This window comes from Xiphophorus hellerii, chromosome 5 (assembly GCF_003331165.1).
Source record: "Xiphophorus hellerii strain 12219 chromosome 5, Xiphophorus_hellerii-4.1, whole genome shotgun sequence".
Classification (NCBI taxonomy): Eukaryota; Metazoa; Chordata; class Actinopteri; order Cyprinodontiformes; family Poeciliidae; genus Xiphophorus; species Xiphophorus hellerii.
This window is the reverse complement of record NC_045676.1, coordinates 17,238,347-17,379,049: the sequence shown is the minus strand read 5'-3', so window position 1 is coordinate 17,379,049 and position 140,703 is coordinate 17,238,347. Positions and strand designations below refer to the sequence as shown.

Genomic DNA, 140,703 nt, shown 5'->3' with positions numbered 1-140,703 from the left:
ACTAAAATCTGGAAATAAAATCTGTTCATTTCTTCATCTAATGTACAAGAGAGCCACTCCAGGTCATAATGTTATTTTTTTTAGTTAAAAAACTTCTGCTCACATATAAAACATGTTGAAGAGAAGCAATTAGGTTCGAGGGATGTGAAAAATAGCCAGAAAAAAGGTCTTTGACACACATCTTTGTTGCCTTCAAATTCAATGTATATGAGTTTGCCTGTGCCTGTAGTTTGTGGAGAACATGGCAGGTTTGTCATCCAGAGCAAATGTACCCAAGCTAATTGGTAAAACATCCAGAACACACAGTACTGGCTCAACCCATGTATTAGTTGATGTGTAAATGTTCAGACACAAGAAACTGCATTATATTGGCTGTAAAAGCTGCTAAAACCAATGGAAGAATATTGACAGAAGTTCTCAAGCGTTATTGCTCAACAGCACATAAATTGACTTTTTAAAAGCAGAGTATTGACTAATATGGCACTTATTACGCTAGGAAACACAATATAATTGATAAGAATAACTACCAGCACTCTAAGCATCTGTTTTGGAAAGATAATTTACACATTAGGGTTTGATATTAAGTGGACAATATTTATCTAGATTATTCTTCCAACATGAACAGCTTTAAGCTTAACAGTTTGACATAAATGTTGAATGCATCTGAGTTTACACCAGCATTTATGTTTTGAAACATTCTGGATCTGAATTGACTATTACTTTTTTCAGGGGTTTATATCCACTTGGTGGATTTGATGTGTTTTTCCATTTAAAGAGCATCATACAGCAGCTACAATATGGTGCTTTTTGCAGTGGAGCTTGAGGGATGCTTTAAAAACATCTAGAACTATTTTTTATGTTGCAGCGCTTAAGGCCCCTAAAATCCCTGTGGTGTGTTAACTGTAATTTGAGCCATTTGCGAGAAATTTGGAGGCACTATAAAAGGAGGCGCAGTGGGTCATTTAGTTAGCACTTTAACATCTTTATGACTTCACATTTATTTCACTTTTGCTCAAATGACACGAGTGACGGATAAGGACGTGCTGCAGCTTCATATTCACCATGACGCTGTCTGTCATGATGTCTCTGTAGAGTCAGTACAGTTTTAATTTGTATGCTCTTATGATGTAAAGCAGTCAGGCTTTGCTTTTTTTCTACTATCTATTTACTGCAGCAGCTACCTTGCTAATCACATCTGTTCCTCTACCACTTTCCCTCCCAGTTTTTGTTTTACTTTTGAAATTCTCTGCTTTTGTCAGAGGACACTGGGTTCTGAAATAAGTTGTCCCCCTATGTCCTCATTTTTCCTACTCCAGACATGCCTTCCAACCTCTCTAGCTGCAACTCTTTTCTTGTTTCATATACTTTCAACCTAATGCACCAGCTTTAACCCCTTTGTCTTTCTTCCTGTTTCAGTCATCTCTCTGTGGTGTCCACTCTTTGAGGCATGGGAGTAGTGATTGTTCCCCCGAGTCCTCTTGGAACAGGGGTGTCCTCAGTAACTGGGTCCAGACTTCAGTCATTCCTGGTTTTTTGCCATTTATGTACTTAGAAGAAGCGGATGCATGGGCAGAAATATCTGCAAGGGAGGAAAGTGAAGGAGAATCAACTTTAAACTGGAAACAAAAGAGAGAAGGGACATATTAGAGGATCTCTCAAGCAACCTGAAGCTGAGGAGGAGGAAGACGAGAAGTTTAATAAGTTGGAGACAAAAAGAAGCAAGAAATAAATGAGCGAAAGGAAGTAAAACTCCCCACTTAGGGCAGGTTTTTGACACGGTTGGTTGGTGAAGACTCCAAATAAGGAGTAGAAAATGAAAAGGCCCTACTCTACTTTATACTATCTCAAGTCTATCGAGATCTATTTTTATGTTGAATATTTATAATCTGCTTAGAGATGTTGATATGGCCACAAAGATAAAAATCTCTGGGTTTACGTTAAAGCAGACCAAGAATTTCTTGTATTTGCTAAGTTATGATGAAGTATTTGTTCCATAAATACTAGAACACAAAATTTCAGAGGTTAACAGTACATTTCCGTAGTATTTGGTAGAGTTTCCCTTTAAACTGTATGAGTGGAGTCAAACTTTAGCATATTCTGTCCACAGTGACTCACTGGAATGTTGTCTCATTCCTCTTGACAGAACTACTGTAATTGACTCATGTTTGTAGGCCTCCATGCTGACACACACCTTCTCAGCTTTTCTAACAGACAGGTATCAGGGCTTTGAGGTGGACACTTCAAATCATAGGCAATGTTGTCTTTAAGTCTTTTTGTAACAACCTTGTCTTAGCGTTATTGTCCATTTGGAAGACCCATTTGTGCCCAAACTTTAACTTCCTGAAGTCTTTAGATTTTTCCTTAGTGTTTCCACCTAAATGTTGGAGGCACTATCCAACATTTGGTGAAATGTCTGAACTTGTCTCTCTCTGTGTATCCTTTCCAGGTGTGTCCTTCAACAGTGTTTACACTCAGATATGGAGAGTGCTGCTCCACCTAGCCGCAGATCCGTTCCCAGAAGTTTCAGATTTGGCCATGAAAGTGCTCAATAGCATCGCATACAAGGTTTGTTGTGGTTAAAGTTTCTGATAATGTGAAGACTCAATGACTTATCATTGCAAAAATAATAAGGTAGAAGTTGGCAGCTATTGTTTAAGATCAAAGCTGTGCTGTAATTTGTTGTTTCTTACAAGGTTACAAATTCAAAATGTAGAGCTACATTTTACTATATTTCACTCTATAATAAAAACTAGTCACTTAATAATCTGCAGGATGTGTCAGTAATGAGTCTGTTTCTGTACTTAAGTTCAAAGGTTTACACATTCCTGTTAAAATGGCTGATTTTTATGACGTAAAAACATAAGCTCATTATTGACCATTTCAAAACCTTTATTTTATCCTTTGATATCAGATTCAAAAGCAGCATACAGTCCATCAGTCTTAATTGTGTTCTGATTAATCATTCTGGGATTAGTTTGGATAAATTATTGGCCTCATGATATTAAAATCCTGACTACTTTTTTTTTTTTTTACACTTCTCTGTTACTTAAAATAAATAACTATGAGTCTTTTTCCCTCAGTAACAGCATCCACATGGAAGAGTGTTGTTGTAATCCCACCTTAGTCCACTGATTGGAAAAATATTTTTTATGCTGTCACATCCGTCACATTCAGTCACCAAATGATTTTTCGATCACCAGCCGATTTCTCTGTCAAGTAGATTTTGCAACTTTGTTATTCAGTAGCTATGACAACAGAATGTAAAGGCTGCTGACTTCTGCCATAGATGGAGCACATGTTGATATATTTCCTGCGAAGACTTGAGCAAAGGCAACTTAATCAAAGACTACCCTCTTGGGTTCACAAGTGTTAACATCAGCTTAACATCCAGCTCTTTTAATTAGGATTTTGACTTTCAAATGTTATTGATTTTAACTAAGTGAACAAGGTCAGAAGCTAATTAAGATTTACTTGCTTCTCAGATGATCAATGCATTGAATTTTTTTCTATCTGTAGTGTCCAGCTATTTTCCTTCTTGTTGATTTTTGATTAATGTCAATATCTTCTGAGATATTAGACTTCAGTTGCATTTTATGTTTCATTGCTTCATATTTCTGCAGTTTTTTTTATTTGGTAAACATAAATCTTTAGTGTAGATTGTCAGATAAATGTTGATTCACTGACACTGTGCCTCTCTTTAATTTTACCTGGTAAAATGTTTTGATTTACAAACATGACATGCATTTAATTTAGAAGGTGGTATAAGATATTCAACTGAGAGACACTACAGGAATACCTCAGCCGTGTCCTACTGCTCATTCATAGAGGAAACATGTTCTGGGATTTGTTTGGATAAGTTATTGGCCTGGATTGACTGAGTTTCAAGGCAGTATTTGGAGATGGATCTTGCTGAGGCAGAACAAGCTCCCAGTGGGGGAGTTTCGCAATGGGAAGTAGAGAATCTAGTGGAAACGGTTACCCCAGTTTACCAACAACTCTGCGTAAAGCAGATGAGTCCTGCCCCGTTTGTGTGATGCTTCTTCAATTAAGGATCCATGTATAAGTTGCAAAACTGGGTCAGATTACCTAATGAGTTTTCAAGTAAACAGGTTATATCACCTGTTTGGTTCGTCTTTTGTTCTCTAAGGATACATTCATATTTTCCTGGTAAATCTGTTTGGGCTTTCTGTCGAGTCAGTTTATTTTCAAAAATCCATTCTGCTTTCTTAGCCATACACTGTCTTATCAACATGAGAAAAAAAAAGCTTCCCATTAGCTTTTTATCTACTTTTCCACTTCCACAGAATCTCTATTAAATCTGTCTCACACTAATGGCTTCTTGATGCATCGCTAATATCTCATATCAGATCTCTTTCCTCTGTCACAAACACTGTAGATTTCATAGAAAATGTGTAACTCTTACATTAAGCTGCTCTGTCCCCCTCCAGCCTGTTAGATGCACAAACAAACAAAAGATGCTTGCTACAATCCGGTAATTAGCATAGAAATCAAATCCCAGCCAATGCCAGCCAGTGAAATGTGTTTGCCTGTGCTAACAAGATTTAAGTAGCCCAGTTTTCTCTGCACCGAGCTCCAGTAAACAACAACTCTACTATTCATCAGTGATGCTTCGCCTCCATTGTCCTTATTAGGTTTACCCCTCCCTCACACACCATCGTTAGACACCTCACAATGAAGAGGCAATATTACCTGCTTCACCTAATGAGATAAACTTCTTGAAATTTAGGCAAAGTTTGTAAAGTGCTGCACTTCTTAGTGCTGCAGCTGGAGGTGATAATCAGATTTTATGTGTTATGTGTGTTTCTAAACCAAACAAAATGATGTTAGCCTTTGAAACAGTTGAAAACTATGAAAACAGGTTACTACCTTTCAAATTTGAAGAACAGCCCTGCAGTAAATGCTTGTTTCTCTCACCAGGCAACCATGAATGCCAGACCTCAGAGGATCCTGGACTCTGGATCTCTGACTCAGTCGGCGCCGGCCAGTCCCACCAGCAAAGGCACGCACATCCATCAGGCAGGGTGAGGAAATCATGTTTAATTTAGATGTTGATTTTTGTTGTGACTTTTAAATGCATCTTCATTGCATCATTGTTCCTCCAGCGGCTCTCCACCCATGCCCAGTACCAGCAGCTCCAGTCTGACCAATGAAGTCCCCAAGCCCCCTGCCAGAGAGCAGCCAGTAACACGGCCCCCTTACACCCCAACGCTGGGAGGACAGGCACCCCACTCACACCAGTTCCCCCGCACACGCAAGATGTTTGACAAGGGACCAGAACAGGTGAAGGAAAAAACCTCTGTTGTGGGAAAAACAGCTATTAACTGGGAAAAAGAGCTTCTCATCGTTGAGCATATGTTCTTGTGCGCGGGTTCAGGCAGCTGAAGATGGTGAGGAACCGGGTGGTCACAGGAACTACGTGAGTCTGGCCCTGCAAACAGGCCTGTGTGACTGGAGTGCCAAGTATTTCGCTCAGCCTGTCATGAAGGTAAGTGTCCTGGTTTTAAACCATCTCTTCTAATGAGGAAACAAATACACCTGCTTAAGGATTTTTTTTTCTAAATGAGCAATTAGACAAAAGCATTATGCAAATAGCCTAAATGAAGACATGTCCTGTGATGGAACTGGAATTGGAGTTTGGGCCATAATGGTCATTTTTATATTTGGAGGGAAAAGCAGGCAGGTTGCAAACCTGAGACCAACATCCTCACTGTGAAGTACTGTGCTGGCAGCATCATGATGTAGAGATGTTTTGCTGCAAGAGGGACACTCCATGTATGGATCTTCTAAGTAGTCAAAGACCCTATAAGCATGCCACCAAATTAGTTACACATTGGCTTGTACAAGAAAAGGAAACTTGTGGAAGAATGGCTAAAACATTTTTAAAGGTCTGAATTTAAAGAAAGTAAATATATTTATTATCATTAATGTACTTAGCAAATATTAAACTGTTATTTTCCTGAGTGGCACAAAACAGTGACATAACAAGCTTGGTTTTTTCCCAATTTGTCCTGTGCGAAAATAAACACTGTGTGTTTTTATACAGTTTCTGTAAATATCTGATTTCAGTTGTATTTACTTGCTCTGGTGACTTCAGGTAGTTGCTAAACCATAAACGGACAACATTTATTTTGCTCTTTTCTTGTCTTTTTGACATCTGAAAGACTTGAAGACACTAAAAGCTGTCTTCAAGTCAGCTTTTAGTGAGCTGCACTCACACATTCACAGAAACATTCATGCATCTCTTTTTAAACTGTGTTGTGTTTTTCACTGACACATGCAGAGTGATAAAGCGGAGAGACAAATCATACCTCTGTGTCTTTAAGGACTTTTCAACACTTTAAGTCTCCAGTCTGGTATCAAACCACCGACCTTCTTCTGACTGGCTGACGACTGCTTGCCCTTTTGAGTTCTACTCATTCTTTGTTGCTAAGCAACAGTGAAAAAGGATATGACCGGTTATTTTCCGTTTTCACATATTCATGTGAATTTTCATCATAGCAGTTTGTTTATTCCCCATTCTGCTGAGATTTAGGAACACAGTGATCCATTCAGGTACGGGAAGTCAGGGTTTAAAAGTTTATTTTAAATAGTAATAAACCGATATGTGAAACTGCAAGGTAGGGACCAATCATTGGAGGGGGAAAGCACCTGCTTCTTCTTCAAAATGGCTTCACTGAATAATTGAGCACTCAGGTCCATAATGTAACATCCTCCACAGGGAAATTTTAGATGGAGCACAGTCATTTTGTTATACCTGGTAGTTGGTGATGGATTTCCGTGTTTATTCAAGTTTTCCTTTGTTTTTATAAAAAAGAAGATATTAAGCATCTTTTAAAGCTAACTATATTGTTAATTAGAAACAAAAAACAAGTCAGAAAGCTGTACATCACATGCGAACATGTCCCGGTGAAACTAACTAGTAGGATGAAAGTATTAGGTTTTCAGAATATTTTAGAAAAAAAATATTGTTAGTTTTAAAAAAGAGACAATAGTTTACAAGAGGCATGGGAAAGTTAGATTTTCTTTTGGGACGATAAGTACAATGGTAGTAACGCTGATGTTTCAGACAAAACATGTAACTAGGCAAACCACAAAACTATGACACCCCAGAAAAAGAATGATTTCATTATTTATATATGCCATCATTTAGACTGTAAAATGTACCTCTATTTAAATCTATTGAATAATTAAATATTGATTTTTTTCCCTGTTATTTATTTATTCATTATGCATCATAAATTCTATATACATTTTTTTAAGTGTGTGCCTCAATAATTAGATCCTTTCTGATTGGTTAACTTGGACAGCAGTTCAACTGTCGACCAACAACGGCACTAACTTTGATGTGCTGAAAAATAAATTAAACAAATTATATAATTGAATAAATAAACCAGAAGATTAAGTAAAAATGATAATAATTAATATAATTTAAATTAAATATTTTCATTTCATTCTTTATGTATTCACAAAATTTCCTAAAACATTTAACAATTATTGCCACATGTACGTATGTATTTACTTTATGTATGTATTTTCAGTTTTATTTACATATTTGCAAACACATACACATTTTTTTAATGATGTGAACCGTAGCACTTTTGGGTTTTTATCACAATGTGATTAAAGTAAGTTATATTTAAATTAGAAAAGCAACAAATATTTTTTCATCTGCTTAAAAGTTGACATTTGAGATTACTTGGGTATTGCTGTGTTATTTTAGTCTATGCTAGAAGAAGGAGACAATATGTAAACTCAAAATCTTCATGTAAAAGTGGCTACAGTGAATCAGAGTCCCAGTGGAAACTGGTTGCAGCAAAGTGCCTAATGACCAAAAGGCATTTTACGTTGCTTGGTTTAAAGTATTGGTGCCATTAGCTTATTCCCTCTAGATCAGATCCACTTTTAAGACTCTGTAACTCCAGTCCAATTCTTATACAGACAAAAAGAGCATCAACTCAATGCTATATTTAGCAGCAGATAATACAGTGTAATGATTTAGGAATTTCATAAATGACTTATCTCTTATTTCACTGCAGCTATTTGTAGTTGTCAATAACTGGTGGTCTAATGGGGAAACTAGGGAAGGTATTGCAGTACTTTGTTCAGCTTTAAGTAACATTGTGTTTAAATTTTCCAAACTTTGCAGACAAATATAGCTCCCCGATTGAAGGTAAATGTTGAGAACTGGTATTATTTTCAGGAAGGAATAAAAAAAACCAGGAGGTGTTTTTATTCTGTTTGGTTGAACAGAGTTTGTTTGGTGCAGTTGTTCTCGAAGCACAGAGGTAGCTGCTCGGCACGACTCGGTTTGAGCAATAAATACATCTGTATGTTATCAGCACTCTTCCAGGTTTCTGTATAACACTGTCCATCATGGATTTTCTAAGATTTACAAATAACCCAAACCAGAAGTAAAATTTCCAGTTTTTCACTAACTCCTTAGAAGTTGTGCGCAAATATATTTTTTAGAAGTTTGACATTTATGAAGGAGTCACATCATGTATTGTAATAATAAGAAAAGACATGGATAAATTATAGAAATTACTGTAACTTGTTGGGTTTCAGTGAACAAAAACATTCATCCGGTACAAAAAAGGATATCTGCATTCCAGTGTAATGGCAGGGAGATAAATAAATCACACCTGCTGCCAACGTTGTAAACAAAACTTAACTTTCTTATCTTAACTAACTTGAGTTCTCATTTAAAACTAGCCTGTCTTGTCACTTTCTACCATCAGCCTTTTCCACTTTCTGAACTTGCTCCCAAGTATTTTCGAGAGGTCAGCAGTGTTCAAGTTATCAAAATGTTGGTCTAACTCCAGGAGTACACAATCATGCATGATAAACTTGAGACATTTTATTCCTGCAAAATGCTGTTTCAGAATAGTTGGAATGTGTCACCTTTCCTTTCAATAACAAGAGAGAAGCTTTGACATTTAGAAACTAGATAATAAAATCAGTTAAGTAAGGTATTTACAAGGCACACAAAAGGTCACACATCCTAATATTTCACAGGAAAAACCTTTTGATTTGATTTGAATATCTTCTGTAATGTCACATTTATTTCTGTCCAAAGTTGCATTTATTTTTCTCCAAGCTCTTTAAGTGATACTGGGAGAGTCAGACCACCTTCTAAACTCCTAACCCTAACTAACACACAACTACTCCCACACAACTTGAGGCCGATAAATTCTGTCTTTCTTCTGCAAAGATGATAGCTCCCCACTATCCCTCAGGTTAATAATGCGCTGAACATTTCCTAACCCAGTTATAAGAGTTCCAACAATTTTTTTTTTGTTTGCCTAACCTGACCCTTCTTAAACAGATTAATGTCTTTTACACAACTACTCAATGTCTTCTGACATAATTGTTTAATGAATTAGAACATAATCAACTCTGCAGTAATTATCCAGTGGGAAGCTCCTACCTATTTGCTTTGTAATATCCAGGTGGTAACTTTCTTTTGGTAAAGCAGTGTATGATGTTAGATGAAAGCTGGGCAGAAAAGTCTGAAAAAAGAAAAATTATCAAAGCAAAATGTTTGAAAAGGACAAGACACAGAGGGACATGTAGAGGTGGGAGCAGAGTGTGGGTGAAGAAGGAGGAACAGGTTGACAGTGAGGTAAAACTTGTGATAAAGAGCATTCGGGGTGGATGAATGAGATGAAAGACAGACAGAGCGTGGAGCTCCAAGAAGAGGCGATGGAAATCAGAAAGATAACTGGATAGGAAGATTGTACGAGAGCAGGCGGCAGAGACACCAGAGCGAGGGTTCTGCTGTAGTGCGAATCTAAACGCTGCGTTTGCAAAAGAAAAAAATTAAATGTTGAGTGCTGCCATAAAACTGCTCCTCCATTATGAAGCTACTCTGTTGATGTGAGTATGCAGGTTTTTGTATCTCTTTGTCAGCAGCACACAAGGGATGTTTGTATGTGGATGTTTACGTTAGATGCTTAAATGCTGGAAATGACTAAACATCTCTTGATTTGTTCATAAGTTTTTAGATGCTCTTGAATATTTAATACAAGAGCATTAGAATAACTTAAATTATCAGAATTTCTAATCAAGTCCTGAGAATTTTGAGTCCCGTGGTATAAATGGACTTGCTTTTTTCACCTCTCATTCTTTCAATTTATTGACTAAAACATCTTTTCAGTCATCTGTAGAATTCATGTGACCTCCCAAAATCAGTGTCAGTTTAAACTTTTTATGCGATTCAGAATTAGTCATTGCATAATTTTATCTCTTGCTGCTGCATAACGCTGGTTTCTTTAAGTAGAAGCTAACCTGTAGCCAAAAATATGAAATATCAAAAAACCCTACACAACCAAATGTGTAGGGTTTTCAGGTTTGGACCTTCAGACCAGACTGAAATATAGAACTATATGGCCGGCCTAAATACCATCTGAAGAAACGTTTTATGATCTGCCATTGATGTCCAAAATCTTCTATTCACCTCAAACAGAACCAACAACTTTGGTTTAAGTTTGGTCACCGTTGGAAAACTCGTTGGTGTCCGAGTTTAAATTAATGTTGGAATTTGAACTGGTCAGAATTCTGCCGGAATCGTTGGAAATCTACAAGAAGTTTATGATTTCTCTGCTACTTGCTAAGGGATAATTATGTAAACATTTTTAGAATTGTATGTATATATTTGAGTGTGTGTGTGTTGTTTTGATCTTGTGTGAATTAGAGAAACTCCACAGTGATTTCTAACTTCTTTTCAAAATTAACCCTGAAAAGAGAGCAGTTCAGATCCACCGTCGAAGGTCTAAAATGTGTCAAATTTGTGCTCATGATGAGAGTGTGGCACCTTTAACCAGAACGACAAATGTTCTCAGAGGTTCTGCTACGTAATACAGTTCATATTTTACTATAGATCTTTCTATGTGGAGAACTAACACTCATCTATCACCTGGGGGTCTCATTACAGAATACGTTAGCTGCTGACACACAGTAGGGCAGCAGCCCTGGAAACAGCAGTGTGAGCAGGCATTTACCTTGACATGGCCCTCATAGTCACACTCATTCTTCCTCTCAGCTTGGAAAATACGTCAGAGTCCTCCTGCTGCACCTGCCTCCTCTCTTACTCAGTTAAGAACCAGAGAGTCCCAGAGGAACGGCCAAAGTTATTTATTCAGGGATCGGAAGTGTGAAGTGTTTGAACGTACATTTGCTTCAAAGCCACATTTACACACACGTCAGGGTGTTGATTGCATGCAGTAGTAGTGTAGTCACGTGGTGTTGAAGCTGTTTATTGAAGCTATTTAGCATTCAGTGAGTGTGGGAGGCTTTGCAGCAAAAAGGTGCTTAATAAGCACACACGGCCAGCCATCATCAAATACCACACACACATGCAGCTTAACCGCTGCTGTTTATTTAAAAACCATATATTTGTAATGCGTGACTTTAATGCATTCATCAGGACGCATGCTTTATTTTACACTGCATTTTTAATGCAACCCTAATGAAAGACTTATTCTGTTCACTTAAAGCTGGGCACTAATTCTGTGGGGTCTTTTTTGTTATGCAAGACTTAATCAAGTTATTTTTTTAATACTGTCCCCCTGCTCAGCAGATGTGATTAGATGTAATTACAGGAAGGAATTTTGATACCTTGAGTCATTTTTTTCACAAGCTCATGAGCGTCCCCAATGTTGGTGCAGCAAAATTAGGTTTAAAACTGGGATGGATTCAATTATGACCTCTTCCAAATGCAAGCAGAGAGGGGAAACGGGAGAGCAGCATGATCTATTGTTATGTTATAAAAGAATAAAACAAGATGTGAGGAAAAACAGAAAATGACCCAAAATACAGAAATTGTATGGAATATATAGATGAATCTTTGAACACAGGAAATATGAAATAATAATATGCTATTTTTAAAATGAGCAGGACTAGGTTTAAGCTTTTTGACATTTCATCCTTTCGCCATTTATTTTGAGAAATGTCTTATTTTATTCTAACATCATATTTTCACATTATTATTGCTTGTTTTACATGTACATCACACATCTGGTTTATATTAACTTCCATAATTTCTCACGGGGGAAAACAACAAATTTCAGAGTCACTTTGTCAAAGGTGCCCATTGATAAACCAATTGTTCATGGAAGAGTTGCTGCTTTTCTTGCAAAGCAACTAACAGAACCATCATTTATTATCATTTGACACTAATTTTGTTGTGTAAAAAAAATTGCTGAATGTGAAGTCAGTATTGAAATTGAAGTAAAACGATTTACAGAAAGTCACAGGATTGAAGCGCACCAAACATCGTCAAGCTGTTGTTTTGTATTATGATGGAGGATTTTTAATGTTTCTTTTATTTTTTTTTACATCGTCTCAGATCCCAGAGGAACATGACCTGGAGAGCCAGGTCAGGATGGAGCGGCAGTGGAGGTTCCTGAGAAATGCTCGCGTTAGAAGACAGAGTCGAGTCATCACACAAAGAGGTGAGTGGCACACAAACGACTAATTAAATAACTTATAAAATAATCATTTAAATGTGTCAAAAAAAACTGGAAATAAAAACAGAAAGTATTCATTACATGTAGAATTAAGTAATTATTTGTTACCGTATTTTCCGGACTATAAAGTGCACCTCACTATAAGCCGCACCCACAAAGTTTAAGAAAAAAAAAAACAAACTGGAAACGTACATACATAAGCCCAGTGACGTGCAGTGAGGTGCAAAGCTGGTGAGGCACTGACTTAATCATAATCAGATATACAAATGTAGACCACCTGCATGTTGTTGTTTACATGGGGAAATTTCACAAATGTGGACAATGCTGGAGGGCAAAAAGACAATTCTTTTACATACCATCCATAGCCATGCTGCCACGGTAGAATAATTCCGTTAACTCAATGAAAAATGGAAAATTAGGCACTATTAATTTCGTGCTATGCTCCACAGCAAAGCACGAAAAGTGCAACTCAAAACCATGTTTTTCTCGCTCTCTGCATTGGCCAGGCTACACACAGACTCGTTGCTATAGCAACTGACAACAACGCCCCTCAAAAAAACAACACTGAAATAGTTTCCACACAAAGAGCAGAACATTTAGTCTGTTGCAGTAGTATGGTTTTAGGTTTAATGTTTATTTTGCAATTTTTAATAAGTGATTGCTGTGGTACAAGGAGAAAACTATAAATATATCGCTGCACTTTTACTGTATGGCTAGTTCGCTGTTACTGTATTTTACTCTGCAGATGTGGAGTCACAATGTCTATGATTATGAGCGCCCCCTGCCATGAGGCAAGAGAACTGCCTGCCTCACCTCGAATCTGTTCTCTGCCGTTTATGATCGCTCCTCAGGACACAAAACACGTGACACACACAGTTGGTGACAAAAAAAATAACACTGTACATTATATACATGAGCTAAATTATGGAAAATCAGTTCATATATTAAATGTTTAACCATTTTATTATACAGACAGGAGGAACATGCTCTCATAGAATGGCAGTTAGCGAGAGGTTGCGCAATCCCAAGTGAGGCTCACCTCGCTGCTGCCTCACCAGCTGCGCTCCCAAGGATTTGAATGGGAAAATTCAAAAATACAGCGATTTTGAAGAAAAAAATAATCAAAATTGGTTAAGCTAAATAAAAAATAAATACTTTACAGTACAAACCACAGGGTGAAAATAGCGATATAAATTATTTTATCATTATATTTTTCCATTATGACAGGTGAGGCTCTGCCTCACTTGCCTCCCCTGACCGCACGTCACTGCATAAGCCACACCGGGCTATAAGCCGCTGGTATTTCCGCCGCTTTCGGTTTTTCACAAGGCCACAGCAGAGGGAGCGTCCTTAATAAATTTGCTGTTAAGGACTCAGTCCTGCGTATCCAACGCCGAACCATGGATTCATTCACGCCGAGCTTAAGCGGCTATCGATCTGTACTGCCAGATCGATCGGCATCATATGAACTTCTTTGTGTTGTTTCCATGATGAGGGGGTGTGAGTTTGAAAACATTTCTCCATGGTGCCTGCTGCTAGCATGTGCTTCTTATATATGAAAATCAGCACTTCTTTGATTTCCAATTTTGACTTCCAATGATTCACTTCCTGCTAAAGAGCCCCCTGGTGGTTGAAGAAAAATCTACAGAAAAGCTGCACCGAACTATAAGCTTCGTGGTTCAAAGCGTGGGAAAAAAGTAGCGGCTTATAGGCCGAAAATACGGTAATTAAATATTAGTAATGTTAATTATAACTCGCCCATCAAACTTAGTGGGCAGGATTATGGCTGCTTCTGTAGGGATTCTGGCATCTGATTGGCTGCTTCAAACAGGAAGTCAAGAAAGTTTCTTTCAGTTTTGTTGGGTATGTGGTAATAACTGACCTTTGTCTTCAGCTTTGTATGTGGTAACGCTAAAAAAAAATTGAGGTGGACGATTTGAACTAGATAAGATAAGATAAGATAAGATAAATCTTTATTGTCATTGTCACAAGAACAACGAAATTCAAAAGGTGCCATCAGTCAGTGCACATGCCCAAAAACAAAAAATAACTGTCTCACAATTCACACACAACGCAAGAATCAACAACGATTTCCACAAACATATTTTTGGACTATTTTTTGTTGGGTTTTTTTTATATAAAGTCGACACTAGCAGGCTTATGGTTAGATATCAAGTTAAGAAGCAGCACTGTGAATATCTCCTCACGATCTTCATCACTGATTTACTGAGCTTCATGTCTGACGTCTGGCCAGAAGAAGCCAATGATGCGACAACACAGCAAATTGTGTGCAAATAATTTACAGCAGTGAGCGGATAGATATAAAAACGGTTCGCAGCTGGAAACATCCTGCTCTATGACACATAGGAGTCCCTTCACACACACACACTCGTACAGAGTATGGAGTGGCAGCATAGTCACAGAATCCTCCTGTGAAGTTAGAGCGCTCTCAAACAGAATAACTAACAAACCCAACGTCACTGGCAGCACACACACACACCCAGTCACGAGGCGATTGGCGTCAGAGCTGAGTTTTGCTCACGTACACACCTCTCCCTTACTTTCAACTGCTCGCTCAATCATTGAATTCCCCCTTCTGTTTTTTTTTTTTTTTAAAGAAGTGGAAGGGTTGCCCTCATTCAGTCGGCTCCCTCCTGAGAGAGACAAGACTGGAGGAGGAGGAGGAGCGCAGAGATAGAGGAAGGCTGAGGAGAGGAGAAAGCTACAAACTGATTAAGTTTTTGTCTAGATCCTTACCTCGGTATAACAGCATTTTAGTGATAAAGTTGTCCGCTTCTTAATCCAAGAGTTAAAACAGCTTTTTCAGTGGTCACATGAAACTGTGGTGAAAATTTTACTCATTCTCCATAAAATTCTGTATGACCATCTCAAATTATTTTCTTATTTTCTGGCATTACAAAACCCTTCTAAGTCTTTGAGATACTGGGGTTTACTGGGAAACCTGGGAGTAGTGATGGACTCTCCAGAGCCACATAAAGACAGTTACAAAGTCGGCCTTCTATCACTTGAAGAACATTTCCAGGATTAAAGGACTAATGTCTCTGCCAGATCTAGAGAAACTCATCCATGTGTTCATCTTCAGTTGCATTGATTATTGCAACAGCGTCTTCACAGGTCTGTCCAACAAATCAATTAAACAGCTGCAGCTGATCCAGAATGCTGCTGCTCGCGTTCTCACTAAAACCAGGAAGATAGAGCACATAACACCCAGCGTGTGTTTTAAAGTCCCTACACTGTCTATAAAACCAGTGTAGGGACTGGAATAGACTTTAAGATACTGTTGTTAGTTTACAAATCACTGAACGGCTTAGCACCACAATACATTTAAGATCTGCTGTTGTTGTATCAACCTTCCAGACATCTCAGGTCTTCCGGTTCTGGTCTGCTCTGCATCCCCAGAACCAGAACCAAACGAGGAGAAGCAGCATTCAGCATCTATGCACCACAAATTTGGAACAAACTTCCAGAAAACTGTAAAACAGCTGAAACACTGACTTCCTTTAATTCTCTTCTAAAAACCCACCTGTTTAGGATTGTATTTGAAACGTAATCAATTTCAAATTTATTGATGGAACTTGACTTAATGTCGTGTTTTGATGGTTGATTCTATATTGCATTGTGTTTCTGTGTTTGACATGATGTAAAGCACTTTGAAATGCCTTGCTGCTGAAATGTGCTATACAAATAAAATTTGATTTGATTTGATTATTCTATTCTACAAAGAATGATCAGGAAAAAGAGAAAATATGCAGCATCTGATATCCAGCTGTGTGGATAAAAATGATTTTCCCACCAGGGGACCAATAAAATGATTGTTCAATTCCACTCTCTGCTGTTTTACTGACTGTGATTGGCTGTTAATTTCTGAATCAACCAATCAGGAAGAAGAGCACAAAGTACAGCTGAGGCATCTGGAACATAATTATCAATTAAATATTTTCTTCATCATGAATGCATATATTTTGAGTAATGTATTGTAGTGATACTTTCCTGGATATTCTGCAGGACTTTCAAAACAAATTTCTCATCATGTGACTATCCGACATTTGAGACACATTCAACAAAAATGTGACCATCTGAGTTTTGAGAACTCTTACCATCTTCCTTTTTTGTCACAGGCATTTCCCGTCTAGACGATCAAATATTCATCAACCGTAACCCCGGAGTGCCATCTGTTGTGAAGTTTCACCCCTTCAACACCTGCATCGCTGTGGCCGACAAGGACAGCATCTGGTCAGAATACATCACACACTCAGCCTGAATTCCTCCAGGCGTTATTGTTTCACTTACACTGGAGCCTGAATATGTCTGTACCAGTTTCTGGGACTGGGAGAAAGGTGAAAGGCTGGACTACTTCTACAACGGGAACCCTCGTTACACCCGGATCACTGCCATGGAGTACCTGAACGGACATGACTGTTCGTTACTGCTCACTGCGACAGGTGGGAGGCACTAATTCACATCCAGAAAATATAAATGTGTGTCCCCACCAGAGCATTAGCAGTGCTTACTGTATCCTACACACACCTCTCTGTATTCATCATCAATATTACTGAGCAATTATCTTTCTTTCTTCGATCTTCATCGGGCATTTTTCTTTAGAAAAACTCCACATTTAAACTCATTTATTCTGTTTGTTCATCATAGAATAAATTTAAACTAAGAATAAACATTGCCTTTAATTGCACTTCAAACCGAGAAAATGCTCACGAATTAATGCTTTTAAATTCAGCCTCATCAAAAAGTAATGTGCACTTATTGAGCTTTTCTCCATCAGTCATGCTCTGAAGGATACCATTTCTTATACAGATACCACATTAAAAAAGTAAAGCAATGAGCATAAATCAGGTGGGAACTTTCATGGCTTGTAATAACGTTCTGGAAGGAGCGAGTGGACAGGTTTAATGCTTTGCTCTTAGTTGTGTTTGAGCTGCAGATATCTTTTTAGGGCAAGGCTTCAGTCCTGTTTTTCTTCTCTGTCAAGATGTTGTAGGTGAACAGCCTTTTAAAATGTTACTCTGCTTAACTTCTCTGATGTTTTTACGTTTAAAGAACTTTAGCGAAGTTATAAAAACAAAACTCATGAAGATTTCATCACACTCAGAACATACAAAGGCATCTTAGTGAATTAAATATCACTAGAAGTTTATTTATTTCAGTAATTTACTTTAAAAAGTACACCCTATAGATTCATTATAATGGCCTCTGGGTAATGAACAATTTGCTTGCCTACAGTGTTAGTACTGTAAGCAGCCAACTTCTTATCAGTGTCATTTTGTAGCTTACACTTATTGTGGAGGGACCCAATGACTATGATTAAAAAAATATCATTTTTTTATTGATCTTAAGCTGTATGTTAATTCTCCCACAAACTAAATATTTCTTTTTCATTAGTCATGGTTATCCAAATTAACAGAATTAAACACAATAAATTCCCATGTGTATTTAACCCACTATAATATAAAGTTAAGTTTCTGAATTGAATGACTGACATAAATCCTCTTTTTGATTGTATTTTAATTTATTTGTGTGTGTTTTTTAAATTTTCATCTCGTCACCTCCTTCCTTTGTCCAGATGACGGAGCGTTGCGTGTCTGGAAGAACTTTGCTGACCAAAAGAACCCAGAGATGGTAACGGCATGGCAGGGCCTTTCCGACATGCTGCCAACCACCAGAGGTCAGCCCTCCTCCAGCACCCACAGTAAAGATCAACACTTTCTATTACTGCGTGTTGTGCTCATGCCCCACAGTCCTCCTGTTTTGGTGGATGCTCACCCCAACCCCTCCTGTCCAACCCTTCCCAGTCATAAATTCACACCTCCCCATCCTCAGCAAGTATGACAGGAAGGCTGCTGCATTAATTCAAACAAACATTGAATATACGCAGTTCTTGTTCTCTGCGCACACTTTTTTCTTCCATAACATCCTGTTTTTTTTCCTTTAAATGCAACCGAGGAGCTCTTTTAGTTAAAAACTAAAACTGGAAGCAGACTTTGAAAGCGCCAGAGCAAAGCAGTAAATAAACATCAGTTTAATATTCTTTTTATTTAGATCACAACAAATAATAAACATAAAGACAAAACAATCAATCCCCGTTGAGCAGAAATTGGTCACAAAAATATGTATAACCCTGCTTTACTTTAGGAAATAATTATAAATCCCAAAATGACTGACCAGTCCCAATATCATACATTAAGGGGAACGAGAAAATGAAGTGTTTGAATTTGGTCAACGACACCCACAATGGCATTATTAATGTGCAATGGCATAATACCTCAGCCAATCAGAAATAAAACATGATGCAGACTATTTGTAAGAGAAAGTACAGCTACAGTTATGCATCACTTTTTCAATCCAAATATAATGAAAGAGCTTTCAAAGAGCTGCATAAGTTTTTGATTAAAGAAATGTATGTACAAAAATATATTACCAGAATCATGGATTAGTGAGACCATCAGATATCAAAACACGACTAAGCTCAGAACCAAAGAAAAACTAATAAGAACCTGAAGTGTTCTTATTGTTTAAATTAATCTAGTTTGGTGATTTCTAAACATATATAACATGAAATAAGTCATAAGACTGGATTAATCAAATTCAATGTTAATGTCAGATCATATTAAGTTTTGCTGTACATCATAAAAAAGTCTAACTTCCAATTCATTAAAGTTGCCATAAACACGTATTTATACATGTCTTGAAGTCTTACTGTAGATTTCTATTCTGTAATTGCTAGAAAAAGGGCCTTTATAATGGTTCAAACTATCAAACTGTGTTATAACCCCAGAGGGTTGGAGATTCAGGCCAGAACTTGTGAGCTCTCAGAGCCCAGATCTCTAAACTTTTAGTAGAGACACAAGATTGGAATAGAAATAAAATGCAACTTCCTTCCAAACTTTGTCATATTTAGGTTGTGCCTGACTTATTATTATGTAGTGATGTTTTGATTTTTTTTCATCAGATAGCATAAATGCACACTATTATTTGAAACAAATATAATGTGAAATCTAATGCCAGCCACCATTAGAAATTGTCCATCAGGTTTCTGTTATATTTCTGAAAAAGCTGGATCTAACCTGCGAGGTGGCCTACATTCAACTTAATCTGGCTGCAGAATTATGCATTCAGCAGGTAGGTAATTTTCCCTCTTCCCTTGCAGGATTGTTTATCTTCCATCAGTAAAACAGATCACGTAAAACTCAACTGTTGACAATCTTGTGGACTTACTGTCACGTTTAGCCTCTTAGCTGACACACTTCCGTAATTCCTGAGGCAGTTATTCACAAATATGTGAGCCAGGGCAGACAGCAGCGCTACACTCTTGTCAGAAACATCCACCCACTTCACTATTCTACCCCACCACATGCACGCACACCCCCACACACACCCCTGCACACCCCACATACACAGTACACGCTGTCATGCCTCAATCCCAGCTGCTCCACATTTTTCTGCCTCAAGCACTTCTACATTTCTGGGTCAGAATTGTTTTTGGGGAACGCAGGGCTGTAGGAGTGTGCACACTTAAATGTGTCGATAACTGCTGCATTTAGTAACCATACTTTTGTACTTCTTATGAGAAAGAACCAGTAAATGCTTTACTTTATATTAAATATACAGTTAATTATCTTGACAATATAAAAATCAGAGCTAAGACTTTAAACCTGATAATTTATACTAATTAATTACAGAAAAAAGTATCGTAAAATAAGAAAGTAAAATATGTTAAATATGCTTAAATTAGTAAAAATCTAATGTCTGGGTGCAAGTGAATATATCACAGAATTACCTATTATGTAGAAAGTGCTCCCCATCTCCTATAGTTAAGCAGGGCTGCATAAAACAAGTTTATATGAAGTTGAACTGTGTTTTTGAGAGCAATCTTTAAAGGTCACTATTACTATAGAGCCCCAGAAGGTTTTGGTTTTTGCTTATTTTCTGCTTTTTGCTTATTTATGCAGCATTCAGACTGGCCGATGAGGCATGTTAAGAAAAATGCATTTCATGGAGAGGGTTTAAAGTCACATTTTTTTCTGAAATACAGTGACTGTAATGACTCTGCTAAGTTAAATGGGTTTTATGCGAAGTTGTGCATGGTTAAAAAAGAAATGTATTTTTTTTCTCTGGGCCAGCCAGAAACTAAAAGAGAAGAAAGAAAATACAAAAATGAAAAAAATCTTAAAAACATTAAGAATTCCTGCATTGATATAAAGGTTAAGACTCAACCAATAGCAAATATGATCATGTATGGTAGGACAAAGCAGGAGAGTAAGGACACAGATGTTGAACCACTCTGAGCTCCATTTCCAAAACCCTGTAGATTTACATATATATGTTTATTTTTTCCAGTTTCCACTGGCAGAATATCACCAGTTTTACCCTTATTTGCCCTCTAAGAACAGGGTTTCTGTCATTTAGTTGTATATTTTGATGTTCAATGTCTTTTTTGTATACTTAGAGTCGCTGCATTTTAGAAGAAATGTGAATTTTTAATTCTTTACAGATAAAGCATTTTTCTTAACACCTCACCCTTCATTCTGAGCCAAAAGGCAATAAAATACCAACAAAATAAACTTGGATTGAGTCTAATGGTCACATAAGCTTCATCAATAGCTTTGATCAAAAAAAGTTAGATACAAAACTGTTGGGCCAAACATGTCTTCCAAGGCGAGGAAAAATAGAGAACAGAAAGTTTAAAAAAAAAGTTAATGGAATGCGTCACTGGAGAGTAGTAGGAGAAAATAGTAAAGTGAGGAAACACCAGGTGTGTAGTGATAGGCCTAAGGTCCACCAGCAACTCAGGAAAATCTATCCCAACTTTATATAAAAGGAAAGTTTTAATCCTCATCTTAAAGGTAGATGGGGTATCAGCTTCCAAGGCAGAGCTAAAGTGTCTTCCAGTAACTACCACCACCCCCTGGAGAACCATCTTACAGTCTGACACAGCAGAAGGAAATTACATGTGGTTGTGCTGAAATGTCTAATTGGAAAAAAAAAAATTGGCTATAGTTCCCAGGTGCCTTGAAGACGTCATATCAATCAATCGTCTCCTTTCTAGTCTGCATAGTTTCTGTCGCATTTAATGTCTCTGTGAGAGGCTTTATGTTTGGTACATGCATATTACTGTGAAGTAAAAGTGCAAATACGTTCATCAGACATTTAAGTATTCCCCAATTGTACAGAGCTAAAGCTGACTAATATATATGAGTACTGTGGAGTGATTTTATACTGGATGAACTCCTGTTAAATTGCCCATTTTGACATTAACAGCTAAAAAGATCTTGAAGGATGAACATTTAATGAGACTAAAAAACATATAGAAATAGAAGTCCTCAAAAATGAATGTTGTGTCCTTTTTAATGAGCAATATTAAATTAGTTTCTTAAATATAATTTTGCAGACATCTGTGTTTATTTGAAAGCCATCTGTACTTAGCTTTAATATTGTACAATGATAGCTCAGTTTGTGGACAACTTGTGCGCCACTGTGTTTCGTAGCACATCTGACTGAACATTGAATCTGTCAGGATAAGTGACTGGATGACCTAAAGCCTCCACAGAGGTCCCAACAGAGTCAGCAGAGCTCCAAGGGGACTGTAGGGATTGTGGAGAGGCGACACATTTAACTAACCTCACAGCCTGGATGAGTCCCACACCACAAATTGCCCAGAGAGGCTCTTGCCCCTGCAGAGAGGACTCTCTGTCTCTTTCCCTCTGTCTTTGTCTCTCTCTGCAAGTGTTTCCACAAAGATTTTCACATTTAATGGTGTGCTTGTTATGGTGGATTGACAGTTGCTGCTTGGCTTGGACTCTGACTACACTGAAGGCATCAGCTGAGATTTCTCCTGAACTTTTAGTTAGGCTTCCGTTTGTTTTTTTGGCAGAAATGTTAAAAAAGACCTCTAAAACCTCACATACACACTAGGTTTTTCTCCAGCATAAACTTCTAGTATTCTCTTATGAGTAATTACATTTACTTAATAGGTATGTTGATGGTTATAAGCTAGAATTTGTAGAATTTAAAAAAAAACTGTCCTCAGATGCATTAATAATATAAAGCCCATTAAATAATACACAACTCTATCTTAGTGCTGCCAAGAAATCTGTTCTTGCTCTGAAGGCAGCTGCTAAAAGACTGAACATTTCTCAAGGAGAGGCTGGCAGAGACAAACAGTCGGAGCCTGGTACCTGCTGGACCCGTCCCCACTCACCCCATCTCCATCAGCCAATGGCATGCTTCTGTGCTGTTTTCATACCAGTGGAACATCTCTCTAGACTGACTGGCTTGTTGTTATTTTGCTGGGTCTTTGATATTGTTTTGTGTTTTCCCTCGTCTCTGGAGAGAGGCTGAAAAAGGCAGCAACAAAACGACTCCCTATCATGTCAAAATCCCTTTGTTTTAATTTAATATCGAATCGGGCAGCTTCATTATTTCCTAAGTATCCTACTCAGTCGACCTTTCTCTAACTTTTATTTACATTTGCAGACATTTATGTGCAGGAACTTTTACAAATATTCATCTATTCAACCTTTTCATCTTTTGTTACATTACGACCACATACTTCCGTGTATTTTATTCAGCTCACATAGACTAACACCATAAATAAAGGATGCATTGTTTTCAAAGGTTTTTGCAAACAAAAACCTGAAAATCTTTTGAGTCTTTATTTTCAACCCCTCTGAGTAAATGCTTTGTAGGAATACTTTGAATGTTTGTTCCTACCAGCTTTACCCAACTACAGACTGCTATCTTTGCCAGATCAGTAAATTTCAAGTCATTTTTGTTTTTTCTGAACAGAGCACAATCTACCATGTGTTTGCTGGTGTCTCCTACACACATTATAGGCAAACTCGAAATGGGAGTTTTTATTTTGTTTTCTTCAACAATGGCTTTCTCTGTGCCACTTTGTTGAGTTTTACTCTTTCTATTTATGGATGATTGATGCAACAATATTCCTTTACATTTTAAAAGCTTGGAATATATGGAATATTATTTTCTAATCTAACCCTCGTTTAGACTTTTCAACAACTAGTTCACTAACCTTGGGTACATCTAAGCACTTTATGATGAGTATGCAGACATGAACACCTGAATTTATGCCGAGACTTAAATATCCACATCACTCAGTGATGGTGCGTTTTATTTGTATCAGAGTAAATGAGGCTTAATACAAATGTGCCACATTGTTCAGATTTTTATTTGTAAAGAATTGAAACCCATTTGTTTTCCTTTTACTTCACAAGACAGGAACATAAAGTTCTAATAAAATGCACAGAAGTGTGTGGTTGTATCTGGAGAAAATGCAACAAAGTCAAGGATTATGAAGAGTTCTGCGAGGGACTGTAGATGTGTCTGGTCCTGCTGCTGTTTTTGCCCCTGCGGTAAAGGGCAAATCAGAACTTTGGACCCTGCAGGTTACAGTTTCAGCGATGGTCCCTGTTTGGGATTCAGATCCTCTTAGATCTCAGCTAGTTTTGTTGGAAGCAGCTGCCTTGTTCATTCCTTTGCTGAATGCATGTGAACTGCAAAACTCAAGAGGTGATGAATCTTTTCAGTTTTACAGTTCTTTTAGAAGTGTGTGGGACTCCTTGGGTTAGCATGCACGGGGGTTCTTTCTAATTTGTTGCTGGCTTTGTTGCATTCCTGCTGTACCCCTCTTTCCCTTCCCCCGCTCGCAGGTCTGGCCAGAAGGGTTTCCATCTATCTTGACAGGAGCAAACAAGGAGGTGAGTCTTACCTTCCTGTTCTTTTCTTGCTTATTCGGAGAGCAAGGGTGCTGCAGTATACAGCTGGGAACGTGCCTCTTCTGTTTGTAGTCCTTTTATTTCCTTTAACATCACCCCCACGCCCCTTCCCCTTTTCCATTGCTCGTTCATCTGTCTGGTGTGTAAATGTCCAGCCACTCCATCTCTGACAGTCACTCTGAAGTTCACAAGAATACAAAGGAAAAAATTTGGTTGTTTAATTTTGTTTATGATAGCAAGAACCTCTCAAAACGTTAACCCACACTTCTTAACAGGGATAGAAATTAAGTTTAAATTTTGAAAATTAAGCTCAAGCAAAACAACCACACCATACTAACAGAGTTGTGTATTTTATCTAAAATTAATCAAATTAGAAATGGAATTAAAAAACCCTGCAGAACGCTCCTGCTGATACCTTTTTGTTTTTTTCCCCCCAACTTGTAAACCTTTGCCAACAATTTAGCATCAGTTTGATGAGGATCCAGGCAGGGCTTTACAGTCCGTTCACAACAACCAGTAGCAAATGTTTGGGTTTCTTAACCCCAACATACAAAGCCGGGTTAACTCCCTCCAGGCTTCAGGGCACCGAAGATAAAAACAGGACCCAATTTTGAAAGCACAAATCACAGCAATTCACTGAATCTGAAACCTTTCAGATTATGATCCCAGTGATGTTGATTTATAATTAAAATATATTTTTTAATTTTTCCAGCATTTTCTTTTGGCTAGAAGCAATATTAACATTTAGGAGTGACCCAGCTAGGGGAGCTAAAGATTAGGGTGATGGCAGGTAGGCCTTCCAACCTCAAACACTTGAAGCTAATTACCCAAAATAAATCCTGAACATACCTACGGAAACTCCTCACTTTTACTTTATACTTAGCAAGATCTTTAGTGACATTACTGCTAAACTTAGCCTTCTATTAGACAGCTACCATAAATTCTAGTTTGTTAGCATTAGCCTAAAGCAATAAGACTATATATCTGTACTTCAGTGCTATTCAGATAACTGCTATTGCTTTGTCATGAAGGCATGAGCACCTGTAAGCTGAGATCCAATGGCATCTCACTAAACTCGGCCGTCATATAGCTGGCGATTTACAGCGTTTGAGGAGGTGAGGCCTTGCTCTTTTGTCATCCTTCTGCATTCGTATTCACCTCATGTCGCCGCTTTCTTAAAAGCGACTCATTTACGTTTGTCCCTGGGGTTCCGCTGTTTAATTGGAGTGTGTGGGTGCTGTGATATTTTTAATAACGTTGAGCGTCTGCAGGGGCCAGCCTGTTAAACTCCAGAGGAAGCAGTGAAAATGCAGGAGGGTCTTTGGCTTGGGGAATTTATTCCTGCCGCTGCAGTTGGAAGCAAAAGGTTGTCACCAGAGGTGTAGAGTCAAAAGAATAAAAATAACAAGAGGAAGATGAGTTTCTAGGGAAGAATGGGTGAAGTCACAGGGATTGTGGGAGGAGCTGGGTGAATACTTGGATAGCATGAAGATAAAATAGTGGAGATGAAGAGAGAAACTAAGGATTTAACTGTGGAAAATGTTGCTAAATTTGGTGACTTGGAGTACTTTCTGATTAGGAAAAGGCGACAAACTTTCCTTAAGATCTGAGAAGGATGGAGCAAACCACAAAGACTTGTCATCCCTGCACTGACATATCGGTCTAATTAAAGTCTGTGCTGAGAAAAAGGATGTGGCGGAAGAAAATAAGATAATGACAAAAACAAAAAACTGGTGCAAACTTAATCCCGGATGGACTAAGACTGTACTGTCCTGGTTCTTATTGTAACCCTTTCCTTTTGGCTACATTAAATAAAAATAGGACGGTCTGGTCTCTTTAGCTGTATGGAGGCGCACGCTGTGTCCTGTTCTACATTCAGCTGAGCTGCTCGCTGCCTTGTTAACACCAGGGCTCTGGGAACCCTAATAAATCTACATCCTGTGAGTTTTGTGAGGAGTTTAAGGGAACAGTACTTGGTAGTTTGGGTAAATCTAGAAAAGCCCTGAAAGCATGCACCCCCCCAATCTCATTTTACTTTGCTTTTTGTGATTGGATGATTAAGTATACGCTAATGTAAAACTGCACATGCCTTCTAACATGCAATTTTGGCAAAGTAAGTTGAAATCTAATATCAAGAATTGATATAAATGTTTTAATCTTGGATTAAAAAATTTGTGTCAGCCATTTGTGATTGTATGTATATTAAACCTGAAATTTGAAGGCGTGTTCCTTAGCAGTAGCCTGACAAACTGGTGGGTTGTAATCCATTAAGTCAATATAAAACTAAGCGAAACTCAAAGGTCTCTGTATTACAACATCATCACATTCTTGTCAAAAAGATCACATCTTTTTATTCAACTGAAATAGCAGTAAATCTAGACATTTTTGCACCATTTCAATCTCATAATAAATCTTCAGGCACACACGGACAATTGTGTTGCCAACCTGTGAGTCTCCTGTGGCAACCACTTGGACATCCTCTCACAATGCGCAGATGAACAAAATCTTTATTTTTCCAATTGATTTAAAACTTAAGTTGTGGGTGTGCTGTGGTGGCGTAGGGGATAGCGCGACCCAAGTTTGGAGGTCTTGAGTCCTCGACACGGCCGTCGCGGGTTCGATTCCCGGACCCGGCGATATTTGCCGCATATCTTTCCCCCTCTCCTTCCCCCTTTCCTGTCAGCCTACTTTCATATAAGGGACACTAGAGCCCACAAAAAGACCCCCTGGAGGGGAAGAAAAAAAAATTTAAGTTGTGAAAAAAATATTATGAAATATATGTAATATTTATGATATCAGGAAATATCAGTTATTGGCTATCACAGCAATATTAATATTGGATAAAAATTTTGGCTCAAATTTTCGTATCAGTGCATCCCTACTTCTTAAACTATTGGAATAAAAGGCAGGAATACAATAATATGATTGATAGTTATTACTATTAATGTTCCAACATAACACTTTTTTCCTGTTTTTGCATCTCCAAAATGACCTAAATTACCTTTGGTTAAGTGATATACAAATGATGTGTATTTTATATGATCATGTGCAAAGGTGTAATAAAGAGGGATGTTTCAAATTTACCCATAGATTGAAAATTCATGACCACCTGCTGTGTCGATGTTATTGCTGATGTTTAAGGGTTTTTAAGCGATCATAAGCCTCTGACTGATCCGTTTTGATCTTGATTGTCTGTTCAGTTGAATCTGAAATGACCATTCTGTGTCTCAGATTTCATTGATGCTGCTTCCACTAAATTTTTAGATCAAGGAAAATATTTTGTTCATGCTAATTTACTGAATACAATAGAATTTTTAGCTCTTTATTCCAAGTCATTGACATTTTAATATTGTTGCTTATTTCTCAAATTCTGTTTCTCCTGAGATTTTTCTGGTGTTGTAAGGTTAATGTAAGGTGTTCTGGGATTTGATCCATTCTGAATAATTTAAAATGATGTGAGAAACCTTCTCCCCATGACAATTAGGTCAACAATTGTTAATACTGGCCACTTTTATAGGGTGTCGTTTTATAGGTCTTTTATCAATCAACCAGGATAAAGCTGTTTGCCTCCCCCGTGTGGCAGGACCGAGGTCCTAAAGGAAAACTAATGTCAGAGCGAGGAAGACTCCCTGGAGATCAAAACTCCCATGGAGTGATGTCATCGTGTATTACAAGGCACAAAGAAGCTCCTAATAGTACAAGGGAGAGCGTATTTCCATTCAAAGCCGGATGGAAAGGAGATAAAAGAGAAAAAACTGATTTAATGAGCTGCAGGGATAATAAGGCCAGTGCTGGAGAAAATGGTGCAGAATGAAAAAGCGGAGGAAGCCCCCACTTCTTAGAAGAGAAAATTGAATAAAAGTGGGATATTTCTGCAAAAGCAAAGATAATGTAACACATAATATTCTTCTTTATCTCTCTGACTCTGGTGATAATATTTTTCATCACAACTCAGCCAGCTCTTAATGGAAACTTTCCTCTGGTTGAAAGCTGCATAAGAAGAGGTGATCTCTGCATGTTTAAAGATGCAGTTTTTACCTCCATCTCCTGACTCCTTTGGTTCCAGCTTCTCTACGTCCATATTGATTTGTGTGTGGATAACTAAGGCCTGTTGTGGCTCTCGAAGGGTTCCTCTAAGGCAGAGTTTTCTCCTGGTTTGAGCTGCTGAGCACTGACGGGAAGCGGGAACTAAGAGCATCTGGTGTAAACTTGTGGATCTTCTGGTTTTAACCTCTGAATCTAAAACTAAATGTTTTCTGCTGGAGTCAACAAGGCTTTTTCTTCCTAAAGTGGGGATTGACAAGGGATAGTTTTTTGGAGAAGAAAGAAACAGTTTGAGGGGAAGTAGTAGCTCAGGCAGAGGAAAAGGGAGTTGACTGGATTTATCTCCAAAGTAAAGCTAATGTTCAGAATACATTACCTTCGACTGACATATTGATTTTAGGTGCTTTAACTTCCAAAAACAGTAATTAAAGATGAATAAATGATGAGGAAAGGTCAAATGTTTTTATCTTATCATCTTCATGTGTCATTCATCACAATTTTAAATTTTGATGCATTTAAGTATACTTGGTGTCAAAAAGGTTTTTATAGTCAAAAACAGACTTCTGTTGGTTTACATTAGAGCTCTGCAAAATTAGGGTAACATGAAATTTTGAGGTTTTGATTAAATTTTGCAATGTTAGTTTATTCACAACGATCAACCTGACTCTTATTGAATTCAGTCACAACAATCTATAACAAATGTTTTTAGTGCATAAAACACTAAGAACATCCACCAAGATGCCCAAACATATTTTCAACCTTAGACATTGTAGCCGACCAAATACTACAATGAAGCAGCTCTTTGTGATTATGATCTTGCACTCATTGATCTGTATCGACAAATATGGTTCAGTATGCAGTGCTTTGATGATTTCTCTTTTTTGTGAGAGCCATTTTTATAACCAAATAACTTTTTTAAGTCAGAAAAAAGACATAATTTAATAGGTAAGAGGACGAATTATTTCATGCTGTAATGAGAAGATAAAGACACAGAATAGCCTTATCTTTTTCTCATTTTCCTGTTATTTCTTTTACACATTTTAAGAAAAAAGAAAGTAGAAATACCTCAAACATGTGTCTGCCTTGCGATACATACTTGGTTTTGAAGGTTTTCTCTCAGTAAACCTCAAGAGGATTTCTCCTCACGGGAGAAGATAATGAGATTAGAGAGATAAGATATAACCGTCTAAATCACAGTTCGGTGATAGTGCACACGGTTCTGTGTGTTGGAGAGCCTTTCTCTCTCCTCCCCATCTCGGCTCCGCTCACATCCAAGCTGTCGGCTTCAAAGGGAATGCCTCGTCTCTTCTCCCAGCCTCAGTCTTGTGAAGTGTTTTTCCCTGCATGCTGTTGGCTCCGCGTGAGCCCACGCTTCAGGCGGCGTGATGCCCGAGCTGGCTGGGTTGCGTCACAGTCAGGGCGTCGAAGCCGCCGCCACCGCATGGGGGCTTGGGTTTTTCCTGACAATCCAATGCCAGCAGAACAATACAGGGCCATGATATATTTAGTTCAGCAGTCAAGCCGCCGCTCCTAGCAGAAGCATGTGGAGCCAGCTCTGAATGTAAGGCAACGAATATTGGAACAATGGACCTTTCCGTCTTCTACCTGCATTTAAAAATGTGGCACAAGAGGAAAACTGGATGAAAACATCAATTATTGCAATTTTAGCTGTAACACTTCAGACTATTGTTATGCTGTCTCTTAATTTTTACCTTCACACGCTATAAGGTTAAGTGCTGCATTCACTGTACACTGGAACAACTGTTGCTTTCCTTTGCTGTTAAAATCACCACTTCAGTTTAAGTGGATGTTTCACTTTAATAAAAATAAAACCGTCTCTTAAGCTTCAAGTAATACAGATGACGAACTGCATTTAGCAACAAAGATAACACTCTGCTACTGAAAATAGATGATTTATATAAAAATGTAGCTTCCTGGCAACATTTTGTTTTTAAGGAAATACTCATTTTTTTCAGAATTATTAACCACCATGTATGAATATGTCACTTTCGTTTTTATTCTCTAAACTCTTAACAGACCTAGAGAAATGGAGCACTAAAACCTAAAGTTATGTGGAAGAGTATTGTAGGCAAACTCTTCTATTACCTTTTTTTATTATTATTTCCTTTATTTAGCCAGGTAAACCCCATTGAGATCTGGATCTCATTTTTGGGCAGAAGTCTTCAATACACAGCAACCTGATTACAAAATAAAACTAATTAATACATATGCACAAGTTGCCACTTAAATGTTATTTTTCTGAAGTGTTTCATTTGCAGTGTGCAGTAGTACTCGTGATACTTTGCCAAAAACGAATAATTGGCATAAACCGCTTGTGTCTAAACAGGAACAGCAAAAATTGAGAGTAAAACTTTTAACGAGATATTTTTTTCTATTTCTGGTCTCTGCTGGTGATAAAATGTAAAATGTATGGCTTGTTTCAGGATACATTTTTTATTTTTTTTAGTATTTGTTCACTACTTCCTTATATGTTGTTGTTTTGATTCTGTTTATCAGTGATCTTTACACTTTCTTGTGCACACTACTTTATAATTTTGTGGGATGGGTTTGTCCTTGACAATGCAATTCATGTTGAAAGACTTGAACCACTTGAAAACCAATTAGCCCCTGAAAAATGCCCTTGTTCCTGGAAAACGTTCCAGTAAAGAAACACTGAATACAAGTGGAAGCATCGCCACATAATTTTTCTAAAGGAGATTTTATTAAGCGCCACGATTCTTTTAGAGTTGTGTGAAGGCATCTGATCATTTTTAGCTGAACATTTACTCTTATGTAAATCAGAAGCCTCCCTGAATGCTACAGCAGAAACCGTTCTGCTTTCGGCTGAACGGTTGCGGCATGGAGCGACTGCGATGTCGTTGCACGCCGCCTCTCATCCGCCGTGCTGCGAGCTGCAGTTAGAGGCCTGTGGACTGTGTTGGTGAGCCAGCAGAGCTCGTTTCAGATTGTCCTCTTCTGGCTCCTGCCAGCATTTGAAGAGCCTCGCTGTTTTCTGCTCCTTCCTGCCTCGCTTTCTCACTCGATTGCTATTTGAGTTGCCAAAGCCAGAATCTGCTGACAGGTTCAGATTAGCGGTCATCTTGATTGGTCAGATACAAATGCTGCATCATTCTTCCATCTGCGTGAAGTTCGTACTCAGAAATGTATTTTTAAAAACTGTTTTCTTATAAAACAACACAAATTATTTCTTATGTTCAAACCTGGCATTACAGGTTGTTTGTTTTTTTTTCTTACTACTGCTGTGTCCGAGTCTGGCAGTGTTTCTGTTTTTCTCTCTTTTTTTTTTTTATCTTGGTGGGTGTATGTGTTAGTTACACAGTGGTGCAGGAAGCTGTTGCACTAGTCTTCATTTGACTTGCAACATGTGGCAGCGAGAGCCTCCTGAAATCTCCAACAGATTGCGCTGGTTGTGTTTTGGGGAGTGAACACATGCTGTTTTGTGTTAAACAGCTGTGTGTGAGCGCAAGTCCAGTTTAAATTGAATTAAGTGCTTAAAAACAATAAATTGAAGCAGCACTTCACAGATTGTAGGCCAATTATTTTCAGTAATCACATTTTTCAAGCTTTTTTCTGTAATTGTGATTAAAAACCCACCTTATGGCGGTGTAATAACAGTGAACAGTCCTGCTGTGGGCTACTTCGGGTAGCTGTTGTGTTTATGACTCACTTTTGACTGACGTCTCATCGATGTGTTTTAGGAGCTGGGATGGTCGTGGACTGGGAACAGGAAACTGGTTTGCTCATGACGTCAGGAGATGTGAGAGTCATTCGGATCTGGGACACGGACAGGGAGATGAAGGTCCAGGTACTTAAAACAAACACTTTTCTTTCCTGATGTTTGTTCTTTATTACATTTCCAGGGTTGCTACAAAGCCTGAAAAAATGATAAAGTTTAATACATTTTTTTCAGGTCTTGACAAAGTTGGAGAAAGAAAATAGTGAAAAAATATTTGTATTTCCAAACTTTATTCCCATCCAATGTGTATAAATTTTTTACTTGAATTTTTCTATCTAAGTTGGTGTCCATCCTTTGTTTTGTTTTTTTCTTCATTTTGTTCTGGTCTTCTTTTCTCATTTTCTTTCTTGCATCACTCCTTCGTTTTTCCTTGTATCCTTCCATTCTACTTTTTGTTATTCATTCCCCACTTTCTTTGTTGCATCCTTTTTTCCTTCCAACATTATTTGTTTCCTTCCTTCTTTCTGTCCTTTCTTGTCTTTCTGTCTTGGCTTGCTTCTTTTGTTTCTTTTTTCCTCCTATTTTTCCTTTTGCCTTCCTTTTTTGTTTTTTTAAGATTTTTTTGGGGACAAGTGGCCTTTATTTGTAGAAAAGAAGTAGGTAGAGAGAGAGAAAGGTAAAACAAAGATTCCAGATTTCAGAATTAAGCCCCAGACAGCTATGACCAATAATCTTTGTACGTAATAATAATAATAATAATAATAACAGCCTACATAATAGCCTTCTTCCTTCTAATCTTATCCTTATGTCATTCAAGCTTTCCTTTTATCATTCCTTATTCCCTTTGCTTTGTCCATCTTTTTTTTTTTTTCGCTCATTCTTTTTTGTCTCCTTCCATTTTTGATCATTTCCTTTCTTTTCTTCTGTCCTTCCATCTTCTCCTGTATCCTACATTCTTCTTCTTCCTTCCTCATGTCATTCATTCTTCTTCTCCATTTTCCGTCCTTCCTTTTCTTCCATTGTAATTTGTTTCCTGGCCTCTGTGTAAACATCTGCCATAATCTCAGAGTGAACGTCTGTTTTTATAGTTCAAAATGAGATTTTAAATTAGAGTCTGGAGGGAAAGCAGGGTAACTTTGACTAAAAGTTTACTGATCGGAGCACTGCCTGTGAACTAATCAATCTTGATGTAGAGTCACTACGTTAGTTTGGCTTCATCTGTTTAACTAATTTAACAAACCTCAGTGTGCTAATTATTGTCATGATGGATGGACTTCATACAAGTACAAATGACCTGTGCCTGCATATGGAGTCCAACTTCAAATGAGTCGGGCATGATTAATGAATCCATAGAGGGAGGTTAGTGTGAAATTAGTGTTACCTGTTGAAACCTCGACTAAAAGGTTGCTGTGGGGGTGTGCGTGTTTGTGTGTGTGTGTGTGTGAATCAGGACATCCCGACTGGAGCCGACAGCTGTGTGACCAGCCTGTCCTGCGACTCCCAGCGCTCGCTCATCGTTGCAGGTCTGGGTGACGGATCGGTGCGGGTCTTCGATCGCAGGATGGGTCCCAGCGAATGGTAAGGTCCCTTTCACCGGATCCTGCACACATCTTCTCACCTCATTGTTTCCTCGTCAAATTAAGCTCTATTTGGATTTATGATTTAATTTCCCTGCCCTGTTTTATTTAAGCTGCCTCTCTTTTGTCTTAATTTAAGGAAGAGGAGTTGTGGTGGTTTTTGTCCACATTAACTCCCCCTGAGTCCTACTTTATTCACTAATCTGTATTTATTGTGCGTAAAGTGCTGTAAATCTGCCTCTGGGGTTGTCACTTCTTTTAATGGACCGTGGTGGCACTGTGTCCCCCCCTTAGGTGGTAAAACATTATTTTAATGTCAGCCCCTGTGGGCTACAAAAAAAGCAGCCAAAATGTGGAAAGGCACATCTTTAAAGAAAGACAGTAAATGTAATGGTTCCCCTCAGGCCTGCAGCTACATCTCAGAAGTTTTGTTTCTCCCTCTGCGAGAGCCGGAAGTCCAGCTCACCTGGGTCATGCAGGAGATGCGCTGAAGGGAATTGGGGAAATTCTAAAATGCAGCTTTGAATTGTAGTTTCACTAGTTTTGTTTGCTTTTCTCAGCATTTTGTTATTGTTGAGTTAATGGGGGTCTCTGTATCTTTTGTTAGACATTTCAGATGCTGTGCCTGTGCAATCTATAATTCATATAACTCTGTTTTACTGTATGGATTAGGTTATTTAGATTCTGCACAGCCCCAAAGCCGTGATGAGGCACATTTCAAAATGCATGCTCACAGAAAGTTGGACGTTTGCTGCCTTAGTCCTGAAGCTATACTGCCATCCTGTGGTGTTCTGTCTGTATTGCATGATGCATTATTAAGAAACACTTTATTGCTTGGTGCTTAGTTTTTATCTTAATACTTGAGCTTTACATAATCCCCTATTATTTGAAGCATACAGCACTTTATAGAGGTAGACCAAAAGTAAAGATTGTCAAATACAAAGCTGTGCCTAATTGAAAACGATGCAAGACAACCAGTTAGCTTCAGAAGTCATCAGCCTCCTGAACAGAGTTTAATCTCATTATAACTCCAGATGTTCTGTGAAGCCATCCGAAGCTCAGAACGTCTCCCAGAGTTTATTCAGTTCATCATTTGAACATGGAAAGGGAATGACACAACTACTGCACACCGGCCAATTCACTGCTGAGCTGAACCAGAGCTGCAATCTAATGATTTAGGTCACAGACCAGACCTAAATCTTTTGGTGACAAAGATTGAAAACTGATGTTGACAGATGCTCTCACTAAACTTTTGCAGAAAACCTTGTACAGGCATACCCCCAAAACACCTGCAGCTGTATTTGTGTGAAGAGTTGGTTCTAAAAGTATTGTAATTCATTTATGATTCATGCTCTCTTCACAGGTATGCCGTACTTTGTGTAGGTATATCACAAAAATTACCAAAAAATCAATTAAAGGTTGTGGTTGTAACATGAAAGAAAACTTGAAAAAGATTAGTGAATTTCGCAAAAGAATCAATTATTGTCTGCTTCAGATAAACTTTGCAATCCCCAGGAAAAAAATGTTTAGTCAGAATTTCTGTCAGGTTGTGATCTTTCTGTGTTCTGTCTGACTTTTCAACTTTTTCTTTGGTCAGACAGCATAAAGGCTAATGTTAGCTTGTGGTGTTTCTGCAGTCGAGTGATGACCTACAGGGAACACGGAGCCTGGGTGGTTAAAGCTCACCTGCAGAAGGAGACGGATGGAAACATTATTAGTGTCAGGTAAACTCTCTACAGCACTGAGGCTTTTATTCAGCCCTGTTTGCCTTGGCCGTTCTGACTCTCACATCTTGTCCCAGTGTCAACGGAGACGTTCGGTTCTTTGAACCGCGGACCCCAGACTCGATTAATGTGCTGCAGACTGTAAAGGGATTAACGGCCTTGGACATCCACCCACAGGCCAACCTCTTCGCCTGGTGAGTTTGCTCATACGGTCACACAAGTTCACCCTTAAAAAAAAAAAAAAGCTTTATTACGATCTATTCCATGATTCTCTTTTGAACCTGAGATCTTTGTTTGTTCTGCTGTTGCGGCTGCAGTGGATCGATGAACCAGTTCATAGCCGTCTACAACGCTAACGGCGACGTGATCAGCAATATAAAGTACTACGACGGCTTCATGGGACAGAGGATCGGTGCTATCAGCTGTTTAGCTTTCCATCCATACTGGGTAAAACATGAACCATGAGCTTTTCTGTGCTGCAGCAAAGGTGTCTGAAAAAGCTGATTTTGTGACTCAACTTCTTTGTAACCTTTAATGCTGAACCCGAATAATCATGGCAGTTCCTTAAATGACAATAACACTTTTCTGGATCATTTAACACAACAACAATACAAAAAATACTGTTTCTTTATCTGAGAATGAAAACTTGCTACAAAAAACTGTAATTCCAGCAAGTAACCCTAACATTGTCATTTAATGAGGATTTTTGCTTCTGGGGTTTTTATTGCTGCATGTGCTTACAGCATATGTTGCTCTAAAATATTCATACACTTATCTAAAATTGATCTGAAGATGTAATAATGGAAATTTGAAATGAAATTTGTGTAGGTTCCCTCTTTAAAGTTTACCTTCTGTTTTACAATTATTCCATTCAGTGTTTTTGAACCTGACTGCAAGCTAATGACTCGCTGCATATTCCAGGCTTTACGAAATTAATGAATTAGAATACGATTAAATTTAAATGTAATGTTTTGGGTGTTTTTTTGCTGTTCTAAATCTTTTCCGAGGCTGTTTTCTGCTATTTGCTCATGCACATCACGTAAAATGAAGGAAAATAAGGAACTTATTTTCTGTCTCCTTTCAGCCCCACTTGGCTGTGGGAAGCAACGACTACTACATGTCCATCTATTCAGCAGAAAAGAGGCTCAGATAACACACCAGCACAGCTCCTCTCCCACCACCTCCACCTTCTGACCCTGAGCCTCGCGCACTGGGATGTAAAGGATGTTTTCTTTTGTTTTTTTTGTTTGTTTGGGTTTTTTTGTACATATGCAATTCACCACCGTGAATGTTCAAGTGATGGCTGCTGACAAAAACTCAATGCTACAACATCTCTATACATATATATATATATATATATATAATTATTGTTATTATTATGATTGTTTATTCATATTCTTATTATGAGGCTAATGATTGTAGACTTGGCTGTGCTGAGGAGTTTGTGTGTATATAATTAGCAGAAGAAGAAGAAGAGGTTCTATTTTAAAGAAGTTCTACCCCTCGATGCCTGCAGCTCCTCCTGGCTGCACTGCGAGCATCACTACCTGAATGAACTGTGACCCGACACCCACACAAGCCCACAGTGGGGGTCACACACTGTTGAGACAGACCCACTGAAACAGGACGCATGGACTGAGCCCCTCCCTTCGCACACAAACACACACACACACACACCTCCCTGCGCTGGACCCTTGTGTTTATGTGTTGCAGATTCACTGCAAAGAGAAGCAGCTTTAACCCAGAAGCGATGGACTGTGCTTGTTGTTGTGTGACCGACATTATGAGGGATTATTTTTCTGTGTGTGTGTTGTTATAGCACAGATGTGCCCCACAGTGGGCCCTCATAACCCAAAATCACAGCGGACCCCCGGTGTGCCAAACATAGTCAGAATCCTCCACCTCTTTATTGCAGCACTAAAACTGATTTAACTGTTTTGTTGGGTTTTTTTTTAATTGAGTAAAAACCTGCAACTCTTCCCAGAGAACACAGCAGCACCCACCTGGAGGCTGATTGGCTCACTTACCTGGTTACAACCCAAAGCAATAAGGCTGATCCTGCTGCAGCTCGGCAATACAGACAGTTTTAGTTTGATCGTTTTCACCAGCAGAGCATCAGGCAGGTTCTTCTGCTTCCGTCAGAGACAGGAAGGACATCAGATGTTTACTTCCTGTCTCGGTCTAAACTCTGCTGATCAACATAAACAAATACCATCCGAAGAGAGCTAAAAACAAGCTTTGCATAAGTATTGAAAAACCACATTCTCTTCCCACTCTGGCAAGATTTTATATTAATTTATTATTTTCAGCTCCAGCTTTCTTTGCTACGATCATGTGTTGGAGAGCTAGTGGTGTGTTTTGCGTTAGCTGCCTGCTCATCTCCACATCAATCTGTGCTTTAGTCGGCACCCTTGATTTCACTCAGGAATCTAAAGAACCCACCTCAAACAGCTGACCTCAGAGCAGTGAGGATGCTCAGGTTAGTCACGTGTTATTGAGATGAGTGTCACTGTGGTGCATTTAGGGTACGGCTCTGAGGTTCGTTTTTTCTGTGCGTGCCCTATCACCTACAACGTGCCTCTTCCTCCGGGCCGCAGCTTTGCCTTCTTAGCTTCTTCTTTTTAAGTGTTACTTTTCTGCTTCTGTTCTTGTAATTTATGTTTTTAAGTGCTTCCTTTTGCATCTTATTTGCCTCAGCCTCGCCCTGTCAGATGCTACCCCGCTCTCTCCTGCGTTACATGACTGAAGTTTGCTTTTCCCTGTAAAAGTCACCACTTGGAGCCAGTGGTCCGGACCACCATAGCACCGTACCGCTTCAGCGCTGTTTGGTTCACTTCAGCAGGCATTAACAGACCAGAACCACATTCAACTAAAGTTATCCTGCTTTGAGTTTTAAGATTTTAGACTTTGGGGGGGGGGGAAGAGACTTTAACACAGTAGTAAGAAAAGAAAAGTGAAAGCAATCAGGTTTGTCTCTGTGACTGTAGACGCCTTCACTAACTGTGGTTTATAAAACGAGAGATGAAATCAGTGAAATAAACCAAATACAACACCTGACCTTGTCTGATTCTGAATAATGTCTGATTATGATGTTCTCTGCTTTTGATTATAAAACAGACTAAACCTCTGGAACTTTAGCATCTTATCAAGATGTGCTAGCAGTAGCTTTACAAACCTCTTTAAAGGTTATTGTGTAAACATTTGAGTGTATTTGGTGCATAGCATATCAAATTGCTATGTGTGTTAGCTGCCTGCTTATCTCCACAATTGCTATTGCTTTGGTAAATTCAGAATATGCGTTTACTACATGCCTTTATTTTGTTCAGTTTCCATGTCAATAAATTACATTAAAATTCAAAGTTTATTTATTTCAAGAATTAGCGACTTTAGAACCATCAAACTGAATTCTGTGCCTCTCCACTCGTCCTCCAGAGTCCTAGACCTTGATTCACATGCAGTGGTATGAAAAATGGCTTGTTCATGTTAACAAGCCTTCAAACACAGGTGAATTAAAACTATTCTGCAAAGAGGAATTGGTCAAAATTACTCAATAGTTACATAAACAGCTCTTGGTGAAGGTTGTTGCCATAAAGGTTTAGAGGGAAGGAACATTTGACAACGCGAGTTTGGTTTAGAGAGTTATTTTATCAAAGTAGTAGACAAAGATGGAAAATAGCTTTTTATATTTACTCAGTTACATTTACTTAACTTTTTGAGGGGAAGAAATATCTTTGAGCAGTTATACTACACCATACTTGTACTTGAGCAATATTACTGTGAAGTATTGCTACTTTTACTCAATTAAAATTTAAGGATACTTGGTGTATCAATGTTAATTTGTATTTATTGAGTCTTTTGTGCCATTTAGAGGCCAGGAAAATACAGTAAACACTATATTGTCACTGGAAGCACTTTACCTGTTTTCTGGGGCGCATGAACCAGAATCTGCACATAACTTTGTATTTTTTTGTCTGAGGACATCATTTTAATATATCTAATCAGATGTTACAAAGTACTGAAGTGATTTCTTGGCTACTTTTTACTTGAAAATGCTTCAACTTAAAAATATGCTGAAGTACTTCTATTCTTACTTGAGTACAGTTTTTGGGTAGCCTGCCCACCTCTGGTGGTAGGGCTGCTGGTTGAGTGAAGATCCTTATCACTTTTTGGACTAAGTGAGATTTCTTGTACGTTTTAGCAACAGATTTGTTAGTACAGCTAGCATTTACCATTTTAACCTGGTGGATCTTCTTATATGAATGAAAAATGGAGCAGGTGGCCCTGTCTGGGTCACAGTTCTACCTGTAAATGTTGGTAAAAGAAATCTGACACATGGATGCATGATGAAAGTTCTGAGCACTGCATGCCCAAGCAGTCCAGCATTATTCTCATCACCATTTCTCACACACACACATACACACTGTATGTGGAACACATTCCACAACAGCAAAGAGTCGGGCGGCGCGAACATCCTGAGGAAACAACACTCGCTTCCTGTCAAATTAAGCCAAGTCGATGGCTGCTTGGGCTGATAACCGCTGCCACTGGGTGAGGTAAAGCACCACCTCTGCTCCCACCCACCAGATCCTGGTCCATCCTCACATTAACGCGCGGCGCCCGTCAGGCAGCTCCAGTGTCTTTCACCTAAATTACAGCCACGACCACCGGGAGCCATCGGCGTTCCTCAGACAGGATGGGCCTCCTGCCGCTGTTCACCTCCACGCTCCTGTTCAGCTGTAAGACTTCTCACCCACTTCTCTCCCTCTCAAACAGGAGATGGTTGATCTGATCTTCACTAACCTGGTGATCTCTTTCTTTTCTCCAATTCTTCCATTCAGGGACAACTTTGAATGCAGGTAAGCATATTCTGAAATAAATCATATTTGGACTAAAGTTGTTGTATAAATAGACGGATATGTCCATGAGGGATTGTTTTATCTTGAGTAAAGAAATATTTTGGTGTTGGTATTGAGCTTGGAGGTAGTAAAATGTTGTGTAAGAGCAGAGATGCTACTGTTTGTTCAGTGGAAACACTCGTGGCGGTTATCAGAGTCACTGGTGTCTGCTGTGGTGGAAAAGTTGAGTTGGGAACTGGTTGGTGAGGATTGTCACACGCCTCTGGAGCTGCTCGGCAGTGGGAGGTGGGAATCTGTTCATATCGGCCACAGATACAGATCTGTAAGGCGGCAGGTTCAGGATGGAAGGAAAGTTTCTATTTTAACTCTGCTCTGTGTGCTCAAGGTTGGATCGGTTCCTTCTGATATTTAGATTTTATTTCATATGCCAGATTTCCTCACTTGTTTTCTTGTAATGCAAATTATATACTTTCAAAAGCAGAGAAACTAAATTCCCACAAGAAAATCAATGTCTTGACTTACTAAATGGTTAAGTTTAAATCACTTATTTTGCAGCAGAGTCACACAAACCTAAGAAGTAAAAAAGTAATATATAAATTAGGGCAAAGTAAATAATAAAATAGAACAATATTTTAAAAAGAAGGACTCCACGGTAGAAAAAAGTCTTAATACCAGAAGAAAAATCTAATAATTTTATACACAGCTCTGGGAAGAATTAAGAGACTACTTAATGATCAGTCTCTCTGATTTTACTTTTCATAGGTTTATGTTTGAGTAACATGAACATTGTTCTTTTATTCCATGAACTACTGACAACATGTCTCTGAAATTCCAAGCAAAAATTTTTTATTTATTTGTAGAAAACCAGGAATGGTCAAAATAAGAAAAAAACATGCAGTGCTTTCAGACCTCGAGCAATTTCAAGAACACAAGTTTATACTCATTTAGAAACAGCAATACTAATGTTTTAACTCAGGAAGAGTTCAGAAATCAATTTCTGAACTCTTCTTGGTGATCAGCAGGTTTTCGATGGGGCTCAGTGCAGTGGCCTCTCGATTTTTTCCAGAGCTGTATAGTTTAAGCTGGTCTGTCATTCAGGTTCTGTTTGGGAAACCCAGAAGCAAATCTGAGTCCTGCACGTGCCTTGTTTCCCATCATCAGCCCTGCCAGCTCCTGCTGAATGATGCTGGGCGTGGGCCAGAATCAGTGCGCTCCAAAATGGTGCTAAGTCCCCTGAGCGACCCGTTTGTTAAACAAAGTGCTTTTCCTGCCTCCTCAAGGTTTGTTTACCACCCCTCTCTGAGTCACAGCAGTAGCCACTCACCTCTTATGAGTGGTCTCATAGTTTGACGTCGGCATGCAGAGGCTTTCTGCCTCAAACTATCCTCATTTCCGAATGCTTTATTTCTTCCCTTGAAGATGAGTCAGGATCGGCTTGTTGCTGATACCAGAATGAAAACGGGTTAAGATTAGGTGCTTATTTTCTCTTTATGTTGCACGTGGAGTTTGATAGCTGCAATCATTCGAGGAAAGATGTAAAGTCAGAACCATTTTTTCTGATTATTGTGAATTTTCTCTGTTCCTGCAGAGTATGTAGTTTATTTAAAGTGGTTGGTTTTCCGGTACAAACACAGTTTTAAGCCTCTTTCCCTTTTCTTGTTGTTTTCTATTCATTCGAAATTCAATGTTGAAGTATACTTGGTGTTATTACTGTATGCTTGATTATCCTCTTTTTTCCATTTCACCCAAAATGTCCTCATCAGCTAAAAATACATTGGATTTCCGGAACCAATGACGCTCTAACCAGGCGTCACCTGGAAACTGCTGGAACACTTTAGTGCTACTGTCGACGCTGAAGTAACATTTAAATTGTCATGGACTGAGGTAGTGCTAGCCATGAACCAAACCATATCAATAAAACTGACACCATCAGACCTGATTGAAATTTGCAGTGGCCCAAATGGACAAGCCAAGTGCCTTCAGAGAAAAAGGTTTCATGGTCAGAAGAGACAAAGATTGAGCTGTTTGTGAATTGATCAAATAAACTCTCACAACAAAGTGATCCAATATCCAGATATCCATATTTATGGCCACAAAGGTCATGTGGTTTCCTGGAAACTGACTTAGAGTAATCTAACCGTTTATTAGTGGCTCCATATGTACCATCATGTCAATAAACTAGAATATTAATGAAAAGTTAATGTCTTTCAGTAACTCAACTGACAAGTTAAATACATCATGTAGGTTATTTATACAGACTGTTTTCAAACTTTCATTTATGTAAAGAATGATGATTCATTGCTTACAATGAATAAAAATGTTTTGCTGACATTTAAGATTAGATTATTAAATCAGAAATGTCTGTCTTATGAAAAATATAAGGAAAACCTGCATAACGATAATCTTCAAAAAGTCTGTCAAACGAGCTTCATCGGAACCCATATTCTAATTTATTGTGATTACTTGAGTTGTTTCAGTTGTTGATGTCGTACTCCACTCTAAAAAAAACACAGTTCTTTTGCTCTTTTGTTTCCATAAAAGCTCATAATCAATGTGATTTGTGCTGATGAAGAAGGTGTATAAACCTCTCAGCAGAAATGTTTTCTGTCTTGCCGTGATGTTGACTCCCAAAAAGAGTTGCTGACCCTCTCCAACTCCCTGTCAGTGATACAAATGTTCCCCTGTCCGTTTCTGACCATTTCCCTGAAATGATCAGCTCATTCATTGGATTAACCCCCTGGGAACCTCGGCAGAAACGGGACGCAATTTAGACAAATCGGCGTAAAACATTAAACATTGCCATGTCTGCGATACACCCCTATGCCTCCTGGAAACCATTTAATTCCTCAAAATCAGTGTTATCAGTGTGAGCTTCCCACTTTTAATTAGACTTCTTAAAAGCTATTATTATTGTCAATTAAATTCTGATCATTATTGCCTATGTCACACCCCAGCTTTAAAAATAACAAAAGTGGACCTGTCCATCGAGCCCAGTGCTGCTGTGTATAGAGACACCAACGTGGCTTTGAGATGCAAGGCCGAGGTTCTCGCCTTCGGGACGGAGGCACTGAATCGTGTGTACACCATATACAAAGGTGACAGTGTAATCTACAACAAGACAACCAGCTCCTCTGAGGATTTGCTCTACCACCTGCCTCAGGCCAGAGTCTCCAACAATGGCAAGTACAAGTGCAAGATAAGCATCATGGGAGAGGAGAAGGCCAGTGAAGCTGCAACACTCACAGTGGAAGGTGAGTCTGTTTTCATCTGAGGATGTTTAACAGATGATCTCTGTAGTTGAGAAACTAAAACATTATGACAATAAATGCATTGGTGAAAAGGGAGAAATCAGTTTTTCTCAGTAATTGAAACTATAATAGTCATATTGACATGAAATATGACTATTATATTATTAGTATTATTGCTCACAATAATAAGATTTGAGCAATACTTTGATGATGAGATTGCTTTTCATTTCCCATGAATTAGGACTAAACCAGTTGATAATAATTAGCTCTGATAAGGAGCAGGACATTTTCCCAAATGCTGAGACACATTTGCTCTTTTCTTGGTTTTCTGTGTGTTTTGCAGCATTTCTCATCATCTGTTCATATACAGATGCTTTATTACTTGTTATTCCACTTCATTCCAACTATCTTTAATCAGGGTATAATTTATTTTGAATTCTTAGCATGTTTGGATTACACAGGATGTTACGGATATGATGTAAATTTCATGTCAGTTGCCCCTTTATAAATATGGTCACTGAGAAAAACATTCAATATTTATTTCCCGCACTGTGCACTGAAGAAAAAGCTATCTGTGGTTTGATTTGAAGTTATTTAACACTTGGAGGAAAGGTTCTGTTTCAGTCTTTGGTTTGCTCACTCATGTTCTTCTATGTTCACCGGTTTCCAGGCATGTCAACGCCCATTCTCCGCTTCAACAAAGCTAATATCACTGAGGGGGAATCAGTAACAGCCACATGTTTAGCACCAGGAGAGACGGGTTCCCTTTTGTTCAGCTTCTATGATAACTCCAAGGAAGTCGAAAATGCCAGGGTGACCTCCAACGAACTCACGTTTGTCCCTAAAGGCGTTGGGAACCACATTATTCACTGCTCCTACTTGGTCTTCATCATGCCAAACTCATTCAAGTCCCAAACAAGCAACACAGTCACTCTTACCGTTGAAGGTACATTAGATTTGTTCATTGGACCATTCTTCCAAGCCTCATCACACCTCATGATTCATGGGTTTTCCTCCACAGAACTTTCCATCGAACCAGTCCTGAAGATTTCCCCTCAGGATAATGTCTACGAAGGTGACACTGTCAACATCACTTGCTCGGTTAGTAATGTTACGAAGGACTACCAAGCTGGAGAGCTCTTGCTGAGTCAGGACACCGAACTACTCAAGAGTGGAAAAACATCTATCCATGTTAGCTGGACTGCACATGCAAGAACCCCAATGCTTACCATTAAATGCCGGCTGTATCTGAGAGATGTAGTAAAAGTCGTCAACAAGACAGTTTCAGTGAGCGGTGAGCAGACACAGAATGAATGATGTTACTGCTTGAAATCCTTTCTGACTTCTTGCTCATTTATCATATTCTGACTGAGATTATTTCACTTCTCTGAGACCCTTCCACATATTACACTGGTTTCAGTGACTGTGTGATAAATTGTTTGTTCTCAATCTATCCACAGAGCTGTTCTCCGTGCCCACTCTCAAGATGTCTGCTCTCGAAGTCTTCCAAGAAGATGAAATTAGTCTAACATGCAGAAGTGAGAAACTGTCTTATGATAGACTTGAAGGAGAATTCCTCATTTACAGTCTTGAACCTTTTGACTACCATATGGTTCAAAAAGGGAATGGAGTATTCGTTGGTAAAGCCAAGACAATTGATTTCAACTATACATGTACAGCTGCTGCAAAGGGCATCAAGAAGAAGAGCAATGTGCTGACAATTCATCCTAAAGGTGAGCACACCTCTGATGAAAACAACAGCAGCTTCACATTTATTTGTTGATGTTACATACCATATTTGGTCTTCATCTATATTCTTTATAAATAATCATGTGGTGGAAGCTGTGGTGTTTGGGTTTGTTCATTTTTAGGTTCAGCTTGCGATTATTTTATGATGTGATGAGTGCTGGGTCATTCTTAATTAAAACCTAAGAATTGAAACAGAATATAATAGCAATATATGATTCAAATATACTGTTTCTGTGATAAATCACTTTACATGAACTGGTTGCATAAATTTATATCAACCTTTACCATGTCAATATTTCATCTCCATTCATGTTTATTTGCAGCTTCTTCAAATACCTTGAGTTTGAAAGCTTTGCTAATGTCATTTCTTGACTTTTCTGAATAGATTTACTCATTAACCTCGGTTAAAAACTACATTGGTTGTTGTTTCTGCTACTTTTGATGCACCTTTGGTGTTAGTGCGCGGTGTTTAATATTTCCTCACAGGTCTGTGCAATATTTAGAAATCATGTGAAATACAAAATTAGTAAAGGTTGATATAATTATGTTGCTAATATAATTACTAATAATTTCAACTATTGTAAAGTGATCTTTAATGTTTCTGTTCTGCATAAAGAGAGCCATCAGTTACATTTTGCTTCTTCCTTGTATTTGTGTTTTCTAAACTAAACGTTTTGAATTGTTTTTCTGTCGCTGATACATTTTGCTCCCCTTTTTATTTTCCTACCTCTCTCCTTTTCAGTTCCTGTCTCGACTCCAAAGATCTGGGTCTCTGGCAGTGCAATCCTCGGGAGGAAAGTTGAAATCTTCTGTCTGTCAGACACAGGCACCCCACCCATTACATACACCCTGTTGAAGGCTAACAAACAAAACCAAATTGCCATTGTTCATGAGTTCAATAAAGCTGCTAACTTTACAATCGTCATCAATGAACCTGGAAGACTAAACCACTACCTTTGCACAGCAAGTAATGGGGACAGAGCGCCTGAGCTAAGTGATAAACTCCAAACAGCTGTCATTGGTAAATATCGAAATCTGAATTAAAGAATAACACATTTATTTGGTTAATATTGTTTTGTATGAAAACCAGCCTACTTTGAAGAATATTCTCAAGGATAGAAGTGCTTCAGTTCTCATCAGATCAATAGGTTTTTGCCCCACATCACTGGCTTGTGTTTCCTGGTGTAATCTGTGATTTTTTTCCCCTGATGGCAGAAAATGTGTTTTTAACATTTTTGACAACTTTGTGTGTTTCCAATAAATGACATCGACATCCTGATTATAACACAACACATATATTTGTTTTCTAGAGCCAATGACTGAAGCATATCTGATGGTCGTTCCTGACGTCGATGACATTTCCGAAGGACATACGGTCATCCTCATTTGTTCCTTCTTGGGCACACCACCTGTAACAGTAAGGTGGCTCCGGGACAGTGATGGTCTAAATCCACTGAAGACCACAACCACAAATATTAACACCACAAACTACGAATTCGTTGTGAATAAGGAACACACCGACAATTACTACTGCCAGGCTGAGAACCGAGCCAACTCTGTTGAAAGTAATAAAATCAACTTAGTAGGTGAGTCTGATTTCTGTAAACCACCTTGGCTTTCCTCATTCTATCCTCTAAATGCTATAAAAGAAAACTAGGCGCTCAATTAGATATTTGGTCTGATCTGTTAGTATGTTCTACCTTTTAATGAGCACAAAAATTGTTCTATGTTTTTTTATTATTATAGAAATGTAATCATCATCCAGTGTTTATGTTAGGCCTGTCACAATAAGCAGTAAATTAATTAGTCACATGTAAAATAAAAAAGAAAAGCTCAATAATTTCTATTTCCATTATTTATCTTCTTTCTCTTTTCTTGCTCTCTTTTCATTTTGGTGCATTGGTTTCAACTAGCCCATTTCTGAAGGATTATTTTGTTTACAGAGACTTCATAATTCATTTTATTTGTTGTTTAGTTTATTTATTTTATATATTTAAAATGTCTTCCAGTTTCAGTGTTAAATGTTGGTTAGAATTTAAAGTTTATTGATCTCTTAATGTGTTGTTGCATTATGATTCCTTTACCTGAAAATGGTCTCAAAGTGACAATGTTATCGTTTATTGCAATAACTTCTGGGACAAATTATCGTCCAGCAAAATTTGTAATCGTGACAAGCCTAGTTCATGTGTCTCTCTGAGTTTTCAAAAAATCGCTTAAATTTTGATATTTCAGGATAAGTCTAATAAATCAATGCATTCTCTAGAATCTGATAGCAGCAATTCTCCGTCAGCATTTTCTAGAACAGAACTGGGAGTTGTCCAGACTTTGAAATAGCAAAGCAGACCCAGAACATAGCACTGCCAGCATGTTTCACTGTGTGTATGATGTTGTTTTTCAGAAATGCTGCATTCGTTTTATACTAGATGTAACATAAAACATATTTGCCCAAATGTTCCCCATTTTTCTCATAACTCCACGGAATATTTCCCCAGAGGTTTTTGGGATGCTTTTCTGGCAAATGTGAGAAGGGCTTTGTGTTCTTTTTGGTCAGCAGTGTTTTTGGCCTTGAAACTCTCCTGTTGATGACCTTTTTGCACAGTTTGTCTTTCTTCTAGTTGAATTATGAACACTGACCTGAAGTAAGTTTGGCCTGCAGTGCTTCAGATCTATTTTGTGGAGCCCAGGATTAGTAATTGATGCTTTCTTGGAGTAATTTTGGTTGGCGAGTGTTTCATGTTTTCTCCCTTTGTGGATAAATGTTCTCACTGTTGTTCACTTGACTCCCAAAGCCAGAGATGGCTTTCATTTCCAGACTGATAAAAGTCAGTGGCTGATGTGTTACTTTATGTTTTTAGCCTTTGTCATATTAAGTCAGGACCCATTTCGGTGAGTTCTTGATTTTATTTCAGAATGAAATTTTTACAAATCTATTTTGCAAATCTACCAGTCCATAAAACATTTACGTTCCTCTTCAATCTCACAAACTGAAGCGCAGTTGCTTTGTGAAAGATCTGGTGGTGAATCACACCACCGGGGGCGGAGCGGAGTAGAAATAAAAAATTAAAATAAAACAAAAAAAAATTATCTTTCTACAGAGCTTGCTGAAATAAAAATTATCAATAGTTTTTCAAGTCTTTTCTTTCTGATACTTTTTGTTTTTCCTCTCCTTAAAACTCTTATTTTTGCTGCAATGCTCTTCAAGTAACATTTAGCTCTCTCCTGACTGACACCTCCGTCTATTTCTGTCATTTGTCAATTTTGGAAACTTTAACTCATGTCATTTGCGCTTTATATATCTATTTGTTTCTATCCACCAAAATCCGCTGATAAACATGTAGATAAACTTTTGGTCTGTATTGTATGTAAATTTAATAAAAGGATCACAAACTTCCTAGCCTGTCGGTAGTAATTTTTTTCTCTAAAACTAGCAAAAACATAATAATTATTTAATTTTTTATTTTTCTTAATAGCCTTATTTATTATCTCATGTTTCTTTTTGTACTTTGTGTCTCTCTTTGCAGTCGGCATGGCAATGTGGAAGAAATTACTGATTCCTGGGACCATAATACTGGTGGTTTCCTCACTCGTGATGGTGGGCTTTATTCTGTTCACAAGATCCAGGAGAGGTAGAGACATCTACAGTCCTCCAGAAACTCAGGCCTCTTACATCTTTAAATAAAAACCAGCCTCCCTCCTCCTGCTGCCTCCCCCGCCCCATCTCTTCTGACTTATCGTTTTTTATTGTAGGAAAAAGAGAAAGAGCTGCTGAATTGTCAGTGTGAGTTGGCTTTGACTTTTCGCTTCTCCTGAATGTGCTGGATGTTTTAGGAACTGGTGAAGGGTGTTCAGACTTATCAGGTGGTTCAGACGATGCGGCAGAGTTTGGATGCAGCAGATTATAGGAAGTATTTGGTGTGTTTTGCATGTTTGTAGACAGAAACATAATTTTTCTTTCAACATTATATTCCTTGTTCCGGTAGTGCATATTTATATGGAGCCAAAAGGGTCACGTGGATTTAAGATTCAATAAATACAATCCTAGTGAAATAAATAATTGTTTCACTTATATTTACTATTGTTGTCATGCAGGGTATTATACATTATTTATTATTTATTTACCTTTTAAATATAGCCACTTTTGTTAACGGCCGAAAGATGAATTGTTTCATGATAAACCACAGAACAGAAACCGTGAAATAATTAGATAAATAATCACTTAGATTTGCATAGAACCAACATTTTCAAGAATTGCATCTTGTTAATTCTGTTGTAATAATAATAATAATAATAATAATAATAATATATAAAATATTTAGAAGCAGCTGCTTCTTGTCTTTGTTCAAGATGTCTATCTTAAAATCTCAAATGAGTTTTATGGGTTTTGGGATGTATTTACTGAATGATGAGACTTTTGCTTTAATTAGTAAACATTGGGGTTTTTTTCATTTTATTATTATACATGAATTAAAGCTATCAGACCATTGCTGAATAAATATTAACCAAAGAAAACAACGTTCTACAGTTGTTCTGTGGTTGACTACCTCACTGAATCAGTTTGCATATCGTGAACACGGTATGCTGATTTTTGTTTTTACTTGAGTCAGTTCCTGTTTCAAGTACTTTCTTGTCAAGTTGTTTCTTATTTGTCACAGTTATGTTTTTCTTATTGGAACCTTTTTCTGGAGTCAATTTAGAGTAAAGGTAGATTTATACTGATGCATTTTTGTTCCAAGACTTATGGATAAGAGAGAAATATGGGCGGAAACCACAATTACGCGATTACAATGTCTACAACATGCAAAACACCTTGTCTAGTTTCTTTACCATTTATCTGAAGTGTTTTTCTTGACGTCACGTTTGCCTGCAGCTGACTTTATTTTCACCATTTCTCAGAAAGCCTGCGAGCCCTAAATCAGATGACTCTTTAACAGTGACTCTAACCCACGACACAGAGGTTTATAATGCAGCCACAGGTAGCTTGGTTTTTACCGTCCTCCTGTGTGTCATTTACAGGCCCCGTCAGTATTTATTGCCTAACAGCCATTATCCCACCCTAAACACTCATCAGACTGTGTTGTAACATCTTGACTCACAGCAATAATCCAGGTTCTGGTCTGCATGCAGAGGTCAGATCAGGGTGACCTTGTTGTTGCCTGTGCTTCCTTTGAGTGGCAGATTTCTTGTGTTTTGTGCATGCTCAGCATGTTTATCATTGAGGACAAAATTATTACTAACCCCCTATGTGATTTAATGTTTCACAAAATGTTCCTAGCTGCTTTCAACAGAGCAAGGATCAGTTTTCTTTGGATAGCATTATTATTTATTTGTATTTGCATACAGCAACCAAGTCATTTTAGGGAAAATGCAGGGATCAACATTATTAGCCTTCTAAAAACTGACCTTTTTATTAAGGCAGCTTTAATGCACGCTAGTGGTTTGAACCAAGTTTTATCCTCTTACCTTTAACCCTTCATTAAGGATTTCAGCTCTCATTTAGGAATGCATCATATCAAAAACAAAAAAAAAATCTATTTAAATTGGATTCAGATTCAGAGATGAACATACTGGCTGCTGGTTGCTGAACGAGCCGCGGCATTGAGCAAATGCAGAAGGACAAACAAAGCTACTAAAAGAGTTCTTGACCACAGAAAAGTTGCCAAGTCAAAAACTAGACTGAATTTAAATCCCTTTGACCTTAAAGACATAGCTTATATTTGTAGAAAGGAAGGAGTGACCTTTAACCTACAGAATACTCTCCCCAAGGTGAAACATGTTAGAGGGAGTATCATGCTGTGGCGAAGCTTTAGCACAGCTGCACTTTGAAATCTCTTCTTGCTTGAAGGAAGTCAGAAGAAAGAACCATAGGTGAAGATTTTGAAAAGAACAAAAAACCCTGAAGTAGTCAGCAGTAAAACATACATCGCTCCTGGTGAAGAGCTGCATTCACCAAACACTTCTGACTGATCTGCAGCCAGCGTAGAAAATCTGTGGAGTTAACTGAAGCCAAGGCTCTGTTCCAGATCAGAGAGGAGAATGAGATCTAATTCCTCAGGGAACTTGTCAGATCGTTGAAAACTACAACAAATTACTTCTGGTTTTTTATCCAATAACAAATAAATACAGATAACTAACTGGAACAGGGGAATAATATTTTTGGCCCATGTGTTTTTTCAGTATAATGTAAACATCCAAAATAAAAAATCAGATGTTAGAAAAAGCGGGGGTGTCTAATAAATTCTGTCCTTAAATGTGTGATAAATTGCCTTGTCCTCGTTTTTTTTTTTTTCTTCCTTTGCATGTCATGTATGCTTGAGCATGAGTCACAGCAGCAGGAGCAATGAGACACAGTTTGTTTTCAGTGTATCCACAAGGGAAGGTACTTTTCTCTCATTTTCTGCAACCTGCTTAGAGCAGCCATTATCCTCTTGTTCCAGACGCAGCGTCGTTCTGTGATGACAAGGAGGGGAGAGTGACCAATGGGACGCGAGGTAGTGTTGCATCGCTTCCTGCAGACATCAGCAACAGGAGCAGCTACAGTATCCCAGCAACAGTGTAGAGGCAGAATGCTCTTTCTTTAAAGAAAATCAAACTCTGAAAGACTTAAGAGACAAATACAGGAGACAGAAATACTTTCCTGATATTTATGACATTTTGGAGGAAGTGGACAATATTTTTTCCCTGCAAAATGGCGGGCCCTGTTTTGGTTTTTTTTTTTTTTTTTTAAGAAAAAGAAATAAACTAGGGCCCACTGCTCCCTCTCCTCTCCTCTTTCAGTCATTGTCCTAACAATCATTTTTTGGCCTTTGTGTCGTTTTTCTGTGTGACTTGCTGCCCATTTTTTATTTCATCTGTTCAACTAATCTACATGAAGTAAACCTGATAACACTGATCTGTATATATTATTACAGGAAATGTGTGTATATAATTTTGGTTGATTACTGGACTGATGATGGAGAGCAGTTCTGTAGAATAAAGGTGTTTATTTTATTTAGAGGTGTGTCTCAACCATTCATTCATTTCTCCTGCTTTTGAACGACACCTGAATTATTGAAATATATTATTAAACACTTGCAGTCAGAAGTTTACATACACTAATCATGGACATAATTGTAATTTAGGTTCTGGGGCTACTGTTGATGCAAATGAGTCATACAGGGTGGAGTAATCATAAAATATAAAATTGGAAGTTTTTTCTGTACATTACAGAAACAGGCTGGGATATGTGTTACATAAAAACCAAACAACATTCATTTAGATGTCCCTTATGGAGCTCCACATGATTTTGTTTTGTTAACCTTCCAGTTCCTGGTTTAATTATCTTGACCACTATCCTTGACGTTGACAGGTTTATGGAATTTGTTGGTTTTCAGGGTGGATATGATCACATTTTAACAGAGATTTTGTAATTTCTTCAGGATTGCCATTCAGTAGATTTCATGTAAATCTTCCAAGAATATTTTTGATTAGGTGATTTGGCTCATTGACCAGTTGGACAACCTGAGTGAGTCTAAATTTCAACCTGGCCTACAGAGTGATATCAAGAGAGCAGACTTGACTTCTACACCTTTGTAGCTAATCACATGGACAAGCCAGAGCGCTTCCAGAAAAATTTTTTTTTTTTTAATTGGACAAGAAAAATGATGCTGTTTGGTTACAATGAGAAGAATTTTGTTTGGGGCAGTCAAAGTAAAGTTTTCAAACCAAACAACTCTGTGCCTGATGTCAAGCGTGGCAGTGGTTGTGTCATGATTTGGGTTTGTTTTTCTGGCAGTGGTACAGGTGCTTTAACAAACTGGGTAGAATAACGAAGAGAAAAGTTGATCGCTTCAACTTTACCTCACATCGTCAGCTTGATGGATGAAAGCAGGACCATTTTGGGTGATCAAACAGGACAATTATCTCGAGCATATATCAAAGTGCTGTTGGGATATATAAAACAGGCTCACATTTAGCTTGTAAAATGCTCTCAGCCTCAGCTTAATTAAAAAACATGAGCAGCATTAATATTTTGATTGAGGGTGTTTCCACCGTGAATTCAAAAGTATGCACCTAATTGTTGTTCTGTCATAAAATAATTAAATCTGTTAGGCGACCCTGAACAAACACTTGTTCAAATGCATCATTGGAAACCTGCAATTATGACATTCATGCCAATGATGTGTTTATATAAACCTCTGACTGAACTGTGACATATCTCACATTTGACCTTGCAGGCTTGGTTATGTCAAAGTCCTGAGGCAAGAACAACTGCATACCATGAAGTCAGTTTGTTTCCTGAAAGCTAAATGCTCTGCAGAGACTTCCTTGAAATGGTGGAACAATGGAGTCTCTGATTTGCTTCCTATGCTGGCATGAAGAACTCTGCTGTGCTGATCACACTGGTGGTATTTTGGCGGGTTGGGCTTGTTTTGTTCCAGGCCAGGCGAGTTTGAATGCACTCAGCAGGGACAGGAAATTATTCACATAAGCCTCGATTGAGCCGCGTGTGAGATTACATTACCAACTGGGGAAGTTGTTTTTGCCAGAATCTGCGGCGCAGTCGCTCTTAAATTAACCGACTATTGTGAACAACTCAGCTGAGGATTTCTCTGTTCACAAATTAAGGATGTGAAACCTGCGTTTTTTTTGTTACAGTAACTGAGAGGTCATAGTGACATGGAGTGCCACAGAACGTTTTTCCTTGCTTTTAGTAAAGAACATAATAAACGCCAGATTAAGAATACATTTAAAAGACACATCTCATAGCATGGAAAAAATGTTAGTGTGTTTATGGGAATTTGTGAAAATTATTTCAGGAGTGCATTTGTGAACCATTTGTCAAATCATATTGTCCAGTTGAATTTATCTCAGTTTATAGATTTTGCTTTGTGCTCTAGTTGATGCTCATATTGGAACTTGAACCTGCAGTATGTAAGTTTTATAAAAATATATTTTTTTACATAATTGCTGAAAGATTATCAGATTATCTGAGAAAAAGAAAATATCTGCCTTCTCCTAGTGCTAACTGGAAACAACCAATCAGAGCCAGGAGGAGGGTCTTAGTGCTGTCCATCATGCATGCGCTGCTCACCTAACACCTTCCCTCTCCCCTTGCATTTTGCTACACTGCAGCTTCTTCCTGATAGCAGAGGCTTCCTTGAATGATCAGGCTCATTAGCATGACTACAGATGATGAAGGATTCCTGGAACGATTAGTAGTTGACAGTCACCAGACAGAAAATGGACGGAGGGGGGAAGACTTTCAACAGAGTTCTCAGGGTTGGGAATCCAACCCTGGAGGGCTGCATTGAATCCAACATGAGAAAATATTAAGCAGTGATTAACCTGACTTGATTAAACCTCATGCTGAAACCTGTAGATTAAAAAAAGATGACATCCCAAAATTTGTCACCTCATGCTGACCCCATCATCTTTCATTAGCACCATGTAGAAGGAAAAAAAACCTAAAGAGTTTGTCTTTTCAACTCACAATTAATTTATACTAGGTCTCATTTTACCCACAAGGTCCAACTCTGCATTACAAGTTAATATCAAGAATATCCAGGTTAAGTTATCCTAGCTTGGCAGCTAGCAGCCTCTCGGCTCCTCACAATCTCTATAAATGAAGGATGGAATGGATGGAAGCTCCAAAGAATCTCCATGGGGAGTGCAGAGTGCAGCTCAGGCTGAGTAGGCGCCAGAGGAGCCAAGGGAACTTTGCGGTGCTGATGTGTACCGTTCCGAACTGAGACCATCTGCTTTCATTATTTGTGTTTGAAAGATTGAACAATTTGTTTAATGGATTTTCTTTTCTGTTTTTTTTATTGCATGCTGGGAAAGTTTCCAGAAATTGCTTCTGATATAATTTTTCCCCTTGCAATTTAAATTGTAAATTATAGTTTTGTCTGAACTTAATCTGTTTGCTCTGTGTTTAACAGTGAGAGTGGACAGAACTCCAGAGAGCGTATGGAGCAGCAGGAAACCTGAAGCAGGTGAGACAAAACTCCATAGCACCATTACCATCGTGGTTTGTTTTTTTTCTGTTGCCTATACATTTCTTTCAAATCATTTGTTAAAAGAACTAAGGAATTTTAAATTTAGTCATTAGTCATCAGCCTTACAAAAGACAGATCTATTTTCATTTGAAAGAGAATTGTAGACGTGATTAGCAATTGTTATTTAGAGACAATTATTAAACATTAGTGGTTGTTTGATGCCTCTACTTGTGTTTTTTATTCCATCTGTTCTCTATTTCTTTCTTCCTCTATTTCTTTCTTGTCTAGTTTAGGTATGAAAATAACAGAAAGCATCCTTCAATAAGGACATTAGTTACTAACTGCATCAGCTACATTTACAGTTGAATAAATTGAGAAGTCAAGACAAAAGCTTTTTACACATTTTGAGTGAAAACTGATATAAATTCTCAGATTGACAAATAGATACTTGTTGTTTTCATATCTGGGATAGTTTCAATTGTTGCCTTTCTTGTTTTTACTTTACTTAAAGACCATATTTTGAACTGGTTTTCTCTTGACTCATTTTTTTCTGCCTAATTGTCTTCAGGAAGTAGTTCATCCCTGGAGAAACTGCTTTATTTGTTTTGTTAACGTCTCTTGTGATCTTATGTGGCTGATAAGGCCTTTTATCCTGGTACTGGCTGAGATTTGTTTTTGAAATTTTGGAAATGCGTCCACAGAAAAGGTTTCTGTGGCCTTTTAGAGTCATTGTCTTTGGGGTGTTAAAGTGGCAGAAATTTCAATTGCTCAGCTTGACAAATAGATAGTGGTCTATCTACTTGTGTGAATGTGGGTTGCTAGGGAATGAAGAGATTTTGAAATGTGTTATTGCGTTGACGTGAATTTTTCTCATGCAGAAATTGATGATGATAGCAGCACGTTGTCCAACGAGCCAGAAGTGGAGTACACGGAGGTGGTGCATCCGCGCTCATCAGATCCTACTAAAAGTAATACACAAAAACCTCAACTCTACTCTGCATGAAGCCTCAGCTCGTCTGTCTTTTGTTACTCAGAGCTTCTCCATTTCCTGGACAAATCTGTAGAACTGCCCCACATTCCTTAGATGCTGATAAGACATGGCAAGACTTCCTGGGAGGGGCCTAATTACACTTAATTAATACACCTCAGTGCTGACATGGATAGCTGATGGGATTTCCAGCACTGTGGTAGTAGTTGTAAACAGGAAGGGTTGAGCTAATTGCAAACAAGGTTTTGAAGTTCGTTCCTTCACTGTCATGGTCTTGTGCTCTGGATCCCATCGGGGTGAAGATGGTCGTTACACTGGCAACTCCCTCCTATTTTTAGGACGTTGTTTATGATATTTCAAACAGACAGTATCTACTCAAGTTTTTCCTTTGATGCTTAGACTGCCTGTTTTTTGTCTCTTCCATGAACAGACCCTCTTAGAAAAGGCACAGACACCGTTTACAGCGAGCTCCAAAACTCTCCACATGGTGAGTTCACCCCCACTAACTGTGTTAAATTATTCTGGTTTGAATTTTGAGTGACTTTTGTTCATCCGCCTCTGTGTTTTCTTTTTTTATTTGGATAGTTTTTATCTGGCAAGGTTTACAGAAAATCTATAATAAATTGAAACTTCTTCTTTTTTTTAATTCACTGTAGTTGTTCCTTGCCTTCTCTTTCCAATCTGAGAAAAAACTGTTCAAATGCATAATTAGACCCCCAAATGTCATTTGATAATCAAACCTGTAAACTTCTGATAAGCGCTGTAACTCTTTGCAGCCATATGAACCTTGTTATTGCATCCCCTTAAAGCTTGATTTCTGGCTCTAAAATGGGAAAAGAATATACAATAACAATATTTATGGCTTCACCACTTGAGCCTCTTTAGATCTTACTTAACAAGGCGTGGAGTCAGCGAGGTGAATTTGCACTGCAGCACACAGGAGCAGTTTCATCCTGTTACTGCAGTCAGGAACTTCCTGTTATTATACAAGCAGACAGAAGCTGGACATGTCTATCATGTAGTCCATCAGAGACCTAATGTTTCCTGTACAAAGGAACCGTGAGTGTTTTATGCAAGTGTGTATCAGACATAATGTAAATACAGAGTCAGATTAGAGATATTAGCCTGGGTTTTTGGGGCAGAGGCCCCTGCAGAGGGGTTTCTAACGAATCACTGCTAAAAATGACTAATGAGCTGCACTGAGGTCAGGCAGTGAGTGAGCAGGACTTTATATGTTTAACGGGTGATGCTTTTTCCTGCAGGTGCTGCTGACCATCATGACTACGTGAGTAACTGGGTGTTCTTCCTTAACAACGTAACATCTGAGTCATTGGATGACATCTACAAGTTTTGCCCTAAAAGGCAGAATTACATGCTAAAAAGTTTTTCGCCAATTTTGTTTTGTTCTGTACAGAAAAATGCAAACAAGTCTCGATCCATCCTAAAATGTATAAAAATATTTATGTTTAGTCATTTAAGAAGATATTGTTTCTCAGGTTTCCAGAAGGGAAACATGTAACGGAAAAAACAGCAAACACCCACCGTAACGTATAAAGAAGTTGATTTTTCAAAATCAATTTTTCCACATTTAGCTAAATTAAACAATAAACTAATAATATACTTAAGTAAAATATTTAGTTAAATAATTAACTAAATGAAATGTGTAACTCAACATTTATTCCAATAGTTAGTTAGATTACATTTTTAGCTACATTTATCAAGATTTTACATAGAAATTCAAGATTAAGATAGATCATTTTAGGACATTGTTTTAAATATTTTGCGCCTTCAAGGACTATTATGCCAAACCCTTGAAGGATGGATTTCTCAGTTGTTTGCTGCATATGAACTGCATATCCTTCCTAAAACCTTCCTTTTCAGTTTTTGTATTCAGCCCCCTCCTGGTTGCTTTGACTCTCTGCAGCCATAAAGGGAAACTGTTGTCAAAGTTTCCAGAGATGAACAAAGGCATTTGGGGCCGAGGCTTCCTTTCCTATCAGTTGTTCAGATCAGCATTTCTGCTCCAGTCAAATTAGTGCCAAGCCCATCTCAACCAACATACAGCCTCACTGTGTGCATTAATCACTGCTGCTGGTGACCCTCCTGCCTGCCCCTACATGGCATTGAAGGCAGCAAAATGGAGGAAGTGGAAATAATAAACAGTGTATGTGTATTCTTCTTTAAAGATGCTGTTTGGTCTGATTGTTTAAGATTTTATGCTTGTGTTTTATTCACCAGTAAAAAGTAACAGATTTAATCCTTGTTTATAGCTTATTTTGGTTATGATCTTGTTTTAAATTTGAGTTTGCTGACTTTATGTTACGTGTCCGCAGGGTTCAGTAAAGTATGTTGATCTGAATGGAGACCAACAACCTGGGATCACGCAGCACAGTCCTAAAGATATCAGCTACTCAGATCTGCCGATGCCTGTGGATTAAAGATGAGTGCTGTCTTCACTCACTTCATGGGCTGTAATATTTTCTTTCTCCCTTACACTTCGTGTCCACGCTTTACTGTTTCTTTAAAATACTTCACCACTTATTTTCAGTCATATTACTGCTGACTGCTGAATTGCTGTAAATATTTTTCACTTTAATAAAAGCCTTTTAAACCAACACATTATGTCTTCATGTGTGATTTAACAACAAGAGACAGTGATCTGATAAAAAGCTTTAAAAATAAATGACCATGGAAAAGATCCTTCTGCTGTTTCTTTACATACTTATATGCTTCAGGTTATCAAGTACTGTACATTTTAATATCAGACAAAGATATAAAAATACAAATATGTGTTTTAATATTATTGTTTCATTTACAAAAATATTTTAAAAAAACAAAGATGTCAAAACCAACTTGGCCTTTGAAAATACAACTGGCCTGTCATTTCAAATAGTGATTAATTATGATTAAGCACATTGTTTTGATGAGATTCACTAGCTACACCCGCCACATGCATAAAGTTGGCCAAAAGATCTGAAAGGAAACACATAATGCTTTTATCTAAACAACTTCGAGAAGAGATGAGAACATTGAATCCCTCTGGGTTTCAACGTCATTTCTAAGGCTTTACCAAACCACGCTCCCATTGTCCACAAATGGAGAAAACATGAAAAATTTGTGCAACTTCTTGGGAGTAGCTAGCCCACTGACATTACTCAGAGCACACCAGTGATTCATCCAGGTGGTCAGAGAATGTCGAGCATCTAAAATACTGCAGGCTTCACTTCCTTCATGAGTCAACAATAACAAAGAAACTGCATTAAAACACTACTGACCAAAAAACAACATAAAGGTCAATCTTATTTGCTAAAAAAAATAACTTGACAATTCCCAAGACTTTTGGATAATCTTTTATGTTTCATGTTTGGTTTCCATTTGGTAAAACTTGTTTGATAATCTGTAAAATGGAAGAATGACAACAAATAATAAAATACAAAAACCTGTAAAGGGGAGAACTTTTTTTCTTAGCATTGTATGGACTCTTCGTAAATATTTTTGTACTAATGGCCTTTACTGAGCAGTTTAAAAAGCAGGAAAGGAAGCAGAGGGAGAAGGGACGATATCCACTGAGTGCTTCTTATTAGTTAATAATCTTAGATTTATTGAAAGGCTTTTGAAAAATATTTACTTCGACAAACCAGCGTTTCTAGTTGTTCACCGGTAGAGGGCGCCATTGTACTAAATCTCGGCCAGCATTTCTCTCTCTGCTTTCACGGTTCGTGTTTTGTCCCTGGTCTGAGTCCATCCTGTGGCAGAACAACACATTACGCTAAAAGGTGTGGAAACTTTTGAGTATGACATCCATGTTTTCATTTTATAAGTTGAAAATTTAGAAGATATCACTAACTTTAATGTGATAACCATTTTTAATATTATGTAGTTGGGTTTTCATATTTATGTACTTCAAGAAAAAATAAAATGTCTAACATGTGTTTTACATTCCTCTATTCTCCTCAGTTATAGACTAAGTGCACTATAATGGAGATTTTTTGCTATTATGCAATTTACTTAGTGTTACTTAGCATTTGCTTTATCGTGTTGCAATTTGTTTTTGTTTTTTTTTTGGGGGGGGGGGGGGGGGGGGGTTTAAACAAATTGACAGTTTGTTGCAACCCACACAGTGTGAGTGCGCTTTGCATTTCATTTAAGCTGTAGTTATTATCTTATGTGTGACGTGTTAGAAAGTTTAGTTTTTTAAACAGCTGTTTTCTTTAAACCATCTCTAATGATCCCACTAAGAGCTCTGGCTGCTTGTCACAAAGACAACGCATTGTTTTGCGAAGCAGCCAAAACGGGAAATAGGCCCCTCAGGGGTTGGAGGCTGTCTGGCAGGTTTGAAAGAGGAATGAGTAACCGAAATTCAGAACCAGAAGTACACCTCATCACTTTATCAGATGTTTGGTAGGTGAATTATCATTACTGTTTTCTGCACCACGTTTGTCCTTTATACGTCTGCAATAACATTGATTGTAGGTTGGCACCGTGTAAATAGACAAAAATTAATTTAGATGGGATATGTTTCACAGACGTATTCCAGCAATAAAATCCCTGAGTCTGATGAAACCGTTTTCTTTTTCTGTCTTCCATCAGTCCATTGTCTACACCCACTTATCCTTGGAAGAGGTTGAGTTCACTCTGGACAGGTCGCCGGTCTACCACAGGGCAAAACAGAGACACAGGACAAATAACCATGCACACATATACACACATACGTACAATTTGAATCATTAATTATCCTAACCAGTATAAGAGGAAACTGGAGTCTCCACAACCCACACTTTCACATGGAAAACATGCAAACACCATGAAGGGATTCAAACCCAGGACCTTATTGCAAACCAACTGAGCCACAGTGGAAGCATATTAGTAGAAACATCAGTGTGATATCCGTCCATTAATGAGCTAGTGAGGGCTTTTATCACTTGAAGCAAGACTGTTTGGTAGAGAAGAATGAGGCAGGGTAAACGGCTGAAGCAATTACTTAACACATTTTGTTGAGGGTGTGAAATAAATAGAGGAAGACACTTTCATTGCATTACTGCTGCTTTTACAAACCGAAGCAGAGGCCCATAGATATGTACTATAAATGTGCAGTTCAACCACGACTCAGGATGAAATGAACTTAGTAATATGAATGTGGCTGTTGACTCAAACACAAACTTTGATGGCTAGTAATCTTCTGTGTTCTGTTATTAAAATGTATTGTTTCTGCCATGCAGTGGAAGTGACTCATACTGTTTTCAATATATAATAAACAGCTCATCCTGAAATAAATATAACATCTTCATCAATTTGAACACGCCATTGCCGTTGGTATCTGTGTAATTTATTAAAAACCTGCGTCACATCTGCAGAAGGGCTTCACTGACCCCTGGGGTTTATGATAACAGCAATGGCATGGCAACCAAACTTAAACTCAATTATTCTCCCTTTGCTTGCTTTAAAGTGAACATCTTTTTTCCCAGCTTTCTCTGCCATCACCTATATTAAAGACCCAGAAGGCTTTAATCACAAAAGGTAGAATCTGAGTGGACAAACATAGAAGGTCAGGGATGATTCATCCAGCATTTTCTCATCAAATATCCTGTCGTTCCGTCTTGCAGCCATCCTGCTTATAAATAAACCTCCTGTTGCATGGACACTAACAGTTTAATTCCTTTTCCTACACTTGTATGCAAAAAAAGCAAATTAATAATGTATTCACATACTGGTGAAAGCTGGAACTGTATATCCTGAGTGTAGTTATTGTGTACAATCGACAACATGTTCTTCAGTATTTATGCATAAGCATCAACTCTGTTCAGTTTCTCTGTCCCTGTGAAGGAAAAGCATCTCCAGGGCATGATGCTGCCACCAGCTGCTGTCTAGTTTCTCCAGTCCAGAGAAACTACACTAAACTTTAAATGAGAATTCTTGGAGTTTCTTCCATTCATCTGTACAGCCCAGATTTGCACATCCGCAATATACAATACATTCGATCTACAGATTATCCTGACGGAGCTGTGCATGTTAGCAGCCCCTCCAGAGCAGCAGAAGCTGCAGACAGGCCCTAGTTTGACTTGTGTTTTCTAATTATGTGAACACTTTTAAAAATGTGTCAAACCTGGTTTGTCCAGTTGGTTCACGAAGCCCAATGTTTTGACAATGTGGCACAAGTTCAATTCATCTTAGAAGAGATGGAAAGTCCTTGGTATGTAGCCTTGTAGCAAAGATGATATAAAAGCACTGAATCAAATGTCACATGTTAAAAATACTCATAATCCAGCTGAAACAAAAAAATATATTATACAGATATATTGTTCAAGAAATGGAGCATCCTAGCATAGGTTCTCTCATTTAATGGGATTACTATCTTTAATTGCAGACATGTCACGGCCATGTGTACCAAGTGTAGGTGACCTTTACAATATAAGTAGGTAAAATGTTCAAGGACTGTTTGGATTTTTCCAGCACGAGATTGTCCTAAGGCTGCATTAAGCTTCAAGAGATTGATGAGTTATATGTTGGGTAATTGTTATATTTCCAGATCACACAGTAATGACTTTCCAGGAGATTAAGCTTTCATTTAGCTTTTCTTTTTTTAATTATTCTAATATTCAAGGTGAGTAATAAAGAAAAACCAAAGCAGCCTTGCATGTAAAAATTTATATTTGAAAGCAGAGTTGGACAAAGATCTGCAGACTGTCAATATAAGCATGAAAAACATTTTTAAACACTTTGTTAAAAAAAGATTGAACAAAATTTACATGTTTTTTTATATAGTGTAACCAACAAGCAAATCAGAGATTGTGGAAAATTTTTAATGCAGTTAGGACAAGAAGGTGGAAGAATTATTGCAGCAAGATCCAGTATTCATCAACACCTGATAGAACCAAAACAACAAGCAATTACTTTGGGAGACTTTTGTCAAGCTCAAAAGTAAAAGAATACAATCAGCAAAATGCCAAAAGCATTCACATCAAATCTGAAATTTTATAGGTATTTACTGTTTGAAACTGAACACAGGTCACTGTAAATAGTAGAATGCTTATTTTAATTGTGATTTATTCTCTCCCAAGTCCATCCTAGAGCATAAAATACATTAGAGGTTTATTGGTTCTCACAAACAGCTGTAATGACTCTTGCATCAGTGACTCATTGGAACAAGGCTGTTATCTGCTGTCTGGTGCAGAGACCTATTGATTTGGTAGGCGTAACAGTATTTGCCATTACTTGACAGGACTCTGAACTGTGAAATCACTTAGAATTCTGGGAAAATGTAAAATACTCTGTGACTAAGTAGAATATATTGTTCTCAGCTGCCCTGTCCTGCTGCTGCTCGCCATCAACAAGATTATTACATCAACATTTTCAAACATCTGTCATTATCACCCTACTCCCACAAGGTTTTAAACTGACAGTAAAGCAACAATATACCATAATTCACTGTGATACAAATCTGTGCCACACAGATTCAAGAGTATACTTACAGATGATGGCAATGACGTTATTTACACTGACTTTCTTGTGATCATCCTTTACAATGCAGCTTTTTCCAGAATGGAATACTTAAAAAAAACAACAACAAATAACTTGCTCAAAAATATACATGCACTCTCAATAATATTTTAATAAATCTATTTTTAGTAAGCTGCTGATAAACGTAGTGCTTTTAGTACAAGCAGTCAGCTTTATGGAGGGATAAGACCAAAATTGAGCTATCTGTCAGAGTAATCAAGCTAAGGTTGACAATAAATAGGACACAATTTAGTGCTCCAACAAGACAATGAGCCAATGAGACTTTAATAATTCTGGAATTATTAAAGTCAGCTAACATTTAATTTCTAGCCATGACCCTGTTTAAAATATGTGGAGTAAATTTAAAACACAGTGGCTGTGTCTGGAATCCAGCCAGTTTAAATGAAAAGGGGTCCCACTAGAATTATACCTAGAAACTGTGCGGCTTCTTTGCAACGTGTGAAACCACATTTATCCAAATTTTAATGGCCGTGTATGAGTTGGAGTTTATGTGTAGTTTTGACTTCTGTGCCTAATTCTTGTTTTGAAGACGCAATAAAGTTGCTTGTTCTGTTATCAAAAGGTTAAAATGTATCATTAACAGACCAAAATTAGCAAGGGACTGTAACTTTTCACTGGCTCGTTATCTGGACAAATACCTTGTTTAAACTGGCAACTCACAAAATGTTACACTTCCACACGCTTCTTTAATTTTAGAAAATGAAAGTGAATGTATCTGTGTGCATTCGTCCAACTGTTTAGCTGTTGCTCTTTACAGTGACTGAATAGCCTCACCTATTACCTGAAATGCTTGTTTTCATACGTGTTTCCCGTAGAGGTATTTCTGGATCTGATCTCTAACATTACCGGCTGAACAACTTCAAAATTTCCCGCTATAGCCACTCCTCTGTTACGCTGCACACACATGCGCTGTTTCTTTAAACTGTGCGGCAAATGTCTTTATGCAAATTTATAAGTTTCCCTAATTAAATAGAATTAAACTTTCTGATAGTATAATATAGTGAAATGCATCTGTAATTAGACCATCCCTTACTTATATATCTGACCTAAAAAAATGCATAAATCTGGACAAGATCGAACGAGTCTGAAAAATAAAAAAAACCCCTGTAAGGTATGTAATTTATTTTTTAAGAGAAAGAAACCCTCACTGAAAAGAAAAACGTTAGAAAATTCGTGGTAGATCGGAACTTGCCGTATTTTTTATTTTATTTATCTTTTATTTGCAAGCTGTAAAATATAGCCAAAAAAAAGCGAATTATTTAAATATTACGTTTGAGTAATAATTAAATACGGTGAATGTTTTGATGAAGCGCCATCACGTGCTCACAGCGGCTGTGTTTTCTTCTCGGCTGCAGCGTTTCGTGGAAACCCACTTTTCACTTCCAGGTGCAGCCTGCCGTGGTCCAGTCACATTTCAACACGAACTGCTTTCGGCCCCATAAATGCGCATGCGCACTGAAGTTGACCCCCCCTCCGGTTTTCTGCGTGCACTGCCACGTTAGTAGCGGTAGACACAAAAATACCAGCTGCTCTCCCAGCCCTAAACAAGAAAACAAAAAACTCACAAACTGATACGAATTTATCTACTAACTCGCGACCGATTCCGTCTGCAGCTCTCGCCTCTGTAATCAAGAAGAAAACTCGACGACAACTATGTTTAAGTTTTGGCTGTTGTGTACACTGGCCGTTGCCAGCAGGGCTGAAGTCGCAGAAGAAGAAGATGTCTTGGTGCTGAAGAAAAGTAACTTCGACGAGGCTCTCCTGGCTCATCCCAACCTCCTGGTTGAATTCTGTAAGTACTCCACGCTGCTAGCCGACGCTAGCTGCACTTTCCGCTGTTGATGTTAGCGTTGAACTTCCAGGTTTTAGGCTGCAGGTGGGAACCGCTAACGCATAAGGCGCATATATTTTTTGATGAATTCTGCATCAGTTAGCTTACTTGGCTAACTGCTTTTTAAACTTTTTTAGAGGGAAGAAACTAGACATTGCATTTCAGATGGTGGGCTCTCTGTATTTTGCAGGCGTTCTGGTTCAATCGGACAACCTAGCACCAGATATACCAACAAAACGTTAGCATTTTTTTTTTCTTTTGGTTGTAGGTAAAATGAACTGCTAAATTAATTTTAGCAGTTAATCGTTGTTGAGATCAACTTGGTTCCTGGGATATCCTGGTTGGCTGCCTCTTTATTATTAACGCCTTGAGTTAATGAGAAAAGAGCTGTAAGTTTCGATTGCCAGCTGTGGCTTCGCACAAGTACTTTCAGATTTCGTAGCCCCTTCATGGACCATAAGCACCCCAGCTAAATAAGTGAGAACATGGTTGGACCTGCGTTGAGCCAGATCAGCTCTTGAATGCTTGCATCAAATCTTGACGGGCCATCCGGGCCCATCCCGCTACACTTTTTGTCGGATTGTTGGGACCTGCTCCGTGCATTGTGTGGCAGCAGTGTGGACCAGTCAAACGGGGCCGTGGGCCGACACCGACCAATGAGCACCGGGTGAGAAGTAGAGTAAGTTCCCACGTACGTCCTCAGCTGGGCGGACGTACGTGGTAGCTGCTGTGGTGTGCAGCTAGGTTGACGTGTACTTTACAAAAGTTCATGTATGCGTGCACGTTTACGTTGACTGGACTGGACAAGGAAGTTTTGCTCACTGACAAGTGATGCAAGGCTTTCCACTTAATTAGACGTGTCACTGCCATCTGGTTGGAATGTGCAAAGATGGCCTCTAAAGGATACGTTTAAACTCATCATAGGTTTATTTTTATCCATCCCTTTTCTCCTTCTTTCAGCAATCTGTTGAGTAAAATTCAAACATGTAGTTTAAATTAACTGGAATAGTAGATTCACCTTACAGTAAGAGTCTGACCTGAATTAACCTGCAGCACATAATTAAGACGGGGTAGATGCTCTTTAGTAATTCCTCACTGGGAAGTTTGAAATATGTTGTGTACATTTCCTCAACAAGGAACGTAAAAGATATGTAAATATTTCTGCCTCACTAAAAGCATGTCGATGTGGAAACTAAAATACAACACTGGTGGAGAGGAGGAAGTGTCAGCAAAATGTAGGATTCCTACAGTTTGGATACTGAACAAGTGTATGAAAAGATAAGTCATTATTGCTTCTGCTTTTAATAAATGTATTATCTTGAGGTGAAAACCAGCACGACTGTTTGGAAAAAAAACAAAAGAACAACAAAAAATTAGTTTATCAGAATTGATATTTGCCTAATGCATAATTTCTGCTTGGTTTTTGTTACAAAGAATCTCATCAGGAAAAGACATCTGACTTTTTGCAAATTGAATGTTTTTTCTTGAGTCAAAAACTTTGGATAAAATAACCATGTAAGGGAGAGACCTCGTACAAAGTATCCTTATCACGTAGTGTTCTGTGCAAATAAATATTGCATATAAAAATTAGACAAACTAGCTTTTCTGTTTAAAAACAAATTTTCTTTAATCAGTTATTTGCCAGTTGTTTGTAAAACAATTTAAAATAGTACTCGTCTGACATCTATATGCATCTGAGATGAAGCATTTCCCTTCATTCTCCAAAAGCAACAGAAATTCCTTCTGTCAGCTCTAGTACTCACAAGATTTATTTCTGGTTGTTAAAAAAACATTAAAAACTTTCCCATAATGTATGTCGGCAAGACAATGCATCAAAGTTTATTTACTTATGCAGTGCGTGTACAGCTAATTTAGTTTTTAAATCAAAACTCTGTTTAGCTACTTTTATCTTTCTCTGCTGTACCACTCCCTACAGTTGAATTCTCCTGAATCAAGATGATTTGTGATTCCCACTTTGTCTTTCTGCTCATATTTTGCTGCAACGACCCATGAAATCCTCTTGATTGCTCTCCACAGATGCACCATGGTGTGGCCACTGCAAGGCCCTGGCTCCAGAGTACGCCAAGGCTGCCGGCATGCTGAAGGCCGAGGACTCAGAAATCCGCCTCGGCAAAGTGGACGCCACTGAAGAAAGCGAGCTAGCTCAGGAGTACGGCGTTCGGGGGTACCCCACCATCAAGTTCTTCAAGGGTGGAGAGAAGGAGTCTCCCAAGGAGTACTCTGGTGAGTGACACAGTTGCAGTGCAGTCACCGGGAACATACTCATCCATATCAACCTGGCATTTGTAGATGGTCTGTCTGGATATTAGCTGCTTGCAGATTTTACAGTAATTTATCTTGATCACTACTTGAATAATTTCAGCAGTGATGACATGTCGTGATTTTTGAGTAGCTCTTCTCAGAACAAGAAGTATTATGCTTTAAAATTATCTAAAAATATGATAATGAATGGTTCTAAGCCAGGCCTGCAGACTCTGTTCACTCTGGCAATTTGGCTTGCACAACAGCATCAAAAAGTAAGCCGACCAATCAGCTTTCAACAGAGTGCAGGTGGGCCGGGCTTCCTCGGCACGTTCCACTCATGCTGAAGCTGAGTCAGGGCAGACCTATGTGCATTTCTTCACGTCGCCACTTCGGCCGGCTTGCGTCTGACTCCTTTAGGAAAGGGAGGGGAGGGACAGGAAGCTTGGAAGTGACTACTGTGGGTTGGATCTAGTTTTTTTGACTTGACCGCCTCCCACATGCAGCTCAACCAGGACCGCAGGCACCGTCTCTGAGAAATTGCTGCTTTGTTGCAGCACCCGTTTTGTTCACCAGTGAGACATCTAAGTTTAGATTAATAACATTAGTGCCATTTCAGATAAAAAATTTTTAATTCCTTGCCCCACTTTTTTTTTTTTTCTCTCTTTTCCCTCATCAAAACACTGAACACTTTGGGGGTGAAAACGATTTTCATAAACAATCAGTCCCATTTTTAACTAATGTAAACATGAAATGAACCCATTTAAATTTTGGGTTGAAGACAAACTTCACTTTTGCTTGAAGCACTTTGACGTTTTTGCTAAAAATTGCAGAAGTTTCTACTGTCGTTTTCACTGTCAAAGCCACTGAAGCATTCTCACAAGAGGGTTCCATCTTTCAGTTTACCCACATTAGAAACTTTGCTTCATTTAGGCGCTATAATTTCAGATTCACTGCATCTGTCTGAGCCAGCTTCTTACACACTTATTGATGATCTCTTTATTTTTCGGCAGCTGGCAGGCAGGCAGATGACATTGTCAACTGGCTGAAGAAGCGCACAGGGCCTGCTGTTGCCACCCTGACTGAGGTCACAGCAGCAGAGTCCCTGATTGCTGACAATGAGGTGGCAGTCATTGGATTCTTTAAGGTGGGTCTCCAGAACAGAAGTATTTGGCTCAATCTTCCTTTTAAGCCCATCATAAGGCCTTAATACAGGTTAAGCCTCTGTCTTTAAGAATTGTACAAAACTTACTGAATGCTACTGTTTTCTTTGTTTACAGGATGCTGAGTCTGCTGACGCCAAAGCCTTGGAAAAAGCAGCTGAAGCCATGGATGATGTTCCCTTCGCCATGACCTCCAGTGACGACATTTACTCAAAGTTTGAGGTGTCCAAAGATGGTGTCATCCTCTTCAAAAAGGTGACTTTCTACTTGGAGAGATTTAAAATTGAGCGGTGCATTAAACCATTTGATCTGATTTTACAAAATGTCTAAGATGCAGCTTCTAAAGTGTTTCAGGTCGAGTTGAGGTCAGCTTAATGTAGGTTATCTTTTTTTTTTTGGTTATGGAATGGAGGCATGTGAAATGGTGATCTAGCCACTGAAGGCACCCTGCTGGTGTTTGATCTACACCTTCAGGAATTTGATGCTGCAGATGAAGTGTCAAATATCTTCATCTGCAGAACTAATCCTAGTTCCTCTGAGGTCATTCAACGTCTTGGATGTTGGGTTATGTTTGACCCAGTTAATGAATGACTTAGCGGTATTGAGCTATTTGCTGTATTAGGGAATGGTCTGCCTGTCCAAGCACCACTCTCCATCGACTAATGAATTTATTGACTTAAATGCCATATCCTTTTATCAGTTTTGTTATTTTGGAGTTGCTTATAGTCATTAAACCTTAAACTGGTTTAATGATCACTGATCATCCCAGACTAAGTTTTATGTTGTAGGTATAAAGTGACCGGCTTGCCATGATAAAAGTGGTTCCAGTTTTTAAGATGACAAACTTAAATCTTTAAGACCATGAAGCCATCCAGAGATTTGGTGGAAATAAAAAAATTTAAAAACTTGTACACTTTTTGGTAGGAATGAGATGCTGGTAATCCAGAAAATCAGTGAATAGTTTCCTTTCTCACTTTTGCATGACTTTCTCCCTTTTCTTTAATTGTAGCTTAGCTGTACACTGCACATAGTACACCTCTTCTGATATGGTAGGTCTTGAAGTCCTTTTATCAGCAGAACAATCAACTTTTGTGAGATTGTGATTTGTCAGATTGGGTCAAAGTACAAAGGTTCAGTTACGGAAATGAAGTAATCAAATATCCGGGTTTTTTTTTTTTTTTTTTACAAATGCTGTTAAAAAAAACTTTGTCTTAAGCTTTTTGGGGACTGTAGCTCATGATTCTATTCTTTACTATATGAATGCTTTTCATTTGGTCTATAAAATGTCTTGCAGAGCACACAAGTTTTCAGTGTTATAAAAAGATACCCAGAGCTCACCATAAAATGTCCACTCCAACCAGGACATTTTATGGTGAGCTCTGGCTGATCATAATTTGAATAAAAGGCTGTGACAAAGTGTATTTAGGAAATTGAGCTGCACTCTACAGGTGCGTCTCAAACTTCAAAAATCGTGACAATGTTTGAACTTTCAATTCAGAAAGTAAAATGTGTATTAAAGATTACACTGTGAAATATTTCAAGCCTTTATTTTGATTATGGCTTAACTTTCGATTATAGTGCTGACGATGATTTCTCATGTTAGGACTTGTACCGGTGCTTTCACCTTCTGCCGCTGCTGAGCGGCCAGAGGTTCATTCTGGTAAATTTACTTTAATCCGAAGGATGTAGTTGGTGAACCTTCCTAAAGTAGGGGATCAGCTCAATAAACAGCCGGTGAATTTTAGCTTGTTTATTGCAACTGGGATTTGGTTTTAGGTTTCAGTGCTTAGAAGGTTATCTTCTGCTATTGTGTGCCAGCAAGAGCTACTTGGCAGAGAGCTACAGCTGCTATTCTTGATACCCAATAAACGGCCTGTTTGGTCTGCAGAGAGTTGGATGATTTTAGAGTAGTTTGCTGGTTCACAGGCAGATTAGCTGGGACACCAGGTGGTTAATATTTGCGTCTAAGTGTTTCCATGTTTTCTTGATAGTTCGATGAAGGTCGCAATACCTTTGATGGAGAGCTGACGAAGGAGAAGCTCTTGGCTTTCGTTAAGGCCAACCAGCTGCCACTGGTCATTGAGTTCACAGAGCAGGTAAAATTAAACCAAGACAGTTCTCCCTCCATACTATTGATACACTTATAATGTATTAATACGTTCATCTTTCCCTATTGCAGACCGCCCCAAAAATCTTTGGCGGAGACATAAAGTCCCACATCCTCATGTTCCTGCCCAAAGCTGCTTCTGACTTCCAGGACAAAATGGACCACTTTAAGAAAGCTGCTGAGGGATTCAAGGGTCAGGTAGGTCAACCTTCAGGACAACCAAATGAAGTTACTGAAAGTTATAGAATCAACAGTGTTGAACTGTTTACATAAAGCAACAGGTTTATTTTGAATATTCAATGAATCGCAATACCTGGTTTTTAATCTTCAGTGTCTTTTAAAATTCAAATCCTAAATTTAAAAACCAGCATAGTCGGGTCTTAAATGCATTCAGGGTTTCTTTTCATTCTAGCTGAGAAAATGTATTTAGTTACTTCTTGGACATTTACTTGGAGAAATGCACTGTAAGCCTGTATCCAGCAGTAATTTAATGCTGCTGAGCAATTTGGTTAACAAAACCACAAGCTGAAGATTAGCAGATGCTGTTAGAGGGAGTTCAGTCCGTCTGCTTTACCTGTGCAGCAAATTTTCTCAAAGCAGGGCTATTGTAGTGTATTTGGGTAGTTGATAATAAAATTTCTTTGTTTTACTGCAAAAACAATATATTCCTGAAGCTGGAGTGATGGTTGTATTTAATTTTAAGTTAAATGACAGTTGTTTAATCTTTATTAGGCTTGACTTCAATTTGATCTTGATTTGTGTGGCTCTTAAACAGGCAAATGATGCAACAGCCTTGTCTTGTTGCTAGGTGATCTAGACTTGCATAAAGCGGCAGCCTCTTTATGAGAACTTGCATTTGTTTAACCTCATGGGTAACCTTAATGAAATAATGTTTCATTACTTGGATTTTTTAAAAATATTAATCTATTATCAGTTTTCCATGAAAAAGTCAGGCATTCATCTCCTGACTCTGTGTCCAGATCCTGTTCATCTTCATCGACAGCGACATCGACGACAACCAGCGCATCCTGGAGTTCTTCGGCCTGAAGAAAGAGGACTGCCCCGCCATCCGTCTCATCACACTGGAGGACGAGATGACCAAGTACAAGCCTGAGAGCAGCGACATCACGGCAGAGAGCATCACAAAGTTCTGCACGCTGTTTGTTGAGGGCAAACTAAAGGTGAAGCCCTGAGAGGCTGCTTATAGCAGCAGCGGTGGCTATAGATAGTTTACCATTTAAAGGCTCATTTTAACTGTTATAAATATGTAGCATAGTGTGAACAATTTTAGCCCCACTGTATGCAGCACTTCTATTAAGAGGTCATGTCTTATTTTTGTGGGAGTTGTATTCTAGTTGGTGCCAAAATGCAACCAAAACTAACTGCTGTCTATGTTACTTTCCCTAACCGTTTTCCAGGCCCACCTCATGAGCCAGGATATCCCTGAAGACTGGGAGAAGACCCCTGTCAAGGTCCTGGTGGGCAAAAACTTCGAGGAGGTTGCATTCAACCCTACTAAGAACGTCTTTGTTGAATTCTGTAAGAAATAATTTTGCTTGTTTGCCTTTTTTTAGTCTTTTATGTTTATGTATTTATTATTATTAAAACTTAATTCCTCAAAAGCAGATGATCAGACATTCCACTTCAGTCTGAAATTTCTTTGTAAGCCTGTCTCAAATATCTAAGAGTTGACTTCAGGTGCTCTTCGTGGCCCGTCAGCTCCACTTCCTGCCAATTAATTTGTTGCCAGCCTCTAATGCTGCAACGATAAATATAGCGGCAGGAGTATTTTATACCCATCCCAGGTTTATTTTTGGGATCGTTTTCCACGTCTGGCTGTTGAAACGCAGCTGATGGCCAGTAAGGCACAGCCGGGGAAAAGCTTATATTTTCTGACTGGTTGTGGTCAGGTGGAAAATTTCAGAGTGAAGTTGAGGTTTGCACTTTACAGCATATTTAGAACCCAAATTAACATGCAGAAAGTGTAAAAAAGTGTATACTTGGGTTTCTCTTAATCTGCTATATTCAATACTGCAGTAATATTAAAAGTGATGCTAAAGAAACATGGCGCTGCATTCCAGATGCTCCTTGGTGTGGGCACTGCAAACAGCTGGCTCCCATCTGGGAGCAGCTGGGAGAGAAGTACAAGGACAGCAGTGACATCATCGTGGCCAAGATGGACTCCACGGCCAACGAGATCGAATCGGTCAAAGTCCACAGCTTCCCTACGCTAAAGTTCTTCCCTGCAGGAGGGGATCGCGAGGTAATCCTTCCATAACTTGCATGAAATCAGACTAGAACAAAGACTGCTTCTACAAGCACAAATTATTACTTTTTAAAATATCAGTACCAATTTTTATTGTTCTACTGCGGTAGTCCCTAATCCTGGTTCACTGTTTGCATGTTTTAGATGTTTACTTGCAGCATTAACGCTCAACTCAAATGAGTCATTCACATTACATCAACAAGTTACAATACTATCAATTCCATTAAAGTGAATGGTACTTAAAACCAGATGCAGCTTATTGGCAGAATGGTAGAACATGCAGTCATAGATGAAACTGCTGGTGGTTATATTCACATGGACCACAAAACGCCATTGCTAAAGACAAAAGGCTGTGCTGCAATGAAACATGGAAAGTTAAGTGGAAGAAAAAAGCCTAGCTGTACTGTACAGTACCCACTACCATACACTGACAGTTCTGTTACTGACATAAATTTGCTTTAAATGTTTAATTTGCAATGCACCTGTAGATCCTCAGCATGTTGAGTTCTGCTGAAGCCGTTTGTTTACTCACTTATAAAATTTGGTGTAAACTGTGGGGAAACCTCTGCAGCGTCCTGCACAGTGAGCCAGACGGCCAAGGCTGGGAGCCCTCATGTTGTAATACAACTGTCTCCTTTTATGTTGTGCAGTGAAGCAAAGTGTTTAAGAAGTTTTATAGTACCGGAAACCTAAGGAAGGTTCTAAAAAAACATGTTAATGTATAATTTACAGTTGTATGATGAACATCTAGCCAAACATAATGAAATTTTAAACTTTTAGCCACATGGCTTCATGTTTCCATTGCATTCTCTGACCTGATTAATGTGCTTTTACTACTTGTGGTCAACAGGTGATTGATTATAATGGAGAGAGAACGCTGGAGGGCTTCACAAAGTTCTTGGAGAGCGGTGGTAAAGATGGAGGCGCTCCTGCAGGAGACGATGACATCGATACAGATGTGAGTTTGTGAGCTTACTAAAGCTCATCCTGAGCTTCAGGGTTGCAGCTCCATGAGAAATAGTTGATAGAAAACTTTCAACCGTTTTATTTAAAAACAAAAACTACCCTTTGTTTTTGCACTTAACTAAATAGATTAAGGTGGACAGTTTATCCTCTAGATATAATCACATATTTGACATTTTAAATTTTTAGTTTTAAAGTTTTATGTTAAATGGTTGAATACGGCAAGGCCGGTGCATAAACTTTGTAAAAATCCGTGTCTTCCAAGTTTTTTCACTTTGAAATATCTTTTCATATAGACAATGAATGTGTATAAATGTAGATTGTCTGCATTTGTTTAAACCATATATATATATTCACATATCTGCAGTATCAGGGTGGGAGTTAAAGAACCACAAAGACAGAAAATTACATCTTGCGAATCTTTGTTGGCAACCTTTAAACTTTACTGTCAACATCATTGCTGCAGTTTACTTGGTTAGAGATGCAGACTGATTAACTCGACTCTAAAGTTTCCTCCGTGCCACAGTGGGATAGTCGCATAAACATTTGTACTGTTGGTGGGTGGGGGGTTCCTCCATATTAACACCTGCCTGTCTCACAATGAGCCCACCCCAGCCCCCCTTCTCAGAGGTCTAATTGCAGCTGTCCGGTCAGCTGTCACTGGGCTTTCTGTGGAGACCTGAGCCTCCTGATGGAGCTGCACGTGCCTCGTTCAGCTTGAACTGGAATGGTTGGGGGTTACAATAAATGTTTTGAAATTCTGCATAGTTGCTGCAATTTCATTTCTCTTTAGTCACTTCCCCACAAATGCCTAATCATTGTATAGCTTGTACTGCCTTAGACTTTAAGACCGTTTCATTGCACAAACATGCAGTTTTCAAGATCTTTAAAGGATTGCTTTATTGCCTCAAAATGCTGTAGTGCAGGAATGAATAAAAGTCAAATTTTCTCTAAATTCCTTTTGAAGTTGCTCTATAAGGGTTTGAACCTTCACTTCAGGCAACCACTATATTTAAACAGGCACGTGTTTGCATAAAGTTGCCAATGTTTTGACCACCGTTATTCACACTCAGGACTTGGAAGATGCGGATGATTCAGATGGCGAGGATGGCGGCGACGATGACGGACACGACGAGTTATAAGAGCTGCAGGGAGAGAGAGAGAGAGAGAAGGCGAGAGGAGACCCACCCCAACCTTTCCAACCAGTCACCACCACCTTTGCTTCCTCGTGGACCTTCCCTGTCCTGTGAACATTAACAGTCCACCTTAAACTGTCTTTCAGTAAAGCTAGCCTGAGAACCAACCAGTCTGACCATCCAAGGCTGGTTCGGCAGTTTTTTGGTGTTCACCATCTAAATCTTTAATTTGGCACGTTCTGCCCAGACTGGTCTCGTTCCTCCTGCGGGATTCTTGGGACAGTGACCCCAATGCCTTGTACACAAGGCTCCTCATCACAGCCTTGTATATTTTTGACCAAATGATTTAAGAACAAAAAATGGCACTGATGCCCAGTTTTTGAAATACTAATTTTCCCAACAAGTTTATGACTCCCATCTGTAAAATGACTAAATCTGTTGTTCAGTGTTGGTTTGAGCTGAAATGATCTGCAAGCTGAAAGTTTGGGGGCTGCCAGTGTTCTCCCTCTTAAAGAAATCCAGAGGACCATTGGGTTTTGTAAGGACTGTCTCAGGGGACAAGGGGCCATCCTTCATTTTTAATTTTTTATTTTTATATCTATTTTTTTTTTTTTAAAGTAAACTCAGTGTAGCACACAGAGGACCCCTCCCCCTCACATCTGTAGCCGAGACCAGCCATTTTCTATCTTCCAACAGGGGGTTGGGTGCCATTTCTTCATTCCCACATATTTCAGTTCTTTCTCCTCATGTCAGCATATCTACTGACTTATTTTTGTCTAACAGGAACAGTTAACGTTTGAGTAAAATCTCTTATTTAATTGCATTCACATTGGGGGTATTTGTGTTTTTATTTTATTTTTTAATTTAGGACTTATTCTTATTGTACCATCGTGCCCAACTGTTGCCGGGCGGTTGGCCCTGTTGGGGCCGAGGTGGCCCTTACTCACCCTCTCAGACCTGTCGGGTGACCAGAGCCGGTTCTGATGGGTCGCACTGCATTCACGCCTAATTGGAGATTCACTGTGGTTACTGAAGCAGACAGATTGGCGCAGTTTAGTCTGATTGTCAGCTTGTATCTGAAGTGGGGAGGGAACAGGTACACAGCCCCGCCCCTTACCCACGCTGCAGTCTCCTGCTTCTCTTTTGACTCTACTCGGCACCCATAGTTGCCATGGTGCCGTGTGGAGAATGTTTGCTTGTCTGAGAGAATGTAAACATGTCTGTTTGGGCATAAAGGGGGCTGAGTAGAGTGGGGGACGGGTGAGTTTGTCAACCAGTGTTGGGGAGGGGAAGGGGACTAACAAACCATTCCATCATATTCAAATTAATGTGGAAAATGTGAAATGGTGGCCAATAAAAAAAAGAAAAATGGAAATGTGTGGATTTTTTGTTTTTGCACTAAAGTCATGAAATGCCACTGCATATAGTTCTGATTCTAAAATGCATGTATAAAGATTTAATTCATTTGAGATTTGGTAACTAAACTCGCATCTAGTTAAATCTATTTTCTTTAATCTTAAGTAGCTGTAAGTCTTCAAGGCTATTATTGTACACCAATATTACACACTCTTAAAGCCAATTGTCAATTAGGTTTAAAAACAAAATAGTAAAACTACTCCAGATGTTCTGGCTAGGACTATAGTAAGACTGACTTGACACTTGTCCAGAAGATAGTAATTGAAATTCTTCAAAAGGTCAAGCTGGTGAGAGAGCTCTATCCAAATACTGCTCAAAAAAATAAAGGGAACACTTTAAGTGTTAAACACCTGTTTAAGTGTTCCCTTTATTTTTTTGAGCAGTGTATATCGAAAAATTGAGTAGAAGGAAGAATTGGTAGAAAAGAGATGGACATACTTCTCCATCTCTTGTACAATCCCAAATTTTGACTGGGATTTGCTTCTCAAGGCAGAGGCTATAATTAAATTGCATAAGATAAATGAAAATGATAAAGAATTCCATCTTTTTTTGTTACTGTCCCATATATTAGATTTAGTTGGGTTTGTTAATCCAGTGTAGTTATGCCATGATGTAAATGAGGTATTAATGTTGGGGAAAACATTAAAATGCTCTTGTAGTTGGCTGCTCTGGTTCTGGCCTTGATAAAATTCATGGTGTCAACACCAGATGATGTGGCTTCTTAAATTACTGTGAAACTTCAAACATGACCTCCAGCAAACCTATTACACTCTCCATTCTTCCTTCATTCTGGGACCTTCATTTCCAAATAAAATTAACTTTAATCTAAAGTCTAAAGGACTTTGGACCACTGAGCCATCTGGTATTTTACTCCTTGGGCCAAATAAGACAATTCTGACATCTCAGATTTAGGCAACAATTTAGCTCCGCCTGAACCAAAGTTGTTTTTTAAAAAAAGCTTTGGTTAAGCAGATGCTAAATTAAGTGTGCGCAGATGTATCAAGATACTTTGTATGCAAAATTTGGCATAGTTAGATTTTGTTCTCAGAATTAGATGGCAGCACAAAGCTCCCAGAATTAAAAATGATAGTCTCAAGGAACAATGTTCTGAATATGTCTGTCTGGTGGCGTTTGAAGGCTGCAGTTCATGAATCTCTTACGAATTTTGACTGGGATTTGCTTCCCAAGCCTGTCAGGACTAAGGCTAACCCAGGCTATTAACTTAAACCACAATTTTTCCTTCCACTTAAACCTTTCTTGTCGCTGGACTTGTATACGAGTCTCACTTTCAGATGCAGCAGTATGGGCCTGTATGCAATGACAAGTGACCCACATACAAGCATCCATAACCCTTAATCGGCATGTATTTGCATTATGTTGATAAATAATGGAAAGTCCAGTGTTTTACCAAATTAAATGAGCTAATTATGAGCATACCAAACTTTGCTTTGTAACAACTGAAACTGTAATCTTTATATAATTCATCTCCTGAAATACTTTAACTCTTATTCAAAGCTGATTCCCAACAAGTAAACAGCATCATGATGCAAAACAATCTAGAAATTGTCATCAGCTGCTGTGTCACACCCATAACAGTAATCAAACCTGTTTATCAGTTCACTTTACCATCAACAGCCCCTCATGGGGACTTGACCTCACCTGATCCTGCTTGGTGTTTACTAGAAACCTCCAGCCTCCTACCTTCCTGTCAGCTGAAGGAATGTCACTGATATATTTAAGTGGGCAACATCAAGAAATGTGATGTTGACACAGGTCCAGGAGGTTACTGGCTGTCATGTGTGTTGATGTAAGCTGTCTGAAGAGGCTTATGACGGGTCAGAGGGAGGGAATTGGCTTGAGCCCACTCATCTTCCAAATCTTGCGGCTGATCTTAAAATAGGCCAGCAGGGAGAATAAAAGAGCCACAGCGAGGAAGCTGCACCCTCAGAGGAGCGGTTGATCCAAGAGAGAGACACACACCCTAAAGGGACTTAAAGTTTTTGCAAGTTCTTCTGCAACAAGACTCCAGGATGAAGTACTATGGATGCCCCGTGTCCCAGACCCTGGGAATCAAAGCTTACAGCCAGCGCTGCAACCTTCCAGTCACCTGCAAGAGAGCAGCCTCCCTGAAGCCGGTCCGGAGCGTCCACTTCCCCAACGACGTCGTTTTCCAGGACTATGTCCGGCACGGCGAGCTGGAAAGGATCGGACTTTTCATCAGGGCCAGCAGGGTCAAGCTGGACACCATTTACCACTCTGGTGAGGGGCCTTTTCAGGATTGCGAGCTTTGAAATCAGGCATAATTTAAATGACTAAAAGAGATCTCTTTCTCAAAAGGAATGGCAGCCATCCATGAGGCAGTCCTGACCGGGAATCTGGAGTGTGTGCAGCTGCTGGTGCACTATGGGGCAGATATCCACCAGAGAGACGAGGAGGGGTGGACCCCGCTGCACATGGCATGCAGCGACGGCTTCCCACACATCGCACGGTGAGCATCCACACCGGTTCATTTAGAGTCTCTGCAGCAATTTATCAGGGGCTCCTTAAAGAGCAGGGAAGTCTGGGTCTCATTATGTCATAATTGCAGTCAGTGCTGCACAATACGTATGAAGTGCTACTGAATATGGAATGAATTCACAATATATTTCAGATAAATTGTACATGACCTCCCACATTAAAGTTATGTTTGCCATCAGTGTATGGATTCTCTTGTTAGCTGTGCTGCAAAAACACAAAATCTTACCAAGTACTTTTGGTGTAGTTTCTAGTTTAAATCTTTGCACACTTGAAATAAGCCAAAACTGACTTTCAAGTAACTTTTCATGCAAGAGCTTGTTTTAAGTTAGTAGTTCCTTAAAATCGATTAAAAAAGTACAAATTATGCAAAAATAATCTGCCAGTGAAACTAGTTCTTTTTCATCAATGTCGAGGAATTGTTTATTTAAAACCAGCTCCTATTTCTTGCTAAAAAGTTACTTGTCAGATTCTAAGATATTTGCACGACAAACAGGGACTCAGACAGGGCTTTCCACTGTGCTGACGCCTCACCTTCACTGACCTGGAGTGTGTCTGGTTTCCCTTCAGCTACCTGCTGTCTCTGGGCGCCGACCCCGAGCTGGAGAACGAGTGCGGCGAGAAGCCGGCTGACCTCATTGAGCCGGAGAACAAGGAGCTGCTGAGGCTCTTTGGGCTGGCGGCCAACGACTGAAGACCCCAGAGGTCCCTTGAGAATCACAGTCGTCCGAAAGCCGCTACAAGTTTTTCCCGAATGTTCTTCGGCGGTGAGCGGAGAAAGCCGCATCAGTCCAGGTTCCTGGTTTTTGAGCTGCCACAGCTCCGAGAGGGGATGGCTGATTGGGTGGACGAAGGGCCGGCAGAGCTGACAGACCCGTCTGACTGGACTGTTTTACTCCAGCAGCACCAACCTGCTGCATCCTCTCCGTGCCTCAGACCTTTTTATAACTTGGCTTTTTTATATTGTTATCTGAAGGTGCAGGAGTTTTCGACTTTGTGAAACAAAGCTGTTGCACTTTTTAGTTCCATTTCTAAGATTACTGTCATATTTATGTTTTTAGCCTTTACCAGCAAGTTTGTTTTGTTTTGATAATTTTAAATTAATTGTACTGTTCATTAACTTGTTTGTCCTTTTTTACTTGTTTAAATAAAGTTAATTAATTCCTGATGTCTTTGCTTTACTCTGCAGTGAACATTAAGGTTAAACTGAACAAATTTAAGAAAGTAATTTAACGGAAAAGAGAATCAGACATTTAAGCTAAATATATTTTTAGGAGATGATAAACCAACAGAGCAACTCTGTAACATCACGTTAAAGTGAAATATCATGAATTATAATGGATCAAGGTTGTTCGTTAGTCTTAAATCAACACATATATTTATCTAAACAAAAGAAAATTTATGTCAGTAATTCAATTCAAAAAGTGAAACTCGACTGCAGTGCCTCCAGAGGATTCCATATTTTGTGTTACAACCTTATTCTAAATTAATTTCAATAAACAACTTAGAAATCACAAATACTTAAAATCACAAGTACTTAAGTACTATTTAGTTTAGTAGTATTTAGTTTATGTAACGTTCCTTGAGATAATATGTTGTCAATTGGTGAAATTTAAATAAACTGAATTAATTTTATTTAACAGCAGCATTTGGTCTTTGGATCAATGTCAGTAGTGTTACTGTGACAGAACGTATTGTCAAACGGTAGAGTCACCAGACCTAGCAATGCAGACGAGCTGAAGTTTGTTACCATAGCAACCTGGGTTCCCATCCCACCCCGCACTTGTGCAGTAATTCATGCAAAAGCAGATCCAACAAAGTTTTACATCCTTTTTTATTGGCCTTTTATAAAATTCTGAGAATATATCACTGGAATATATCCTTGTGAGTGTATTGAATCTAAAAAAGCTTCACTTTAATTAAATTACATATTTTGATTTTTCATTTTACCTATAATCATGAAATATTTAAAACTAGTCAATGCATACAAGCTAGACCAAACTGAACTCCAAACATCCATCACAGGTCTGTAGGGTTTTTCTTTTTTTTAAAGTCTTTCAAAGGTGTTTCATTGGTTTTGCTGCAGATTTTTCATTGACCAGCTCTCTTTCTTCTGATTCTGGCCTCCCTCTCTGTTCGCTGCGGAGCCAGCGGGTTGAAAGGTGAGCAGTGTGGGCGAGATTTGTTCACCTGAGCCTTACTTGCACCTGGACTGGTGAAAGATGGAGAACGGCTGAGAGGGGGGCTGCTGGCCTGCCAGGTGGCTCAATAGACTGCCAAAAAAAAAAAAATCAAACAATTTGATTACGTTTAGGTTTTTTTTTTTCATAATCACCCCTGACAATTGCTTTATTATAAATAACATTTATTTATTTTTTTTCCATTTACAATTCTGGTTTTACATTGAGCGGCGTGTTGATTAATATTATTTATTATATAATATTAATGTCAATATTGTGTAAGTCTTCATATCTACAGTAATACAATAAAAGTTTAAGAACAAGTAGAACTACACAATCGAGGATGAACGAGGAGACAGGTTTATTTCACCAGCATACAGTGTGGAGGATGGTAAGATTCAACGTCTTTGTTTTTATGGTAGGGAGTCATGTTCAGGGCAGCGCTTCAACACTGCCCCTTGTGGAGGAAATAAGAGGTACAGCCTTAAATAGTGAAGCACTTTGTTTTCAGCTTTATTCGTCAAAAATCTAGTTCCTTCTTCAACAATGGGCCAAGTTCTAGTTTGGAATAACTAGTTTCTCAACGGGGCCCTCATCAGTTACTACGACTTCTTTAGTGCTGTTTTACGTCTATTCTTTTTGCCCTCTCCTTTTCATCTTCTAAAATCAAGTTTAATCAAACTATTGTTAAATACAACACCGTTTTGCCCAGACTATATAAATAACTTGGAGTGTACCTGGCTGGTCTCTGCTCCGGCCGGAGCCCTTTTGTTCTCCGTCCTCTGGGTACGGCCTCAGCTGCACAAAGAGGGATTTCAGGACTGACGGTGCTGAAGAGTCTACACAAGAGCGAACGAATATTAAAATGAATGTGTGAAAAAAAACACATTCAGTTCACACTGTAGTTTTTTCAATGGGACGTTTTTCGACAAACCAAAACAAAGCACTGTATAACTTTGAAGGGGGAAAAAATTGACACGTTTTTATTAAAACTTGTCATTCATTTGTTTTCCAAGGTGCAATGAAGCTGGTTGAACTGGTAAAGCATGCTCATGTGTTATAGGAAGGCCCAGTTAAAGTACAAACCCCTGGATCTAAGTGAGAATGTGTGGCTAGACTTGGAAACTGATGTTCTCCACCCAATCCTGATTGAGCTAAAGAAATCCCAAAATACGTGCAGCAGTGATTGCAGAAAAAAATTTTGTTCTACAATTTATTGCATTTGGGTAAAATTCAGACAGGTGGACTTGAATGTGTTTATTTGGTGTAACCGCACTGGATTTTATTTGAGGATATCAGAGTAAAAGGATGAATACAAATACAGGCCATAGGTTTGGATGTTGAAGCCATGAATCATTTTTTCCTCATTTTCGAACAAAACTGCTTTGGGTTGGTCTGCCATAAGACCCCATATAATACATTAAAGTCTGTTTGAAAAAAATATAAAAAACACTGAAGAATCTTTTACCTTTTGGGGATGAAACGTCAGGTCGGTTCTGATTAGTCCGACTTGAAGACGGCTCACAAGGAGAGCCGGATAAAATGCTGCAACCTGTGGCTGGCGGCGGTTTCACGGCATCGTTTTCAGTTTTGGAGCTCTGGGAGGGTTCAGAAGATGCTCGCCTGTGATGCATTCTAAGCTGGGATGGGAAGCACCTTCGATCAGAGTCTCTCCGTTTGGAATTTGATGCCGCACTCTCAGCCGACGTCTTCCTGCAAGGAGCAGCAGCAGACTCCATCGTTTGAGACTTTGAGCTTAGAAAAGAAGGTGAATTCTCACTAAGAGGGGAAGCAAAAAGGCTGATGAAGGGCGAGGAGGGAATCTGGACATCCGCAGACTGCTGAGGTCTCATACCTGCAGTCAAAGAGTTTGGTCCTGGTGTAACACTGTCAGTGAGCGGGCTTGCAAAAAGGCTACTGAACGATCTATTCCCGGTTTTATTAATTTCGGATGAAAAATCTCCCTGATTTGCTGTGTCACTGCTGGATTTTATGAAGTTTTTACAAGAATGATGGTCTAGTGTAGCAGGTCGGGCATCTGAATGTTTCTTTTTGAAGTTTGGGAGAGTCTTAGAGAGTTCAAAGCGATGAACTGCAACATCAGCTGCTTCTCTTCTTCTATTACATGTAATTACAGGTTCATCTGGAACAGGACCTCTTCCTTTGGAGAGATTTGGCTTCGGATGCTTCAGAGGACATGCCTGTCCTGTAGAGATTTCACTGGGTTTAGTTCCTGCCAGTGAATCCTTCATTTCTCTGCTTCTGGAAGACGCAGACATCTCTGGACGATGCAACAACTTTTGTTTGATGCAAGCTTTCTGCCCCTCCATCTCTTCCCCAGATGTATGAGAGAGAACTGGTAGGGAGTCTGAAATCAGGCGGTTTTTCACTTCGAGACACGACAAGCTCTTTGGCAATGTTTGTTGACATCTATTCTCTATAAATCTGAGAGATGAACGTGCCTCCTCTTTTCTAAAAGGAGGAGCTTGGATTTTTTCTGAAATGACATGAGGTGCATAACATACGGTCCGCTCTCTGGGACAATCAGGTGTTTGGCTGTTGGAGGAATTGTCCGCAGATTTATAGGAACTGAAGACAGCTTCAACTGAGTAGAGGGCTTTGGGTTGGTTTGGAGAAGGTCTGTCAGAAGAAGTTCGAGGGTGAGAGGCAGATGAAGAATCCTGACTTGCAGGAGATTTAGAGAAATTGAAGAAAGTTCTGGACAGCTGAGGTCCAAGTACGGCTTCCACCGAGTAGCAAACTGGCTCCTGTTGGTTCTGAGTGTTTGATGAAGAGCTGGGAGGTTGGTCAGCGTCTGACGCACGCTGTTCTGTTACATCAGGTTGCTCAAGAGGTTTCTTCTCAGCATCCGTGCTGTTGTAAAAGCTTGGCCTGGAAAACGAAAACGGATACAAGTTCAACCTGAATGATAACTCGCACTGTGCAGTTCCACGAAAAGACGTCTAGAAACCGCAAACTTTAACCTATTTTAATTTATAGACCACCAGTCAGTGGCAGAAAGTGGCACACAGCTGTGAAATAAGAAAATAGTAAATGGTTTAAATTTTTTTTACAAACATATAAAGTATTCACTTAGCATTATCTTGCCACCACTGTGTTTGATCATATGGCGTGAAATATTAGTGTTGCATCGCAAACCTCAGAGGTTGAGAGATAAAATCTGGGTTCTTGTTTTCTTCAGCAGGTTTGGTCTCCTGTGCGTCCGCCTGTTGTTCTGATGACTCCTCTTTATTTGTCTTTGCAAGTTGGTAAAAGGCCTTTTCTTGTTCCAAGGCCTGCAGCGGGAAGACATTAACCTCACTTAGATGTTACAGCACAAAGAAATGCACTTTAATGCTCTGGATTCCCTAAACAGCGGCAGCACCAACCTCCCCCAGCAGTTTTTCAGTGATGTCGTTGAGCGGCTCATGGGAGAACCTGCAGTTTCCTTCTTGCAGGCAGTTTCCTTTCTTGTGGAAAAACTTGCACGGAAACGACTGTGCTGCCGAGTAAAGGAAAACAAGAAAACTGTCCTGCCATTTCTGACAGTGATCTGTGCGATAAGACAAGAAAAAGGTAAAAGGATATTATGCATGTAAGGGCAGCTCTGCCCGTTGATGCAGAATCCTTTGATGTAATATTTGCAGGCTTCTTTTATGATGTCGTTGTAACCTTGAAAATGCTCCAGCTGGCATTGATCCTTCTGCAAAACAAAAAGGAATAAACAAAAAACAAAAGTAAACAAAATGAAGACAACTGAAGCATGAGAATCTTTTTTTTTCTGATCCTGTAACTTGTTAGGTTTTACGGAGCAGACCTTAATGCATCGCCCCAAGAGAAAATGTCGACACACAAGACGGCCGTCCACCAACAGGGTGTTCTGGTCCTTAAACTCCTGGGTCATGAATTTTGGTTTCTCCTAAATGAGATCAAAGATGAGATGACCAACTAAATTTCTCAGATTTTCTCTGAGCATATCACTGTCAACCTTTGTTCACCTCCTTTGTTGGTCTTGGGCCTCTATAATCATGATGTTGATTCTTCCCCTTCTTCTTGCGTTTGGTTTGATAATTCTGACCGCTGCCATTCTGCCTGCGGTTGTAAGTGGAGTTAAAGCTGTGCTTATGTTTCTGGGCTGGAGAAGAGCGCTCACCCTCTGTGACCTGCTTGTGGCAGGGTTTGCTCCGGGAGGTAAAGTTGTCTTTGGACTGGAACTGATGACATCTCTTTTATAAAAAAGAAAGAAAAATGACACAGTAAAGGCAAAGGAAATTTCTAAACATATTTTGCTAATTAACTTGATAACGGGTTCATAACCTGCTCACCTCATAACATTTGCACATAACTTTCTTCAGGCATGTCTGGACTGACTTATTCTGAGTTAATAATGTCTGATAATGTTGATGCAGTCTCAACATTGTGGTATAAAAGTACACGCTGCTTTAATTTAGGGTTTTATTATATCAGAATACAATAAAAATGCCAACTGGCCACACATTTAATTACTAAGTGATTTGGTAAATAGGGTTGGTCAGCGTCGACACAATAACTGCAAGCTGCCCAGGTCAAAACAGGCCCGTATCATCACTCTTCCATCACTATGCTTCACTTTGGTGCAGTGTGTTTGGGCTGATACATTAGTTTTCATCAGCCTAAAGGACAAGGGTCCATTAATTTTGTGGTATTTTTTCCAAAAGAGACTAAAAGTCTAAAAATGACAAAAACATACCATGACACATTTAGACAAAAAAAACTCTTGTGAGATTTCACCAAGGCTTTAAATTATTTTAGAGGTATTACATTTTGGAGACAATCTCTTTAAAGAAAATGGGTTTTCTCCTTTCAATCAGGAGTTTTAACTAGTTTTAACTTTTACTAACTGATCAAAGTTGTGCTCAAATGTCTTTCTACAGATGTACCTATTTCAAAATAAACAAGTTTAAATAAACTGTTTGATTAAAAACCTGCAAATGATGAGAAAAATGTACAAAAACACATACAGAACGTTTTAAAAGAACGTCCATCAGTTACTGTAGCTAATGATTTATTTAATTTTCTGCAACACTCAGCATCACTTGTCTTTTTATGGCTGACAAACTACATCCAAAGTTGACTTTAACGGATTTTTAGAAAACTGACAAGTGACTTTAAATGTTTTAAGTAGTTCACCTTCTTGTACGAGCCGGGAATCTCCCACTGTGTTTTCCATTTCCTCCGTCTTGAGCCATTCTCCGTTCTGCTGCTATGAAACACAGACATGCGCAGAGATGCAGAGAACGCATTACCGTTGCTTTGTTCGATTTTACTCCATGGAAAATCGGCCGTTTTACCTGGACGTGACGTCAGATTCACCTGGGCTCCCCGCATCTTCACTCATAGCAGACAGTCCAGAGAATAAGTTAGCAAAAGCCATTTTCTCCTCACGTGTCAAAACAAACTTCCCCAGCAGGAGCGCAACACTGTAAAATGTCCCTCAGAAACACTACCTTAGTCTGACTGGGGTTGAAATATGAGCATTTATCACCTGCCCTCTGCAGATACTTCAATGCGCTTAATTTATGTCCATAAACAAACATAAATCTATTGAACCTGGTGAAGTACCTTCCTCAAGCGGATGTTTTCTTCTTTTTATAAACGTTGGTACTCAGTTTACTGGTGTTTTATCGCCGCCTTTTGGCCCGGAGTGTTAATCAGGGGAAACCACATTTTAAAACAACAGATCTAAAATGTCAAAGTCACAGTAGAATATTCATTTGAAAAAAAAAATGTAATCAATATTTTCTGAAGAAATACTGCACCTGTGTGTCTTTAAATACTATAGTGAGTTCTCTTTTGGTTGTATAGGAGTTGGACTCTCACTGATTTAACCTCTAGGCAAAGGCCTGGAAATGGACTGTGGCCTCTGGAGCAGAGAAATGTACAATCCAGTAACTGAGCAATGAGTCCTATAAATACAATTCAGCTTAAAAGACTGAAGATTGTGTGAATCAAAAAAGAGATGGTTAAAAGCTTTCATCCCCTAATGAATGTATTCCAGGTTTCGGGTTAAATCAAAATGTAACTCACAGACCTAAGTTCCAATTAAATCCAAGTTTTACATTTAATTCAGTCACACTTTATGTGAACAGATTTTTTTTTTTGGTTTATTATTATTTTTATTTTTTTTCTTTTGTTGTTTCTTGTGTTTAATGTGGACAATTTACCAAAATAAAGTGATTGATTGATTGATTGAGATAGGTTTTATACATAAATCTGAAACAAGACAGGGAAAGCTGAGGTGCAAAATGAATTAATTTTAAACAAATAATAAAGTTAACCAAAAAGTTTGTTTTAATTAGAAAATGAGAAAGGCATAAAGATAATTATTCTGTTTAACAGGAGTATCAGTCTTGACAAATTTGCTTAAGTGGCCAACTTAAGCAAATTCTCAGCAATACTGAGACATTACCAGGCCTCTTTGCCATCACCATAAGCTTTAGATAGTTTATAATATTGAAATCAGGATCTAGCTGGACCTCTCAAAATGTTTAATTATAGCAAACATATTAGTAAAATTAAAACATTACTTTGACGCAAATTTTGCCTGGGGTCTAAATAATTGTGGAATTAATGTAGGATCACATATTCAGGTCAAAAATCAGGAGAGATGCAATATTTTAAAGTCTTGGGCACCACATTTTCTAGAGGTGAAATGTTACTTTTCAACATATAATGGAGCTGAGTAGTTGTACAAAAGCTTGAAAATATAAATTGACAGTCTGTTAAAAAGTTTTACCTGTTCAAGAGATGAAAAAAGAATCTAACAATTTTTTTTTTCCTTTTTTGACTTTGAACTTTTAAAAAGAAAATCCTCATTGAGGGATATTTTAGCAGTCAAAGGCAAAAATACAAAAGCAATCTCCCAATCTGATTTCTTATCAGGTTGGAACAGTTTTAAATCAAGTTTAAATGTTTTTCTACTTTACTTGTTAATCTGTATGCTACCCTAAAGCACAACTGGGTAGGAAATTGATAATGACATGTTCCTTTATTTGAACCTTTTCTTAAATCTAAAATGACTAAGTGTAATTAATTAAATTAAAACAGTCAGCAGACAAACTCATCATCAGCAGGACTGATAAAAGGCTAAGCATGCTGAAAAGCAGAGATACCAGCTGGACTTTGTTCTTCCACATGTGAGACAGGTGTTGTGCCAAAAAATGCGCGCCTGTCGAGATTTCTATTCTTCGCCGCGAGGACGCGCATTACTCAAAAACACCCACATTTCGATGAAGAAAGCGGGTTAAAATCTGACCGAAAGGGGTGCTTTAAATATATTATAAATGTTAACACCTTTCGTATCCAAATGACCTAAAAAAAGAGAGAGAGATTGCTTTGCGATGCGCGTTCCCGCGACAGGCCATGCAAATCTCAGCAGGCATGCGCTTTTCGACGTGACATCTGTCCACGTCCGACTCAAAGTTCAGGTCACGCTGTAAAGTTTCAGTAGTAAAGTTTCAGACTCCTGTTCGCACTGAGCCGTCTGAGCGACAGGATGACACGCTGGGCCCTCGTCGTGCCCCTCCTGGTGGGCCTGTTGACTCTCAGAGCTGCAGGTCAGGAGGCTGGAAACCCAGAAGCCTCACCACCTCCACCGGGTCCACCCTCTGATGGCAGCACCCAGGCAGGGGATGAGAGCGAGGACTGGGGGCTGAACTCCCTCCGGGGAGGCTTTGAGGCGGTCAGCGGCTACTTTGACTCCATGCTGGAGTTCATGGGTGGAAAAGATGGAGTGTGCCAGTACCGCTGCAGACATGGTAAATCTGACCCGGATTAACGGTATCGCATATTTTGATTTGGGGTTAAGTAACAAGTGATCTTATTGCTTTTGTTTGAGTCAGCAAGCGTCTGCAAGATCTAACAGTACTTATATATTGTTTTCCAAATAAATTTATAGCTGAAAAAATTCAACAAAAATGTTAAAATTCATCCTTGTTTCAGACTATAAATAAAAAAAATCCGTAACCTCTGCAAGACACACAATCATATGATAATCTTTCAAATTTCCTTTACTGCCACATAGCATAACTGATATTTTAGCTCTTAAAGACAGCTGATATACATTTACTTTTAAGATCTTCCTCTATCAAAAATCTGTTTGTCTGAACAAAACATTTTAATTACCACTTTACATTTTCTACATGCTATTTTCTAATTTAAATGTATGGCAATGATACATTAACATACATTTAGACATTTTCTGTTTTAGAATGTGAATAACATTGTTTTAAGTGTCGCTTGTTATTTTTTTATTTTAAAATGGTTCTCCCGCTTCTCTTAAATGCGTACGATGTACTCCAACTCTAAACGTAGAGTTGGAAGTAATTTGTTTTCCCATATTGGCTCTGTTATCTGGGTGAGGCCCAGGAAACGGACTGTGGCCTCTGGGTAATAGGAGAGGGGCCATCCGGTCACTGGGGGACGTGTCAAAGATTTAGATTCTGTGTTTCTATGTGCAAATATGGATCTATTTTAATCTCACAGGTATATTGTCCTGCTGGCTTCATGACCTACATCAAAATATTTTTTTTTCTCTATTTTGTGTTGCAGGTAAAGCGCCTCTTCCTCGTCCAGGTTACAACATGCCTGAGCCTGATGGATGCACCTCATACTTCTTTGGCCTTCCTGTTCCAGACGGGGTAGGCTTTGTAGTTAAAAGCAGGTTTTTGGGTTAGAAAAAATCCATTTTATTCAATGCTTTTCTCATGAATTCTACATGTAAAATATTTATGTAAGGATATCTGATTACATACATGAAAGAATAATAGAATGAATTTGGATGTGATCCAGAGGATAAAACCTAATTTCAAGCTCAAACACACACACACACATATATATATACGTATATATATATATATATATATATATGCAAACAAATGTGGAAACCTGATAAAAATTTACAAAAAAGCATAATCTCACTGAAGATTTAAGAAAAATCCAATGATTGAATAAGTTCCACATCAATACATTTGTTTTTCCCATTACTATTCCATCCATGTGTATTTTTTTGTTCATAATTTAATTCTTGTAAATTCCCTTGAGAAAGTCAATTTGCGAAAACATATTTCAGATGCGAGTGGCATGACAGAAAAAAAGGGGGATTTACTATTAATAAAATCCAGTATTTTTCTAAAATTTTCGGTGAGGTCATTTTGCTGCAATAAAACCTCAGTGGTTTTTGAAGCTACATGAAATCGTACTCCCCTGTGTGTCTGTGCCAGATGGATGTGGGAATCCCAGCGATGACCAAGTGCTGCAATCAGCTGGACACGTGTTACGACACCTGCGGCTCCAACAAGTACCGCTGCGACTCCAAGTTTCGCTGGTGTCTCCACAGCATCTGCTCGGACCTCAAGAAGAGCCTCGGCTTTGTGTCCAAAGTCGAAGGTCAGCGGTCTGCATTTTCTCTATTATTTAGTGAAGCCATTTTGATTTATTTTACAACCTTTGCTGACAATCAACACATAGTATATTACAACGTGCCATCCTTTATTTAGCTAACTCGGAGCTAAATGCAGAAACAACGGGAAGAAGGAACTTAGGCGCAAACTTGCACTTGCAGTTCACCCAAAGCCAAGGAGAGATAACAGCAAGACTTATAAGAAAAACTATTTAATATCCATGGAAAAAATAAAAAAATTTTACTTACATTTTTTAAAGTTATAAAAATTTTTTAGATCCTTTTCAATTACAGCCAAGCATTGCTGACCGACTTCATGTTTGATTCATCTTTGTTGACGTGTTTGAGGTTGAAAGGCCTCTTTGCCATCACCCTAATTTTAGCTAACATCCATTAATCATCTATCAGATTCTGTTTTGTACTGAATCAGTAAATAGTACTGCCAGTTAGAAGAGTTACCACTAGGCAAAAGATTACTTTAAACCTCCAACAAATATTACAAAGAACAAAAACAGAACAATGTGAGAAACTGCTGAGGTCTAAGAGCAAAAGGTTGCTTTTTCCTTTTTACTAAGATTGAATATCTCCTGTATTTATTCTACATAGAAATCACTGCAACATAACAGCAGATAAAATGTCTTCAGTTTTCTGTGCTGCTCATTCACTGCTCCTTTTATCCTCAGCATGCGAGACGGTAGCCGACACCTTGTTCAACACAGTGTGGACTCTGGGCTGCAGACCCTACATGAACAGCCAGAGAGCGGCCTGCTACTGCCCAGGAGAGGAGAAAGATGAACTGTAAACCATGGACATGTTATTCCACAAGAGCCACAGGGAAAGCACGGAGATGCATCATATTGATGGTGTAGTGTGTTTAATATGCCCATGACTGAGTAATTTATTTGTACCTTCTTGTCTTTGTTTTCCTAAAACTAATTATTCGGCAAAATGTCAGTATTGTTTTGAGCGCCATGTGAGATGACTTTATTTCAACATGAATTCTTAAGGATCTGTGAAGAGCTTCCATGTTATTACCCATAAATAAGTGTTAAATATGTGCGTAAAATAAAAATGTAAAAATTCAGACAAGAGTTTTATTTAATACCTGATGCTTTCATTTTATTACCTGGCACCTCCAGTAACAACAGTCTGATCCATTTGAAGTAAATAAAAGAGGGAAAAGTAATAAAAAATTACATGTTTTTTTTCTTCCCCTTTTTCAATTACTCCAAGTAGTTGATTTATTTTCACTGTGTGAACCAAACATGCTCAACACTGGTAGTGAAACAACATGCTCCACCAAGACTTTTTCCTGTTTTAAGTCTCAACCAGAAAATTTAATTTCCTCCTGTTTTTCTAATGGAAACTGAATTATTTTTAACACAAACCCATAGTCTTGATCGCTTGACATTTTATTCTGTCTCATATGCGATACTGCCTACAATCCAGTATGCACTCAAAGAAGTTAACCCCCTCCACATCTTTTGCAAATTTTAATTTACACTGGAGCAGTACAATGCCAAATATAAACCTACCTCCTTCTGCTGTTAAATGCATAAAACAATGCTTTGTGAAAATACAAACTTCAATGTGTTACACTGAAGACCAATAAAAAGTAGTGAAGGATTTAACTTTTATATGAATAGAAATCTGAAATGTGTGGCCTGTACATGTATTTGGTACCCTTAAGTGAATGTTTGCTGAGGCAATGTTATTGTAGTTACAGATTCAACTCTCTGGGTTTAACTTGATCCACATGTCCCTTAGTAAAAGAAAAAACAAAAAACATGAAAAGAATTGGAACTAAAAAAAAAATCATATTCTACAATTAGTCAGCAATTATTGAGTTTAAAGAGACAAGCCTCTCATTTCCAACATATTTAATAAGTTTTTCTGTTCATTGCTATTTTTTGACATCCAAAGTCAAGAGAAAGTTGTATACAAGGTTTCTCCTTTTTGACCAACTTTGCCCTTGGAGTTTTACGCTAACGTAGTGAAGACTTTCAGAAGTAGCACCTCAAAATTACAGTATAACTAAATAAATCAAACATCCACAATAATTTAAACAGTTTTTAAACAGTTTACTAGGGAAACCAGACAAACTAAAAGACTCCTGGCAACAGCAGTCTTTTAGTTACAGAACCAGCTATAACAGAACTATAACAGAACCAGCAAATAAATGTTAGAACATAACATAATTAGTGGTGACAAAAGTAAAAACCTTGATATAAACTAGGAACAACTTAAGAAAGTAAATTCTTCTGAGGAAGTTTTCATTTACTTGTGGTATTTGGAGGAGGATTCAGCTCGAACAGGGAGTAGCAAAATGTTTATGTAAGGACTGAAATGAAGGTCAACGATCCACGGGGATGTCAGAGTTTCTACAGATCCCTGAAAGCAAAGAGAACAAACAATTAAAAGTTGCATTATACTGTATATAAATTTACATATGTCAAAGTTTGTCTGGAATGGGAGGCTTGTTCCCATGATGATGAGTTTAAGCATGGCAATTCTCTGTGCTTTTCTAGTGGTGGGACTTGATTAACATTCTTAATTGAGTTACATGTAAAATTAATTGCATTTTAATATAAAACCATATAGACAAAAACAGTGATTAACTGCATTAAAATTTTAGCCAGTTAAAATCTGCATAATTCATGAATCAAAATTGATTTGATAAACTCCCGTTGTTTTTTATGCATCAGATAAAAAATAAATACATTAGTTTCGTTAAAGTCAGAAGATATCAGGTTTTGTTAAAATTATGTCAACAGTTTAAAAATAATACCAGCTCTATCATTCAAGGGGTTTCATCATAAATGTTTTGACAGTTACATTTAGGAACCTATTAATAAATTATTTAAATCCATGTTACACGCTAAAAAAGAGGGGTGGGAGGAGTGATATTTCAGAAACCCAAGTCATCAAAAATGAAATAAGTCGTCTCTACAACACATTAATCTACAATTAAAGGAATAGTTTTAAACTGCTGAATTTCCAGTTAATTACTATTTGGCTCTGAGAGGTCTGACTAACTTTCTACTGTTCATGGAAAAGGTTAAGAGGAGTACATGCAGAGCATGAACACACAGCTTTCAATGTTACCTCTGAGCAAATTGGATTTTTATACTCAAATTCATAATCTAAAATAAGTACTTTTGATATTCTGTAGAATTTCACACACACCTCACTTTGAGCAACACAATCTACTAGAAACCTAAATATAGAGATGAAGTGGCATTAACTTTGAGCCAGTACAGCCATGAAAGAAAATAAAAGGACACAACAGAGCTGAAAATATAATTTACTTACATTAAAGGAGCTCAGAGTCCAGGGAGTTTGCTGATGGCTTGATGGTGGAGGTGGGTTGTGTCAGCAGCCTCGCTTTCCGGTTAAACTCTAGAAGCTACAAAAAGATTTTGTAGAAATATTTATACCATCTTATCAAGACATTTTATATATATATATATATAGATATATATATATATATATATCTATATATATATATATAGATATAGATATATATTATCAATTTTATTGATAACTAAATGCATCTTAAAACTTGCACATAACACATTAATCACAATCATACTAAACGTGGAGCTTTATTGAGACCGGGGCAAATACTTCACATCAGTGGTTCCACAGCAGCAACTGGACATTAAATACAAAAATAAAAAATAAAATTTTAAAAATAGCTAAATGTGCTTCATTAGGATTTCATAAGAGAGAAAAACATCAAGTTAAATCAGCTCTACTTTAAATTTTCAAACACTTGTGGTGTTATTGGTCCTCTTGTTTGGTTCAGACCAAAAGCGGACTATATTTTTTACATTTGGTGCAGTTTGTTTTCACATTCTGCCTTTTTGCAAGCAGACTATAGTTTGTAAACAAAGCCACGCGATTGGCGATCATTGCTCTCATTGGACAGACATGACATAAAGAAAAAAGGACATGGAAGTCCTCCATGCTCCTTTTCTGTTATCCACATTGTGCTGTTATTACAGCTGCAATATGAATGTGAAGAGCAGCTCATTCAATGATATTTATCACTTGTAACAACTTTTATAATATGTGCTTTTCTGTGGTTATTCATAAAATGTAAAAGGATATAAAATAACAAAATCAAGGAAAGAATCTTCATCCTTTAGAAATTTAGATTTTATACCCTTTAGTAACATAATAAGAGAGAAAATATAGAAGACAAAAATTCACACTGTATTTCAGTATTTGTCCAGATCTGGAATACTTTAAAAGTAAATTCAAAACTCTTTGAGATAAAGTTGGGACCCTAGAAATGAGAACTTCTGCCAGACACTGTAGATATTTCTCTGGTGCCACACATGATTTAATCGAATGTGTCATTAAAACGCTGCTGTAGATCATGATAGCATGCTGAGGAGGTAAATCAATCTGTCAAATCAGGTGTGCTGGACCAGACAGACATCTTAAACATGCAAGACTAGGACTGGGAACCACTGATCTAAGGTAGAACCTTTTATCTGGTGGATAGTTTGGAATACCTCTGAAGTAGAATAATAGAAATCTCATAGCACAAGTGAAAAAGGTAAAAAAAATAAATAAATAAATAAAAAGTCAATTTACCTTTTCCCTCAGGTTGGTCTTTATTTTCTCCTCTGTAAGGCGACGTTTCTTCTCTTCCATTGCCTTGGCTATAGCACCAGAAGTCTTACCCTGTGACGGCGTGGAGTTTAAGGTCTTCGAGTTGATGGTTTTCTTCCCTGCAACTCTTATATCCATAGCAACCGTCTCTGCACCCTTTTTCTCCATAACAACCGTCTCTGCAATCTTTTCTTTCATAGCAACCGTCTCTGGGTTTTTTTTCTCCATAGAAACCGTTTCTGAGGCTTTTTTCTCTGCAGTCAATGTCCCTGCAGGTTTTTTCTCAGTAGACTTTTCTACGATTCTCTTCGGTGTAAAGTCTTCAGTTGATCTTGCAGACTGTTTTCTCTTATTTTTTATATGATTCTTTCTTTTCAACCCCAACTCATTCCTCTCCAGATTCATTAACCGTCGACATTCAGTCACGCTGCTTGCAGAAGATGGTATAGTATCGATGACCGTGAGGCAACGAGAACCAGAGGGTTCGTTGCTCTGACCTTCACTCCCAGACAAGTCTGGATTCATGAACAGCATGAAGTCATGAAGTGAGATCTGTCCAGGTTGGTTGGGAAGCTTCATATCTGCTAATACTGAGTGCCACTGTGAACGGGACGGTGGCACATGACTCTGATTTGGATCAAATACCCAATTGGAGTTTATAGCACTGTTGTAGGCATTGTAGTAGTTCATATACTGGGCATATTGGTAGAAATTGTAATCGGCATATGCAGAAGGAGTACCGTAAGGAGAACAAAAAGGATGTTGTTGGTTTCTGTAACTGGGCCTCTGGGCGTCTTTATTGGCCTCAGTCCTGCTATGCCCCTTCCCTCCATCTCTGCCTCTGTCACGAGAACGTCTATGTGCATCTCTGCTGCGAGAGCGCCAATGCCGGCGGCCCCGAGGGCTCCGACTACGGCTTCTAGAGGCATATCTAGAGAAAGTTGAGGAGGAAGAGGAAGAAGAAGAATACGAAGAGGACGACGAAGAGGAAGAGGAGGAGCGGGACCTACTGTGTTTTTTATGGGAGAGAGCAAGTTGACTTTTCTGTTCCATCCTGCTTTCGCTCGTCTCTCTACCTTCATTCTTCCTTCCATATAGCCTCTCCTGAGTGCGATCTGTTAGTTTGGTCAATTCCTCCACGTCCAGATTCAAACCCAACGTTTTAAGAATGCTCTGCACTTGTTTCTGCTTTTCATCTATTTCTGAGGTTCCCTTTTCCTCTTCCTTCTTCTTTTTCACTTCCAGGGCGGGCTCAAGTTGACTACTGGAGTCCAAACTGCTCCTTTTTTTAACTTTCTTTATCTCAACGTCTTCAGGTGAAGACGTCTCTTGATTGACAGTTTTTGATTTTACGCTGCTGATCCCACTGCAGCCTGGCAGCGAGAATCCAGTATCGGACTTCTGGTTTTCACTCTTGGGGGCCTTTTTCAAACCAGAGGGAGAGGTTTTTGGAAGATCATCTACCTCATCTTTGATCATCTTTCTGAGCTTGGTGATGTCCACTCCACTGTTGAGCAGACTCACAAAGCGCTCAAAACCTTTGTTATCACTGCTCTTGCTCTTGAGACCTCTGTTCTTCTCGCTCTCACTTTTAAGAGTTTTACTGACACCGCTCTCTGACTCAGAAGCTTGGTCGCCACTGTTCTTGTGACCAGAACTTCTGTTTGCACCGCTATCTGACTCAAAATTTCTTTTCACGCTGCCCTTGTCTTCAAGGAGCCAATCAACGCTGCCCTTGCTGACACTCCTCTTGGTTTCAGAACTTCTGTCGAGAATGTTTTCAATCCCAGAACCTTGGTTCGCACTGCTCTCGCGCTCACAAACTCTGTGGACACTGCCCTTGCGTTCAGAAGGTCTGTCGAGGTTGTTCGCGTTCTCAGAACCTCTATCAGCTCCGTCTTTACAATCAGAATTTCTTTTCTTGACTTCAGAACATCGGCTGATGGTACTCTCAAGGTCAGAGCCTCTGTCAACACTTTTCTTGTGCTCAGAAGCTCTGCTGTCACCAGTTTTGCCCTCATTGCCTCCTTTTGGACTGGTCTTGCGGTCAGAATGCTTGTTGACACTTTTCTCGTGATCAGAATGTTTGTTTTCACTTTTCTCGTGGTCTGAACATCTGTCGGCTTTGCTCTTGCTCTCAGATTTTCTGCTTGCACTGCTCTTACTCTCAGAATGTTGCCCTGTATGCTCAGAACCTCGACTGGCTCTGCTCTCGCCCTCAGGACTCTTCTTGGTACTGCTCTCCTTTTTTGTTCTATGAGGGTCGCTATGGCTGGGAGGATTTAGCGAAACATCAGGGATCTGAAAAACATTTAAGACACACAAACATAAATTTAATCTGGGAATATACCAAGTACGGCTGTGCGATGTGGACTTAAAAGTTTTATTACTATATTTTCTGCTGCTATTGTAATAATGACATAATTGACGATAAGATCTTCCACAAACTAATTTCCTTGCGAAACTTGAAATATTTGATAAAAACTTAAATTCAAGTTGGGCATACCATATTATCCTGAACTAGCCATTCTGCACATGAACTCTGGTTTATCTTTAAACAGCTATCATGAGTACAGAGACTGAATTCAGAGCTGAGCCCAAGTAAGTGACGACCATCAGGACCCACTGATGATCCTGAAAAGTACATCTACTGAAAGTGCTAGACCGTTTTTAATACATTTATGACGCAAGCTATTTGTCCACATACAATTACAACCCAAAGTAAAACGTATTCACCAAGCCTCTAGAATCTGAATTTTTGGTTTTTATTAGATCTAAGTTATAATAATAATAATAATAAAGATTTACACAATTAAACACTCTACAAATGCCAGTTTCCATAGAGAAGAAAAACTCTACAGGACGTACCGTGGTGTTCAAGTTGGGAGCAGCTCCTTTGTTGAGAACACTGAGTAAGCGCTCGTATCCCTTGCTTGTGGTTCTCTCCTGCCTTTCAGGGGAAGTAATGCTGCAGCCAGGAGGCAGCAGAGGGACATCAGCACCCTGTGAATCATCCCACATTCATAAAAATTAATAAAACAGTAGTTAATCTGGCAATAAGTAAGCTAACGTTTAGCAAGATAGACACTTCTTTAAGTTTTTGTTTCTCTCTCTTTTGTCTTTTTAGAGATTTGAGGTGCTCCAATTCTCTCAATGTGACAGGGGTTTAACGTAATCTGGAATCGTGTTCAAATACGTTTATCTTGTCAATAAAACTTGATGAAAAATGACATTATTCTACATGAACAATTCTTGTCCTATTAATAATATTGTCATATATAGTGCTGTGAAACATAGCCTTTATAGATTTCCTCCGTTTTTGCATCTTTGTCATGCTTAATTGTTTCAGATCAAATGTATTTTAACACTAGATTAAGATAACCCGATTTAAGGGGCAAACATTGTTCATTGCTCTGTAAATGAAAACCAACCTGACGTACCGTTTTTTTCATGTTAGGGACTGCTGCTGCTACTGTCTTGAGAGCAGTGAGTAAGTGCTCATATCCCTTGTTGGTGGTGGTCTCTTCCTGCTGCTGCTTTGCAGGCGAAGTAATGATGTGGTCAGGAGGAGGCAGAGGGTCATCTGAAAGCTGAGAAACATCACACACTCAATATCGAGAAAACAAGAAATTATGTTTGTCTTTTCGGCTCTGACGTATCTTTTAAGAGTAGTCAAAATAACAAATCAGTTGAGTTGAGGTTTTTGGGAAGTTACATTTCATGTGATTCATTCATTCCATATGTTTTGGGATTAATTTTCCACTTTAAATGTAGTTAAATGAATTCAAAGTTAATACCGGTACTACCAATAACATTGAAACACCCCCACAGCATGAGGCTACCATCACCATGCTTTGCTGTTGTTGCAGCATTTATGGGTTTTCAAGCTTTCGAGTAAAACTAGAGTCCTGGTTAGGCTCTAGAACGGGAATTTGCTTTACATACTTTGCTGACGTTGGTCTCGCAAAGAGTAAAAAACCTGATGGAGCAACATTTACGTATCACTGTCCTCAACTGAGGTTAGTAACATTTCTATTCAGATGCATATTTTTATTTTGTTTACCCAATGCATGTAATAGCTCTTGTTATACATTTGACATTCTTTATTTTTATTTTTTGTTGTATATACCATGCTTTTCAGGTTGAGATCAGCTCCTCTGTTGAGCACATTCAGGAAGCGTTCGAAGCCCTTAGCAGCGTTGCTTTCCTCTTTAGCCGGTGAAGCAACAGCCCGGGTGGTGAGAGGTGGGGGAACATCAAGGATCTGTCAAACATCAGTGCATTAACATTATGCATCAATAATACAAACACATTCACAGTGGGAGAAACACCAACAGCAGTTTTATTAGCTTCTTTATACAATTCTTCCAGAACAGGTTTCTGTGAGGAGATGGGAACTACACACATAAATTCATATTATGGCACTACAGTAGTACAGCTGGATAATAAAAACAGATGTAAAAAATTCTAAGTAAAAACAAAAATTAAAAAAACCTTTTTGGACTGTCAGTTTGTTTTTGAAATGGCTAAAAAAAGCTAAATCTAAAACATGCAACTGTGTATACACACTATAAATCTTTGCTCAGGTCGTGCATAATTTCCCCAAATAGTGCATCTTAAGAGAAACATATATAAGATGACTGATTTTATTCTTAAAAATAACAAATATATTCTGATTTCAAATTTATAATCCTCATCTAAACATATTCTAAATTTCTAGAAGGTTTTAGATCATTTTAAATGCATGTTTAGTAATGGGATTTCTTTCCATTGCGATTAAATTTATTCATAAAACGCTTAGTACAAACCTTCTCTCTTTTGGGTGGTAAAATGCCACGGTCCCTGAGTCTGTGTGCATTTAATGCCTTCACTCTGAGCTTCAGTGGATGGTGCTGCTGCTTCACTTCATCTTTTCTCGAAGCAGCGGCTTTTGCTTTTTGTTTACATAACTTAACCTGGCAATCAGAAAATAGAATTAGAAGATGCAATAATCATTGCTTGAATTCATTATAGATATACTCTCATCCAAACCAGATCAAAAGATATACATACATCCACCTACTGATATTTTTATAAATACCCTTTAGCAAGTGGAATCTCAAACAAAATGGTCTTCAAAGCAATAAAGAAAACTTTAAATTGGTTGGATTCCAGCAAAACTACCAACTCCAATCAATTATAAAAACTTAGCCTTTTAAAGTTACACAGTCTAAGTTTTTCAAAGTAATTTATTCTAAGATTCAGTAAAATGTATTTATGTATTTAAACTTGTACTTTAATTTTGATTGGATTAGGATTAGAGAATGATGTCAACTATAAATTAAAACTTGCCTATCTAATTTTTATCTTTAAAAATCATTACAATAGTAACTTATATATTACTTAAAACCTGGAAAGAGGGTTAGGGTCAGCACATTAATACCAAAATGAGTATGAATTATGTATGTAACTTTTATCAAAGTCTGCTCAGATCTGCACATAAAACTTTACGGACATTACCTTGGAGAAAAAGCTGAATGAACGTTGCTGCAATATCTCAGTCACTCTGTCTCGAAGCGATTCAGGATTGTAAGTATCAAACTCCTGGTCATCAGGAGAATCTGGATTCTTCACAATCATCTCAATTGCTTTGATAGCGATGGTGGTTTTCTTATGCATAATCTGCTCATGTAACTCCTGAAGCTCTCGCTTCTTTCTCGCCAACTCAGGATCTTCCTCATCCTCTGAGTTGAATGGGTTTCCATCTGGGTCTGGGGAGTTCAGGGATGGGGAGCTTTGTTCCTTCCAGGCTACACCACCGCTGTGAGGCTGGACAGCAGTGTACATAGGGCGTGTTTGCCAGTGATCGGTAAATCTTGGGACTCTCTCTATCCTGTTGGTGTTAACAAGCTTCTGTTGATCTGGCTCCAGACGTACCTGCAGCCTTTGAGCAGGAAAACTCCAGGCATTGTCATGTGAATCCATCGTACTGCCTTTCACAGTTTATAGAGGCTCTATTGACAAGAGGATACATACACACGTTAAACAGAGTACTGAAGTCACGATCCCACAGATAAACGCTCAAAACAGAATAATTCATTTTAGCTAGCGACACCAAAACACTCGAGAATTAGCGTTTAACAGCCAAGCTTGATGGAAGGGTGTTTGACGTAAGCAGATATAAAAGTATAACATAATTAGAAACAACGGAAAATCACATATGATTAAAAAGTGTTTACAAAGAGGATAGCATAGAAGCTAACAGGTTTACCTTCTGCTGGAAAACCGTCATCTGCTACACAACCGAATAGCTGTTTTTATCAAAAACATAAATAAAATGAGCTCCAAAATAGCTTGCTGTGACAATACGTAGACGAAATTAACCTTCTTTGGTGGAAAAAGGTCTGGTCAAAATAATTCTGCCATAAACTGCTCTGGAGAGCAAAAGGACAGAATCTTTAAGGCGTTAAAAATTGTTCAATAGCGCCACCTGTGTGATGGAGGACCACCACTGCAAAAACACGTTGAGGAGATGCCTACAGAAAAAATATTCGTTGTCTGAAACTCTTATATGAGCTAACTAAATATATTGGTAATTTTAATATTAGGTAAAAGTCAGTTGTTTTCCAGTTGTTAAAATTACATAAATACAAAATCTGTTAAACAACTCAAAAACCTGCCATAACTTAAAAATGTTTTTAAGTGAAAGCAAGACAAAAATTACCTCCACTCTGATTGTAATATTACACAGTAAACAGACACATATTTACCTGAGAATGACTGATTCATGACATTACCATTTGTGTCTGTTTTTAAAGACAAAATGTCAATTAGAATGAAATAACAAAAAAAAATACAACACAGGAGACATTTACTTCAAGCAATCAGAACTAGAGGTGATTTAACAAGATTTTCAAGTTTTACCCAGAAACTGCTTTTACATCTGGAATAAGCATCTGAATAATAATCATATTATTCATAGACCTATGCATAATACATTATGGTTTATCTGAGGTTGTATCAAGCTAATTTTAAAAGCTGGCCAGGACCATAAAATTTAAATGACATGCATATATAGATATACCAATAGAAGTAAAGTAGGGTGCATATTTCACAAAACATATTGTACAAAAAACAGGAAAAAGTGTATGTGTACTTGAAAAGTGAATGCATAAATAAAAAAAAAATGTTTCCTGTTATTGTTAATATTGTACCAAGTATACACACCGATCAGGCACAATATTATGACATGATAGAGTAGTGGATTGTCACGAAGATGTTAGAAGCATATCCTTTTAAATCCTGCAAATTACAAAACAAGACCTTAAAAAACTGGATAGGATAGGACAACTTAAACTTGTTTTAATCCTGTACCAAATTTGCCTTTCGGGATAATTAAGCTGCTGAAAGAAGTCAAGGCAATCCATCAACGTCAAGTGTACACGGATTGCCACAATGCTAAGGTAAGTTGCACTCGTCAAAGGAACAGCCCCAAAGTATCACAGTGCCTCAAATGGTTGTCTAATTCCTCCGGTGCATCTTTTATCCCTGAGGTAAGCAGAGTACCACCACCTGGTAATCCACGTGATGTAAAAGAAAAGTGTTTAATCAGACCAGGCCGGTCTGATTATAATACAGCGTATTTCTATTGCTCTTGCTTCCATTATTTCTGCAGCCATGATCAAGGATCAGCGTTGGTGCCCTAAATGTTCTGGGATCATGCAGTTCCATATGCAACAAACTGCAATACACTAACCAGACTGACACCTTTCTACCAGAACCAATATCAATTTCTTTAGCAATTTAGCTTTTATATGTGATTAGACAAGACAGCTTTTGCTTGTCGCCAGTCACTACTTCTGCTTTCAACCACATTTGAATAAGAAATTTAAGTGGAAACTGCAGATTTTTAAAAATCTTGACAATGGTAAAAATAGCAATATGGACTAACAATTGCAAGACCATATTGTTATTAAAAGAACACCTACTTTCACTGCATTAAAAAAATCAGTAATAAAAGAACAATTCCTTCAAAGTTTCCTTTGAATAACTTTTTAATGTTGTACACTTCATATTATTAAACAAGTGGTAACTACAAGTACACAAATAATGAGGTAAACCTGACAAGACAATTCAATAGTCTTTCTTTATGTTAACAAAATCAGTCAAAAAAAATGAAATATATGCATGCAAAAGAAAATTTTTCTAAGCCAGAGCTGGACTCATGGCAGAATTCAGAATTTATAAACTTTGGATACCAAACAGATGTTGATCATTACAGACTAAACTCCACTACTGGTTCAGTTATGATAGATGTCCAGTGTTTATTCTCTTTCATCAAATGCAATAATGTGTCATTCTTAGGTGGAAACGATTACTTCGAGCAAAAACTATTTACTTTATGACCATTAACTGTACAGTTTTATTTTTCGCCTTCAAATTACCTCCAACCAGGTTACATTGTTTGTTTTGTGCATTTTACAAAACAAATAAGAAAAAGCTACAAACTATGTCTTTTTCAGTGTTTTCCAAATAAAAAAAAGCATATAAATGATGACATATCACACTCACTTAATAAACTGCAGGAAGCGGCGCCTTCCTTGCATTCTTGATATTTGCTTTGTTTTCATGGCCGGTTGAGCCTCTACGTTTGTTGGATTGCAAAGCTGCAGGTTCGGTGGGAATGGCGGTCTCACTTGAGGGAGCAGCGGAGGAAAGACATCTGGAGGTGGAAAGAAAGGATGAGGGAGCATGGGAGGCACATGGGGAAGGAAACTTCCTGGTCCGGCAAGAGGCGGGAAAGGAAGCGGAGGTGGAGGAACAGTTGGGTATGACGGTGGTGGATGGGTGATGGGAGTATAAGGTAGCCTTGAAAGAGTTGGAGGCATTGGCGGCATCATTGCCGGAGAAGGTTGCCTTACAGCAGAGATAGGTTTGGAAGCAACATTCAGTACAGGAATGCTCTTCACTGTGCTTATTTTACTCTCCTCACTGCTCTGACCATCCTGAAAAGTCCTCCTTTTTAACGCCGAACTGCGTTCAGATCGCTGCAGGTCTGCTTCGTCCCTTGAATTGCTTAAGGAGTCTCTCCTTGTATAAAAATTTTGAGTTGGTGGGCTAAAACTAGAACTGCTTGACAACGATCTACTTCTGCGTCCCTCGGTGAACGTCTGTCCAACACCTCTTTCTCTACTTAATCTGCGGCCACGCTCGTTATCCCTCTTACCATAAAGACGCTCCTGGATTCGATGGGACATTTGACCGAGCTCCTCGAATCCCAAATCCACACCGATAGCCTGTAAAACGTCTTGCATTTGCTTGCGCTTTTGCTCATCTTCAGGTGTTATACTCGTCTTTTCCACTGAAGGGGATTTGCTGCCAATAGACACGACATTCCGGTCTGGACTAGCGGAGCGATGATGAGGCAGCGGAGATGTCGACCTGAGGGAGCCCTTACTTTCATTCCAGTAGCTGTTATCTTTATATGATTTCTGTTGCCTCTCAGTGCAACTGGGAGACCACTGTTGATCTGCAACTTTCACAAAAGACCTTGGAATAATGGGCCCATCACACTGTGGTGCAGGGCTCTGACTTACTATCTGAGTGAGAACGTCAACATTCACGCCCTTGTTGAGTACTTCAAGAAAGCGTTGGAAGCCTTTGGATGACTTGTCGTCGGGGAGTGCGGCTCTCTGTGGAGGGGCGTCGCTTTTAGAAGACTGATGGGAAACATAGAAGCCACAACTTTAGATCTATGAATTCAAAACATTATTTCAAGAATGAGGCAGATATTCTGCTGAAGTTTTCTGTTCACAGAACTGCAACAATGTTTCTGTGTTTAAAGCTGTAAGCCAAGGAAAAAAATAGGAACTGTATATTTTAGCAAGAAAAACATAAATAGTGCTGTTTTGCATTGCATATCAGGAATCACAAGTCCTATAAAAAGTACACATTAATAATCCCTTCCAGCCTGATTGTGTTACTCCAATTTAATTCACAAGAAAGCATAGATTTGATTAGGTATCTGGTACAGACATACCAGATAAATTTAAAGACAATTATCACATAAAGACAATTTACAAAGTCAGCCTTCTATCAGAATAAAACCATGTCTTCTGATAGAAAATTTCTAGTATTAAAGAACTAACGTCTCTACAAAACATCTTGAGAAACTCAACCATGCATTTATTTTTAGTCACATTGAAAACTGCAACGGTGTCCTCACGGGTTTGCTTAAAAAAAATAAATTAAGACAGTTGCAGTTGATCCAGAACGCTGCTCCTCGCATTTTCACTAAAACCAGGACGATAGAGCACATCAAACCAGTTCTAAAGTCCCTACACTGGCTCCCTGCAGGTCAGAGAATATACTTTAAAATACTGTTGCTAGTTTATAAATCACTGAATGGCTTGGCACCAAAATACATTATATAGCTGCTGTCATATCAATCTTCCAGGTCACTCAGGTCTTCTGATTGTGGTCAAAAAGCTAAAGTGAAAAAAAAAAAAAACTTAAGAAGACAATGTACCTGTCCACTGGATCCATTTAGAGGCACCGTGGTTCTGTTTTCATAATATTCATCATAATACCCAGATGAGGAGGAGTTGGGTATTCTCTCTCTCATCTTGGCTTGAATCTATTAGATATTTGAACAACTTTATTAATCAAATAAACTTAATTTTAAATGTAATGTCTGTTAAAAGCATTAAAACTCACAACTAACCTTTGTAGTGTCGTCTGGTGAGAGGGTCCTCTCTAGCGAATACCCAGGTCTCCTATAAGCACTTCCTTCGAAACGATCAGATGAATCTCTGTCAAAGAAATCCTCATACTGGTATTTGTGAGGCAGCTCTTCATGTTGATTTCTGGATCTGGAATATGGCGACATTTTCCTGTATCTGGCATCATCTTCATGTGACTGCGAATATCCCAACTGTTGGTTACGTGAAAAACTTGCTGGTGACAGCCTGTGAGCTTTTTCTGGGGAATCCCGTTTATATCTATAATCCGTATCATCTTCCTCTGTTTGCCTTCGCCTTTTAACTTCAGGCACATCCCAATCAGGTGGGGACAAACGCCTCCTCACCGGGCTCATTCTACTCCACTCTCTGCTTACTGAATCTGAGCTGCAGAGTGTTTTAGGAGACTCGCTGTAATCTTGACTTTTGCTCACCCTGGTTGTGCTACTGTGTCCCTCACTGCTGTACTTATAATAAGAGGCCCGAGGTGTATTACTGCAGAAGTCGTGCCTGTCTTCCCGTCTGTCATCATAATCATCCCACTTCTGTCTTGAATTTCTGTCACCATCCTGCCGCCTGTAACCGTAGTCAGATCCTTGTGAATACATCCTTTCACATTTATAGCTGAAAAGAAAAGAAAAAAAGAGGGGTTATTTTGTGTCTTGTGAACTATTTCCATCTGTATTAGACCATTATTCTGTTGAAAGGCCAAATGAAGACCCTTTTGGCAAAGTACAACAGATTTTCACTCATATCCTCCTTTTGATACCTCGAACTAGCAAAAGAAGAAAAAGCAAAAAGGCCCACAGCATCACAGACCCTCCACAGTTACTAACAGTGGTCATATGGTGAATGTCCACAACCCATTCATCGTTTTGCTGCCGACATGGTAAGTCTGTAGCTACAAGCTCCACATTAGTATCATCTAAAAAGGGCTCCAGTTACACATTGCACTTAGCTGAAATGTAAGATAAAATGTATTGAAGTTGACCAATTCCGTCATTTCATAAACAGAATAACCGGTTGTCATATCTTGAACTAGTATGGTAAAATATGCAAGAAGTGTAGAATAACTAAGTCCGTTTACCACCATTGTCAATTAAACGGTACAGAATCCTTACGAGGATCAGTTTCTCTGGCCGACTGGGCTGTGCTGAACTGGGTGCTAACTTCAGCGGTGCTCCTCAGCTAAAATGAAGCTAACCGTTCAGAGGTCAAATGCGATACAGTATAAAGATTCGCACTTTACAAATGTAAATGTAACATAAGCTATAAGTAACAGGCTGACGATTTAAGCCAAAAACAATGCATTTAGTTTAATCCATTTAAAATGGGTTGCTGTAAGGCTGAGGTTAGTTTTGTTTATGTATCTACTTAATACTATCCCGTTAAATTACCGTTTACGTGGGATGACTCCACTTTCTTGAAGTAGCTGTACTCCTTTAAAGTTCAAATAAAACGCGTAAACACGATTAAGTAATTAATTAATGCGCTTAATTCAGCAATATCACGTAATAAACGAATGAAGCCGAAGTTATGCTGGAAAAAAAGGCCGTTTGGTTTCAACTTACTTCCTCCAAAATATTGCCCCTTCTGGTAGGAGGATGAACGACTTCTTATTTTTCCTATCTAGTGTTTTGCTCCTGGCATCCTGGGAACCAGTTAATGGCCCATATTTAAAAAAAAAAAAAAATATATATATATATATATATATATAAATAAATAAAATACAAAAAAATAAGATAGCTCAGAAAGCTGTGGTAAGAAATAGATTATGATCCCCATTCCGATTCAAAAGGCCAACTGCCAAGGATAGTTTTGCTAAGAGAGCCTCTAATAAGGAAATTGTTGAGTTAAATATTAAAATAAGTAGGAATGAGATAAAAAGTGTTGTTAAGCAGTACATGAAGGAAAAATGGCAAGAACAGTGGGATAGAGGAGAAAAAAGGGAGATTTTATTATAAAATTCAAAAAAGAGTTGGGGGGTATAGAAAAGGTAATAGGAATAGAAGGGAAGAAGATATTATTTCCAGAATCAGATTTGGGCACACAAGGTTAAATAGTACTCTTAAGTTAATTAATAAACACAGCACAGGTTGTTGTAAATATTGTGGAGAGATGGAAACAATACAGCATGTATTTTTAGAATGCAATAAGTATGTAAGGGAGAGAGAGATGTTGGTTAATGAGTTGAATAATTGTAAATTAGATTTAGAAGAAATATTTCAGAAATCATCAGGAGATATAATATTTGAGAGTATTTTTAGATTTCTAAGAAGAACGGGTATTATGGGCAGGGTATAAGCGTGTGATCCATACTCCAACCTGGAAGGTGGCGGTAATGCACCTGTAAGTTGTTTGCCAACCGCCATAAAACAAGAAGAAGAAGAAGAAGAAGAAGAAGAGAAAAAAAAAAGCCAACTGCCAAAAAAAAAGAAAAAGCTCAAGCAGAAGAAGAAGAAGTCTTTCAATCAATGTAGCTGACTAGCGTGGAATTAATCTATACTACTTACAGAGTCCAATTGTTTAATGTTTGATATGTAATTTATTGAGGAGCTGGACTGTGAGCCGCAGCGTTTGACTCGGGTTTGAACAGCAGCTCGGAGAGAATGAAGGTGAAGATAAGGCAGTGGAGCGGGGTGGCCTCCTGGTCCTGGGTGGCTAACGATGAAAACTGCGGCATCTGCAGGATGCCTTTCAACGGCTGCTGTCCGGACTGTGAGTACCTGAGCCAGGGGCTGCTGTCCTACATACTGTCTGTCTGCTTGACCACTTAATGTTAGCCTAAAGTCCAAATGCCCATCATTTTCTAAACATTTAGCTCAATTTCCTTACAACTCATAAAACCCATTCATTTGAATATTTTTTATATTTTTGAATATTGAAACCCTAATGTGCATATTAGACAAAAGAATTGTGACCACATTTAGTGATAAATACGAAGCTGAGGTTGGTTTCCAATTCTAGCTTCCGATTCGGGAAATGGCTAAAGGGCGATTCCACCTAATGTTTCACTACCTTCCTCATCTTTAATCGACTCTAGTTTAAAAACTACAACACCTAGACTGTTCAAACCTGGACTGGATTATTCTGCTTTAATAGCAGAATATTTAAAACCATGTTTGTGATTTGTGAAATTTTTATCTGATTTGTGAAACTGCTATAAAGATTGATTTCACCACTTTTTTTGGATCTCTGTCATAGTATAACTGCTCCAATTCCAAAACTACAACACCTACACTCTTCGAACCTAGACTAAATTATTCTCAACTAATAGTAGAATATTTATGACCAAGTTTGTGATTTGTGAAACTTTCATCTGATTTGTGAAACTTCAATAAAGGTTGATTTACCACTTTTTTGCATGTGGATCACAATAGAACTGATCCAGTACCAAAACTACAACACCTAGACACTTCAAACCAGCACTGGATTATTCTCAACTAATAGCAGAATATTTAAAACCATGTTTGGGATTTGTGAAACCTTTTTCTGATTTGTGAAACTTCCATAAAAGCAATTTGTACCTTTTTTTCCGTCTCGGTCACATGAGATCTGCTCCAATTCCAAAACTACAACAACTAGACACTTCAAACCTGGATTGGATTATTTTCCACTAACAGCAGAATATTTAGTACCATATTTGTGATTTGTGAAACCTTTTTCTGATTTGTGAAACTTCAATAAAGATTGATTTCACCACCCTTTTTTGCATCTGGGTCATACTAGAACTGCTCTAATTCCAAAACTACAACACCTAGACACTTCAAACCTGGACTGGATTATTCTGCCCTAATAGCAGAATATTTAGAACCATGTTTGTGATTTGTGAAACCTTTTTCTGATTTGTGAAACTTCAATAAAGGTTCATTTCACCACTTTTTTGGGATCTCTGTCATAATATAACTGCTCCAATTCCAAAACTGCAACACCTAGACTCTTCAAACCTAAGACTAAATTATTCTCAACTAATAGCAGAACATTTATAACCATGTTTGTGACTTGTGAAACTTTCATCAGATTTGTGAAACTTCAGTAAAGGGTGATTTTACCACTTTTTTGTATCTGGGTTTCACTAGTACCGCTCTAGCTCCAAAACTACAACACCTAGACAATTCAAATTATTCTCAACTAATAGCAGAATATTTAGAACTAGACTGCTAGTTGTAGTTTTTAAACTAGAGTCTATTAAAGATGCGAAAGGTAGTGAAAAATTAGGTGGAATCGCCCTCTAGCCTTTTACCGAATCGGAAGCTACTTCAGCTTCGTGTGATAAATAGCGAAACAGAAAAGTAGGACTGGGCTAAATATTGAATAACTTGAACAGGCACTAGGTCCTTTGTATCCTTAGGGCATCAAGTTTTTAATATAACAAAGTTTAAGTACACTGTATGGGTGTCTAACTATTCAAAATATATCCGTGTGCAACATCCTGTGAAGTACCTGCCCTGTAAAGTGTTTCAAGGTAAAGTTTATTACATTTTCTTTAATTTGTAAAAGATGGCCAGTTGTCTGCTGTACTAACTTTATCAGCTGAGATCCATCCAAATTCCCTTAAGTTTTTTTTTCTTTTCGTAATTTTAAAGGCCAATCAAAAATGCTTGAAAAAGGAGTCTAGCTGCTTTACAGCCAACCTATTGTCAACAGCAAGCAGTGGTATCTGAAAAACGTTGCTATGACAATGTTTGTGGTGCCATGACTGCCAATAACATCATACGCTGAAATAAAGGCTTAGTATTTAGCATTGTATCTACGGGTTTAGATTATGTACCTCTCTTGTGTGCACTCTTAATGGTTTTGTAATATATTTCTTATTTTGCAGGCAAAGTTCCTGGAGACGACTGCCCTCTGGTCTGGGGTCAGTGCTCTCACTGTTTCCACATGCACTGCATCCTGAAGTGGCTGAACTCCCAGCAAGTCCAGCAGCAGTGCCCTATGTGTCGTCAGGAGTGGAAGTTCAAAGAGTGACTCCGGTCGACTACGTGTACTATAAAGATGGACGCTTCACAGGAATTCTTTTTTTTTTTACCACCTGTAAACTGCAGAGTTTCCTGTTTGTTTAATGCTGTGGATATTTTTGATATAATTTCTGTTAAGTTTGTAATAAAGTAAACATAACATTGTGTGTCGCTATTGCACCTAATTCTTTCAGGAACAACTTGGATGAAAACCTCCATGAGTGGTTGATGTTTCTGGAAAACCTGCTTTTAAACTGGTTGATTAATTTGACATAGATACACTTTTTAATCTCGTCTAACTTGCAGCAGGACTAAATGAAAATTTACTCACTGTTTTTTTTTCTTTGAGAAATCTGACCCAAAGCATTTCTGTCCAGTTTTTAATGCTGCAAGAAATCTTCTTATTCCTACACAATTACAGCACATTTAAAGCAGAAAAATGCATCCTGGTTAGAGTCAAAGATTAACATCAGACACAAGACTGATGGTGTTATTGGATTGAGCAGAGGCTACCGAGTCAGGTTCCACTTTCCTGTGCTGTATCAGCTGGTATTGGGCAGTAATTGGGATTCAAAATGTCTTGCAGTTTCAAAATCATGTCACTAGATGTCATAGTTGCTCTGGTTTTACTGTGGTGAACTAAAATCTTCAACTCCCAAACCTTTATTGAGAATTACATCGATGTGACAATAATCTTCATGATTATTTAATTATATTTTTTTTAAAAATTGATTCTATGTGCCTGCTGAAATGCCAACAAGCATACCTTGAAAGTTTTGATCAGTTATATAAGTCTGACTTATTGCCAGACAAAAAGGTAATGTGCCTACTGTGTACAATAATATTCAATAAATTAGAATATGCATTTTGATGAGGCTTGTCAGATTAATACTACCTGCTGAAAATAACCTTTATGGTGGTGTTAAACATAATTTTCATTAAGCCATCTGTTCTGCATCAACTGTTTTTTGTTGGTCTGATGTAATATTGTAATCTTAAATGTGTATTAATCATAATATTAATAACAATAGTAATAATAATAAAATCACCATAGTAAATACAAATCACGGCTTTAAAACACCTATCAGTTCTTTAAAGCCTTAATTTAAAAAACTTTAAGAACAATTTAAAATAAATAACCTTATAAATAAAGCTGAAATAAATAAGGTTTTTATAAGTATTCTAAGTTGCTGAATTTGAATGTATAAATATTGTATCAGATTTTAAGTGCACTTACAACATTTCATTAAAACTGACGACTGCAAAAGCAAAACCTATTTTCAGTAAAAGGCTAATATTTTATTTTAAACATTTTCAAAATGCTACACAAACATGTTGCCCTAAAAGCACTGCTGACATAATTTGAAATGAGGTAAATGTAAATACTTTAATTCCAGTATGAAACAACCTATTGCTGAATCACTACATAATGATTGATGATAAATAAAAGCTGTCATGCTTCACTTCTTTAGCAATCAGCAATTTAAACACGCACACACACACACACACACGCACAATGGCAGGATGCTAGAATGTACCAGTAAAGCCAAACACAGGTGCGCATTGAACAACTATGTATGTTGGAATCAGTCTTCAAAGGTTGGTTGACATGAAACAAAAACCTCAATCCGAGAAATGGGATGAAACAATACGTAAAACAAGCAATGCAAATCAATTTCAAACAAAAGCATTCAATAATACAATCTTATAACTAAAACTCCTTCCAGTCAAACCAATACAAAGAGAAAAGACACAAAAACCATAAGCCACAAAAACCATCCTAGCAAAGGGCGTTAGGTTCAGAGTTTCTGCAAGGCATTTGTATTTATATTACATCATTCATACATCTAGAGTAGTCTTGTTCCCTGCCTCAGGCAAGAACATGTCAAGAACAGCTCAAAGAAAGGCTTTGCTCTGCGTTGCAGTCCCTTCAGGGTCTGAGGTCAAGTCAAACATAAAATTTACTCGGTCAAGCTAACCGAATCTGCATAAAAAGCCGAACCAAATTATCACAACAATTCGGCATCAATACAATGTACTTTGGCCTTTTTCTTTCATTTCCGTTTTACTTTTTTGAAAATGTCAGAAAAAAAAGGGAAGAAAATAACCGTGTAAATATTTGAAATAATCTCTAAATTTTAGTCCCAACTTTCGCCACGTTTGAGCTGGTTCAGCCCTAAAGATCCACGTTTTCACAGACTCCTTCAGGATTAGCTGGGGGTTTGTCTTCTTTGTCCTTATCTGCATTAAGAGGTTTTTTTTCCTCTTTCACTTGTTCAACTTTCTTAAGAGATGAGGGTATTTTCTGAGCAGCCATTTCCTCATTGAAATCCTCAATGGTTTTCCTCTTAAAGCAGCCACACTAAGGACAGGCACAAATGCAACCATTAGACCATTAAACACCAAAACAAACAAAACCATGTCTTAATTCCCAACAGGCTCCAAAGCTGGACATAGAAATCTCACCTTCCACATGATGATCGTGAGTATGATCAGAAGGATAAATCCCATTATCACACCAGTCGCAATGATCAGATTTCTATGTTGAGACACCTTAAATTCAACTACAACTTCAGTCTGTTAGCAGAGAAAAAACAGGTTATGCTTTACATAAAAACATTAATTTGTATTAACTACATAGGTATCGATGAGAGTTGTACATACTGATTTTTCTATTGCGTAGTTCTTGTTTTTCTGAAACGAAAACTCAGATTACAATTACCTTCAAAACTGCATCTCTGAGAAAGTGTCTCAGCAGTTTAACCTATACGTACCTCTTGTTTCATCATGTATCTACTACCATCATAGCGAACTTTTATAGAGCTGTTAAATTTGACCTCTCCGTGGACTCCAGTATATTTTTTCAGAAAGGGCATATTCTTTAGAGAAAGAGCAGGACAGGACAGTTGAGGGAATGTCACAGGTACATGTGGTGTAATTTTTCTTAACTCTTTACAGTACATACCGATTCGTAGTTTTTCAGATTTCGGAAATGCACATCCCCCAACAGGGAAATGTAAACATCTGAATAGTTTTTTAACATAAATGTATCGCATTTTATGGCCACACAGTTTTCTTTCCATGGGCAGTCCTGCAACAAAATAATACTTTGTGTCACATAGTGATTTACTCATAATATGACGACATAGTTTAAGTCCCAATCTGTTACACTAACCTCAGCTTTTGGGGTGGAAAACTTTGAGCACTGAGTTTTATTCTTAAAAACATGAGAAAAATGTAAATATTAAAAGCTTGCAAATACAAGAAGCATTAAAAGTTAAATGAGAAGTGTTGAGACAATTGGACAACTTACTGGCTTGACAATAACTTTATAGTTTGTCATTTCAAAGTCGTGTTCCAGTTTCTCTTGGAAGAAGAGGAATACACTGATGGGAAAATCCTTAAAATTTGTGTTGCGTATCTGTAAATAATAAGAAGCCACATCATTCTGAATAAACAGGTATGTTTTTTCTTTAATAAACTGATATGTTTTTGCTTCAAAGTGATACAATTGCACCGTATTTTAAATCACTTACATTGTATACAGTTGACAGTTTTTGTGTTGTATAATTTTCTGGAGTGAACTTCAGGTTGTCATCAGATGTGTCATTTCTGATAAAACAAAAAGCAACTATTGCAAAACACAGGACACCTTGGTATAATACAGCTGAAGATATTGCGGATGTGTGTCACACTACTCACACTGCTATTGCCATTTCAACAGCATATTTTACAGGAATACTTTTGGTCATAGAAGAACTCTTGCTGGAGTTAGAATTTTCACTAAGAATGCAAAGGATAAAATCTTGTAAGTGTTGAAAATAGAAAAGTTTGCTTCTCAAAATTTTTAGCTTCCCTCTATTGGGAATAACGGTTTTTTTTTTGGTTTTTTAAATGTACCTTTCTGCAAAGACTGTCATCGGCAATGTGTCATTCCACTCAAAATCTTTGGTGCGAAAAGTAGCAATAAACTCGGCCTTTTATGGGACAAGAGAAATTTACTTTAAATTTGGTTCTGCTAAAAAGACTGTTAAAGTTTGTCATTCAGAGAGCTCTTCACAAACTCTCTTGTGTCGCTAAGGAGGATGTTTGGCTGCTGTATGACTCACAGAGGATTTGCTGCGATATACAGGAAGGCTTATCCCACAAATGGTCTCATTAAGTTTTTCTTGGTCCGCGCAGATTTGAGTTAGTTTCTTGTTCTGATGAGGAGAGAAAAGTTAAATCAAGCTTAACTGCTGTAAAGCTCCATGTTTCAAAGCAAAGGTGCATTGACAGAGTCTGTGTCTTTAATGAAGCACACGTAAGAGTGAGACAAGACAGAGACAGGTCTGAAAGACACGGCAGATGCTTTTCAAGCATTTGGTTGTGAAAACTCTGCCAAGACACATCCTGTGTCGGTTTCAAGTCCTCAAAAAACGTTTTGTAGTTTCCTCTACTTGTTGTGTGTCCCAAAAAAGGATGAAGTAAATATATTTTATCTTTCTAGTGAACATAATATTCACTAGAAATAATATTCACTGCCATGATGTCAATTAACACATTTTTAATGAAGCAGCGTTAGACTTTCCCCCGGCTTGTATTCAGTGTCCATTTACAATTACAATTTGTAATTAGTACTCTTCAAAAAATGTGTACAATTTCTCATTCAAACCCAGTGGGCTGAGGCCATTTTACATGTGCAATGTCTATGAAAAGTATTCATCCTCTTGGAAGTTTTACCCTTTTTATTACTTTAACAAATTAGTCATGGCCAACAAAATTTTTTATTTTGCTAACAAAAATTACGAAAAAAAAACCCTTTAAAGGGGTAGTATTATGTATTTTCCAGACACATAGTGCCATTTTGTAGCACAATCAAGTAACTATGTTACATTCAGATGTTATGGAAATGCTGAGTATATCAAACATGATTTTGTAAAAATTAGACTTTACAATTTAATGTCTCAAAATTGTGCCTCTGTCTGCTTAATAAGCTGCTGTTCTTTCTGACACTCCACCTTCTGCACCTAACACAACAATGTTTGTCCATTAAGCCGTTAACGTCATTCTCATAAGCAATGTGTTTGCTAACTGCTGCTGCTGATAATCTGTGGGGGAGCTGTGGGGAACGGTCAGACAAATCTTCTGTGCCAACCCCTAAATGGTTGGCACAGAAGATTAAAGGATTTCTCAAACAGGCATGAAAGAGTTAAGCAGCACTCCAGGTGCATTTTTTCCCATGTGACAATAACATTTAATATGATCTGAAGTTTAAAAATGTCAAATTTACATAATACTGACCCTTCAACATCAAAGTGAAAATGGATTAGGCAACATAAAATAAGTGATTGCATTATTATTTAGTGACTGGCCTAATTCAACAGAGGTACAGCAAAGTGGTGCCAGTAGTCTCAAAATGAGTGGAATGGAGATCATGTGAGTGTGTCTCACCAATATAAAGACACCTGTATCTGCAGGTCCAATCACTGGTTAATCAGAATCTCTGGCCACCATTAGAAACAGGAACACTCCAAGCAAATACAGATCAGAGGATGGATACAAGAAGAAATGGAAGGAATAAAGTAAATCTGCCTACATCAGGCCATCCTCACAAACTGGATGACTGTGTGAGAGAAGGAAATGATTGAGAGAGGCCACTCACACACCTCTTACTACGCTGAAGGAGTTACAAACTTCAGCAGGAGTTACAAACAGGCTGAGCGGACAAACCAGATCATTCTGAAGATTAAATATCCATCTAATAGTTACTTTTCCTGGTACTAACTGATAGGCAGCTTGTGTCAGAGGGCCACTTATATTATTTTTTTCCTGCATGCATCTTCTAGCCCTTTACTTAACCTCTAAGATGCTGTATGTGGTTCTTACGTATGGTTTCAATAGTACTTTCTTTATCGTTTTCAAAGATTTTCATTGATGAACTGAAATTTGACAGGAAAGAGGGTGGAAAGAGAAGAGGAAGACATGCAGCAAATGGCCCGAGACTGGGAATCAGACCAATGATTAATTGGTCTGAATGAATAATGAATGAATGAATAAAGTCTGAGGACTTTAACCTCTGCACATGGTGTGCCTGCTTTACCTACTGAGTCACCCGGCAAACTGAAGTTTCTCATTGCTATGGTAATCCTAAACACGAGAAATCATAATCATAGCATTCATTTAAGCAATTAATCCCTAAAATTTGTACAGTCATTTCAAACTTGTGGATTCAATTTCTGTTTTTAAACTTCTTTCTAGATTTTATGTAATCTTTCCATCCTGAAACCCCCACTCCTCCAAAAAAAAACAAAACAAATCAACTAAAACAACCAGAAAATAATGTAACTTAAATTACCCCTTTTTGATCCAACATTGAGAAAGAGAGGCCTTGAGGGTAGAGCATCGTCAGGCTGGTGTTGTATGAGTCATCAGCCATATTATCGAGTTTTATCCATATTTTGATGCTGCTATCTTTTGTCACTAATAGTTCCTCAGACCTAAAACAGGAAAAGTACTTGTTAAATTCAGTTGAGTTGTTTGAAGCTAAACAATAGCTTTTCTAGATGCATGTGCGTATGTGGGGGTTTTTTTTGTTCAAAATACATACTGAAAATTAAAATCCACTTTAAGATCAGCAATGCAGATTTCTTTTTCACAGTGTTTTTCGAAAGGAACCTGTAAAAAAATGTATATTGTCCAATGAACAGAACTGAATGCAACTTTGGTCAAACTCCAAGAATAAACATTTATCTTAATTGTTTTCTTTACACATCCATCTTTACATCTTTACATTCCTGCAGAACCCTTTGGTTATTGGACCCACCTCAACCATTGCCTGTATTTGGCTGTCTATGCTAAGAATGGCTGTTGAATTGCTGTTGAAATCTTGGGAAAAGTTTAGCTTGATGTTGACAGGAGATAATGTGTCTTGTATGCATTTCTGGAAAACAGAAATAACAGTGTGGTCAGTTCTTGAAGAGACAAAACCAGAAACATTTGAGTAAGATTGATTTCAATCTTATGATTATTCATACATTCATGGAGATAAAATAGTTGAAGCATGTTTCCTTGTCAGTCAGCTCATGGGTTTGTATAATATTCCGGCTATTTGCTCCATTTTCAATGAAGAAACCTCGATTTGATTGCCTCATTGGATCCACATTGAGCATGAGTGAGATCTTGATTCCTGGCCCTTAAGTGGATAACAGTGTGCCATTAAAATGACAAACTTGCAGTTGCTGTAGGTGAAAATCCCATTTTTAATCCTCACCTGCAGTGCTGTTTGTTACTTCTACCATTTCAAAGCAAGCTGTTATGTTAGTCATTGGTAATGGTTTGTCCTCCGTCTTATCCAAGCAGTTGATTTCCTGAATGCTTATCACGTTGGGATAAAATGACAGCTTAGCCTTGACATCTAACACAGGTTTGGACCTGAAAGAGACCAAATAAAGGATTTGTGAACAGTTTTGATGCGACTCCCCTCACCAAGTTATTTTTTTTTAACATATCTGTGCAGCTTTAAACAAGGAACTTTTCAGATTGCTTTTTCCTTATCATCAGATGTTTTAATTTGGTGAAAACTACAAGTACTTTAAAAGCATCAAACCTTCATCTATAGCCTTTTTTCTAGAAATGAACCCAAGTTTGCATTTCAAAACGTCATTTAACTTGAAGAGTGCAGTGGTGCACTAACAAAGTTATACCTTAAGACAACAGCAGCACCTTGGAATCCCACCACAATATCTGGCAACCTATCCTTTCCGAGATCGATGTCTCCATTGATGGACTGACCAAAAAATCTCAATCCAAGATTAAATTGTGCTCCTGTGATTCTCTGGAAAAGCAGAAACGTCACTATTAAAACTGTCACACACATACACACGCCCACGCCTGCCCACGCCCACACACACATACACACTGACAAAATAGTTAGTGTCAATGGAGGAAAAACTCACACTGGTCACTGAAATAAATTGAAACTGAGAAAAGTAATAATACATTAAAAAAATACTGAAAATTAACCAATGCAAATCAGACATTATTGCTGTGTGAATTGTGTTTCTTTTTTTTAAGTACTTCAAAAGTCCTGGGAAAACGTGATGGTACCTGTAACTTAAAATTTAGCTGCGCAACCTTTTGAAGGAATTAAATTATTTCTGTAACTGTTAATAAGATTTCTACACCTGTCCACGGTGTTTTGGTTCGCTCCAGTTGTGCCAGTAACTTTGTGATTTGTCAACATGCATTGTGGTAGTTTCACTTTTAAATGCTTTGTTTTCCTCCTTGGTCGTCTCCCATGAAGTCCACTTTGGCTTGAACAACAACAGATGGTGTGATGTGACACTGATGTATCTTGACTTTGGAGTTCACCTTTAATTTCTTCTAAAGTTGTTCTGAATTCTTTGGTTGACATTTGTGTTAACCTTGTCTTCAATTTGTCATCCTGCGGCCAGGGAGGCTGGCTAAAGTGTTGTGAGTTTAACTTTCTGAATAATAAGTGCTATTTTGTCACAGGAGCATCAAGCTGCATGGATACTGTCTTATATTATCTTTAACATGTCTATAATTTTCTGATTTCCTGAGACAACTTTCTCCTTGGCTACCTATGATCCATATACAGCATGGTATACACCATGTCTTTAAAGGTGGTTGAAAAAACAAATGTAAGCATTTTCACCCTTAAAATCTACCAAGCACTTTGTTCGAATATTGAAACAAATCATTGTAAATTTTACAGAATGTGGAGTTGTCACTGAAGGGTCTTGCTGAGGGCTTATGGGGTTTATCAATGATGACCGTGTGATTTTTTTCTTGTATTTTGAAGCAGTGTTGGATGCTGTGAAAGCAGCCTTATGATATCCCAGTTGTTAAGAGTAGAGTGTATTGATAGCACAATTATGCTGAAATGGCAGAGTAACACATTAAACAATTTCAGAGATTTTGGTATGATTAGCTAACTGGTAATAGTAAAAAGCTAATTTTGGATGTTGTCTACACGATTCCTTTTTACTCCAGTTGTTGAGATATATGCATAAAATGCTCTGACGAGAAAATCTCTTCTCCTCTCAAGTTGCTGAAGAGTTGAAAGAAGGTCCTGATAGTTTTTGTGTTCAGCAGTAAGACTGAAACTAGCAGCTGTGCAGAAATCTTTCATATATGGTATGTAGGGCAATTGTGTGGCTTGTGAGGAAACATGCAGAAGTTTGATCAGAACACACACATCCTGACTTATCTGTGATAAACATGGGTACCTGTAGCAGTACCCATGTGGTATGGCAGGAAAGCAACAGTGACAAACCTTGTTGGGGTGTGCAAAGCAGTAGCATAATGAGAGCCTTCATGAGGACATGTGGTGTCCCAATTTCGCAGTGATTGTGCTACATTTGTACAGCTGTGAAGATCCTGGAGACTAGTGGACAGTTTTAGCCTGGTGTGAGAGAGGGTATGATCTTCTGTTGCCCATAAAAAAAGCTTACTTTGTTTATGCCATGCATTAAAAAAAATAATTCTGACACCGTGTCAATTGGACTTATGACTGCATTGTGATAAATATTTTTAATTTTATTTCAATTTTCTTCATCTTTCTCTCTCAGCTGTGTGTTCTTGTATTAAACACTAAGCATGTTTGAACTCTTAAAAGAAAAAAAGACAAACTGATCAGCAAATGCGACTTCGTTCGACTTCAGAAAATGCATGAACTTTGATGCATTTTTTTACTTGACAGAATCTTATATGATTGTATCACCTGGCTGGAAATGTTGCGCATCCCTGTGCCTCTTTGTCCAAGGTAGATGTAGACCGCTCCAGCGTTTTTCTCTTCCAGGGGGGCTCCCACTGCAACATCTCGGAGACCATCTCCATTCAGATCTGCAAGACTGGATATGGTGGTGCCAAATCTACCCATGGACGGTGCTTTCACTTGAAGCACCCTCATTAAGTTGATCTACAAGCAATGAGGACAATATTTAAGTCAGTAATAAATTCATGCAAAAGTGACTTTTAATCTGAGCCTTAACAATTGATGTACCTTATCAGATATTGCGTAGATGTAGATCGACCCTTCTTTTCTCTCCTCAGGAAGGAAAAACATTGGAGCGCCAACCAGCAGGAAATCAGTGTTACCATCTGTGTCAATGTCCACAGAGCACAGCTCCGCACCAAAATAGGAGCCAATCTGGAAAGTACAGATAAATAGTTGCTTCCTGATCTTTTACTTTCTGAAAAATTAGCTGGAAATTCAAGGAGGTTTTCTGTGTCCCTCTCTGCAACTGCAAAACTGAAACTTTGACTCTCAGCACATATAATAATTTATAATATAATAATTTGTGTTTGTTTGCAAATAGAAACGTGTCTGTAAATTCTTGAGTTTTTCTAAAAGTCACAAGCAAAATATGTTCATAAACAAACATAAGCTTAAAAATGAGCAACCCATGTTCATGTTACTTGTTTATATAATAGATTTTTAAAAAACTACAATTCCCAACCTGGTCCACAGTTATTCTTTGGACTACTGGCCACTTGTCTTCATCACGTCGAAAAACTACAACCTGTCCCATGTGGTTGAAACGTGGAGCGCCAGTGAAATATAAAGAAATGCCATTTCTTTCTCCAACAGAAAGAGTGTATCCTACAAATGTGAGTAGCAACAAATTGTCATGAATTTCTCTTTTATATTGCACAATGTATAACACTAACAGTTGATTTGAAACTGATTGAATTATTCAATTATATTTCTGCTAAAATAAATCATCTGAGTAAAGTAGCAAATAATTAGCATACCCATGTAGGAGGCCTCTTGCATATCTGGGTCTAAAATCACCTTGTTTTGTGTCTTATACTCATTGAGAGTCCCACGCCAGGTGTTTGATCCCACTGAGCCCAGAACCAAGGTGTCCTGTCAACACAAAAGTTTGATCAGAATACACACATCCTGACTTATCTGTGATAAATGATCTTTTGATGGAGACTCATCAAGGTCTATTTCTATTAATTCAGTTTTTAAGCAGAACCTCTTCTAGAAGTTTCCTTTTGTTTATTTATTTCAAGAAGACATCTATGACTCTACTCTCAGGAACAAAAGAGGACACAAATGTTTGACAAAACTGCAAGCCAGATGAAAACAAAAACATTAAATATGCCAACTAAACCAATGCATAATTTACCTTGTGTGAGACAACACTGAATCCACTTTGAGCCATTTGAGTATTCAGTTTATCAGATCGAGTCCTATTAGATCCTAAAAATTACGGAAGAGGAAAAAGTGTCACTACCACATGGACAGGGAAAAATCATTAGCATCTCATTAATCAACACTGCAAAATAAAACAGGGAAAACAAATCACCTTCTATAGCGAAGATCTGTTTTTGCAAACTTCCCAGTATTCCAGTAAGTCCATCATAGTTTTCAATTTTGAACACATTATTGTCTTTTGGTTCTGATGCAATTGTTTTTAATTTGCTGAATTGATCATCTTTAATCTTAACCTGAAATGAAAAAAAACAGTACATGATTTCAGATCTTACACAATTGAAATTGCCATTTTATTTACAGTTTGGTATTTGAAGCAAGGAAGCAAACTCTCTTCTGAGGAGACAAGTGGTTTTTAATTGGTCCGTATTAATGGTCTAGTTTACCAGTGATTAGTATTCTGCAACAGCTTTGCGGAGATAGAAAATACAGCTTATGAACCAATCATGCAATACCTTGAAAGCACTTTTGATGTGAATCTGTGCTATATGCAATTGATACCACACATACAGCGAGTAGAAAGACACATTTTTTTCTCATTGCCTGAAGTTCAATTAGGCCAAACTTGTCTCATTTTAGGTCAGTCAGAATCACCTAAATTATTTCTGTTTGCTAAATGTTATAAAACTTATTCAAAACATTTTGTGCAGATTTGTTTTGTAACTTTCTTCACATTTAGAAGTTTGCATACATTTCATCAGTATCTGGTCTTCCAGCTTTTTTGCTGCAAGGCAAATCCCGTCAGTGTGCTAATTGCAGTGATGGGATTTATTGAACAAGTGTTTCTAACAAGGACATACACTTGTTCAATAAACTTTTTTTTTTATTTCAGCCCAGGTGGTTGGGGTGAAATGTTCTGACTACACTCTTAACTATTTAAAGCAAATGTTAAAAGTTATGTTCTTTTTCATTTTTCATAATAATGTTGGGCTGGGGTTGAGGAATTATGCCTTAACCACCAGATTGCATAGACTTGTAAAGCATAGTTGAAGTAGACAAACGTTAGGTGATATAACAATAAGCAAGAAAGGCAAAGACATAAATGCTAAAAAAAATTTGTTGGAGAATTTAAAAGCAGTGTTCTGGAAAAACTACTGTATATCACTGTGTATAGTGTGATGAGCAATTAATGTTACTCAGTTTCACAAGAAATTTAACAGAAAAAAAAATCAAATAAGTCAACCACATCTTTGAGTCTAGTAATACAGAAAAATATGTTCAAACTTACCCCAATAACAACTCGAGTGATCTCTTTGCGATTATAGGTTGCAACACTCTGGAAACTTTTATCCAGATCACTTGGATCTCCATCTGTGATTATCACCACAGCTTTATTTGCATTTTTTGAGGCTCCTGCTGATTCATTTTCCAAGAGATTGTGCCTGAAGAAATGCTGACGTTTAGGGTTGCTGAAGACAACTCTGCTTAATCTGTGGGAACTAATGTGTATACTGTATGGACTTTGGGCACGCTTACTTACAGTGTAAAGTTAAGGGCCTTGTGTGTGTTGGTTAGACCCTTCATATGCTGTTCTTTGGTAAGTTTGTCTTGAGCAGTACCATCAGCGTAATCATTAAAGTTGAACACTGTCCTGCACGATGTTGAGAACTGAACTGCTGCAAACTAAAGAAAAATATACAACATTGATTTGATTTAACATTAAGATTATACCAGATTATACCCTGACTCACTAATACTTTAACTAAATGCTGAAAGAGTGCACTGACCTTGAAAGATGTGTTTTTAAGTTGGTTCATTATGTCTATTATGAATTTTTTATTTTTATTAAATTCTCCTTCAGTCATGCTCTCGGATCCATCAAACAGAAACACAAGGTTTACAACCTTTTCTATGCATTCTGTAGGAAAGTACAGAACATTAGAACACCATATAAATCAGCATATAAATACTAAAAACGGCACAGCCTTACTTTGGAACAAAGGCTTGAAAGAAGAGATCAGCTCAAAATCATCTGTGATGTTGTAACACAAACTGTTCAGGTAGACATTCTCATCGCATGGATGAGCAAGGCTTGGACTGCAGGCCTAAAGCAGAGCAAAACATGTTAGAGAAATGGGTCTGAACACTGTTTCGACATTAGTTTTGCTCTAAAATATCCCAGACAGTGTGTGGTTTCTTACAATAAACCCGGATTTTGTATCCGTGGCTATTGACAAGCCAAGATGCTTGGCTGAATACGGATGTGAAGAACCTGTAAAACATTTTGTTCCAGTTATACTTTATAGCGACAAACTGATTAGTTTTTACAACGAGGTTTGACGATCAAAGTAAATAAATATTATCTAGATTCTTGCATTTATTTTTACTTTAATTTCATCACAGGCTAGATGTACTGTATGGCAGAGTGCCAGAGTCAGACTAGGAGAAAAGAAAGTCTGTCTTTGAAATAGACACAGTTTCTTGCACTATCGTGTCAAAGTTCTGCTATTGAAAATAATCTGTTGATTTGTTAAAAGATTAAGTATTTCCTTACTGTTACAACCGATACCAAAGTATAATTTAGCAAGACACTCACTAGTTCTCATTTTAATGCAGAGGCAAAACTCCATTAAAATGTTTGGTTTTTTTAACTACTTTATTCTCATAATTTTAAAAATATTCTCTTAGCCCTAATGCTCTATTGTACATATGAAACCAAACTAGCTGTACTTAAGCTATAAATAGAAAATGCATCATTGCCTACAGATTTGGTTTGGAACCTTTTCACATTTTATCCTGCTACAGCTACAAATTCAATCACCAACATGAAACCCAGCGCAACCGACCACCTTTGCTAGTCAAATAACTAATAAATAGTCCAGAGATTTTAACTGTTATCAAAACTTGTTTACTGATTTAAATAAATGTTTTACTTTTTATTTATTCTTCTCTGTAAGGTGGCTTTGAGTCTTAGAAAGGTGCCCTCAGAAAAAGTTTGATATTATTAAAATTGTTGTGTAGTCTCAACGTAAATACGACTGAATATTAGTGAGCAAACAGCATCATAAAGACCAAGGAGCGTCAGTAGTATCAGAGTATCTGTAGACAGATCAGAGAGGAAGATGCAGAGAAATTTGAAATGGATCAGATTATGAAACAAACTAGGAACATCTCGCAGAGCTCTGTTCAAGCCATCATCTGAGAATGAAAACATGGCAATACTGCAGGCCTAGCAAGACATCACTGTGTACTTAACCCGATTAATACAAAATGAGCATTAATCAGAGTAGCAACCAATAATAACCCTGGAGGAGCTACTGAGCTCCACTGCTCAGGTAAAGGAGAATATGGACAAGACAACTTGTTATTGTTCATTTGTTCAAATCTGACCTGACTGGACAACAAGAAAGCTTTGACTGAAAGAAGTCACAAGTCTTAATGGTGACACAGCAAATGAGGAAGAAGGAGTTCAGATCACGATGAAGATCACTTTATCTCCCCTGCTCTCTACCTCCTGCTTCGTTCCAGCTCTTTGTGATGCCATGTGCGTTGTTGTTTCTTGTTTGGAGTTACCCGTGTTATTCACTGAGATCTCTGCTTTTAGAAAAATTATTCTCTTTACTCCACTTGGTTGTTTGATGTCTGCTTCCTCGATACAGTTGAGACCTAATATGATTTTGTCTGATTTCTGAGGACTGACTACCCTTTTCTTTTGTCTTTTCCGTTTTGGGAAGTGGCGTAGTAGATCACATCATTTATATTTCAGGGAAATAAGAAGTCATGCATAATTTAAAATTCTCGAAAAGTACGAGTTTTAAATGATTGAATCATATTTACATTGCAATCAGTATTCATTCCAACTTTTTTTCCAATATTCTGAGTTATATTTCAAACATCAGTACTGCTGGAAGCCATTTTTCTTCTCCTTTATAATGCAGTAGTGTTTAAATGTGAAAGCGCTCATACCATTGAACCACAATTCAGTGCCATTTTGGTCGAGCTTGGAGATGCCCCCTGACCCATTTAGCCGCAGCGGTGCAGTAACGATTACCCTGTGAACCATAGAAATATCAGTGAGATATCAGCAAAAACATGATTCTCAGCAAACAGAAAAGTTTTTGCTAATTACCAAAGTGTTGTTCATATAATGAAAGCTTCTTCCAGGAAATTGTTTGAAAGATAGTTATCTCCTGTCTACTGATTGCTCTTAACGTTACTCTGAATTTTCTCACAACCAGAGAACTGGAGCTGCAAACTCACCCTTTGTTCTTGGGTGACTCGTACTGAAGCACCTTGTATCCAAAGAAATCTTCCTTCTTGCCAGGAAGAACGGTAGAGTTTGTTGTATCAATGTTGAAAGCTGAAGTAATTGGGATGGCTGCAGCTGAAAAGTAGGAAAGATACATTTTACAAGCTCACAAAAGTAGTAGAACAAGTGCTAATTCCTTTTCTGGATGTCTAAGTTGTCTTCATAAATAATCTGATCAACCACCTTTATTATCTTTTCAAAAGAAATTTAATAAATGCAAGCTGTCATAAAAAAGCAATTAGATAATCTGAACGTTGCAATGGGGAGTGAACTGTAAAATTTATAGTTTTAAACGTAAGCCTTCTGATTTGTCTAGGACTTTTTTTCGTTAGATTGCCAGGAAATCCTGTTTAGATCAGAGATATAAGCAGCAGCACAAACTAAGATAATTATAAAACAGAGTAGGTGTATTGCATGACTTGAACAAGTTTAAAATAAATGTGTAAAAATCCACACAGAACATTCACTACTTTAATACCAGAATTATAAAATGACTTTCTGGAGGTCTTATCTCCAGTTTTCAATTGTCAAAAGCAGAAGCTAAGATAGAAAACTTCCCTTAAAGCCATGAAAGCACAAAAAAGTTAGTAATTAGTAAAATTTATAAAAGGCAAAGGTCAGAACTGATAGGAAACATCATCACATGGGAAACATTACAGCCCATCTGCCTTTTGTCAGAGTTAGGACTTTTACTAAAACTCAAAATAGTTTTTTGTTCTGCAGCTGGTGTGCTTCAGAATAATGGTTCTCAAGGTCCACTGCCCTTAACTTTTAGGCATCTCTCTGCTCCATATTTCCTCTGCATGCCATCAAGTGCTGTAGAAGCCTATCAATCTCCCATTTATTTCAGTCACCAGTCTGGTGTGTGGCAGCAGAAACCTCCTAAATCATGCAGGATAATGAATCCTGAACCACTTTGGGTCATTCTTCTGCTGCATGACTCATTTGAAATTAAGGTCATAAATTGATCTCCATGTATTTCCCTTCAGTAGGGTGCAGAACTCTCAGGTCCATTTAGGGCGTGTCGTGCAGATTTTCAAGCAGCAAAGCAGCCCCAGGCTATCACATTTGCACCACGTTTGACTTGATGATGTTCTTTTCTTGTAATGTATTTATTTTTTCAGCTGTATACCAGATGCAATGGGATTTATATCTTCCAAAAACTTCCACCTTTGGAAGTTGGGATGTTTTCCCTAAGTTTTCCTCATCAAGGGGATTCTGAAATATGTGAAATATGTGAAGCATGTCTTTGTGATCTTTTTGGTGAACAGTGGTTTTGGTGAATATATTTATATTTGAATGATGAGTAGTGACCATATCACTGAGTTGTCGCTTCATTATTGTTTTGGTTGGCCCACCACCACGGTTGAGGTTCTCCAGCGTTTCTTGTTTGTTCCATTCATAAATAATGGTTCTCACTGAGGTTCGATAGCAGGCCAAATAGATTAACCCTTCCCAGACGAACAGATGCCAACCACTTTGTTTTCATTTGGTTTTGGATTTTTGTAGATGGGATAAATGTGTTCTGCTTTTTAAAATATTTTAGCCTACTCCATGCTGTCAAACAGGATCTATTGAAGAGATTTCTTGGCTGAATTCAGCTTCTCAGAAAGTGTGTCTGATCACAGTTAAATTATAAATTACCAAAAGATTCCTATCACATCTTCATATAGGAGTAGTTTGTCTACATAATAAATCAATTTATAATTTGAAAATGGCTGTTTGTATTGAGGCTATGTTAATTACTGAGACCTGAAATCATTTAAACAGAAACAGAAGTGAGCTGAGACCAACTTGCTTACTGTCATTCGATAGAGAAGTTAACGCTGTGGGCAAAAGAGAAAAAAAGCTGCGAGAGTCGTTGCTCTCGGTTCTCACACCACCCTCTTTTACCTCATGGTGCAGATGTGCTGCACTTGGGTTTAGAGAGGCATAATCAAGGGAGGACGTCGTCTCCAGTTTCCAACGCATGTTCTTAAACTATTGCCTAACTTGCTAAAAATAAATATTTACTTATTTTACTCAACCAACATAACATCAGAGACATAAAACATATTTTAAAAAAAAAACACCTGCACATGAGTTTTATCACATTTTTTCCATAGATATACTTCATTAAAATGGTAATGAAGGATGGTCTCACAAATGTTTACACCATTCAAGATAAATAAAGCTACTTATTTTCATCCCCCACACACCATTTCATAAATGCAATAATTAAGTGAGCTTAAATATCAATAGAAGAACCCAAAAATACAAAATCTAAGCCTAAATTAAACATTCTCCTTAATTTATTAAAGCAAAATTCAATGTCATGATCATTATTTCTGCATTATCACCATAGTTAAATATTTAAGGTTTATTTAAACCTTAAATATCAAGATATTTAAGATATGAATAAAAGTTAGCTTAGCAAAAGGGAAACTTTAGCAGCCAGTAAAGTTTTACCCACAGTCTGTTGTGTAAATTCAGCAATGAGTCATTCTCACTGTTGAACAGATTGTGAAAACTACTGATGCAAAGCTGTGCAACCTCTGCTTTATGAGTAAATCAGGAGGGGACGGATACTTTTTTAAAGATCCTTTTCATTAAAATTATTTCTTACACTGAAAAGTTTTTTTGTTAAAAAGGAACTGCCTTCATTAGATTAACTGTCGCACTGTTCACATTAAGCAAAGGTGTTAAGAAAAGCTACATACGTATGTGCACTTTTAAAGCTTTAAAATGACAAATGATTTTTGTAATTAATGTTTACCACAATAAATAAACACTTTCCAGATCTCCGCCTTTGTTGTTAGTATTGTGCACTGTCTGATCAGTTATTCACAAAAACATTTTTCTGTCATTAAACATTTTAGAGAAACAGTGTAGAATCAGTTTGCAGAAAGTATGAACACCGTCCTATAGTTGAAAACCTCCGACAAAATAAAAATAACTCCTCATGGTCACCGCTTTGTTCACAATGCCTTCAGTGGCTGGCCGACGTATAAATATAATTCAGTATCAATTTTGCACATCGCTTTGCGAAAGCTGAGCCCTCCCAAAAAAAACACTTTTCATCGCAGAAAAAAAAACATTGAAATAATTTTTTACAAATAATTTTCTCACAATATTAAGCTTTTTGTGCTTTTAGCTGTTGGCGCTACTCAGTTTGTTCTAAAGGAGCAGATAATCAGCTTGGTAAAACAAAGACCATATTATGCTGACACAAGAAAGGAATGCACCCGTTTGTGGTGAAGAGTTCCTGTTTTAAATCTTCTCAAGTCTACACTGTTTCCTTTCCACATAAACAGAAAAAAACAAAGTTCATAATTTGTCACAATTTGAGTAAAAAGGATAGCTGTAACTTTAAAATAAAAACTACATATTGATCATTTTAGTTGCTTCATATTTAACCATTTAGATGATTTTTCACACTTTCTGATCAAAACCATAATTCACCCCATAGTTTTCAGTTTTAGGTGAATAACATAAAAAAAAAAAACACCAATGAATTATTTTAAACTTACCTGTCAGTATCATGTAGATGAGCAGATAGAAGCGCCCTGGTGCGTACATCTTGACATGAATTCAGATTCTACTGACAGCGCCTTTCTGTGTCAGTGTGCAGTAGTTGGAGAGCGAGTTGAAAAATGAGGCTGTTTCCTTAGCAGGTGGGTGTGACACTTCCGATATTACACAGAGCCCCATTCACAGCTGTATAAAATGACTTCGATCCCCAATACTTCCCACTGTCATAGAAAATTTCAAATTATTTCTGTTTAAAAAAAAACACTCCAGTTGCTTCAAATTGTGTTGGTTTTATTTTAAAGAGCTTTAAATGTTGTTTAAAATGTAAATATCTTCCCCCTAAAGACATCTGTTCATGTCTGAATGTTCTTGGCTGAACATGTTTCAACTCTGTTTAGGTTTAGAAAAGCCTTTTTCTTGAAAAATGTCTACAAATGCCAAGTCTTTTGGGCGGGATCACAGATTAGCCACTTTTTTCACAATAAACTTTAAAACCTCCTCTTGATGTAAAACAAACTCACCACCAACCTGGAGGTGATGGTGAGAGAAAATAAGTATCTATGCGTATGTAATACTGGATTTGTAAACCGTCTGAGTCTGTTTGTGTGTAACTTTGGATATTTATGTGTGCAAAACCTGATTTGTGAACTGAAAAACATTTTCTGCATGAATTTTTAAATGTGTTTTCAAATGCACACACACCAATATCTAAAAATTATCAATACAAAATAAATTAACACGCACAGTTACAAATTACACAAATAATAACATTTGAGAGATATATTTTTATCTTCAGTCTCACAAATGTGATAATTATGAATTCAAGAAGGTTCTTCCACATGCAAATGATATTAAATTCATGTGCACAAATTGCCTAACACGCACAGACTAAGCGACACGTACGTACAGATAAAATGCAAGTGTGTGAGGTTTTTTGAAACTCATGTGACACTCAAACAGACTTAGACAACTTATAAAAATCCAGAATGAAAAACAGAGGTAAACCATAAGCACAGCCCTGAAATACCTGTCTGTATAACCCAATCTACTTTTCTGTACTGATAAACACTTATCTTAGTTTAATTTTTGCTTCTTTTTTTCTCATCTTTGTTCTGTTTAATTTAAACTTGTGACTGCAGTTCCTCTGCTGAAGTGTATTTTACAAATCCAGCAGATGAAAAATCCAGTTTCTATTCTTCTTTTGAAATGACAAACAAGATGTGATGAATCCACAAACAACCTCTGCAACTTTTCCACAACAGAAAGAAGAGTTTTGTTTTATTTACAGTGCTCTGCTAAAACATATGCACACATGAATCTATTTGCATTAAATCATAATCTACCAGTAAACATCAATCTATTTCCCCACCATATTTGCAAGGTCAAACTGTATTTATCTCTCCCAGAATGGCCTAAAATTTTGCTTCGAAAAGTATCCCCACCCCATAATGCTGCCATGTTTCACTCTTTGCAAGGAGGGGGGGCTGCCAGTTAACTCTTATAATAAAGTCAACTGCACCAGATGCAAACAAGTGCAGTATTTTATGTCTTCTTTTTTGTTTTTGCACTGTTCTGTTACTTTCCTCCCACTACTCAATTATGTATTGCTTTGTGGTGCTCTGTCACATACAGTACATTGACATTTGTAGTTGTAACTTCACAAAAGTCGAAAAGTTTGAGTGTTTTTATTTGTTGTTGTTGTTTTGCATCAATATGACAACAGTTCGTTTAGTAATCACTTCTTTGTATCTGGCTTTTGAACTTTCAGAGAGAAATCTGAAACTGGGTATCCCTGAGTGATGCAGCCCAGAGAAATAATGTCTACATGTGAGGAGAAATATGAAGCTAAGTTTTCAGGAATGACTCCTCCGCTAGCTTCTATCTGAAGAGATGGGAACTCGTTCTTCAGGTCTCGCGCTGCAACATGAAGCTCCTGCAAAGCAGAAATGTGGAAATAGACGCTTGTTAGTTTTGCAGTTAAAGTTTTATTCCTTGAACTTCTGAGTTTTGAAATGCCTTACCTGTGGCTGAAAGTTGTCCAACATGATTATGTCTGCTCCAGCTGCGGCTGCCTCTCTTCCTTCCGCTGTGGAGCAGCACTCAACCTCGATCTTACTGCTGAAGCCACACACTGAGCGCGCCACTTTCACGACCTGAGAAAAAAACAGAATTCTAAGTTTGTCTTTTGCAGAAGTAAGAGAACAACGCCTGAACTCTGCACATCTGTCAGTCAGGTGGGGATCACTGGTTATTTTCACATTACAAAAAAGGGCATGTCTTAACATTACTGCTTTATCATTGTCACCATGTCAAGTGTGATTTGAGCGATAGGCTCTTGCAACATTTCAAAAACTCTATAAAATGATGCAGGTCACATTGCGACCGTTAAGACAGACCAGAGGTTGTTTTTTTGTGAAGAAACAAAATAGATGTTAAACAAGGAGGTAAAATTTGACTTTAAGACCATGCAAACTCCCAAATAAGTTTAATCTTTCACCAAACATTGCATGGATGTCACTGAGAGACGTTAAAGAAGGCATTGGTTTAAAGAATGACATTGCTAATAGATTCCAATGTGCCACATTTTTGTGCTTTTCTCTCTATTTTTAAATTCAGACTTGTTCTGGTGAGCTGAATGTAAGAACACTGGATTTTTTAGATTAAAAAAAACAAGTTGATGACTGTACGTAAGAACATGATTCAAAGTTCAATTCAACATGATTCACAAAAGAAGATCTTTCACTCTGTTTATGTGCTTTGTAGGTTCTGCAGACATTTATAGTCATCATTGCCCTGGATCCCCAGCATTGTAACTGGCATAAGACACGATCCATCATGTCTTATGGATCATCACAGTTATGTTGTAGATTAAACATACCTGGATGAACCATTCGCAGCTAAAACACTCCATCTGATTTTGTTTCATTCCATAGGAAAAGTCTGTCAGATTAGATGTGGCTATTTGACCAAAGTGATTCTTAATAACTATGACCGAAATTATATAGAGCTTAGCAATCCTTTTAAATCTAAGTGAAATGTGAATGTCTTAGCAGTTCCTCTATTAGTTTTCTGCTAGAGCTGCATTATGTCCAAAATGACATAATGCTTCTTCTTCTTTTTTTCAGTTTGAAAACAATGTGTTTCAATTTGTTCTACATAACGCATAAAAGAAGTCGATTCCAATACATTTGTTTTGCAAATTAAGTGTAATGTAACCATATTTTTCTAGATTAGTTTTCATATCTGATTAAGAGTTGTCAGCAAGTGAACAAAAAAAGGTTCTACTGGACTTTATCTGCTACCTGTGAATTTTCACACAGAAGACTGAAAGCAGGAACTTTTTTTTTTTACCCCTCCAGGGGGTCTTTTGTGGGCTCTAGTGTCCCTTATATGAAAGTAGGCTGACAGGAAAGGGGGAAGACATGCGGCAAATATCACCGCGTCGAGGACTCAAGGCCTCCAAACATGGGTTTTCGCTATCCCCTACGCCACCATGGCACGCCGAAAGCAGGAACTTTGAAGAACTTATAATTGCAGCATCCCAGAAACTTGATAACTTGAGCCAGCTGAAGATTTATACACAATTTATAATCACAACTACCTGTAGATAGAACTGCCGTTGGTATCATAGGAAAACATTAAAAACTGTCCTATTTAAGCAATTGTGGATATTTCATATCCTATTGAACCAATTAACAAGACATCATCATCATCAAGTTTATCTGTATAAAACATTTCAGCAACAAAGCGATTCAAAGTGCTTCATGTGATAAAAACAAAGCACAATAAACAAAGCAAGAAACATTACACTGCAGTGGCAAAATAAAGAAAATTAATGAAAATTTGGACTGTTCCCATCATAAAGGTTTTTGCAGAGCCAGTGCACAGAAGACTGCTGAATGGTGGCATGGAGATCATTTATTTAAAAAAAACTGAAGCACCTTGGAACAGAGCATGAGATGAAAATGAACAGAACAGAGGATCTGGCAACAACAACTCAAAAAAGAAAACAGGTGAGTGGTACAACTGACAGGTGTGTTCAATGGGACTAACTGCAGAGACAAAGCAACATGAGAACCTGGCAGACTAATGATGAAAGCTGTGACAAGGAAAGATGCAGGGAAGCTGAGATAGACACTGAAGGTGAACTATGACCAAACAGAAACTGGAATCAAAGGGAGAACCAGGTCTAAGAAAAATTAATAATACATAAGAAGCGAAGTACGAAGAAACTAATTTGGGTCATTTGGGTTGCGTAATAAATGCTTGCTCACAGTCACAGACAGCACCACCTATTTCCACGAAGCTCCTTCTGGGAGTTGCAGGTTTCTGCCTCACAGAGTACCGGTCCCCCACACCTCGCCCACTTGGCTCCTTCAGACTAGCATCAGCAGTGATTGGAAAACCCCTGGTGGAACGGCACATCTGCTGAGCTCAGCATGCAAACTACTTCTCAGTTCAGTTCTCCTAAGAACTGTTGTTAAAGGAATAATGGAAAAGCAATGTTGCAATGATGTGCTGAAAGTCAGAATGTCAGAAAGAGCAGAAGTTTCTTAAAGGGCAGAAGTTTCTTAAAGAAACAGAGGCTGAATTTCAAGGTGTCAGATTTGGAAATAAATTTTTTAGTCATGTTTGATATATGCAGTATTTCTATAATTAAGTAAGTTGGTTAATGGAAGTAACTAAGTTACTTGATTAAGTTACAATCAAGTAACTGTGCCAGTTACTGTGCCAAATGGCACTGTGCCATTTTACAAGCTGTGCCATTTTACTGTGCCATTTTACAAGCCATGGTGCCATTTTACATTGGCACTGTGCCATTTTACAGCTTGTAAAATGGCACAGTGCCAATGTAAAATGGCACCATGGATTATACCTATTACTGCCCTTTTAAGTTTATCACAGACAGTTTTGAAAAGCAGAACAAGAAGGGCTTATTTTGAATGGTTTCCTAGATTCTTCTCTTTAAAAAATATAATGTCAACATAAACTATGTTTTCAAACGTTCATCTGAATAAATCATAGAATCAATGTTTGTTTGGAATGAGAAACCAAACCATATTCTAAACACAAACACCTCATACCTAAGTGTCAAACATCATGATGGAGGTGTGATGAGTTGGGCTTTTATGAACCCACACAACCTGGTCGCAGGTTGTGTGGTGAGCAAATCATTGTGCTCACGACTATACACAACCAGCAACCTTCTGACTGCAAATGTGAACCCATCTGCAAAACATCTAAAAGTTGTCTCAAACTAGATCACGTCAGGTTGCAAACATCGCTCCACATCTACAACAGGGTGGCTGAATCAAGGTGCTGGAATGACCTAGTCAAAGTAGAGACCAGCTGCTGCACAGATATGATTGGATCCAATCATTTCCCTGTGGTGACATCTCCAGGTAGGCCTTTAGGAATGACTCCTACAGAAAATGACAACTGAAGCAAAGAGGCTTTCTTTTTGCAATGTCTGTACGTAAATAAATGGTGCTTTAAAGTGTCATTCTTATCAGAGTAACATTTTCAACATATATGTGTGTCTCAGATGGAGAGTGTCTCTCCAATTTGGAGAGGCATGCACTAGATAGAACCACCCCCCCAAAAAAAACAACAAAAAAAACCCTTGTGTATTTTATTTATCGTAGCTGGCCTCCTGGGGCACAGCGCGGTGCTGTGGGTCGGGCAGGAATCCCCTGTGCAGCAACTGGTCTTCAACTCAGCTGTCCTGGGTTTAATTTCCTCTCTCTCTCCCATGAAATAAAGACCTCTAGCTTTACAAGAAAACTCAGTAAGTATTGAAAATTAAGCCCTTATGCATGTCTGCATGGGACTCATCTGTATGTAAGTAAATAAAATATATTAGTATGAGAATAATCCTCCTTATTAAGATGTAATTCATGGTTAATTTCTGGTTGTAAAATTCTGAAACTAATTTTGTCTTGTGACTGTGATAGTTATTTCCTAGTAAAGTTTTCAAACATTTTAGGTTGACTGGTTGTGGTTTCCTTTTTGAAAATGTTTTGGTTGTCTAGCAACATTTTAAACGCTTTTAAAATCATGTCATCTTGTATTGTGTTTTGTTGCTATAGAAACAGAAAATTTTATCTAACACTGTTTGTAGCTGGCAAAATCTGGTAGATTTGTGCCATCTGTTGTGCAGTGGCACCCCCACAAAATTTTACATGCCTTTGTATGAACTGAAAATGCAAAGTTGTTGTGTTGTGATCATTTGAGCACCATCTTCCTGTTTGTTCATCTTGAACCACTGAATGTCTGCTGCGGCTGCCCACCTTTGTGATGCTCCCCGATGCCCAGACGTGGTTGTCCTTCAGCATCACCATCCCGCTCAGGTCCTGTCTGTGCATGGATATGCCGCCCACCAGCATGGCGTACTTCTCCACCAGCCTAAAGCCGGGGGTGGTCTTACGGGTGCCAGCCACTTCTCCGTGCCAGCCCGCAGACTTTGCTGTCAGTTTGAGCTGAGAGCAGCGGGTGGCAATCCCCGAGGCACGACTCAGGCAGTTTAGAGCAGGGCGCTCCCCGAGGAGAAGGCATCTCGCTGGGCCCCTCACCACAGCAGTCACAGTGACAGCATCTGGACCTGCAGATGTTACAGAAAATGGGGAGAAGGAGGCACTCCATGTTTTTTTCGTTTCTGTACATTGGCATGTCAGGAACATTATTCTCTTTTTAATTTGACTCCTATCTGAATGCACAGTTTATCTTCTTTGTATCAGCAAATTACAATCAGCATTACATACGGTACACCTTAGTACTGCTGAAACCAGTAGTTTATATACACCAAATAAAAAGACAGGTCAATGTTTGTTTTTTTGTTTTTTTCTCGCTATCTGAAGTTAAATCAAACCAAACATAATTTGTTTTGGGTCAGTTAGAATTATCACAATTATTTCTATTTGCTAAATGCCACAATAATGAGAAAGAGAAATGTACCAGCTCCTCCTGCAGCAAAAAAGCCCCACAACAAGATGCTGTCATCCTCATGCTTCACTATGAGGATGGCACAACCATCCCTGCTTTTCCTCCAAATGTAAAGTTGGTCATTATGGCCAAACAGTTCCACTTTAATTATATCTGACCACAGGACTTCTCCTCATGTCTCCAAAATCAACGTTCTTTGTCCCTATGTGCATTTGAAAACTGCAGTCTGTTCTATTGTGTTTCTTTTGGAGTAAAGGTTTCTTCCTTGCTGAGGGGCCTGTCGGCCCATATCGCTTCAGGACATGTTTCACTGTGGATGATGACACTGCTTTACCAGCAACAAGTCTTTGGCTTAAAACACACCCACCATTTTGCTTCCAATTAAGTCAAATGGGTCTGTTTACCTATCAGAAGTTTCCAAAACCATAACATCATCATCTGGGCTACCTCATGTCTGTTTTGCAAGTAAAACATAGGTATAGTTGGAATAAAAGAATAACTTATTTGCATTTCTGGGGATTTGTACATATTTAAAGCTATTAATTCATGGCACTTTGCAACCTCTGTAAGTGAACATGTTACTGTACTGTTAGAAAGTGCAGTGTTGAAGAAGAAAAATTGTATTTAGCTACTAAAGTAGCCTGGTCACGCAGCATACCAATCAGCAAATCTCACTGTTTTCTGAACTTAGAACTGAAAAACTGTAAATTTATGATTTGATGATTTATCCAAGATTCAACTTCAGAAGTAAAAGGAACAGAGCACAACTCTTTCCTGCTTCAGTACTTCTTCACAGTTAGCTTGTCTTTATTTATCTTGCAAATAATTAATATCCCTATGTACTGCTGAGGCAGTCTGTGTACCAACAATATGACTTTCACCACAGTTTGACAAACATTAGTCTAAAGTTTTTTGGGAAAGCACTATAGCACCTCTGTTTTATGGCTCCAAAAAGTCCATTTTAGCAATTAAACTACACACCTGACCTTCCTGCAACATCCATCTAGCACTAGGCTAATTTAAAACATTCCTTTTGTTTCCATCATTCAGAGGAGATCCAACATTAAGATTTGTTTGATTGTTTGAAATATTAAGATGTAACAAACATCAAGATTTCAAGAAAAAGATAAGTAAATAAAAAGATAATTGAAGTATTGTTCTCACCAAATGATTAGTGGTTTTATCTTATGTCAGAGTAGGTTTTGTGGTAATTTAGTTTACTGATGCTTACCGATCACCGCTCCTTCCTGGTATATCCAGTCCACTGTGCAGCCCACCTCAGTGAACACTGCTGTGAAGAAAGGGCTTCCTGCCAGCACGGTGTGTGGAGTTTTACACAACAACTTTGCCTCCACTTCCTCTGATCCCACGCAGGCTCCTGCCGGGTCAAAGTTCGGAGTATCCTCTGCCAGCCACTCTCGTGCAAGCCGGGTCAGGGTATAATTTGGAATCGAATGGACAACTTGTGGTTTTGGTCCAGACATGCTACAAACCTGCATTTAAAAAAAAAAAGTATGCTGTAATTTTCCGATCTTTTAATGAAAGTAGGAACCAAAATTAGGCTATGCATTGTCAAATAAACCTTTGTTGTCTAAGTGTGATTTTAAGTTTTCTAATGCATTGACACATTTTTCAGGTTTTAACTACTGATTTCTATTTTTATTCCTGTTTCCAATGGAGCAGCTGCAACAAGAGTAGATTACACAAGAAGATGATCATGCCTGAGTAATGTCTCACAAGGTCCATTTAGACTCATCACCCTTCTGAGTCAAAAAATGAACTTTTGCTCAGTCTGCGACACACAGCAACATGTTTAAAAGTTCTGCTTCCTTTGTGTTCTGTCATACTCTTAGCTCCAACCTAGAACACAAAGGAATAATACACAGTATACTAGGCTGGGACTGCAACAGCATGATAAATGCAAATGAGATGCATACCTTCTTGTCTCAGTGGCTCTCTGTGTCTGTAGATCCCAGGCTGCAGAGGGACAGAAGTGAGCACACATGGCCTCAAGCAAAATGTGGCATGGAATTTGACCCTGTGTCCATGTTGGAATGTTTACAGGCGCACTCAGAGGTCACACCACAGGATTAGCATTGATTGTTTTTATTGATTAACAGGCCTCTGAATACGGTTTTTGTTGCAGAGAAAATTCATTCTAATTCTACACAATCAAATCTGAAGCTTATTTCCCCCCACTGAGTTCTGTTTACTTAGATTTAGTTTGTATAATCTGACAGAAATTTTAATCTAAAAGCCTTTTGCAGAGAATTTCACAAGATAAAATGCAGAGAAATACAGTACACTACATTTTTGCTGCCGTAACCCGGTATAGTATTGAAATCATGCATATTCCATTTCACTTCAGTGTGGTTTATTAATATTAGTGGTGATTAACACAAATATAATCTCAACATTCAATAAAAGTCCAGTTTAACATTTTCACTACAGTCTGATTTTAAGCTTATTGCCAGTTATCTATATGAAAACTCACAAATTGCTTGGATCTTTACTTTAATTTGAAAACCCATTATGAATAAACACAATGCAGAGGATAAAACAGGAGTTTCCTTTAAGAGGAGAGCCGAACTCGGCCTCGACAGGAAGAAACCCCCAGCAGAACCAGACGCAGGATGAGCCATGGGCTGCAGTGAGAACAGGAAGGAGGCATAAATAAATACAAAAGCACTAGGCCAGGAATACTTTCCATGGTAAAGAAAAAGAAACAAAAGTCAAAGTTAATGGCAACTATGACTCGCTCTAAGAGTCTGGCAGCAATAGTTCTGCATTTCTTAGACGGTATATGGGTCATTTTTATCTGCTGAGAAGAATTTAGAGTTGATAACAAAGCAAATGTTTTCACTGAAGGACTATGCAATATAATCTGAATTTAATCTTATAAGGAACCAGCCTTCCAGCCTTTTCTGATTTAGCGTTTTCTAAATCAGAAAAGTTCATATTTCAATAGTGTATTGTGCACTCAAATATCCTAAAGAAGGTACTTAATGGAAAATATCACTTGCTGTTCTTTGAATAATGACATACTCCCCCTGAGTCAGTACTTTGTAGGACCATCTTTCATACAATTACAGCTGAAAGTCTTTAGTGGGATGTTACTATTAGCTTTGTTCAACAATTAAGAGTGCATCAGGCTTGGGCGCAGTAACCCAAGGTCCCAAGGACAGATTTTGAATTTGTTTTTTATTGAATGCATGTTTTAAATTGTACCTTATATAAAACTCATAAGCCCATATGAATTGTATTGTTTAAATATTGTTACATTTTCATTAGTGTATACAATACTCAAATATTTGAAAATCCTGAACCTATAGTACATCTTTTCAGGACCAACTTGGAGTCATTTCAAATGGGATGTTTTAAACCTGCTGAGGCTTATCTAATAATGCATTGTAATTTGCAAAAGCAGATTTATTTATTTATTTATTTTATTTAAGGCACCAAAACTAGTGCTAGCCCAGGAGCCATTGTCCAATCCGGCCCTGGTTGAACGCACAATTAAAGGGGAAAAAAAAGAAACGTTTTTCCATTTGTGCATCATTTGCCAAGA

At 38.1% G+C, this 140,703-nt stretch overlaps 11 protein-coding genes across 30 annotated transcripts in view; 6 read left to right on the top strand and 5 right to left on the bottom strand.

Annotated features, from left to right (window-relative positions):
• The window catches only part of rptor (regulatory associated protein of MTOR, complex 1), a 147,115-nt gene extending 108,763 nt beyond the window's left edge, over positions 1-38,352 (top strand). For 2 of the 7 annotated variants that reach the window (XM_032562847.1, XM_032562842.1), the window contains 15 exons: positions 2,447-2,565; positions 4,939-5,042; positions 5,124-5,301; positions 5,396-5,506; positions 12,368-12,473; positions 16,628-16,742; positions 16,827-16,951; positions 18,085-18,186; positions 24,188-24,235; positions 32,017-32,123; positions 33,445-33,572; positions 35,209-35,295; positions 35,373-35,489; positions 35,613-35,742; positions 36,380-38,352. In XM_032562847.1, the coding sequence (XP_032418738.1) occupies positions 2,447-2,565; positions 4,939-5,042; positions 5,124-5,301; positions 5,396-5,506; positions 12,368-12,473; positions 16,628-16,742; positions 16,827-16,951; positions 18,085-18,186; positions 24,188-24,235; positions 32,017-32,123; positions 33,445-33,572; positions 35,209-35,295; positions 35,373-35,489; positions 35,613-35,742; positions 36,380-36,448 (1,646 nt within the window). In that variant the 3' untranslated portion in view covers positions 36,449-38,352. Of the gene's footprint in view, positions 1-2,446; positions 2,566-4,938; positions 5,043-5,123; positions 5,302-5,395; positions 5,507-12,367; positions 12,474-16,627; positions 16,743-16,826; positions 16,952-18,084; positions 18,211-24,187; positions 24,236-32,016; positions 32,124-33,444; positions 33,573-35,208; positions 35,296-35,372; positions 35,490-35,612; positions 35,743-36,379 lie in introns of all 7 variants that reach the window. The other 5 variants (XM_032562845.1, XM_032562841.1, XM_032562846.1 and 2 more) reach the window with 3 other exon arrangements.
• A 1,488-nt stretch (positions 38,353-39,840) lies between these two features.
• Positions 39,841-58,725, top strand: pecam1b (platelet and endothelial cell adhesion molecule 1b). Of its 8 annotated transcripts, XM_032563864.1 has the most exons (14): positions 39,841-40,031; positions 40,134-40,151; positions 43,106-43,402; positions 44,070-44,345; positions 44,421-44,693; positions 44,860-45,132; positions 45,891-46,169; positions 46,459-46,734; positions 48,670-48,774; positions 55,066-55,119; positions 56,001-56,090; positions 56,541-56,597; positions 57,373-57,395; positions 58,444-58,725. In XM_032563864.1, exons 1-14 carry the CDS (start codon positions 39,989-39,991, stop codon positions 58,546-58,548), a joined length of 2,169 nt encoding a protein of 722 aa, XP_032419755.1. In that variant the 5' UTR covers positions 39,841-39,988; the 3' UTR covers positions 58,549-58,725. The 8 variants fall into 8 exon arrangements, 6 of the variants coding, with proteins under 6 accessions (XP_032419755.1, XP_032419756.1, XP_032419759.1 ...); XR_004339407.1 differs by lacking the exons at positions 57,373-57,395; positions 58,444-58,725 and adding an exon at positions 48,896-48,926 and having other exon boundaries at positions 39,843-40,031; XM_032563865.1 differs by lacking the exons at positions 55,066-55,119; positions 56,001-56,090; positions 56,541-56,597; positions 57,373-57,395; positions 58,444-58,725 and adding exons at positions 48,896-48,926; positions 50,042-50,121; positions 51,583-52,139 and having other exon boundaries at positions 39,843-40,031.
• A 6,359-nt stretch (positions 58,726-65,084) lies between these two features.
• p4hb (prolyl 4-hydroxylase, beta polypeptide) lies at positions 65,085-76,362 on the top strand. The gene is made up of 11 exons (XM_032562892.1): positions 65,085-65,420; positions 67,497-67,703; positions 68,735-68,868; positions 69,002-69,139; positions 70,876-70,980; positions 71,064-71,189; positions 71,972-72,172; positions 72,410-72,530; positions 73,073-73,254; positions 74,108-74,215; positions 75,294-76,362. Exons 1-11 carry the CDS (start codon positions 65,282-65,284, stop codon positions 75,360-75,362), a joined length of 1,530 nt encoding a protein of 509 aa, XP_032418783.1. The 5' UTR covers positions 65,085-65,281; the 3' UTR covers positions 75,363-76,362.
• A 2,339-nt stretch (positions 76,363-78,701) lies between these two features.
• ppp1r27b (protein phosphatase 1, regulatory subunit 27b) lies at positions 78,702-80,395 on the top strand. The gene is made up of 3 exons (XM_032562002.1): positions 78,702-79,031; positions 79,110-79,260; positions 79,857-80,395. Exons 1-3 carry the CDS (start codon positions 78,803-78,805, stop codon positions 79,978-79,980), a joined length of 504 nt encoding a protein of 167 aa, XP_032417893.1. The 5' UTR covers positions 78,702-78,802; the 3' UTR covers positions 79,981-80,395.
• Positions 80,396-81,101: 706 nt separating this feature from the next.
• LOC116720674 (uncharacterized) lies at positions 81,102-87,113 on the bottom strand. 3 transcript variants are annotated; one of them, XM_032564061.1, is made up of 10 exons: positions 86,797-87,113; positions 86,636-86,708; positions 85,465-85,692; positions 85,284-85,385; positions 85,055-85,169; positions 84,856-84,965; positions 84,626-84,762; positions 82,935-84,358; positions 82,204-82,305; positions 81,102-81,559 (listed from the first exon to the last, which is right to left on the bottom strand). In XM_032564061.1, exons 1-10 carry the CDS (start codon positions 86,877-86,879, stop codon positions 81,552-81,554), a joined length of 2,382 nt encoding a protein of 793 aa, XP_032419952.1. In that variant the 5' UTR covers positions 86,880-87,113; the 3' UTR covers positions 81,102-81,551. The 3 variants fall into 3 exon arrangements, with proteins under 3 accessions (XP_032419952.1, XP_032419953.1, XP_032419954.1); XM_032564062.1 differs by having other exon boundaries at positions 86,636-86,705; XM_032564063.1 differs by having other exon boundaries at positions 86,636-86,702.
• A 1,841-nt stretch (positions 87,114-88,954) lies between these two features.
• Positions 88,955-92,007, top strand: LOC116719467 (group XIIB secretory phospholipase A2-like protein). The gene is made up of 4 exons (XM_032561985.1): positions 88,955-89,262; positions 90,056-90,144; positions 90,727-90,892; positions 91,589-92,007. Exons 1-4 carry the CDS (start codon positions 89,001-89,003, stop codon positions 91,705-91,707), a joined length of 636 nt encoding a protein of 211 aa, XP_032417876.1. The 5' UTR covers positions 88,955-89,000; the 3' UTR covers positions 91,708-92,007.
• Positions 92,008-93,053: 1,046 nt separating this feature from the next.
• On the bottom strand, positions 93,054-105,210 carry LOC116719464 (uncharacterized). Of its 5 annotated transcripts, none has more exons than XM_032561983.1 (10): positions 105,104-105,210; positions 101,445-101,521; positions 101,028-101,336; positions 100,337-100,483; positions 99,658-99,792; positions 98,969-99,118; positions 98,397-98,531; positions 95,511-97,829; positions 94,218-94,311; positions 93,054-93,296 (listed from the first exon to the last, which is right to left on the bottom strand). In XM_032561983.1, the coding sequence occupies exons 2-9, from the start codon at positions 101,490-101,492 to the stop codon at positions 94,219-94,221; spliced, it is 3,336 nt and encodes a 1,111-aa protein (XP_032417874.1). In that variant the 5' UTR covers positions 101,493-101,521; positions 105,104-105,210; the 3' UTR covers positions 93,054-93,296; position 94,218. The 5 variants fall into 5 exon arrangements, with proteins under 5 accessions (XP_032417874.1, XP_032417873.1, XP_032417871.1 ...); XM_032561982.1 differs by lacking the exon at positions 105,104-105,210 and adding an exon at positions 101,779-102,307; XM_032561980.1 differs by having other exon boundaries at positions 101,028-101,521.
• On the bottom strand, positions 103,544-107,829 carry LOC116719465 (zinc finger protein 318-like). Its single transcript, XM_032561984.1, has 4 exons — positions 107,644-107,829; positions 106,231-106,870; positions 106,036-106,143; positions 103,544-105,226 (listed from the first exon to the last, which is right to left on the bottom strand). Exons 2-4 carry the CDS (start codon positions 106,852-106,854, stop codon positions 104,075-104,077), a joined length of 1,884 nt encoding a protein of 627 aa, XP_032417875.1. The 5' UTR covers positions 106,855-106,870; positions 107,644-107,829; the 3' UTR covers positions 103,544-104,074.
• Positions 107,830-108,655: 826 nt separating this feature from the next.
• On the top strand, positions 108,656-111,371 carry anapc11 (APC11 anaphase promoting complex subunit 11 homolog (yeast)). The gene is made up of 2 exons (XM_032561986.1): positions 108,656-108,964; positions 111,069-111,371. The coding sequence occupies exons 1-2, from the start codon at positions 108,856-108,858 to the stop codon at positions 111,212-111,214; spliced, it is 255 nt and encodes an 84-aa protein (XP_032417877.1). The 5' UTR covers positions 108,656-108,855; the 3' UTR covers positions 111,215-111,371.
• A 1,107-nt stretch (positions 111,372-112,478) lies between these two features.
• On the bottom strand, positions 112,479-130,323 carry LOC116719463 (integrin alpha-L). Its single transcript, XM_032561978.1, has 31 exons — positions 130,193-130,323; positions 126,635-126,758; positions 126,341-126,426; positions 124,576-124,646; positions 124,365-124,479; positions 124,162-124,292; positions 123,915-124,057; positions 123,663-123,816; positions 122,529-122,670; positions 122,349-122,422; positions 121,966-122,080; positions 121,671-121,813; positions 121,214-121,360; positions 120,932-121,129; positions 118,890-119,020; positions 118,457-118,617; positions 118,221-118,378; positions 118,010-118,126; positions 117,794-117,861; positions 117,542-117,683; positions 115,314-115,406; positions 115,105-115,181; positions 114,907-114,987; positions 114,741-114,816; positions 114,518-114,625; positions 114,380-114,421; positions 114,170-114,295; positions 113,979-114,083; positions 113,869-113,898; positions 113,671-113,781; positions 112,479-113,566 (listed from the first exon to the last, which is right to left on the bottom strand). The coding sequence occupies exons 1-31, from the start codon at positions 130,239-130,241 to the stop codon at positions 113,381-113,383; spliced, it is 3,504 nt and encodes a 1,167-aa protein (XP_032417869.1). The 5' UTR covers positions 130,242-130,323; the 3' UTR covers positions 112,479-113,380.
• Positions 130,324-131,436: 1,113 nt separating this feature from the next.
• On the bottom strand, positions 131,437-139,153 carry LOC116719503 (nicotinate-nucleotide pyrophosphorylase [carboxylating]). Its single transcript, XM_032562031.1, has 5 exons — positions 139,073-139,153; positions 138,367-138,628; positions 136,484-136,794; positions 132,215-132,346; positions 131,437-132,126 (listed from the first exon to the last, which is right to left on the bottom strand). Exons 2-5 carry the CDS (start codon positions 138,617-138,619, stop codon positions 131,929-131,931), a joined length of 894 nt encoding a protein of 297 aa, XP_032417922.1. The 5' UTR covers positions 138,620-138,628; positions 139,073-139,153; the 3' UTR covers positions 131,437-131,928.
• Between the last annotated feature and the right edge of the window lie 1,550 nt (positions 139,154-140,703).

Coding starts and splice junctions, on each gene's coding strand:
- LOC116719503 (XM_032562031.1), bottom strand. CDS start 138,619: ATGTCTGGACCAAAACCACAAGTTGTCCATTCGATTCCAAATTATACC. Junction 136,795..138,366: donor CCAGGAAGGAGCGGTGATCG/GTAAGCATCAGT, acceptor TAACATCTGCAG/GTCCAGATGCTGTCACTGTG. Junction 132,127..132,214: donor TGGACAACTTTCAGCCACAG/GTAAGGCATTTC, acceptor TCTGCTTTGCAG/GAGCTTCATGTTGCAGCGCG.
- LOC116719463 (XM_032561978.1), bottom strand. CDS start 130,241: ATGTACGCACCAGGGCGCTTCTATCTGCTCATCTACATGATACTGACA. Junction 124,058..124,161: donor TTAAAAACACATCTTTCAAG/GTCAGTGCACTC, acceptor ATTTTTCTTTAG/TTTGCAGCAGTTCAGTTCTC. Junction 118,379..118,456: donor AGTAACAAACAGCACTGCAG/GTGAGGATTAAA, acceptor TATCCACTTAAG/GGCCAGGAATCAAGATCTCA.
- LOC116719467 (XM_032561985.1), top strand. CDS start 89,001: ATGACACGCTGGGCCCTCGTCGTGCCCCTCCTGGTGGGCCTGTTGACT. Junction 89,263..90,055: donor CCAGTACCGCTGCAGACATG/GTAAATCTGACC, acceptor TTTGTGTTGCAG/GTAAAGCGCCTCTTCCTCGT. Junction 90,893..91,588: donor CTTTGTGTCCAAAGTCGAAG/GTCAGCGGTCTG, acceptor TTTTATCCTCAG/CATGCGAGACGGTAGCCGAC.
- LOC116720674 (XM_032564061.1), bottom strand. CDS start 86,879: ATGGCTTTTGCTAACTTATTCTCTGGACTGTCTGCTATGAGTGAAGAT. Junction 85,693..86,635: donor TTCCCGGCTCGTACAAGAAG/GTGAACTACTTA, acceptor TTTTTATAAAAG/AGATGTCATCAGTTCCAGTC. Junction 82,306..82,934: donor TGACGTTTCATCCCCAAAAG/GTAAAAGATTCT, acceptor GCTCTTGTGTAG/ACTCTTCAGCACCGTCAGTC.
- anapc11 (XM_032561986.1), top strand. CDS start 108,856: ATGAAGGTGAAGATAAGGCAGTGGAGCGGGGTGGCCTCCTGGTCCTGG. Junction 108,965..111,068: donor CAACGGCTGCTGTCCGGACT/GTGAGTACCTGA, acceptor CTTATTTTGCAG/GCAAAGTTCCTGGAGACGAC.
- LOC116719465 (XM_032561984.1), bottom strand. CDS start 106,854: ATGTATTCACAAGGATCTGACTACGGTTACAGGCGGCAGGATGGTGAC. Junction 106,144..106,230: donor CACCAGACGACACTACAAAG/GTTAGTTGTGAG, acceptor AATATCTAATAG/ATTCAAGCCAAGATGAGAGA. Junction 105,227..106,035: donor TAAATGGATCCAGTGGACAG/GTACATTGTCTT, acceptor GTTTCCCATCAG/TCTTCTAAAAGCGACGCCCC.
- p4hb (XM_032562892.1), top strand. CDS start 65,282: ATGTTTAAGTTTTGGCTGTTGTGTACACTGGCCGTTGCCAGCAGGGCT. Junction 67,704..68,734: donor GTCTCCCAAGGAGTACTCTG/GTGAGTGACACA, acceptor ATTTTTCGGCAG/CTGGCAGGCAGGCAGATGAC. Junction 72,531..73,072: donor GAACGTCTTTGTTGAATTCT/GTAAGAAATAAT, acceptor GCTGCATTCCAG/ATGCTCCTTGGTGTGGGCAC.
- ppp1r27b (XM_032562002.1), top strand. CDS start 78,803: ATGAAGTACTATGGATGCCCCGTGTCCCAGACCCTGGGAATCAAAGCT. Junction 79,032..79,109: donor GGACACCATTTACCACTCTG/GTGAGGGGCCTT, acceptor CTTTCTCAAAAG/GAATGGCAGCCATCCATGAG. Junction 79,261..79,856: donor GGCTTCCCACACATCGCACG/GTGAGCATCCAC, acceptor GTTTCCCTTCAG/CTACCTGCTGTCTCTGGGCG.
- LOC116719464 (XM_032561980.1), bottom strand. CDS start 101,492: ATGGATTCACATGACAATGCCTGGAGTTTTCCTGCTCAAAGGCTGCAG. Junction 99,793..100,336: donor TACCACCCAAAAGAGAGAAG/GTTTGTACTAAG, acceptor GATGTTTGACAG/ATCCTTGATGTTCCCCCACC. Junction 97,830..98,396: donor CTCCCAACTTGAACACCACG/GTACGTCCTGTA, acceptor AATGTTTTTCAG/ATCCCTGATGTTTCGCTAAA.
- pecam1b (XM_032563864.1), top strand. CDS start 39,989: ATGGGCCTCCTGCCGCTGTTCACCTCCACGCTCCTGTTCAGCT. Junction 56,091..56,540: donor CTCATCAGATCCTACTAAAA/GTAATACACAAA, acceptor TTCCATGAACAG/ACCCTCTTAGAAAAGGCACA. Junction 57,396..58,443: donor CTGCTGACCATCATGACTAC/GTGAGTAACTGG, acceptor ACGTGTCCGCAG/GGTTCAGTAAAGTATGTTGA.